Source organism: Oncorhynchus kisutch, linkage group LG7 (genome assembly GCF_002021735.2).
Source record: "Oncorhynchus kisutch isolate 150728-3 linkage group LG7, Okis_V2, whole genome shotgun sequence".
NCBI classification, from domain to species: Eukaryota; Metazoa; Chordata; class Actinopteri; order Salmoniformes; family Salmonidae; genus Oncorhynchus; species Oncorhynchus kisutch.
This window is the reverse complement of record NC_034180.2, coordinates 40,835,669-40,948,410: the sequence shown is the minus strand read 5'-3', so window position 1 is coordinate 40,948,410 and position 112,742 is coordinate 40,835,669. Positions and strand designations below refer to the sequence as shown.

Here is a 112,742-nt window from a genome sequence, read left to right as displayed (position 1 = left end):
CCACATCGAATTGGGGGGTATTCACCGAATTACACCCGTTTTACCTCAGATTGGTGATGTTACTATTCAAGTTTATTTAATACGATGCCAAAATATCAATTGCCTAAAAACAATATCTTTGTTTTTGTACTGTCTACTTTGTCATAAGTACTGTGGGGGTCACAGCTCTCAAACCCTTATTTTTCATACATAGGGTTTTCTGTGGTTACATTCGCCCATGGTTGGCTCCATGAGAACTACAATTCCGAAACTGTGTTTTTAAAGTTTAGAAACGTCAATTATTGCTTTCAAACCGATTTCCTAAACATATGCTGATTTCCCCCTTATCTTTCATATCAGTGAGGTAGGTGGTAATTAACACAGGTGGCCACCTATGTCTTCCCTAAACAAGCGATGTAACATGGCCGTGTGGAACAACTAACCCTGTAAAGGTGTGTAATAATTTAACATGTTTATTGTTATTATTTCTCGCTGATATGAAATAGTATTTGTTTCTAAAACAGTAAGGCAAGCGATGTGTTGACGAGCGTCCAAAAAAAGTCACTGTCACTGGCCACACATCAATAGACTGATTTTTAAAGTCAAACTATCACTTAAATAGCAACCAGCCGTTGTCACTGTTGATTGGCAGGTCGTTGTTTGTTCCCTTTTCCTTGATTGCAGCCTCCCGAAATCAACATCTACAATTCCAAAATATTGATAGAAGCCTTGTACAAATGCTCATCTAACCAACCATGTAGAGGCTATTGCAAGTTTCCATGTGACCTTTGAATAGTGTTGAAACAGTGCTACACCCCTGTTTGGTCATTTCTTACAAAAATACATTTACACATGCATGTTATTCAATCATTGCACCCACACTACTCTTATGCATTGCCAGGCGCTAAAATAGAAGTTGCTTCTATTTGAAGCAATGCAAGACCTACCTCTCCTCATTGGCTTATACTCACGTGGGTGTTTGAAAGATGAACTGAGGACGGTTGTGGTAATACACCTTATTATGAAAGTGTGTTGCTAATCATCATATAAAGTCCAAAGAAGAAAAAGCCTGGAAGAAGGAGAGATGACTATAAACGTTGATTGTTTTATGTGTGGATTAATTGTCGGAGTAGAGGACTTTGCATTTCAGGTACAATAACTCTGTTTATATTCCAGGCAAATTAGCTAGCAACAGCACGCTAGCTAGCTAAATTGCCATACATGTTTAATGCTTTTCGACCTGTCCCCAAATTAATATAATTGGTTTTGATATTTCAACCGGCGTGTTGTGGGGAGACCAATCAATTTGCGCGTGATGGCGGGTTGGGCATGGTGTTACATTTATGGTGTTGGCGACCCACTTGAATCAAAATGCAGCACTTCACAATGTAGCTAGCTGTCTTCTACAAGTTGTCCTCTAACCAGTGACGTATACATTATTCCCAGATTCTGTGTGGTTTTTGAGCTGTGTTAACAGGATGTGCAATCCCACTTGTGCAACTGATTTCAAAGTGATAATTGATATGAGTGATTGACAAAGCAGTGTTTCTTTCTGTTTTGGTGTGTGTGCAGTTTAATTAAAAGCTTCTCGTAATTTTTTTTTTTACAAGTAATATGATTACTGTTGCACATGTACATTACCAGTCAAAGGTTTGGACACACACTTTATTTTTTACTGTTTTCTACATTGTAGAATGATAGTGAAAACATCAAAACTATGAAATAACATATGGAATCATGTAGTAATGTCAACTGGTAGCAGCATCCTTTTCAATTAAGACCCAGAGTTATCCCCACTATTTTTACACTGCTTGCTACTGTTTATTATCTATGCATCATCACTTCACCTCTACCTACATGTACATATTACCTCTTACCTCAACTAACCTTATTTGTTGTTTTTCTATTCTTTAAAAAAAATGTATTTTATGTATTTTTTATTGAGTAAATACTTTCTTAACACTCATTTTTGTCTTAACTGCATTGTTGGTTAGGGCTTGTAAGTAAGCATTTCACTGTAAGGTCTACACCTGTTGTATTCGGCGCATGTGACAAATAAAATGTACATTTTTGATTTGATATACCAGAAATCACCAGAACGGGTTTGCCCTGCCTTAACATAGGCTGAATTGTAGCTTGCTGGTTGACTTTACAGGAATGTTACCAAGCGAAGCTTGTCCTGGGAGGCTTCCTCCAACAGCCCATAAAGAAAAGATAGCTAGCTAGTGCACTCTTTTGCAGGAATATGATAGCTACTTTTCACCAATGCAAAGACCTTGTTGGGTTTGCTAGCTTATCCTCTTCATGTGTGTCTCATTTCCCAAAGATAAGACTTGGGTTGTTGTTGAATTGTGGTGGAATTTGCACCCCTCGCAACCATGTAAAACACTTTAAAATGACTAACAGTTACACAACATACATGTTTTTGTTGATATTGAACTTTTCATCAATGATGTTCAGGCATTTTACTAAGGGTACAGTTGGCTTGTCCCAGTAGTTGTAGTGACATGATTTAGGGATATATTATCTATTATTTTGAATGCTAGAACGTAAACCAGTATTTAAATAAATGAAAACAGTCTATTCCAAATACCTAATTTAATTTATTACAAAATATGTCACTGATGTTTCTGCCTTAAATCGCTCTTTACAAAGAAGGATCCTGAGTATTAACTCTATCGGGGGAGGGGTCTAGAAAAAAATAAGATAATCACATCCTTTTATGTCATAAATTTGATAATTCCATTGACAATTTGGTGTCTATAACCAAAGTGTCAATTGGTGTTACTCAATTTAAATGAAATGACATTGTGATCAAAGTTACTAATCATATTACTTTAGTTATTGATCTTTAAAGGCTTAATGACCTTCGATTTGAGCATCTCTGGTCTCCATAAAAATTTGTTTTTTAATTTACCTAAAATGTATTACTACCTTGCTGGTGGCACAATGTTGTCATAAAGGTAAAATATTTAGTCATTAAGCTGCCATATTAGTTGATGTACATTTTTCCAAAATGCCATGCCCAAATGCCACCGCAATTCAATAACGTCCCTCTTGCTACACCTTTTCAGAAATCTAGTGTTTGTTCTATACAGATATTGAACTTGACAAGCCTACATAATATCTGTTGTTATTATTCTAGGATTGTGAGGACAGTGCCAGCCTGTCTCTTCCCTACCAACCTGATCCTGAACCTACGGTCACACTGGGTCCTGACTGTAACAGTGGAGCTCAGTGCACGTTGCCGCCTCTTGCACTGCTGCTGGAAGACTGCATTAACCTGCTGGGGCCAAATGCAGAGTCTATGAAACTCGAGGAGGTAGTGTAGTAAGCATACATTACAAAATGATGTAGTTCATCAATGTATATTGTTCCATTTGACACCACCTACAGTGTCTGTTTTTGTTGTCTTTTATTTTAGGATTGTGAGGACAGTCCCAGCCTGTCTCTTTCCCACCAACCTGATCCCAATTCGCCCCTCAAGAGGGTGACCGTACTGCTGAAGGACTGCAGGAAATTACTGAGTCCTGGCTGTAACAGTGGAGCTCGGAGGATACTGCTGCCTCTCAAGAGAGTTCGAGTACAGCTGGAGGACTGCAGGAAGAAGCTGGGGCCAAATGCACAATCTATACAAGTTGAGGTTGTTGATAGCAGAGGTTCAACTCATCCAGGTAATTGATCAAATTTAGTAAACCTATAAGCATTTATTAATATTACTTTCCTCTAATCGGCACATAAGACGTGTCTTCCTGTGTTTCTAGACTGACTTGTTGACACTTATGTTGGTTTGTTTTGTTGGAAAGTCAATGATTTCGACTTCCCCATGATCTTTGATCTCAGATTTTATGTGGCCCAGAGGGTGACATTTTCCTCACAAAACAGCACTGAACTGTGGAAGACCACATCACAATACTCTGCAGTGTGGTAAAGTCAGTAATACATTTTTTTTTAAATTCAAGCTCTAGTTGCAGTATTAAATTACTGCCTTATGTACTGTCTTGACTTGTGTCAATGCTTTTTATGCATGGGACAAATGTCACCATGGTCCTTTCTAATTATTTTAAATGTTGTTCAATGCTTATCTTGTCTGGCTTGTTATTACTGTGATCTTGTTGAAATGATTTAACTGATTTAGTTGAATCTGATTTAGTTTAGTTAATCATAGTGAATGTGTTTTTGGATAAACCGACAGACCTATGTGTTTAATTTAGATGTAAAATAAAATATTTCCACGAAAGTGTAAAACTCTTTTCCTCATCCCTGATTTTCAGTTTGATTTGTTTTTATTAGATAGTGAAACAGTGATATACATCTGCCTTATATACAGAGAGGCTAGGCTACACCATCAAAGCCATCACTTCAAAGACTTCCATGAATACATCCATCAATATATTCAGTCACAACCTCCTGAAGCAAAGGCTCCTAGATCTATCATATTCAAATTCCACATGAACATAATTGAATTTAAGTGATTCTTGTGGAAAAAATAAGCAACAAAGTTAAACTAATTTGATTTAAGAGTAATTGTCAGACTGAGTAAATGTAATCCCCCTTATTATTCAAAGGTCAACATTTTAAACTATTTTGAGAATTTGCTAAGATCTGACTGAGCCTCAAAGCTCAATGGAATCAGTATTTGTGTTCTGTCCTGGCCACAGAAAAGAATGTCAGGAGGTACACTAGGAGGAGTTTCCTGTTGAAAGTGTGAGATGTAGATGGAGCACTTCTCATGTCTCAGGTTCTGGTCAGACTACAGCACCCTGTGTCTCTCCAGGGCTTCTCCTGGATCTTCTTTGGTCTCTGAACTTCTCCCAGCCTCAGCTATAGAACTCAGAGAGAGAGTTCTAGACCTTGGGGATGGGATTCTATAACTCTGACCCAAACGCAGAGCGGTGTTCAGATGCTGTGGGTGATGTCAGGGAGTCGTATGCAGAGCTTCTCCGAGACTGCTCAGAAATGTCATCTCCACTCACAGTGGAACAAATAAATGTGGCGGTCTACATGTTTCTCAACGAATGGGAGCTGGGCAATTGACAATACTAAGAATATAGATTCTGCTCCAGGGTTAGTCAGAAAACCGTAATGCTCACTGTTTGGATCAAATATTTATTTGCTCCTTGCTCTCAACTTCTTTAGACCCTAGTCTCTGCTTCCTGTGGGTCCTGAGCTGGTCTGACTCTGTGGTGGATCTATAGGAAAACGACTATGGTCAAATTCTTAAATACGTTTTCAGAATGTCTGATCATTTTCTTGCCTTTGTATCTGGATTTTATATCTTAGACCCACTTTTGCAAAACTTGAAATACAATTAAGTATTTAGGCATCGTACCTTTTTTCCACATTTGGTTACATTACAGCCTTATACTAAAATGGATTAAATAGATTTTTTTCCCTTGGTCAATATACGCACAATACCTGATAATGACAAAAACAAAACGTTAAAAATACATTTTAAAAAACAATAAAACTAACAAACATTTACGTAAGTATTCAGACCCTTTACTCAGTACTTTGTTGACGCACCTTTGGCAACGATAACAGCATTGTGTATGACGCTACAAGTTTGGCACACCTGTGTTTGGGGAGTTTCTCCCATTATTCTCTGCTGATCCTCTCAAGCTCTGTCAGGTTGGATGGGGAGCGTTGCACAGATATTTTCAGGTCTCTCCAGAGATGTTTAAGTCCGGGCTCTGGCTGGGCCACTCAAGGACATTCAGACACTTATCCGAAGCCACTTCTGCGTTGTCTTGGCTGTGTGCCCCCCCGTCAAGGATGTGTCTACTTTGCTCCATTCATCTTTCCATCGATCCTGACTAGTCTCCCAGTCCCTGCCGCTGAAAAACATCCCCACAGCATGATTCTGCCACCACCATGCTTCACCTTAGCGATGGTACCTCCAGATGTGACGCTTGGCATTCAGGCCAAAGTTTTCAGTCTTGGTTTCATCAGACCAGAGAATCTTGTTTCTCATGGTCTAAGAGTCCTTTAGGTGCCTTTTGGCAAACTCCAAGTGGATGGACTACAAACAAGTTGAAGAAACATCTCAAGGATGATCCGTGTAAACTGGATGCACCTGTGGTAAATTCAATTGATTGGACATGATTTGGAAAGGCACACAGCTGCCTATATAAGGTCCCACAGATTGTATTTATTATGGATCCAAGGCGGCAGCTACTCTTCCTGGGGTCCAGCAAACATTAAGGTAGTTTAAAAACATTTTCACAACAGTGTTCCCTCAGGCACCTACTCCAACCACTACCCCATATCTACAGTACAAAATCCATGTGTATGGTGCTTATGTTATCGTGTGTGTGTATGCATGTCTGTGCCTATGTTTGTGCTGCTTCACGGTCCCTGCTGTTCCATAAGGTGTATTTTTATGTTTTTTTTTTATAAATACAATTTTACTGCTTTCATCAGTTACTTGATGTGGAATTGATTTCCATGGAGTCATGGCTCTATGTAGTACTGTGTGCCTCCCAAAGTCTCTTCTGGACTTGGGGACTGTGAAGAGACTTCTTACGGCATGTCTTGTGGGGTATATGGGTGTCCAAGCTGTAGTTCAAACAGACATTTTGAACTACATGTTTAATTCAACGTTGCATTCAACCTCTCATAAATACAAGTAGTGATGAAGTCAATCTCTCCTCTACTTTAAGCAAGGAGAGATTGACATGCATATTATTATATTATTAATATTAGTTCTCTGTGTACATCCAAGGGCCAGCTGTGCTGCCCTGTTCTGAGCCAATTGCAATTTTCCCCAGTCCCTTTTTGTGGCACTTGACCACACGACTAAACAGTAGTCAAGGTGCGGCAAAACTAGGTCCTGTAGGACCTGCCTTGTTGATAGTGCTGTCAAGAAGGTAGAGCGGCGCTTTATCATGGACATACATCTCCCCATCTTAGCTACTGTTGTATCAATATGTTTTGACCATGACAGTTTACAATCCAGGGTTACTCCAAGCAGTTAAGTCACCTCAACTTGCTCAATTTCCACATTATTTATTACAGGACTTAGTTGGGGTTTAGTGAATGATTTGTCCCAGATGCAATGCTTTTAGTTTTAGAAATATTTAGGACTAACTTATTCCTTGCCAACCACTCTAAAACTAACTGCAGCTCTATAAGGGTTGCAGTCATTTCAGTCGCTGTAGTAGCTGACATGTATGGTGTTGAGTCATACGCATGAATAGACATACTGGCTTTACTCAGTCAGTGGCATTTCATTAGTAAAGATTGAAAAAAGTAAGGAGCCTAGACAGCTTCCCTGGGGAATTCCTGAGTATGTTTGAGAGGCTTTCATTAAAGAACACTGTGTTCTTTTAGACAGGTAGTTCTTTATCCACAATATAGCAGGGGGTGTAAAGCCATAACACACATGTTGTTCCAGCAGCAGACTATGATTGATAATGTCAAAGCCGCACTGAAGTCTAACAAAACAGCCCCCCCAATATTTTTATTGTCAATTTCTTTCAACCAATCAGTCAGTTGTGTAAGTGCTGTGCTTGTTGAATGTCCTTCCCTATAAGCATGCTGAAAGTTTATCAATTTGTTTACTGTAAAATAGCATTGTATCTGGTCAAACAATTTTTTTTAAAAAATGTATTAAGGGTTGGTAACAGGTTGATTGGTCTGATGACTTTTTCTTCCCACCAAGTCTGGGGGCACACACTTTCTAGTAGGCTTAAATTGAAAATACGGCAAACAGTGCAAGTCCTATCATCCACTATTATCCTCAGTAATTTTCCCTCCAAGTTGTCAGACTCCAGTGGCTTGTCATTGTTGATAGACAACCATTTTTTTTCACCTCTTCCACACTCACTTTACGGAATTCTAAATTAGAATGCTTGTCTTTAATAATTTGGTCAGATATACTTGGATGTGTAGTGTCAGCGTTTTGTTTCTGGCATGTCATGCCTAAGTTTGCTTATCTTGCCAATGAAATTATCATTAAAGTAGTTTGCAATATCAGTTGGTTTTGTGATGAATGAGCCATTTGATTCAATTAATGATGTAGCCGAGTTCTCTTTTTCCCCAAAAAGAATGTCATTTAAGGTGCTCCAAAGCTTTTTACTATCATTCTTCATGTCATTTATCTTTGTTTCATAGTGTAGTTTATTCTTCTTTTTATTCAGTATAATCACATGATTTGTCAATTTGCAATATGTTTGCCAATCGCCTGTGCTCCCAGACTTATTTGCCATTCCTTGTGCCTCATCCCTCACAACCATAACATTGTTAAATTCCTCATCAATCCACTGGGATTTTACAGTTTTTAGAGTCATTTTCTTAATGGGTGTGTGCTTATTAGTAACTGGAATAAGCCATTTAAATGTGCCAAGTGCAACATCTGTTTATTCATTACACACCATGGACCAACAAATATTCTTTACATTAACAAAATAGGAATCACTACAAAACGTATTGTATGTCCTCTCATACACAATATTAGGCCTAGACTTTGGAACTTTGGTTTTCCTAGGTATAGCTCCTATATTGTGATCAATACATCCAATGGATTTGGATACTGCTTTCAAGCTAATTGATTATGAACAGCAACACCTCCACCATTGGTATTTCATGTCAATGTTATAACCTTGTATTGCTACAACTCTATCATCAAAGGTATTATCTAAGCGAGTTTCAGATATAGTCAGATTATGAATGTCACCTATAACTAGCAAATGATTAATTTCATTAACCTTGTTTCTTAAGCTATATATGTTAACATGGGCTGTTTTGAGCACTGGGATGCTTACTTGTTTTCATTGCTTTACTGGGAAGCTTAGCAGAAGTAGATATGTCCATGTTATTTATGTTAGTGCAGGGTGAGCTGCAGACAGTGGACTTCCTTCAAGGGCACACCGCCTCAGTGCTAACAGTATAAATCTGGTTCATAGGCACATGATTACTGCATACAATAGCTGTAGGATCAGCAGAGGCATTCAGGACAGTTAGAGAGACATCAATTAGGTTACCTTTATTGTGTCTACCAACAATCCTGGTGTAATGTATATTTGCCACTATGGTAGGGATTAGCTGATCTGGGCTTGGGTCATTGTTTGAACGTGGCAGGGTAGAGTGTTGGACTAATACCCGGAAGGTTGCAAGTTCAAACCCCCAAGCTGGCAAGGTACAAATCTGTCGTTCTGCCCCTGAACAGGCAGTTAACCCACTGTTCCTAGGCCGTCATTGAAAATAAGAATTTATTCTTAACTGACTTGCCTAGTTAAATAAAGGTAAAACAATTTACATTTTTTGTTTGAACGCAGCCTTATACTGCTGTGAAAGGATCCAGGAACTCAAATGATTTGGTTGGATCCCATCCTTATATAACGTGTATTGTTTCTAAAAAGTATAAATTGTCAACAAAAGTTACACCCATTGAGCTGCAAGAATCATGTAGCCAATTGTGAAGAGTTTGAATCCTGCTAAAGTGTTAAATGCCATGATTCAGAGAGGGCACAGGGGCCAGATATGATGGGTATCTGGAAGAGTCAATCAGCTCTTTAAAATCCAGTTTCAACTGTTCAGTGCTGCCCTTCATAACATCATTAAAACCCACATGGACCACAATAGAATCTATTTCCATGTTCGGATTTACTACATTTGGGAGCAGCTTCGTAATGTAATTTACTCAAGCTCGGGGATAGGACGTTTCTGAAACAGGAACCGAAACCTGAAAATATCTGTAAAGTGACGCACCCCATCCAACCTGATAAAGCTTGAGAGGATCTGCAGAGAAGAATGGGAGAAACTCCTCAAATACAGGTGTGCCAAGCTTGTAGCGTCATACCCAAGAAGACTCAAGGCTGTAATCGCTGCCATACAGTCCCATGATTAGGCTATATTAATAGGACTATTGTTCAACCCATATTGTACACTTTTTTCCACCTTCCAATATTTAATGTATTGAAATTGAATATGACAACTTTCAGGATGAATCAAACCACTTTTATTTTATTCATCAATATATTTTGTGGGTGAAGAGTCTCCAAACCTGTTTTTTTATTATGATTCATACATACATACTTTCCTAACCTTAAAATGTGTCCAAAGAATCTACAAAATCAAGAGTATTTTTTTTATCTGCCAGTTGGTGCAGAAATGGAGCTGAATATTGTTATATTTAGATAGTTTTCTTTCACTGATCCCTATATACTGAACTCTGTTCCCCGGGCGCCGATGACGTGTGTCTATTAAGGCAGCCCACTGCACCGCTCTGATTCAGAGGGGTTGGGTTAAATGCGGAAGACACATTTCAGTTGAATGCATTCAGATGTACAACTGACTAGGTATCCCCTTTCCCTTTATCTGGTGTCGACAAAAGTCTAATTAAGAGGTACACCATATTTAAAGGGATGTACTAAAAACCCTATTAAATGAAAATTCCATGAGAAAATCTGTTGGCCAGCAAGTGGGTGGGTTTTCAATGGTTGAATTAAATTTATTCAGCACACACAAGGGAACCAGGCCTGCAAAGCACATTACTCACCTGCATAACGTAAGTCTGAATACCAACTACTGAGAAGTGCGTAGGAAATGTGTGCATGGGAAAGTGTACATTTCCAAAATCTGAATCAGGCCCGTATTGTTTTTGCAAAATGCCAAATAGTTCGGTGTCTTGTGAACACAGTTTTGAAAACCGACAACATTGTTCCAAACTATGCTTGAATGTGATTGAGAAAAACAACACAAGGTCAATGGTAGTTCAAACCTAGTTAAATGCTTAATGAATTACATAAAATGTATGTGTACTTAAAGCTACATTATGTATCCTTTTTGAGCGACCTGACCAAGTAAAAATAATATGGACATAAAGCAGTTCAAGTAAAGACTATATGCAATCAATTAAAGTTATACAGTTTAGTATATTAATACAGGTTCGTTAGAATGTTTCTTACTGACTGGAGGAAGCCCCTTCATGCTGTCTGTCTTCCTGATTATTGCAGATTGTTCCTGCTCCTCTTCATTAGGCTGAAACACACCACCTCTTTTTCCTGCCACCATGTCCTCCATCTTCTCTAGCAGCTCTGTGACATGAGTGACATCACCCCTGTTCTCATTATTCAGGACATGATACCTGTTTCCACATTTCTCAACAAGCCACTGGAGGGCCTCCCCTTCTCTCAATGTGCTGCTCAATGGTTGTGTCTCCCAGACAGTCCCCATAGGTGAACAGCACTATAGTGTGACTCCAGACTTTCTCACTGAGAAGATCCAGGTGGTCCTCTCTTGATCTTCTGTGTTTCTCAGTGAATGAATGATCCCCCCATATGAGGAGGAGAGTGTGGGGTCCTGGGGGACATAGAAACACACTGAGCACAATCTCCTGTTTAACCAGCTCAGGAGTTTCCACTAAGGGAACAACGTTTTTTGTTGTTGTAAATTCCCATGGAACATCCCCATGGGACACAAAGCAAATCATTATTTGGACACGTGCAATATGTTTTAATCATCTGAGAGTTATAAAAACACTAAAGTTAACATAGGTGTGTACAATGACTTATCTGTACCATGCTCTGAGGAAAAAGTTTGACATTATTGCTGTTTATATGACATTATATATCACAAATCAAATGTTATTAGTCACATGCGCCGAATACAACAGGTGTAGTCCTTACAGTGAAATGCTTACTTACGAGTCCCTAACCATCAATGCAGTTTATATACAGTATATTTAAAAAAATATATATGAATAAGAAACAAAAGTAACAAGTAATTAAAGAGCAGCAGTAAAATAACAATAGCAAGACTATATACAGGCGGGTACCGGTACAGAGTCAATATACGGGGGCACCAGTTAGTTGAGGTAATATGTACATGTAGGTAGAGTTATTGAAGTGATTATGCATTTGATGATAACAACAGAGAGTAGCAGTGGAGTAAAGAGGGCGAAAGCCATGCAAATAGTCTGGGTATCCATTTGATTAGACGTTCAGGAGTCTTATGGCTTGGGGGTTTGAAGCTTCTTGGACCTAGACTTGGCACTCCGGTACCACTTGCCGTGCGGTAACAGAGAGAACAGTCTATGACTAGGATGGCTGGAGTCTGACAATTTTTAGGGCCTTTCTCTGACACCGCCTGGTACAGTGAGGGAAAAAAGTATTTGATCCCCTGCTGATTTTGTTCATTTGCCCACTGACAAAGAAATGATCAGTCTATCATTTTAATGGTAGGTTTATTTTAACAGTGAGAGACAGAATAACCCCCAAAAAATCTGAAAAACGCATGTCAAAAATGTTATAAATTGATTTGCATTTTAATGAGGGAAATAAGTATTTGAGCCCTCTGCAAAACATGACTTAGTACTTAGTACTTGGCAATCACAGAGGTCAGACGTTTCTTGTAGTTGGCCATGAGGTTTGCACACATCTCAGGAGGGATTTTGTCCCACTCCTCTTTGCAGATCTTCTCAAAGTCATTAAGGTTTCAAGGTTGACGTTTGGCAACTCGAACCTTCAGCTCCCTCCACAGATTTTCTATGGGATTAAGGTCTGGAGTCTGGCTAGGCCACTCCAGGACCTTAATGTGGTTCTTCTTGAGCCACTCCTTTGTTGCCTTGGCCGTGTGTTTTGGGTCATTGTCATGCTGGAATACCCATCCACGACCCATTTTCAATGCACTGGCTGAGGGAAGGAGGTTCTCACCCTAGATTTGACGGTACATAGCCCCGTCCATCGTCCCTTTGATGCGGTGAGGTTGTCCTGTCCCCTTAGCAGAAAAACACCCCCAAAGCATAATGTTCCCACCTCCATGTTTGACGGTGGGGATGGTGTTCTTGGGGTCATAGACAGCATTCCTCCTCCTCCAAACACGGCGAGTTGAGAGCTCCATTTTGGTCTCATCTGACCACAACACTTTCACCCAGTTGTCCTCTGAGATATTCAGATGTTCATCAGCAAACTTCAGACGGGCATGTATATGTGCTTTCTTGAGAAGGGAGACCTTGCGGGAGCTGCAGGATTTCAGTCCTTCACGGCGTAGTGTTACCAATTGCTTTCTTGGTGACTATGGTCCCAGCTGCCTTGAGATCATTGACAAGATCCTCCCGTGTAGTTCTGGGCTGATTCCTCACCGTTCTCATGATCATTGCAACTCCACAAGGTGAGATCTTGCATGGAGCCCCAGGCCGAGGGAGATTGACAGTTCTTTTGTGTTTCTTCCATTTGCGAATAATCGCACCAACTGTTGTCACCTTCTCACCATGCTTTGCGATGGTCTTGTAGCCCATTCCAGCCTTGTGTAGGTCTACAATCTTGTCCCTGACATCCTTGGAGAGCTCTTTGGTCTTGGCCATGGTGGAGAGTTTGGAATCTGATTGATTGATTGCTTCTGTGGACAGGTGTCTTTTATACAGGTAACAAACTGAGATTAGGAGCACTCCCTTTAAGAGTGTGCTCCTAATCTCAGCTCGTTACCTGTATAAAAGACACCTGGGAGCCAGAAATCTTTCTGATTGAGAGGGGGTCAAATACTTATTTCCCTCATTAAAATGCAAATCAATTTATAACATTTTTGACATGCGTTTTTCTGGATTTTTTGTTGTTATTCTGTCTCTCACTGTTCAAATAAACCTACCATTAAAATTATAGACCGATCATTTCTTTGTCAGTGGGCAAACGTACAAAATCAGCAGGGGATCAAATACTTTTTTCCCTCACTGTATAGAGGTCCTGGATAGAAGGAAACGTTGCCCTAGTGATGTACTGGGCGGTACGCATTATCCTCTGTAGTGCCTTGCGGTCGGAGACTGAGCAGTTGCCATACCAGGCAGTGATGCAACCATGCTCTCGATGGTGCAGCTGTAGAACCTTTTGAGGATCTGAGGACCCATGCCAAATCTTTTCAGTCTCCTGAGGGGGAATAGGTTTTGTCGTGCCCTCTTTACGACTGTCTTGGTGTACTTGGACCATGTTAGTTTATTGGTGATATAGACACCAAGGAACTTGAAGCTCTCAACCTACATCCCGTTAGGTAGTCTACATTATTAAGGGGGTAGAATTTGTAAAGTATATAATAAGTATGTCTTACCTATTAGTGATCTGAGGGTCTCTCTCTGTTCCTGAACCTTCATCAGTCTCTGTTTTGCTCTCTCTTCCTCTACCTTCTTTCTCTCTTCTTTCTTCTCTAGTCTCTTTCTCTTTATCTAATAATGGCCTCCTCTGTTTCCTGACACCGCCTCCTCTGTTTCCTGACACCGCCTCCTCTGTTTCCTGACACCGCCTCCTCTGTTTCCTGACAACGCCTCCTCTGTTTCCTGACACCGCCTCCTCTGTTTCCTGACACCGTCTCCTCTTTCTTCTCCAGCAGCTCTGTGACATAATTTTTCAACAAGCCACTGGAGGACCTTCCCTTCACTCTCAATGTGCCGCTCAATGGTTGAGTCTCCCAAGTGGTGAACAGCACTATAGTGTGACTCCAGACTCTCTCACTGAGAAGCTCCAGGTGTTCCTCTACTACTCTGTTTCTCAGTGAATGAATCATTGACTTGATTTATTTTCTATTTCACCTTTATTTAACCAGGTAGGCTAGTTGAGAACAAGTTCTCATTTACAACTGTGACCTGGCCAAGATAAAGCAAAGCCGTGTGACACAGACAACAACACAGTGTTACACATGGAATAACATGGAATAAACAATAAACAAGCCAATAACACAATAAACAAGTCACTGACACAGGAGAACAAATACAGTCTATATACAGTGTGTGCAAAAGGCATGAGGAGGTAGGCAATAAATAGGCCATAGTAGCGAAGAATTACAATTTAGCAGATTAACACTGGAGTGATAAATGAGCAGATGATGATGTGCAAGTAGAGATACTGTGCTAAAGAGCAGAAAAGTAAATAAAAACAATATGGGGATGAGGTAGGTAGATTGGGTGGACTATTTACAGATGGGCTATGTACAGCTGCTGCTCAGATAGCTGATGTTTAAAGTTGGTGAGGGAAATAGAAGTCTCCAGCTTCAGCCATTTTTGCAATTCGTTCCAGTTACTGGCAGCAGAGAACTGGAAGGAAAGGCTGCCAAATAAGGTATTGGCTTTGGGGATGATCAGTGAGATATACCTGCAGGAACGTGTGCTACCGGTGGGTGTTGCTATCGTGACCAGTGTGCTGAGATATGGCGGAGCTTTACCTGGCATAGACTTATAGATGACCTGGAGCCAGTAGGTCTGGCGATGAATATGTAGCGACGGCCAGGCGACTAGAGCATACAGGTTGCAGTGGTGGGTGGTATAAGATGATTTGGTAACAAATCAAAGCCAGACACCTAGGTATTTATAGTTGTCCACATATTCTAGGTCAGAACCGTCCAGGGTGGTGATGCTAGTTGGGCGGGCAGGTGCGGGCAGCGAACGGTTGAAAAGCATGCATTTGGTTTTACTAGAGTTTAAGAGAAGTTGGAGGCCACGGAAGGAGTGGTGTATGGCATTGAAGCTCGTTTGGAGGTTTGTTAGCACAGTGTCCAAGGAAGGGCCAGAAGCATACAGACTGCTACCACCAGGAGGAGAGTGTAAGATCCTGGAGGACACAGAACCACACTGAGCACAAGCTCCTGTTTAACCAGTTCAGGAGTCCACACTACAGTGGCAATAACCCACCAGCCTGGAGTATCAAGCACAGTGTCTTGCTTCTGTGCTACTTCTCCCTGTCTCTTCACACACTGAGCAGCTGTCCTCAGGTCAAACTCCTCTCTGCCCAAGATGGTGTTTCCTGCTGAACTCTTTCCAGCTCTTCTGTATCTCAGCAGGACCATCTTCAGCTGTCTATCTGTCCGTCCGTCTGTCCGTCCGTCCGTCCGTCGAATTCTACATTGTAGAATAATAGTGAAGGCATCAAAATCATGGAATAACACATATGAGATCATGTAGTAACCAAAAAAGTGTTAAACTAATCAAAAAATATTTAGATTACTCAAAGTAGCCACCCTTTGCCTTCATGACAGCTTTGCATACTCTTGTCATTCTCTCAGCCAGCTTCATGACGAATGCATTTCCAACAGTCTTGAAAGAGTTCCCACATATGCTGAGCACTTGTTGACTGCTTTTCCTTCACTCTGTTGTCCAACTCATCCCAAACCATCTCAATTGGGTTGAGGTCGGGTGATTGTGGAGGCCAGGTCATCTGATGCAGAACTCAATCACTCTCCTTCTTGGTCAAATAGCCGTTACACAGCTTGAAGGTGTGTTGGGTCATTGTCCTGTTGAAAAACAAATGATAGTCCCACTAAGCGCAAACCAGATGTGATGGCGTATCGCTTCAGAATGCTGTGGTAGCCATGCTGCTTAAGTGTGCCTTGAATTCTAAATAAATCACAGACAGTGACACCAGCAAAGCACCCTCACACCATCACACTTCCTCCTTCGTGCTTCACGGTGGGAACCACACATGCGGAGATCATCGTTGTTGGAACCAAAAATGTATATTTTGGACTCATCAGAAAAAAGTCCATTGCTCGTGTTTCTTGGCCCAAGCAAGTCCCTTCTTCTTATAGGTCCTTTAGTAGCGTTTTTCCCCAGCAATTTGACCATGAAGGCCTAATTCACACAGTCTCCACTGAACAGTTGATATTGAGATGTGTCTGTTACTTGAACTCTGTGAAGCATTTATTTGGGCTGCAATCTGAGGTGCAGTTACCTCTAAAGAACTTATCCTCTGCAGCAGAGGTAAATCTGGGTCTTAAAGTAATGATGGACTGTCATTTGTCTTTGCATATTTGAGCTGTTCTTGACATAATATTGACTTGGTCTTTTACCAAATAGGGCTATCTTCTGTAGACCACCTCTACCTTGTCACAAAACAACTGATTGGCTCAAACGCATTAAGGAAAGAAATTCAACAAATTTACAATGCACACCTGTTAATTGAAATGCATTTCAGGTGACTACCTCATGAAGCTGGTTGAGAGAATTCCAAGAGTGTGCAAAGCTGTCATCAAGGCAAAGGGTGGCTACTTTGAAGAATCTCAAATGTAAAATATATTTTGATTTGTTTAACACCTCTTTGCTTACTACATGATTCCATCTGTGTTATTTGATAGTTGTGATGTCTTCACGATTATTATTTTAAAAGGCTAATTGATCATTAGAAAACCCTTTTGCAAATATGTTAGCAGAGCTGAAAACTGTTCTGCTGATTAAAGAGGCAATAAAACTGGCCTTTAGACTAGTTGAGTATCTGGAGCATCAGTATTTGTGGGTTCGATTACAGGCAAAAAAAATGCCAGAAACAAAGAACTTTCTTCTGAAACTCGTCTGTCTATTCTTGTACTGAGAAATTAAGGCTATTCCATGCGAGAAATTGTCAAGAAACTGAAGATCTCGTACAACATTGTGTCCTACTCCCTTCACAGAACAGCGCAAACTGACTCTAACCAGAATAGAAAGAGGAGTGGGAGGCCCCGGTGCACAACTGAGCAAGAGGACAAGTACATTAAAGAGTGTCTAGTTTGAGAAACAGACGCCTCACAAGTCCTCAATTGGCAGCTTCATTAAATAGTACCCGCAAAACACCAGTCTCAACGTCAACAGTGAAGAGGCGACTCCGGGATGCTGGCCTTCTAGGCAGAGTTGCAAAGAAAAAGCCATATCTCAGACTGGCCAATAAAAATAAAAGATTAAGATGGACAAAAGAACAGACACTGAACAGACACTCCAGGCAGCTCAAAGGCAGTCATCGTATCTGATGGCAGATCAGGTCAATTCTGAATCTCGTGTGCCAGATCCATTCCACTGATGTCACAGTCATCTCTGAAGGTTAGTGTTTTCCACTTCCATGCAGTGAGCCTTTAAAGATTCACTGGACATCTGAGAGGCATTGCTGAAGTTCAGCAGCACTCCATATTTGGTTTTCACCTGGTTGAGTGTTTCAAATCTCTCATCCATGGATTTCACAGGAGTCGACCACAATGTTGAAGTAGTTGACTTCAAGGTTTTTCAGTGCATCAGTCACTGGTTCATCAGGAGCCTCATAGCTGAAATGCCTCTTGCCGTTTCTCAGTCTCTTCTCTTTCAGAACAGCCTCCACATTAATTTCTTCACAAATGCTTTGGCTGTTGTCTGGACCTCAGAGAATCCAGTTTCCCGGTATGTAATGAGGGAGGCCATTGCATTTGCGATTTAATTCACTGCAATATCCAACTGCATTGAGGCAGATTTGAGGAGCTTGTTCACTTTGTTTGTCATTGTCAGTATCTCACACCATACGACACAGCAAATCAAGAAGAGGTAAGACACAACTTCCTCTGCAAGTGCTTGTTTCTCCACTTTGGCCATATGATCATTGATCGTCTGTCTGGCTTCCAGACAGACGATCAAGGTTTAGAGTTTAGAGTATGTGCTCCACATGGGATGAACGCTACTCTGGGATTTTTTTTGAGCAGTCTGGCTTGTACTCAATCATGTTGGTCTCATTATCATAAGCTTGCCCACTGCAATCTTCAAATGGAATCTTCAGCTTGTTCAGCTAGACCTAGACTTGGCGCTCCGGTACCGCTTGCTGTGCGGTAGCAGAGACAACAGCCTATGAGTCTTTGACAATGTTTTGGCCCTTCCTCTGACAGCGCCGAGTATATACTGTAGGATGGATGGCGGAAGCTTGGCCCCAGTGATGTACAGGGCCATACGCACTACCCTCTGCAGCGCCTTACGGTCGGATGCCGAGCAGTTGCCATACCAGGTGGTGATGCAACCATGCGCTCGATGGTGCAGCTGTTAAACTTTTTTGAGGACCTGGCGATGTAATTATATCTCTATTTGAGCTAAATATGTAGTCGTGTTGCGATCACAAGAACATTCTAGTCATTCAGGTAAAGAACCTCAGTCAGGCAGACAAATCTGAATGTTCAATCATAAAGTGAGAACAATTAGTTTCCCTGGCTGATAAGGCTTCTACTTAGAAATACTATCAGAGTAAATGACATTCACTGCTATAAACCTGTCTCCAGTATAATCGCATAATTTACACAGACCCACCGCGGACCTTCGTGTGAATAGGGCTTCCATGGTCTGTTTTGTCAATGAGCTCAATGTATTTCAAGGACGTGTGGTAGCCAGATGATCCCAATCATTTCGGTAGCCTAGTAAACGATCTATTGCGATCTATTGTTTCCCTGTTTACTACTCAACGATATTTTACTTATTAAGTCAACGACGAAACAACTGCAATACACTGGTCTCAAAGATATTAGCATAACTAGGCAACACAGAACCTTGGCGGACCCACTGTAAAATGAGAAGCTTTTTATCTTATTAAAACGTGTCCCAGTCCAACATGCCTAGCTCCGCCACTGGAGCGTGGCTTACGGAGCGCTCATATCGTCGTTTTCCACCAGATCGAGTTATGTCTTCACACCAGCTCAAATGAAGCACTACAGCACATCCAGGCCATATCACATTACCCATATTAGATTATTTCTTATGTCTTTCTGTCATGACTGTAATATTAGTTAATATGGCTGAATAGGTCTACCTGGATGTGAGCTGATAACTTAATGTTCTCCAACAAACCATGTGATGAGTGATTATCACCTCTGAAGAAAAATAGATGTTCACACTTACATTGTCGCATCCTTATTTGATAAATTAACAAAACAATTAGCAACAGACATGTATCTTCAGTGGGCTCTTTATGCTCTTCATGTCCCGGCAGCAGTTGAAGAAATGACAGCAGCAAGGACTTCAGCACTGTTTACATCTCTGAACCTCTTCCTGACGGTCATGAAGATCTTCTTTAAGGTTTTATGGCAGCCTATAAGTGTATTTCCACCACCTACTGTATGGGGTAGTGAAATTAAATCATACAAAATAAATTAAAAACAATCCCACTCCTTCAGTCACAGTTCAAATCACATCCCTACAACAGTGGCGATTTTGGTATGTAAAAAAAATTAATGGGATGAATGCCAGCAAAGCCACTACACAACACTAAACAATACATTAATTGCACAATAACGGTGTGCAAAAGGTGCCCACAAACTGTTCGAGCCTACATAAAGCTGTCCCAATGGCAGTCACAACATCTTACCACTGCTACACAGCGGAGCCTTGTCTGGCAGGGAAACAGTTTATTCAGCTTCATTTACTGCCTTTTAAAAAACATAGCTGATATGGCTGACTTGCTTAAACAAGCAGATGAGAGACAATCCATAATTTCGATTAAGACATTAACAAGAGAGTTAGGACAGACGTAGTCAATATAACTATTCGTTTAGCACTTTTGAAATGTACAGCGACAGAATTCAGAACATGGGCTGTACTTACAGTGTTCTCCCTGTAGAACCGTAGGATAATTAAAGGGGGCATGAAATCTCTTACAGTATTCAATGATTACATTTTTCTAAAACAGGTTATAGGCTACATGGGCACCACCAAGTCAGAACAGTAGGTGAAATTAAGAGGGATTAATATACCAAAGTATTAGGGTGAGGCACATGGGCTAGTAACATCTTACTACACAACATACACTTAGTATTACTTTCTTAGCTACAGTATACATATCTCCCTGGCATATTACATCATTTATGCAGCAGCATACAATACATTTTTGGACCTTGTTGTGCTGCGCTCACTTGAACAGGAAGGTAGCGGCCCTTTGTGGGCACATTTTGTCATCAAAGTCTGGCATTCTCTGGATTTATGGTGCTTACAATTTCGAGTTGGATAACTGTTCAAAACATATTTTCCCAGTCGTAGCTTGTTTAATCCCGACTTCCCAGTTGTCTTGAACTCAAAGAAGTCAAGTTTCCGCAGTTAACAGTTGTTTTGAGCGCGGCAGAAATCATGCTTCATTGACAGCATGGCCAATGTTGAATGTTTATCATTTTTAAACTTGGAAAAGAGACCCTTAATCCTAGATTTGGGATCACACAGCCACTCCACTGAATAGCAGGCTAGTGATTGGTGTGCGATGCTTGCAGTTAGCCACTGTCACTGATTCCTTCCAAAACACTCATTGTTGAATTTGCGATTTCCAACTTGTTGTGTAATGTTTATATCCAATGGTCGATGAGCACTGATACGTTTTATCTATACCTTCTCTTCATTATTGCTCTTCATATGACAAGGATTAAAAAGGATTTGTCAGTAGATTGTTGACTTGATTCATGATGATGATGCTAGCTAAGATTTTGAAAGTATGATGTTGACATGATCAGTCCAATCAAAGCTACTGTAGATATGACGTGATTTGACGTCACTTTATCTGGGGCCAATGACCTTGAGCCTCCTTGGATGGGCACTTCTAATGTAACTCTATGACAGCACCCAAGGGGCTAGAATTTTCTAGCTCTACTCTTAGACTTGGCGTTGACATAGTGTCCCATCCGCAACGCTCCGTATTTTCTGCTGGCTTGCCGCACCACCACCGAAAGCACTGAGCTAGGCTGAAACACCTGCATTTTGGAGTTGCCTTACTTAACAAAACAGAGACCATTTTTGTATACGGGTTTATTAACTCAATTATATATTTTTTACATTGTTTGCAAACTGATATGTGACATGTATTAATACCCAAATAACATGCAAAACATGTATTTTTTACAAAAAATGTGGGGCTCAAAACAGGTGGGGCTCTGCTGCTTGTAATGATTCTGCTGTAAAATCCCCAAAACACTCAGCCGTACTCACAACAAAGCGTATTTTCTCTGATGTCCTCTCTTTTTGCGCTGTACAGTTGATGACCATTGCAATAAATTATGCAAAGTCGTCCAAATTCATGGGGCATGTCAGGATCCCTCTGTTGAAAAGGAATATTCTCTGGTGTCTATACTCCTACTAGCATTATTTCTTCAACTTTACTCCTTTCTTCCAATCTTCACACCACCTCCGGATAGGAGACATTCTTGCCACACCCGTCTCCCTCACCCTTTATTATTTACAGGCCACTTCAGAAATTTGGGCGCATGTTCACCACCACAATTGCAGCATTTAGGCTCAGTTGGCATCAGTGGTGTAAAGTACATAAAGTAAAAATACTTTAAAGTACTCCTTTAATATTTATATTTTGGACAAGTTTTACTTTTACTCCACTACATTCCTAAAGAAAATAATGTACTTTTTACTCCATACATTTTCCCTGACACCCAAAAGTACTCATTACATTTTGAATATTTAGCAGGTAGGAAAATGGTCCAATTCACACACTTATCAAGAGAACATCCCTGGGCGTCCCTACTGCCTCTGATCTGACGGGCTCACTAAACAGAGAACATCCCTGGTCATCCCTACTGCCTCTGATCTGGCGGACTCACTAAACAGAGAACATCCCTGGTCATCCCTACTGCCTCTGATCTGGGGGACTCACTAAACAGAGAACATCCCTGGGCGTCCCTACTGCCTCTAATCTGGCGGACTTCCAAAACATAAATGCTTTGTTTGTAAAATATATCTGAGTGCTGGAGTCTGCCCCTGGCTATCCGTAATAAAATAAACTGGGCCATCTGGTTTGCTTAATATAAGGAATGTGAAATGATTTATACTTTTACTTTTAATCCTTAGATATATTTTACCTATTACATTTATTTTTGATACTTAAATATATTTTAAACCAAGTACTTTTAGACTTTTACTCAAGTTATATTTTACTGGGTGACTTTCACTTTTACTTGAGTCATTTTCTGATAAGGTATCTTTACTTTTACTTATGTATGACAATTTGGTACTTTTTCCACCACTGATTGGCATATGATACTCCTTCGGTCTACATACAGTGGGGCAAAAAAGTATTTAGTCACCCACCAATAGTGCAAGTTCTCCCACTTAAGAAGATGAGAGAGGCCTGTAGTTTTCATCATAGGTACACTTCAACTATGACAGACAAAATGAGAAAAAAAATCCAGAAAATCACATTGTAGGATTTTTAATGAATTTATTTGCAAATTATGGTGGAAAACAGTCTATAACTTGGGTGACTGGAGTCTGACAATTTTATGGTCTTTGTCTCTGACACCGCCTATTATATAGTTCCTGGATGGCAGGAAGCTTGGCCCCAGTGATGTACAGGGCCGTTCGCACTACCCTCTGTAGTGCCTTACGGTCAGATGCCGAGCAGTTGCCATACCAGGCGGTGATGCAGCTGGTCAGGATGGTTCAGCTATAGAAGTTTTTGAGGATCTGGGGGCCCATGCCAAATATTTTCAGTTGACAGTGGATGTCAGAGCAAAAACCAAGCCATGAGGACAAAAGAATATTCCTTAGAGCTCCGAGACAGGATTGATTCGAGGCACATAACTGGGGAAGGGTAGCAAAAAATAAATATACAGCATTGAAGATCCCCAAGAACACAGTGGCCTCCATCATTCTTAAATGGAAGAAGTTTGAAACCACCAAGACTCTTCCGAGACCTGGCCGCCCGGCCAAACTGAGCAATCGGGGGAGAAGGGCCATTGTCAAGGAGATGACCAAGAACCTGATGGTCACTCTGACAGAGCTCTAGAGTTCCTCTGTGTAGATGGGAGAACCTTCCAGAAGGACAACCATCTCTGCAGCACTCCACCAATCAGGCCTTTATGGTGGATTGACAAGGCGGAAGCCATTCCTCAGTAAAAGGCACATGACAGCCCGCTTAGAATTTGCCAAAAGGCACCTAAAGACTCTCAGACCATGAGAAACGAGGTCTAACAAAACCAAGATGATGAAGCATGGTGGTGGCAGGACCATGAATTGGGGATGTATTTCAGCGGAAGGTACTGGGAGACTAGTCAGGATCAAGGCAATGATGAATGGAGCAAAGAAAGATCCTTGATGAAAACCTGCTCCAGAGCTCTCAGGACCTTCGACTGGGGCGAAGGCTCACCTTCCAACAGGACAACGACCCTACGCATACAGCCAAGACAACACAGGAGTGGTTTTGGGACGAAGTCTCTGAATGTCCTTGAGTAACCCAGTCAGAGCCCGGACTTGAACCCGATCTAACATCTCTGGAGAGACCTGAAAAATAGATGTGCAGCAACACTCCATATCCAACGTGACAGAGCTTGAGAGGATCTTCAGAGAAGAATGGGAAAAACTCCCCATAACTCCATAATGACAAAGCAAAAACTCCCCAAGAAGACTTGATGCTGTAATCGCTGCCAAAGGTGCTTCAACAAAGTAAAGGATCTGAAAACTAATGATTAATTAGCAAAAAATAAATAAACTGATTTTGCTTTGTCATTATGGAGTATTGTGTGTAGATTGATGAGGGAATAATAAATAAAAAATAGATTAAGGCTGTAACGTAACAAAATGTGGAAAAATTAAAGTGGTGTGAATACTTTCCGAAGGCACTGTATGTTTAAAATGCACGATTATCATGTTGCTATCTGAATGTTTAAAAACTTTTGTCGTATCCCACTTTGATTTTGTTGGATCACATGATTTTCTGTGAATAATTCGGGATGAGTTTGGCCTAAAATTGTGTAGCATGACCACTTCATGAGGATAATAGAATCTCTTAAGGAAATGTATTTTGTGACTCCCAGATGTCATTATACTCCCGTACGGACAGAGGGCGATATTGCGATGCACCAGCTACTCACTGCACACACTAGCAAAGAGAGAGGATGAGAAGCTTCTGTTCATGCTACGATGGCGTCAGAAGTGAAACCTGTCTTTGAGGTACGTTTCCACTCAGCAAACTTTAAAGATAAAATCAGTTAGAATGTTTTTTTTTTAAGTACATAAAAATTATCGTTTTATGTGCCTCATCACAATAAAATACCGCGTAGTGTTTGAACGCTCGTGCAGGATTACCAACTAATTGTGTTTGTTGTGGGATGCAGCTAGCCACGCGGCTGTTTTCACTTGGCTGACTGTTGGCTTCTTGTATGATATGTGTGCAATTGGTTGCGTATTGCAGAAGTGCATAATTGTATCGACTTATGTCATAATGATTTCATTTTTCAACAAAAAAACGAATTAGCCTTTTTTATCATTCTAAATGGAGATGTCCTATCATCAGTGAGGGTTTGATCGTGCTACTCTGTGGCAATTTTGATGTTTTCCTTTATCTTGTTTGTTATGATGCTTTTAACTAATACATATTTTCTCCAACAGGAGAACACTGCACTAGGATTCCTGTATAGGCTGATGAATGGGGCGTTTCAGGACAGAGACTCCAAAGATTCCGTTTTCTCCAAGGCTAATGTAAGTAGTGCTAATCACATCAGCGTTGCGTCCGCAACACTAAAAAAAGTAATTCCGGGTTACGGAATTTCAGAAATTGGCCCAATATAAGTCCCCCACGTAATAGTAGAAAAGTATAATTAACCTGTATTTATTTATGATACATGTAAAGTAATTGTTATTAATTATTATTATTATTATTAATATTTGTTCATATTTAAGTGACATTAAGTGACATTTGCATTAAATTTGGGGTTTAGGACATCTTCCATGGTCAAATAAATGCCCCCAATGCTAATCATTGTATATGGAATACATATTGGCTTATGCCTGCCCATACCATAACCTCACTGCCACCATGGGGCACTCTGTTCACAACGTTGACATCAGCAAACCGCTAGCCCACACAACTCCGTACACTCTGTCTGCCATCTGCCCGGTACAGTTGAAACTGGGATTCATCTGTGAAGAGCACACTTCTCCAGTGTGCCAGTGGCCATCGAAGGTGAGCATTTGCCCAGTGAAGCCGGTTACGACGCCAAACTGCAGTCAGGTCAAGAACCTGGTGAGGACGATGAGTATGCAGATGCACTTCCTTGAGACGTTTTCTGATAGTTTGTTCAGAAATTCAATGGTTGTCCAAACCCACAGTTTCATCAGCTGTTCGGGTGACTGGTCTCTGACTATCCCGCAGGTGAAGAAGCCGGATGTGGAGGTCCTGGACTGGCTTGGTTATACGAGGTCGGAGGTTTTGCGGCCAGTTGGACTTAGTACCAAATTCTCTAAAATGACGACGGAGGTGGCTTATGGTAGATAAATTAACATAAAATTCTCTGGCAACAGCTCTGGTGGACATTCCTGTAGTCTGCAAGTCAATTGCACGCTCCTTTAAAACATCTATGGCATTGTTGTGTGACAAATTGCATATTTTAGAGTGGCCTTTTATTGTCCCCAGCACAAGGTGCACCTGTGTAATGATCATGCTGGTTAATCAGCTTCTTGATTTGCCACACCTGTCAGATGGATGGATTATCTTGGAGGAGAAATGCTCACTAACAGGGATGTAAACAGATTTTTGTGTGTATGGAACACATCACATGTTTTATTTCAGCTCATGAAACATGGGACCAACATTTTACATGTTAAGTTTATAATTTTGTTCAGTGTATACATGGTCATTTCACGGGGCTCTGAATAATACAGGGTGTTGCCGGCCTTTCACTGTTGTTAAAATATGGGACACTATGGTACAAATATAGCACTGTTTCAGGAAAAAATATTTGTGCTGAAATCGAATTGGGGTGGGTAGTACTCAGTCAGGTCTGTAGACTCTATATACAGTGAATTCGGAAAGTATTCAGACCCCATGACATTTTCGCATTTTGTTACGTTAGTTTTATTCTAAAATTGATTGAATAAAACATGTTCCTCATCAATCTATACACAATACCCCATGATGACAAAGCAAAAACAGTTTAATTTAAATTTTTTGCATATTGATAAAAAATGACAAAACAGAAATACCTTATTTACCTAAGTATTCAGACCCTTTGCTTTGAGACTTGAAATTGAGCTCAGGTGCATCCTGTTTCCATTGATCCTTGAGATGTTTCTTAAACTTGCTTTGGTGTCCGTCTGTGGTAAATTCAATTGATTGGACATGATTTGGAAAGGCACACATATTGCCCCACAGTTGACAGTGCATGTCAGAGAAAAACCAAGCCATGAGGTAGAAGGAATTGTCCATAGAGCTCCGAGACAGGATTGTGTCGAGCCACAGATCTGGGGAAGGTTACCAAAACATTCCTGCAGCATTGAAGGTCCTCAAGAACACAGTTGACTCCGTCATTCTTAAATTGATAAAGTTTGGAACCAATGAGGGCCTTGGTCAGGGAGGTGACCAACAACCTGATGATCACTGACAGAGCTCCAGAGTTCCTCTTGAAGTTTCTCCCATCTCCACAGAAGGACAACAGTCTCTGCAGCACTCTACCAACCAGGCCTTTATGGTAGAGTGGCCAGACAGAAGCCACTCCTCAGTAAAAGGCACATGACCGCCCGTTTGGAGTTTGCCAAAATGCACCTAAAGGACTCTCAGACCATGACAAACAAGATTCTTTGGTCAGATGAAACCAAGATTGAACTCTTTGGCCTGATTTCCAAGTGTCACGTCTGGAGGAAACCTGGCAACATCTCTACAGTGAAGCATGTTGGTGGCAGCACCATGCGGTGGGGATGTTTTTCTGCGGCAGGGACTGGGAAGACTAGTCTGGGTCGAGGGAAAGATGAACTGAGCAAAGTACAGAGATCCTTGATGGTAACCTGCTCCAGAGCGCTCAGGGCCTCAGACTGGGGTGAATGTTCAACTTCCAACAGGACAACGGCTGTAAGCTCAAAGCCAAGCCAACGCAGAAGTGGCTTTGGGACAAGTCTGACTGTTCTTGAGTGGCCCAGCCAGAGCCTGGACTTGAACCCTATCGAACATCTCTGGAGAGACCTGAAAATAGCTGTGCAGCTCCCCATCCAACCTGACAGAGCTTGAGAGGATCTGCAGAGAAGAATGGGAGAAACTCCCCAAATACTGGTGTGCCAAGCTTGTTGCTTCCTACCCAGGAAGACTCGACTCGAAGCTGTAATCGCTGTGAAAGGTTCTTCAACAAAGTATTGAGTAAAGAGTATATATTTTTTGCAAACTTTTCTAAAAACCTATTTTAGCTTTAGGGATAAAAAAAAAATCATTTTAGAATAAGGCTGTAACCTAACAAAATGTGGAAAAAGTCAAGGCGTCAGAATACTTTGCTTTGTGCCCAATGTAATGTAAACGGTAAGACGTTTAGAAGATCTTATGTTTTGTTCTATGGGATAATATCAGTCAGTTAACATGACCTTTATGAATTATGAAGCCTGTGCTTTTTTTTATTACATAAATGCTTCAAAATTTAAAACAAGTGATGTTATCTGATGAAGATGATCTCATACATCACTTGTTTTACATGTTGAAGCATTTATGTAATCAAGAAAAGCACAGGCTTCATAATTCATAAAGGTCATGTTAACTGACTGATATTATCTCATAGAACTAAAAGTATAAGAGATTTTAATTCTCTGTTAACCTCAGATTGTTTTAGCTGTTTATCCCAAAACCCTCCCCATAGGCTTTGTCCAACGAACAATGGCGGAGTTGGTGCCTACAAAAAGACACCATTACTATTGCTATCTATTGAGGGCTTCCACTGTTTTAATGTCGTCAACTGGGTGGGACTTCCAACTTCATTGGCTGATCCCTCCTGGTGACCCTGTTAGTCATGTCTAACCTACCCTGTTGGTCGTCAACAACCAAGTGTTCCGGTTTTCAGGGAAATGGAAGAGACCCTGTGACGCGACTACTGTTTTTGGACTTTAACAAGGCGACAATATTATCTCTGACTCCACATTTACTGGATTGGTTGAACATTGCAGAAGAGATCATCCCGACAGTTATTTTATTCTCATCAAGACCAGAATGTGGGGGGGGATCTAGTTTCAGGCATTTCTTTTACGCCTGCTAAGTTAGGTTGTCTAACCAGGTCATCAGAAGGGATCAGCCAATTGTGAAGAAAATGTAATACTTTAAAATGGAGATGGCCTTAATGGCGCTGCCCATGCTGTCACAGATGCCATAATGGCACGGACACAATGAGACGTCTTTCCATCTGCATGGTTAGCCCTGACATCTCATCTGAATGAATATAATCCTCTTTGAATGATACTTTCACAATAAGTTTATGTACAGTATGAAATATACCTGCTGTGCTTTTGGTGTCTCCATTCTCTACAGGAGTATACAGTCCAAATGATTCCGGAGCGCTGTAGATTACTTACAGTAAATGTTTTTCCCGCTCTTCACTCCAGGATTGTAAGGACAACTTCAGCATAACTCCGCCCCATCACGCAAAAGACAAACCGCCCCTGCCGACTCTTAGAAAGGTTTCAGTGATACTGGAGGACTGCAGGAATTTACTGGGAGACCGTTTCAGACAATGTGAAAGAGAGGAGAATGGATTTGAGGCTTCAATTCCTCTTGGTAAGTGTATTTGTTATGAAGTAGTGTAAAAAGCAGCCAATTCAATGTGCCAAACTGGGTCAAAATATATATATATATTTGGGGTATTCTGTTTTAAGTTGTGTTCTTTATAACAATTCTGAGAAAAGTGCTTGGAAAGCATTTATGTGCCTTAATTTGAGAAGATATAATAAGAGTTAACAGATTTCATTGTATTCTTCCATTGCTTTGATTTGAAGTCATCGGATCATTACCGTTTTTTCTACGACTATTTTTTCAGATTTTCCTGGAACCCGAAGGTTCCGTGGTTAAAGATACTGAGATTTCTGTGCAGGATTTTATTTTTTAACGTAGCTGCTGCCTACTCCGCTACCTACGTAGCTGTTGCTCGGGGGCTGTTCGTGCTTCGCTGCCACTTCCTCCCCCTCCTTGATCGACGATGAATGTTGTACACAAAAGGCATGTCGACATGCGCGTGTCATCGTGCACATTCTGTCTGTCCCCATCAGACATGATCATGACTAGAGGTCGACCGATTATGATTTTTCAACGCCGATACCGATTATTGGAGGACCAAAAAAAGCCGGTGCCTATTAATGGGCAGATTTTTTAAATATATATATTTGTAATAATGATAATTACAACAATACTGAATGAACAATGAACACTTTTTTATTTTAATTTAATATAATACATCAATAAAATCAATTTAGTCTCAAATAAATAATGAACATGTTCAATTTGGTTTAAATAATGCAAAAACAGAAGAAAGTAAGTGCGTTATGTGCCATGTAAAAAAAGCGAACGTTTTAGTCTCTTGCTCAGAACATGAGAACATATGAAAGCTGGTGGTTCCTTTTAACATGAGTCTTCAATATTCCCAGGTAAGAAGTTTTAGGTTGTAGTTATAATAGGACTAATTTTTTTATATACTTTTTTTAACCTTTATTTAACTAGGCAAGTCTGTTAAGAACAAATTCTTATTTTCAATGACGGCCTATGTTACCCAACTAATTCTGATTCATCCGCCCCAACCGTTCTCTCTATACCATTTGTATTTCATATTCCTTTGACTATTGGATATTCTAATAGGTACTTTAGTATTGCCAGCCTAATCTCGGGAGTTGATAGGCTTGAAGTCATAAACAGCGCAATGCTTGAAGCATTGCGAAGAGCTGCTGGCAAACGCAGTAAAGTGCTGTTTGAATTAATGCTTATGAGCCTGGTGCTGCCTACCACCGCTCAGTCAGACTGCTCTATCAAATCATAGACTTAATTATAATATAATAACACACAGAAATGTGCCTTATTTTCCGGATTTGACCATATCAATGACTTATCATTGTAAAAAAACAATGTTTATTTCAGTGAAATACGGAACCGTATTACCACATGAGAGAGACAAACGTCACACACCAGTCAGTTATACTTAAACTACATCTGCATTAGCACTTGACTTTCAACGATTTGCCATTTCTAATGAACCGTTGAGTGTCAACACAATGGCTACTGAGATCTTTTATAGCAAAGATCCACCCCCCTTTGACACGACAAACCACAGATATTTAGGAACTGTTCACAAAGAAAGACTTTTACTTGAGAGAGGAGTATCCTATAGCCAGATACCATTCAATATACATTATCATTTAGTTTGGTCCCTAAGAATGAGGTTCTAATCTCGTTCCTGGTACTTCATAGTACAAAAACACCAACTAATCCAATGCATATATCAATTGTCAACTTTAGATTCTCAAGTAAACCCCCTCTTGACCCCACTCCTGGACAAGCTCACTGAGGGGAGTGACTTGCGCACAGACATTGTGGAGACAAGTAATTGGTTCCGCATTAATCACGCCTTCCCTTCACATGGTTTAAGAAAAGGTAAAGACACATTCACATATGAAGACAATATTCCATTCTGTCTTCTCCCTTTCTGATATTCTGCATAGCACCAGGGATATGTGAAAGACAAGCCTGACCTCTCCCCTCTCTGGGCCCCAATTGACTGAGCCCTAGCTGAGGGAAAAGTGCAACTGCCAACACTAGAGTCCAAAGGGATACATTCTAATGACAAGTATCTCACATAAACATATTATGCAACTAAAACATCTTAATTATCTATGTTACCCAACTAATTCTGATTCATCCGCCCCAACCGTTCTGTGGCATCCATAAGTCTAAATATTGCTGTTACATTGCACAACCTTCACTGTTATGCCATAATTACGTAAAATTCTGGCAAATTAGTTCGCAACAAGCCAGGCGGCCTAAACTGTTGCATATACCCTGACTCTACGTGCAATGAACGCAAGAGAAGTGACACAATTTCCCTAGTTTAATATTGCCTGATAACCTGAATTTCTTTTAACTAAATATGTAGGTTTAAGAAAGGCATTGATGTTTATGGTTAGGTACATTCGTGCAACGATTGTGCTTTTTTCGCAAATGCGCTTTTGTTAAATCATCGCCCGTTTGGCGAAGATGGCTGTGTTTGTTAGAAAGAAATGGTCTTCACACAGTTCGCAACGAGCCAGGCGGCTCAAACTGCTGCATATACCCTGACTCTGTTGCATAGAATGCAAGAGAAGTGACACAATTTCCCTAGTTAAAACAAATTCATGTTAGCAGGCAATATTAACTAAATATACAGGTTTAAAAATATACACTTGTGTATTGATTTTAAGAAAGATGTTGATGTTTATGGTTAGTTAGGTACACATTGGTGCAACGACAGTGCTTTTTTTCGCGAATGCGCTTGTTAAATCACCCGTTTGGCGAAGTACGCTGTGATTCAATGATAAATGAACAGACGCCGCAACGCAGGACATGCTAGATAAACTAGTAAAATTATCAACAATGTGTAGTTAACTAGTGATAATGTTAAGATTGATTGTTTTTTTATAAGATACGTTTAATGCTAGCTAGCACCTTACCTTGGCTCCTTGCTGCACTCACATAACAGGTAAGTCAGCCTGCTACGCAGTCTCCTCGTGGAGTGCAATGCCATGATTGGTGTCCATAAATGCCAATTACCGATTGTTATGAAATCGCCCCTAATGAAATCGGCCCTAATTAATTGGCCATTCCGATTAATCGGTTGAGCTCTAATCATGACACGCACGTTAAATTACCAAAATCGATTGTGAATCAAATATATTAATTTAGGGGCAGATCGATACAGCTGCTAACAGCTGCAGTCCAACAGTGCAGTTCAAGAAGAGTTAAGGAACATAGTTATTTTATCTGACATGCATGTGGTCCACTTATTAGCTGGTTCTTTGTAGAGATCTTACCAGGAGTCACACAAGTGTGTTCCTTCGCTCTGAATTTAATCCCACAGATAAAAAGGCAAACCTAGTTTTTAGTTAGTTAAACCCATGTGGGTTTGTATCTTCCTGATATCCAGTAAGGAGGGGACTTGTGGTGCATCTCCAATAGAACCAAGCTATGGCTATGAAGATGCTCATTAATGCATGTTAGCAGTGTGTGTAAAATGATTTGATGTATGTGCACATTTATTTAGCAACTCTCGGTGACTCAACGTGGCCAGTGTGGTGTGCGTGTTAGGCTAGATGCAGCTATACACAAAATACATGCTCAACCAGGGCTGTAGCTACATATGAGGAAACCAATGTCTGGACCTCAGTCATTTTTCTGAATAAAAAATCTAATACATAGTTTTGGGGGAACTGTTGGGGTCTCAACTTACTGTTGATAGTTAGAATAGTAGAATACACAAAGTGCAATTTTGAAACTTGGTAGTGCATCAGCGGTTTTCCTCTTATGTCGCTCACTGACAGTCACTCAATTAGTCCATGTCTGTTAAAATTTTTTAAAAGCTATCTTACCTTGTTGTAATCATGGCCGAATTACTGGCTGGGCACCCAGGGCACTGACCTCCAAAGGGGCCCCCCATTTAATTTTGTTAGTCATTCTCACTAAGATATCATATTAACATGGTGTAAGTCATGGCAAAATGTGTAGATTTTCAGGAAAATAGCTGTAAATCTGTAAAGCAAACTTATTTGTTCACATTTTTCTGGGAACAGAAAGCATTTGAGTTTTTAAATTGTATAGAAATGCAGTAAATGAGCTTTAACTTAAATATCTATATTTGGACCTCACTAAAACTCAGACCCTGGCTACGGTCCTGTGATCAACATGTTTGTACAAGCTTTGGTGTCTGTTACAGGAATTTAATTCCTCCATGTTTTAACACCCAATTAAAATTAAACACTGTCAATTCATAAGGATTTGTATGACCCTTATTTTATAGAAATGGACAGAGCCCAGTCTTAAAGTCAAACAGCAGCTTTTATTCACGAGAGTACTGCCCATTACACATTTTACCAAAGGTTATAAACTGAAAATGACGTCATTAGTTTCAGTACTAGCCCATGTCATCTCTGCTGTAGTACAATGGCTGTATGGTTCTCACATGTCTCTCCCTATTTAAGATAATATATGACCGAGCCAAGACCATGCTTGTGTAGATAAGCCTTCTAGCCAGACTGGCCATGAGTTAATTAATTTCTACCATGGTACAAACAGTCATTGTTCTAAATCTTGATTATATTTGCAAATATTATATTCAGTACTAAGATTAAAAAGAAAATTCATACATATACAGTAACATGATAGTATTCTGATTAGTACATATACAGTAACATAATAGTATTCTGATTAGTCAGTCCTGATTGAAATGTATACATAATTAGTCATCATTGATAAAAATGCCCTTAAGTGTCGTAACAGTATTGCAACATAAGCAAGATTCTAAAGAAGATGTTCTGAGAATAGGCCTATACTGTCTACATCCCCGCCAGTGATAACACATACAGCAAAAACAACAAGCAAGTCATCAGATATTGAATGACCTTGTATTCAGATGAACTCCTTTGCCTCTGTGTAGACAAACCAACTGTATTGTTGAATACTTCACAACGGGATTGAAAAACCTTGTAGGATGTAATCATTTAGCTTTATCCACTTATATTGAATCGCTGCGATAAAACTGTCATTCTGATCTTGGAATGTTGTGATCACAGCATGTAAGTGTGTATAATTTTGCATATCCAGACTCTACTCCAAGACCCTATTGCTAGAATGTTACAATGTTCACCCCCCAGGTAGCTGGGTTTGTGTTGTAGTCATCCCTTGACATGTGATATGCTTGATGTTTGTTGTAGTCATCCCTTGACATGTGATATGCTTGATGTTTGAGTTTGACGGTAGTCAAACTCCGATTATGCCCATACATCACGGGCTGTTATCGTTGGACAAATTCGTTTTGCGTCCGGTTTCAAACCCTCAACATTCTGGTCTGAAGTACAGCACGCTATCGACTGTGCCCAAATGTATTAATTGGGGTTGTGGCCGACTGGCTAAAAACACTATCAATTGGAATCTTTAACATGTGGAAAGGGGGAAAAGTATTATTATTCGTTTTTCACAAGCTTTTTTCAACCTTTACTAAAGAACTGTCTAATAGCCGAACTAGGTGTGACCTCCCCAACCTGCAACAAATCATTTGTATCTACCTTTCCACATCTACCTACAGGTGGTTAATGTTCTGGGGGAAAAATATATATTAATTGGTCATGGCTCCTGAGTGGCGCAGCGGTCTAAGGCACTGCATCTCGGTGCAAGAGGCTTTACTACAGTCCCTGGTTCGAATACAGGCTGTATCACATCCGACCGTGATTGGGATTGGCATAAGGTGGTGAACAATTGACCCAGCGTTATCCGGGTTTGGCCAGGGTAGACAGTTGTAAATAAGAATTTGTTCTTACCTGACTTGCCTAGTTTAAACAAAGGTTACATTTTAAAAACAAACTGGCATTATCCGCAGTGCAATCGATAGGTGAACAGTGGCTGGTGCCGTTATGCTGTTCTGCTATTCCAAGGATGTGTAACCGAAGAGGGAGACCACGAGTGGGCACAGAAAACTGGGATGGATCCCAAGGCAAATATGGCTTACTAGTGAACCTCCGGGTGTTCATTAATACTGTCTCAGAAGTTTCTGTCCATGACTGGCATTAAAGACAGAGTTAATGAGTACTTGAGGTCACCGAGAAAGTCTGGACATGGCCTGCTCTCCCTTATGTAAGGAATTAGGCACTTTCCCATGTTTACTACAGTATGTACTGAAGGCTATGTTTACTTGTCACACTGCACAGTAGCCTAATAAATAAATGCAGGTGGCTTATCTTCAAAATGCTTTAAATGCTTCCAAATGTAAAAGCATATACTGTACAGTACTGTATTTCTTCATAAGCTTCTTTATGATTTCGTTAATAAAATAATTCTAAACTCAAAATGCAGATGTTGATTTAGTTATGGATCCATAACGAATTACTATGGAATAAATATCACTGATTTACAGAAATATTGGAACAAAGTTGTCTGATGGCAAACAATTCAGAATCCTATTATGATGTAGCTTTCTCCTGACCGTCACGTTGTACAGCACCATATTTTCCATGCCATCCTAAAGGAAACCCCCGAGGGTTTCGTTTTTCTCGGAATAGAAACACCATAATATGAATCAAATTAATTAAGCCAAATTTCTTAATCCCATAGACCGTTGAAGTCGGAAGTTTACATACACTTAGGTGTATGTAAACAAATTATAGTTTTGGCAAGTCGGTTAGGACATCTACTTTGCATGACATGACACAAGTAATTTTTCCAAAAATTGTTTACAGTCAGATTTCACTTTTAATTCACTGTATCACAATTCCAGTGGGTCAGAAGTTTACATACAATAAGTTGACTGTGCCTTTAAACAGCTTGGAAAATTCCAGAATATGATGTCGTGGCTTTAGAAGCTTCTGATAGGCTAATTGACATCATTTGAGTCAATTGGAGGTGTACCTGTGGATGTATTTCAAGGCAAAAGAAATCAGCCAAGACCTCCACAAGTCTGGTTCATCCTTGGGAGCAATTTCCAAAAGCCTGAAGGTACCACGTTAATCTGTACAAACAATAGTAATCAAGTATAAACACCATATAACTACGCAGCCGTCATACCGCGCAGGGGGAGATGCGTTCTGTCTCCTAGAGATGAACGTACATTGGTGCGAAAAGTGCAAATAAATCCCAGTACAACAGCAAAGGACCTTGTGAAGATGCTGGAGGAAACTGGTACTAAAGTATCTACATCCACAGTAAAATGAGTCCTATATCGACATAACCTGAAAGGCCACTGAAAGGCCACAAGGAAGAAGCCACTACTCCAAAACCGCTATAAAAAAGCCAGACTACGGTTTGCAACTGCACATGGGGACAAAGATCGTACTTTTTGGAAAAATGTCCTCTGGTCTGATGAAACAAAAATATAACTATTTGACCATAATGACTATCGTTATGTTTGGAGGAGAAATGGGGAGGCTTGCAAACCGAAGAACACCATCCCAACCGTGAAGCACGGGGGTGGAAAAATCATGTTGTGGGGGTGCTTTGCTGCAGGAAGGACTGGTGCACTTCACAAAATAGATGGCATCATGAGGAAAATTGTGGATATATTGACACAACATCTGAAGACATCAGTCGGGAAGTTAAAGCTTGGTCCCAAATGGGCAAAATGACCCCAAGCATACTTCCAAATTTGTCAAATTGTCTTAAGGACAACAAAGTCAAGGTATTGGAGTTGCTATCACAAAGCCCTGACCTCAATCCTAAAAAAAAATTGTGGGCAGAACTGAAAAAGCATGTGCGAGCAATGAGGCTTACAAATCTGACTCAGTTACACCAGCCATGTCATGAGGAATGGGACAAAATTCACCCAACTTATTGTGGGAAGCTTGTGGAAGCTACCCAAAACATTTGACCCAAGTTAAACAATTTAAAGGCAATGCTACCAAATACTAATTGAGTGTATAAACTTCTGACCCACTTGGGAATGTGATGAAAGAAATAAAAGCTGAAATGAATAATTCTCTACTATTCTAATGACATTTCACATTCTTAAAATAAAGTGGTGATCCTAACTGAACTAAGACAGGGAATGTTTACTAGGATTAAATGTCAGGAGTTGTGAAAAACTGAGTTCAAATGTATTTGGCTAAGGTGTATGTGAACTTCCGACTTCAACTGTACTATGTTATTACAAAAAAGCTTTTAAGTTCTCTGCTAATGCCTATTTGGATGACTCAAATGCTTCTCAGATGCTATCTGGTGGTCAAACTAGACTAACTTGCTTTTACAGAAAAAATGGCTGACAACATGCCACAGAATGCTGCAGCAGCCTGCATTGTGTGCTGCAGTATGGCAACTTTTAAAGGAGCAACCACTGTATTTCGTGATCATTGAAAGGCGAAGTAGCAGTTATTGGGCCTGTGTGTGGTTTAAACAGTTTTTTTATGGGGAGCTACATGCATGTATCCTGGAAGCATATCAAACACAGGCAAGATACAGACATCATTGCAAACATTGGCTATAGAAGGAGGCAAGTCTGGCTGGTGGCTTCTATGGCAGCAACTATAAAGATTAGCCTACATCACACAACGCAGATAGTTTTCTTTAATGTGATGTGTAGGGACTTGTGCAACTGCAATATCTGTTACAAGAGACAGAAGGTTGTATCCTTCATAATACAGTGCCTTCAGAAAGTATCCATACCCCTTGACATATTCAGCATTTTCTGTATATTGTTCTGAAGCTATTACACTGTTGCTTTGGCTACATGGGGTCATTGTCCTGCTGGAATGTAAATCTTCACCCCAGTCTAAGATAGTTTGCCCTTTGAAGCAGGTTAACAAGGATTTGCCTGTAATTGGCCCCCTTCATTGTCCCCTTTTTCCTTACCAGTCTCCCAGTCCATGCTGCTGAAAAGCATCCCCATAGTATGATGCTGCCACCGCCATGTTTCACGGTAGGGATGGTGTTAGACGGTTGATGAGCTGTGCCTGGTTTTCTCCAGACGTAGCGCTTTGCATTCAGGCCGAAAAAGTACAAGTTGTCTCTCATCAGACCATATAATCTTTTGCCTTATGATCTGTCTCTCGTGCCTTTTTGCAAACTCCTGACGTGCTGTCATGTGCCTTTTACTCAGGAGTGGCTTCCGTCTGGCCACTCTCCCATAAAGCCCAGATTGGTGAAGTGCTGTAGAGACTATTGTACTTCTGGCAGTTTCTCCCATATCAGCCAAGGAACACTGGTCATTGGGTTCTTGGTCACCTCCCTGACCAAGGTCCTTGTTGCTCAGTTTGGTCGGACGGTCAGCTCTAGGCAGAGTCTGGGTAGTTCCATATGACGAAGACCACCATGCTCTTGTAAACATTCAACACTCAACATTGTTTTCTACCCTTCCCCAGATATTACTCGTCACAATTCTATCTCGGAGATCGACAGACCGTTCCTTGGACTTCATGGTATAGTTTCTGCTCTGACATGGACTGTCAACTGTCGAACTTTATATAGACCAGTTCCTTTCTAAATCATCTTCAAACAATTTGAGTTGGTGGACTCCAAGTTGTAGTGACATCTCAAGGATGATCAAAGGAAATTGGATGCACCTGAGCTCAGTATGGAGTGTCATGGCAAAGGGGTGGGACTATTAATATAATGAGATATTTCTGTATTTAATTTTCAATCAATTTGCAAATATTTCTAAACATTTGTTCACTTTGTGGTTGTGTATAGATGGGTGAGAAATGTACATTTATTTGTGTTTATTTTTTTGTATTTTACCCCCTTTTCTCCCCAATTTCGTGGTATCCAATTGTTAGTAACTACTATCTTATCTCATCGGGTCGAGACCCAGGGTCTCAAGCTTAATGATGAGTTTGGAGGGTACTATGGTGTTAAATGCTGAGCTGTAATCGATTAACATTATTCTTACATAGGTATTTCTCTTGTCCAGATGGGTTAGGGCAGTGTGATGGCGATTGCGTCGTCTGTGGACCTATTGGGGCGGTAAGCAAATTGGAGTGGGTCTGGGGTGTCAGGTAGGTTGGAGGTATGTCTATAGAATGTTAGTGGATTTATATTAAGAAGCAAAGTGAAAACAGCATTGTTGTCATCAACATTGTTGCATGTGCTGCATTGACCATGCAGACTGCATGCAAATGTCTTGTTGCTGAAGAACATCAAATGTGCTCCTTGAGTGACAGGGGGCGTGGCTAGGTATGTGTGGAAAGTGGCAAGAAGAGAAAGAGCGAAGAGACATGACTCAAGTAGCGAAGTCAACTATAAAAATTGATATAACACCTGGCGTATCACATTTAACAAACCAAACATTCAAATTCCGGTATAGAAGGTAATGTAAAAACCCAAACCGGTCCCTGTATCAATACAGTATCATAAAATACTGTATACTGCCCAGCCCTAATATATAGTAACATGTTTTTGCAACAAATTGTTGGTCACTGTAGGCCTCTTTCATGGACACAGATTAAAGGACAGAGACTCCACTTTTTAACCTGCTTTGATCAATTCCAGCACCAACAAACCAATGTCTTCATATGAGAAAGGTGTTTGTGGTTAAAAAGATAAGACTCCCCCAAAAATGCTTCTCTGTGACATAAGGTAAGATTAAAAGTGCTTTTCAAATCCTGCAACAAGTTTCTAGCCCAAGGGAGGGTATTTTCCTGCTCCCCACATCATCGCAAATCTCATGGTGTTTGGCAAGTTGTGAAGGAAATGTTCTTGTGTGAAGAGACAGTCTTGAAAATGTTAATCTTGTCTTTTTAAACAATCCTTGGTTCCTATTTGTGCTTGGTAAAGATATGATGAGGAGGAGGGGGGGGGGGGGTCTTTAGGACCATTTTGCAGAATGCACAGAATATGTTCTTTAAGTTAAGAGGAGATGGAGCCAGTCTCATGTAGGACCCAATAAATCATGTTGGTTGGTTTTTATGTAGCTGTATATAGGGAACGCCTTTGGAGAGCTCACTTCAGAACGGGACTTTATGTATCTAAGTTTGACTGTGACCTCGTTAGCATTCCGATAAACAATTTATTAATTGCTTTGAGTGTCCTTAGGTAGAAGTGTCTTAACCTTTGATGTCACCGGGGTAGAACTTCTCTACAAAACTTAGAAATGTGCCGTTTTCACATGTTAACTGGTATTGTGCTGGAGATGATGATGACGTTGAAAACCAATTTCTCTTTAATCCTGGACTAAATACTGTCAGATTTAAATATCCTAATACAGTTTTGGATTAATCGACATGGCTTGATTTTCTTGATTAATCTGTCTTTAATTAAACTTCCTAAGACATTGATCTGTTCTTTTATCTAACCCAAGACTGTTTCAATCACACAGGACGGAGCCCTAGCCGCATACAGCCGAAGAACAGAAAGAGCTCTTCTACATCAGTAAAGCCTAAACAACAACAAACATTTTTCACGATTAAGATGCACCACTGTAAACAGTGTGGGAAGAGTTTTAGTAATTATAAAGATCTAAGGAATCATCAGAAAGTGCACAAAGGAAAGTCCTACCACTGCTCTGACTGTGGAAAGTACTTTTCTATCTTAAGTGCTTTGAGAGTTCATCGGACAGTTCATACGGGAGAGAAACCTTACTCGTGCTCTGAATGTGGGAAGAATTTTAAGCACATGGGAAGCCTACGAGAACATCAGCTAAGACACATGGGAGAAAAACCCTTTAGCTGCCCTGACTGTGGAAAGAACTTTATAACACAACGTTGTCTGAATAAACATCGGCGAACTCATACCGCTGAGAAGCGATACCCCTGTCCTGACTGTGGGAGAGGCTTCACTACGGCAGGACTTATGAAAAGACACAGAAGAATCCATACTGGTGAGAAGCCATACCAGTGCTCTGACTGTGGGCAAGGATTTGCCAGATCCGAGGCATTGAAATCTCACCAGCTTACTCATAATGGAGAAAAACCTTATTCTTGCCCTGATTGTGAGATGAGTTTCAGCTCATCAGCGGGCCTGAAGTATCATCAAATGAATCATACTGGAGAGAAGCCCTACCACTGTGCAGCCTGTAATAAGAGATTCAAGTCAGCTTCAAGTTTAAAGTCTCATCAGAGGACGCACACTGGAGAGAAACCTTACCAGTGTCGTGACTGTGGGACAACATTCTCCAGTCTCAGTAATCTTAAAATACACCAGCGCATTCATTCTGGAGAGAAGCCTTACTCTTGCCCTGACTGTGGAAAGAGATTTTCTGCAGCATCCTCTGTAAAAGCACACCAGCGGTCACATACTGGTGAAAGACCTTTTCCATGCTCTCATTGTGGGAAGGGCTTTACCATAAAGGCACATCTTGTGGTACACATGCGGATACACACTGGAGAGAGGCCCTACCACTGCACTTTCTGTGATGCAACCTTCTCCTCTTCAGGTCCCTTGGTGAGGCACATGCGAATACACACTGGGGAGAAACCTTATAACTGCATTCATTGTGACAAGAGCTTCAAAACCTTGCATGAAATTACTGGTCATACAAGGGTGCATACGGGAGAGAGACCTTACCACTGCTCTAAGTGTGAGAAGAAGTTCAAGGGCCTGGGAGACTTGAGAAAGCATGAGCACACGCATACTGGAGAAAGAGTAGCATGTGGTCAGTGTAAGAAGACCTTTGCCTCCAAAGGAGGATTAAGGTTACACAAAATGTCACACACAGGAGAGAAGCCCCACCACTGCACTGTCTGTGGGAAGAGATTTATATCCACGTTTCTTCTAAAAACACACAATAGAGTGCACAGTGGAGAGAAACCGTACAGTTGCTCTGACTGTGGGAAAACGTTTTCCCAACTGGCTAACTTATGGACCCACCAGCGCATGCATACTAGGGAGAAACTGTAATGCTGCTCTGAATGTGGAATGTTATTTATTTCAAAATCTCGCTTGAAGGTGGACTTGGTATTCCATAGAGACGATCAGCCTTATTCCTGTGGCCGGTTTGGAAAACCAAACACACACCCAAGCCTATTGGCGAAAAACGGTTCCAATGCTCCAACTGTGGTAAAAATGTCATCACAGCAGGCCTGAAGTCATAAGTATTTGCATCCTGGAGACAAGTCTGAAATGTCTTGGTTGTGGAAAGGGTTTTGCATTATCACGTCAGTTGAAAATGCATTACAGGGTTCACAGTGGTGAGAAGCCTTACATGTGTAAAGACTGTGGGAAGTGTTTTCCCCAGTCCTCTAATTTGAAGTGTCATCCGATACAACACACTGGAATAAAACCACACCGCTGCTCTGACTGTGGCAAATTATTCACCTAGTGCAACATTGGTGTGTGCAGACTGGAGAGAAGTCCTACCACTACCTTGAATGTTGAAATATCTTTTCAGTATTAAAAGAACACAAGCGTGTTCACTCTGGAGAAAACTTTACTGTTGCTCGGACTGCAAGAAGGACTTTGCAGAACTTTGTAACTTAAAAGAAACACCAGAAAACATCATGCAGTAGTCAAAGCTATTGAACCAATTCAATGTTAGTGGTTGATGTAGTTATTATAGCTAAATATTGTTATGCTTAAACTTATGCTATACAAAACTGATTTGGCTTAACAGATAATTTTTTATTAATGACAGTTTAATCGAACATTCCATGTGGTTATAATATATGATTTCCTATGCAGCTCAATAGTAATCTACTATGAATAATTTGTATGGTTTTTGTACCAAACATTCATAAAATTATTAAATGCTCTTTAACCCTGAATTTATTTTTCTTCACTTTTGTCCCTCTGGCCTTGAGTGTCCCTAAAAGCTGATTTGTGTGTGTGTGTGATACATTTAATTTAGTGAGCTTTGAGTGCTGTTTCGTTTGCAAGAAATTCCAGGTTGCGGGCAGAGGTGGTGCAGAAACGTACACATTCATTTGAATTTCAACCAATGTCGGTTGAAGTGCAATTTCTAAGTCGTCTTTACAAAAGCAGTCTTCACTAGTGTATTGGGGTGTTAAAGCTGGAATCCTTAAAGGCCCCATCCAGTCTTTGTAATTGTATTTTTAAATCACCACTGTATGTTGAATAGATCGGTGTTAATTTAATGAAAACTCCATGTTTAATTTATTTCCCTGAGCCTCATTTTGGTGTTTGAAATGCTCAGTCTGATCTTGTGGGTGTTAGGAAATGAATGTGAAGATATTTATATACATAGGCCTGACTGGCTGATAGGATGGTCTGGAGCCTTTACCCAGATGAACAGTCATTGGTCTATTATAATAAGATCACATTGTGACATGTGGGTCAAAAGGTCCATCCTACCTGAACAGGCTAAAATTCCAGACAATTTCTTCAAAGGACTCTTGTACAAAAAGGGCATTATCATAATTTTCACAATTTCAGTGTTATATCAACCTCACAGTGGGGGGAAAAGTACCCAATAGACAGACTTGAGTAAAAGTAAAGATACTTTAGAAGAAAATGACTCAAGTAAAAATGAAAGTTGCCCAGTACAATACTACTTCAGTAAAAGTCTAAAAGTATTTGGTTTTAAATGTACTTAAGTATCAAAAGTAATCGCAAAAAAATACTTTAACAACATCAAGTATACATTTCTAATTCCTTTAATTAAGCAAACCAGACGGCATGATAGAGGTCTGCCAGATCCGAGGCAGTAGGGATGACTGGGACGTGAATTAGACAATTTTCCTGTCCTGCTAAGCATTCAAAATGTAATTAGTACTTTTGGGTGTCAGGGAAAATGTAAGGAGTAAAAATAATATTCTTTTCTTTAGGAATGTAGTGGAGTAAAAGTTGTCAAATATAAATAGTCAAGTACAGATACCCCCCAAAACTACTTAAGAGGTACTTTAAAGTAGTTTTACACCACTGCGACCTCTGTGGAAATGTCATGAATAAAAATGTGGAAATCACGTTAACAGAACTGCCGATTTTAATGGTGACACTGCCACATCAGTTTCACCCCCCCCAACCTACCCCCAGGGACGACATTCCACTGGTGATAGAACAGCAGATCAATTCAGCAATAAGACCCGAGGAGGTGTGGTATATGGCCAATATACCACAGCTAAGGGATGATCTTACGCACGACTCGGCACAGAGTGCCTGGATACAGCCCTTAGCTGTGGTATATTGGCCATATACAAAGAGGTGACTTATTGCTATTATAAACTGGTTATCAACAACATTAATGTAATTTTCTGTCATACCAGTGGTATGTTTTAAGCAATAAGGCCCCAGGAGGTGTGGTACATTGGCCATATACCACAAACTCCCAAGGTGCCTTATTGCTATCAGAAACTGGATATCAACGTAATTAGAGCAGTAAAAATGCATACAGTTGATGTCAGGAGTTTACATACACCTTAGCCAAATACATTTAAACTCAATTTTTCACAATTCCTGACATTTAATCCTAATAAAACTTCCCTGTTGTAGGATCACCACATTATTTTAAGATTGTGAAATGTCTGAATAATAGTAGTGATTTATTTCAGCTATTATTTCTTTCATCACATCACATTCCTAGTGGGTCAGAAGTTTACATACACTGAATTAGTATTTGGTAGCGTTGCCCTTTAAATTGTTTAACTAGGATCAAATGTTTTAGGTAGCCTCCCACAAACCTCCCACAAAAAGTTGGGTGAATTTTGTCCCATTCCTCCTGACAGAGCTGGTGTAACTGAGTCAGCTTTGAAGGCCTCCTTGCTCACACACGATTTCTTTGTCTGTCCACAAATGTTCTATGGGATTGAGGTCAGGGCTTTGCCACTCCAATACCTTGACTTTGTTGTTGTTAACCATTTTGACACAACTTTGGAAGTATGCTTGTCCCTTTTTCAGGACCCTGTCTTTCAAAGATAATTTGTAAATATCCAAATAACTTAACAGATCTTCATTGTAAAAGCTTGTTCAATGAACCATAAACAATTAATGAACATGCACCTGTGGAACGGTCGTTAAGACGCTTAGACGGTAGGCAATTAAGGTCACAGTTATGAAAACTGACTCTGAACAACACCAAAAGAAAGATGCCCAGGGTCCCTGTTCATCTGCGTGAACTTGCCTTAGGCATGCTGCAAGGAGGCATGAGGACTGCAGATGTGGCCAGGGCAATAAATTGCTATGTCTGTACTGTGTGACGCCTAAGACAGTGCTACAGGGAGAAGAGCAGACTGTCCTCGCAGTGGCAGACCGCGTGTAACAACACCTGCACCGGATCGGTACATCTGAACATCACACCTGCGGGACAGGTACAGGATGGCAACAACTGCCCAAGATACACCAGGAACGCACAATCCCTCCTCCAGTGCTCAGACTGTCCACAATAGGCTGAGAGAGGCTGGACGGAGTGCTTGTAGGCTTGTAAGGCAGGTCCTCACCAGACATCACCGGCAACAACGTCGCCTATGGGCACAAACCCACCGTCGCTGGAGCAGTCAGGACTGGCAGAAAGTGCTCTTCACTGACGAGTCGCAGTTTTGTCTCACCGGGGGTGATGGTCGGATTTGCGTTTATCATCGAAGGAATGAGCGTTACACCGAGGCCTGTACTCTGGAGCGGGATCGATTTGGAGGTGGAGGGTCCGTCGTGTCACAGCATCATCGGACTGAGCTTGTTGTCATTGCAGGCAATCTCAACGCTGTGCGTTACAGGGAAGACCTCCTCCTCCCTCGTGGTACCCTTCCTGCAGGCTCATCCTGACATGACCCTCCAGCATGACAATGCCACCAGCCATACTTCTCGTTCTGTGCGTGATTTCCTGCAAGACAGGAATGTCAATGTTCTGCCATGGCCAGCGAAGAGCCCGGATCTCAATCCCATTGAGCACGTCTGGGACCTGTTGGTTCGGAGGGTGAGGGCTAGGGCCATTCCCCCCCAGAAATGTCCGGGAACTTGCATTTGCCTTGGAAGAGTGGGGTAACATCTCACAGCAAGAACTGGCAAATCTGCTGCAGTCCATGAGGAGGAGATGCACTGCAGTACCTAATGCAGCTGGTGGCCACACCAGATACTCAATTCAAATCAAATTTATTTATATAGCCCTTCGTACATCAGCTGATATCTCAAAGTGCTGTACAGAAACCCAGCCTAAAACCCCAAACAGCAAGCAATGCAGGTGTAGAAGCACGGTGGCTAGGAAAAACTCCCTAGAAAGGCCAAAACCTAGGAAGAAACCTAGAGAGGAACCAGGCTATGTGGGGTGGCCAGTCCTCTTCTGGAGGATACTGACTGTTACACCCCCCCCCCCCCCCCCCCCTTTGTTCAGGGACACATTATTCCTACCGCAAGCTCTGAACCTTGACACCGGATCATCCCAGCTAGCAAGCTGCTACCCGGGTGGCTACTCCTGGCTAACATCTCTGTCCCGAAGCAAGCACAAGCTAGCCTCGAGCTAGGTCCATCTCCCAGCTCGCCAAAGAGGTTCAGCAGTCAATTCTTGGGCTACAATACCTCTTTTGCCAATTGGCGATGTCGGATGCCCATCTGTTAGCCCCGGCCCGCTAGCTGTCTGAATCGCCGTGTCTCCAGATCGCCTAGCATATTAGCAACTACAGCTCCTTGAATCATCTAGTGCTACTCATTGGACCCTATGATCACTCAGCTACACATGCCTCTCCCTAAAGTCAATGTGCCTTGTCTATTGCTGTTTTGGTTAGTGATTATTATCTTATTTCACTGTAGAGCCCCCAGCCCTGCCCAACATGCCTTAGATAGCCCTTTTGTTCCACCCCCCCACACATGAGGTGACCTCACCTGGCTTAACTGGTATCTCTAGAGACAAAACCTCTCATCGTCACTCAATGCCTTGGTTTACCTCCACTGCACTCATATCCTACAATACCCTTGTCTGTACATTATGCCTTGAATCTATTCTTCCGCGCCCAGAAATGTGCTCCTTTTACTTTCCGTTCCGCACTAGACGACCAGTTCTTATAGCCTTTAGCCATACCCTTATCCTACTCCTCCTATGTTCCTCTGGTGATGTAGAGGTTAATCCAGGCCCTGCAGCGCCTAGGTCCACTCCCATTCTCCCGGCACTCTCATTTGTTGACTTCTGTACCCGTAAAAGCCGTAGTTTCATGCATGTTAACATTAGAAGCCTCCTCCCTAAGTTTGTTTTATTCACTGCTTCAGCACACTCCGCCAACCCTGATGTCCTAGCAGTGTCTGAATCATGGCTTAGGAAGGCCACCAAAAATCCTGAAATGTCCATCCCTAACTATAACATCGTCTGACAAGATAGAACTGCCAAAGGGGGCGGAGTTGCAGTCTCCTGCAGAGATTCCCTGCAGAGTCCTGTCATAATATCCAGGTCTATACCCAAACATTTCGAGCTTCTACTTTAAAAAATCCACCTTTCCAGAAACAAGTCTCTCACCATTGCCGCTTGTTATAGATCCCCTTCAGCCCCCAGCTGTGCCCTGGACACCATATGTGAATTGATTGTCCCCCATCAATCTTCGGAGTTCATACTGTTAGGTGACCTAAACTGGGATATGCACCCCGTCCGTCCTACAATCAAAGCTAGATGCCCTCAATCTCAAACAAATTATTAAGGAACCTACCGGATACAACCCTAAATCTGTAACCATAGGCACCCTCATAGATACCCTGACCAACTTGCCCTCTAAATACACCTCTGCTATCTTCAATCAGGATCTCAGCAATTACTGCCCCATTGCCTGTGTGCGTAATGGGTCCGCATGGTCAAACGACCACCCCTCATCACTGTCAAACACTCCCTAAAACACTTCAGCGAGCAGGCCTTTCTAATCGATCTGGCCCGGGTATCCTGGAAGGATATTGACCTCATCCCATCAGTAGAGGATGCCTGGTTGCTCTTTAAAAGTGCCTTCCTCACCATCTTAAATAAACATGCCCGTTTCAAAAAATGTATTACTAAGAACAGACATAGCTCTTGGTTCACCCCAGATTTGACTGCCCTTGACCAGCACAAAAACATCCTGTGGTGTTCTGCATTAGCATCGAATAGCCCCCGCGATATGCAACTTTTCAGGGAAGTTAGGAAAGCTAAGGCTAGCTTTTTCAAACAGAAATTTGCATCCTGTAGCACTAATTCCAAAAGGTTTTGGGACACTAAACTTTATGGAGAATAAGAGCACATCATCTCAGCTGCCCACTGCACTGAGGCTAGGAAACACTGTCACCACCGATAAATACATGATCATTGAGAATTTCAATAAGAATTTTCGCACGGCTGGCTATGCCTTCCACCTGGCTACCCCTACCCCGGCCAACAGCTCAGCAGTCCCTGCAGCAACTTGCCCAAGCCCCCCCCCCCCCCCTATTACTAGCCTGTTCAACCTCTCTTTCGTATCATCTGAGAACCCCAAAGATTGGAAAGCTGCCGCGGTCATCCCCCTCTTCAAAGGGGGAGACACTAGACCCAAACTGTTATAAACCTATATCCATCCTACCCTGCCTTTCTAAAATATTTGAAAGCCAAGTTAACAAACAGATCACCGACCATTTAGAATCCCACCGTACCTTCTCCGCTATGCGATCTGTAATTATTTCGCAACGATGGCCTATTTATTGCCTTACCTCCCTTATCCCACCTCATAGACTTTTTCTATTGTATTATTGACTGTGTCATGACGTTTGCCAGTGGGTAGGGTTATAACCTGTTAAAACCAAGGATGTGAGGACGACGGTCCGATGTCAGAATGGTTCAGATAATAACTACAGAACGAAGCCAACATGAGCGTGAGCTTTGGTTGCGAATGGTATGAACTTTGAACTCTTATTCACTACAGAAGTGATACCTCCTAGCCGTTGAGTTAGCAACCGCAGCTGCGGAAGGAACAGACAGAGTATCCCGTCTACCACACAACAACGTATCCAATTTACCAGCAGACATTATTCAAAGGACTCGGTTGGACAACACGGTCTTCCATCTACCATCTACCACCATACATGATTAGCTCAATCAGGTAATATTAATTACAGAGAAATTATTTTATAGAATAGCATGTCATATCACTTAATCCGGCATAGCCAAAGACACGACAACTGTATGTTTGTTTATTACATGTGTAACGCTGTGTTTGTGTCGCACTGCTTTTCTTTATCTTGGCCAGATCGCAGTTGTAAATGACAACTTGTTCTCAACTAACCTACCTGGTTAAAAAATACATACATTTAAAAAATCTGGTTTCTGAGCTGGTCATGGGTGCACCTCAGCCACGTTCAAGGTCCTAAACAATATCATAACCGCCATCGATAAAAGACAGTACTTTGCAGCCATCTTCATCGACCTGGCCAAGGCTTTCGACTATCAATCACCGCAATCTTATCGACTTCTCAGACAGAGTTCAGTGTGTGAAATCGGAGGGCCTGTTGTCTGGACAGAAGGCTCAATTCTCAGATGGACTCTCTTCTCGGTATATATCAATGATGTCGCCTTTGTTGCCGGTGATTCTCTGATCCACCTCTACTCAGACAACATCATTCTGTATACATCTGGCCCTTCTTTGGACACTGTGTTAACAAACCTCCAAAAATACACTTGTAAAACTGACTATCCTACTGTTCCTTGACTTTGGCGATGTCATTTACAAAATAGCCTCCAACACTACTCAGCAAACTGACTCAGCAAACTGGATGTAGTCTATCACAATGCCATCCGTTTTGTCACCAAAGCCACATGTACTACCCAACACTGTGACTTGAATGCTCTCATTGGCTGGCCCTCACTACATAGTCTATGCCAAACCCACTGGATCCAGGTCATCTATAAGTCTTTGCTAGGTAAAGCCCCGCCTTATCTCAGCTCACTGGTCACCATAGCAACACACAGGCGCTCCAGTAGGTATATTTCACTTCCAGTTATCTGATGCCAATGACTGGTCGGAATTGCAAAAATCACTGAAGCTGGAGTCTTATATCTCCCTCTCTAACTTTAAGCATCAGCTGTCAGAGCAGCTTACTGATCACTGTACCTGTACACAGCCAATCTGTAAATAGCACACCAAACTACCTCATCCCCATATTGTTATTTATCCTCTTGCTCTTTTGCACCCCAGTATCTCTACTTGCACATCATCATCTGCACATCCATCACTCCAGTGTTAATGCTAAATTGTAATTATTTCACCTCTATGGCCTATTTATTGCCTTACCTCCCTACTCTTCTACATTTGCACACACTGTACATATATTTTTATATTGTTACTGACTGTACACTTATGTGTAACACTGTTGTTTTTGTCACACTGCTTTGCTTTATCTTGGCCAGGTCGCTGTTGTGAATGAGAACTTGTTCTCAAGTGGCCTACCTGGTGAAATAAAAAATAGATTTTGTTATTCACATGTCTGTGGAACTTGTTCAGTTTGTCTCAGTTGTTGAATCTTATGCTCATACAAATATTTACACGTTACGTTTGCTGAAAATAAAAGCAGTTGACAGGACATTTCTTTTTTTGCTGAGTGTACAGTTGAAGTCGGAAGTTTACATACACCTTAGCCAAATACATTTAAACTCAGTTTTTCGCAATTCCTGACATTTAATCATTGTAAAAAATCCCTGTCTTAGGTCAGTTAGGATCACCACTGTATTTTAAGAATGTGAAATGTCAGAATAATAGTAGAGAGTGATTTATTTAAGCTTTTATTTCTTTCATCACATTCCCAGTGAGTCAGAAGTTTACATACACTGAATTAGTACTTGGTAGCATTGCCTTTTAAATGGTTTAACTTGGGTCAAAAGTTTCAGGTAGCCTTCCACAAGCTTCCCCCAATAAGTTGGGTGAATTTTGTCCCATTCCTCCTGACAGAGCTGGTGTAACTGAGCCAGGTTTGTTGGCCTCCTTGCTCGCACAGACTTTTTCAGTTCTGCCCACAACTTTTATATAGGATTGAGGTCAGGGCTCTGTGATGGCGACTCCAATACCTTGACTTTGTTGTCCTTTAACCATTTTGCCACAACTTTGGATGTATGTTTGGGATCATTGTCCATTTGGAAGAACTATTTGTGACCAAATATATCCACATAATTTTCCTGTCTCATGAAGCCATCTATTTTGTGAAGTGCACCAGTCCCTCCTGCAGAAAAGCACCCCCACAACATAATGCTGCCACCCCTGTGCTTCACAGTCAGGATGGTGTTCTTTGGCTTGCAAGCTCCCCCTTTTTCCTCCAAACATAACGATGGTCAAACAGTTCTATTTTTGTTTCATCAGAGGACCATTTCTCCAAAAAAGTATGATCTAATGTGCAGTTGCAAACCGTAGTCTGGCTTTTTTAATGTAGATTTTGGAGCAGCAGCTTCTTCCTTGCTGAGCAGCCTTTCAGGTTATGTCGATATAGGACCTGTTTTACTGTGGATATAGATACTTTTGTACCCGTTTCCTCCAGCATCTTCACAAGGTCCTTTGCTGCTGTTCTGGGATTGATTTGCACTTTTCGCAACAAAGTACTTTCATCTCTAAGAGACAGAACCTCCATCCTGAGCGGTGTGATGGCTGTGTGGTCCCATGGTGTTTATACTTGCGTACTATTGTTTGTACAGATGAACGTGGTACCTTCAGGCATTTGGAAATTGCTCCCAAGGATGAACCAGACTTGTGGAGGTCTTGGCTGATTTCTTTAGATTTTTCCCATGTCAAGCAAGGAGGCACTGAGTTTGAAGGTAGGCCTTGAAATACATCCACAATTGACTCAAATAATGTCAATTAGCCTATCAGAAGCTTCTAAAGCCATGACATTTTCTCGAATTTTCCAAGCTGTTTAAAGGCACAGTTAACTTAGTGTATGTATACTTCTGACCCACTGGAATTGTGATACAGTGAATTAATCTGCCTGTAAACAATTGTTGGAAAAATGACTTGTGTCGTGCACGAAGTAGATGTCCTAACCGACTTGCCAAAACTCTAATTTGTTAACAAGAAATTTGTGGAGTGGTTTAAAAACTAGTTTTAAGGACTCCAACCTAAGTGTATGTAAACGACTAAACGACAACTGTATGTATGCATAGAGTACTAGTCAAACGTTTGGACACCTACTCATTCAGTGGTTTTTCTTTATTTTGACTATTTCCTACAATATATAATAGTGAAGACATCAAAACTATTAAATGTATTAACCAAAAAAGTGTTAAACATTCTTCAAAGTCGCCACCCTTTGCCTTAATGACAGTTTTGTACACTTGCCATTGTCTCAACCTGCTTCACCTGGAATGCATTTCCAACGGTCTTGAAGGAGTTCCCACATATGCTGAGCACTTGTTGGTTGCTTTTCCTTTACTCTGCGGTCCAACTCATCCCAAACCATCTCAATTGGGTTGTGGGGTGATTGATTGTGGAGGCCAGGTCATATGATGCAGCACTCCATCACTCTCCTTCTAATCATTACACAGCCTGGAGGTGTGTTGGATCATTGTCTTGTTGAAAAACAAATGGTAGTCCCACTAAGCGCAAACAAGATTATCGCTGCAGAATGCTGTGTTAGCCATGCCGGTTAAGTGTGCCTTGAATTCTAAATAAATCACTGTCACCAGAAAAGCACCATCACACCCCCACCTCCATGCTTCACGGTGGGAACCACACAGCTGCAGATAATCCGTTCACCTACTCTGCATCTCACAAAGACATGACGGTTGGAACCAAAAATCTCATATTTGGACTCATCAGTCCAAAGGACAGATTTCCACCAGTCTAATGTCCATTGCTTGTGTTTCTTGGCCCAAGCAAGTCTTCTTATTATTGGTGTCCTTTAGTGGTTTATTTGCAGCAATTTGACCATGAAGGCCTGATTCACGCAGCCTCTCCTGAACAGTTGATGTTAAGAGGGTCTTTTACTTGGACATTTATTTGGGCTGCAATCTGAGGTGCAGTTAACTAATGAACTTAACCTCGGTGGCATAGGTAACTCTGGGTCTTCCATTCCTGTGGCGGTCCTCATGAGAGCCAGTTTCATCATAGCGATTGATGGTTTTGCGACAGCACCTGAAGAAACGTTCAAAGTTAATGTCTTAACGTAATGATGGACTGTCGTTTCTCTTAAATTATTTGAGCTGTTCTTTCCATAATATGGATTTAGTCCTATTTGGTAAAAGAACATCTTCTGTAAACCACCCCTACCTTGTCAAAACACATACATCAAGAAGGACAGGCACACCTGTTAAATGAAATGCATTCCAGGTGACCACCTCATGAACCTGGTTGATTGAAGGCTAGGAGTGTGCAAAGCTGTCAAGGGGTGGCTACTTAAATATAACATATTTGGATTGGTTTGACTTATTTTTTGGTTACTACATGAATCCCTACCTGTTATTTCATAGTTTTGTCTTCACTATTATACAATATAGGAAATAGTCAAATAAAAACCCTGGAATGAGTAGGTGTCCAAACTTTTGACTGGTACTGAATGATATTTATGGATTATACGACATTTCTCTTTAGTCAACACAATATTTTATGACTCTAAACCCTCCCGCCCCACAGATATAACGGTTTAGGAGTCAACCTGCGCAAATCAAACTGAATTGAAAGAGAATAGAAGATTTTACATTTAGCAGATGCTCTTATCCAGAGTGAGTTAAGTGCTTTGCTCAAGGGCACATCAAATGATTTTTCACATAGCTCAGGGATTTGAACCAGCAAACGTTTGTTTACTGACACAATACTTAACCACTAGGCTACCTGCTGCCAGACTGTATATTGTGTGGTGTGCAAAACACAAATGGAACGATAGAGAACAGAGGGACGGTGAGATGTGTAGAAAAATGAAGTGACAGAAGGAAAACATTCATATCTTTTGGATCAGGCAAGTGGAACAAGTGCCATTCTTTGAAACCAAACATTAGTTTAAATTAGCACAGCAGGGAAGAGGCACATCCCTTTGTTTGACATTGCTTGTGTCAAACATTTTTTTTTTTAACACAGGCACTAACCAGTTAGCCTCAATGGAAAAGTAATTGGGTCCACACTAAAATGTTGGTGGGATTTCACAGTATTGAAATTGGAACTAAGAGTGTTTTGATGACATTTAAGTAGAACTGGAGCCAGCATAATTATCCTTTAAACAACTCATGTGCACCAAGTTTTGATTTGCAAAAGGCTACGTGGAACATGACATGCTCTGCTGTGGCAGTGGATCAAAACCATTACTGCTTATTCATTTGCAGGTAATTAAAAGTTAGTCAAATGCTTAATGACTACAAAGATTAAAATACTCCAAGAGCTGAAGTTACGTGGTGGCTGAAAGCCATCAAAACACTGCCTTGGGCAATTCCACATTGATGCGGACACTCCGATGTTTCACTTTATAATGCATGTGATGCAAAGTCAAACCACAACTCTATGCACAGGGACTACTTAATGTCCACTGAAAATGTTACAAAAACACATGACAACACAGTCATTATCTTACCAAACTTCACATCTGCAGTGGAAATTTATGGTTTAACTTTTCAATGATTTTTTTATTTGACAGACAGACATTTAAGTTAAGAAATGTGCATACACAACTTGCTTGACATACAGAATCAACACCTTAGTGAAATGGGGCAGCATTTAACCACAACTTTTATTAAGCTCAATAACATTCTAAAATGCATGAATGAAATAGCCAACTTCAAAAAGTAAAGACAAAATATAAATAGTCAAAAGAGCAACTATTGCACTAGCATGGAGAACATTTACTCAAGAGGAGGAGGAGCAAACAAAATGCATACCTGTATGCATAGCCACGGGAAGTAGTGGTGCTGAAGCACCCCCTAAAAAAATAAAAGTAGTGAACTGGGCCTTTACTCATCCTGTCTTAGCCCCCACCCCCAAACATCATCTCTTGGCTATGCCTGTATGAATGTGACCAGAGGTGACACTAAACAGACCAACATTGTTACAATATTTTTTTACAAATAAAATTCTAAGTAACAAACCATATAATACATGTATAAAGGGTATTGGCTAAAAGCAGCCCTTTCCACATATTAGGAGAAAGAAAACATTTTAAATAAAAAAAATTATGTTTCTAGCTTAGTCCGGTTAAGTACTACAGCCCCCTCCTGTCTATCACTACCACACTGAAACATCAGCAGTGGGCTCAAACTTGGAAGGTTTGTGTGTGTGGAGGGAGGGGTTCCAAAGAAGCACTATTGGACACTTTCTCAAGGTAACTAAATGGAAATTGATCAAATGTATTTCCAACAAAATGTTCTGTCCTAAGAAAGTCCCAACTCGTTGATACAAAATATATTTACTGTACAGTTAGGCTAGTCGGTGTCCTCAAATTCAGCATCGTGGAGAAGTTGGTGAAATTTCAGCTTAATTGCACACTTTTTCCTGTAAGGTAACCGCTTGAGGTGAGGGAGTAGGCTCATGAAAAACATCTCATCCTCATTGTCTCCTTGTCCAGCTGTTTGCCAGGAATCTTTCCATGTCATCTCATGTAAGTTGTTGTCCAAAGGTGGTGACATCTTGGTATCAACCACACTTCCATCTAGATCAATCAGGACGTCAGAGGTGCTAGTTGTGTCATCTTTTCCATCATCAAACTCCTCTGTGCTATTGCTGCCGCCAGTTCCTCTACCTCGCTGTATGTATGGGATCAGAAATGCCATTAACTCACTATATCTCCATTTTTTTAGCGCCTTCCCTGTGGCACCACGGATCCGATCTGCTTTCACTTTCCTTGTGAACACATCCCTCAGGTTTCTCCATTTCTTTCGGGCATCTTCCTCTGGAACATAAAAAGAGGATATCCAAGTTGACAGTAGTCTCTGTTCTGTTCTTAAAACTTTCCCTTATGGCTATACCAGTGCTTTATGCATGGTCATTTGGATGAGCCATGTGTTCCCACAAACGTAGTCTTCCAATTTGTTCACCACCACCTCTAAGTATTTGGTTAGTTGAAACATAGTATTTTGTTCTGCCCAACTGCAACCTTCCACTTAGGCCTAGCTTGGATATGGGCTAAAGATGAGGGATAGGGATGGTGTAGGACTAACCACGCAAATTCATAAACAGCTGGGATGCGTAAAAGCCCCCATCTCTATAGTGTAGAATTATGTTGTCACTGGATAAAATGGCTTGCACTGCTCTAAATCAAATCAAATTTCAAATCAAATTTATCAAATTTATCAAACTCTAGCTATGAGTCTTACACCAATGTTGACATAGTTAAATCATTGGATTATATTCTTATACTAACACTGACCGAATCATCGTTAAACTACTGGTGTAGCAGCCAACATTTTTGTTGGCATTACACTTGTGGTGCAAATCACGAGTGCCCACTCAACTGGTTCACCTCGGGTAGAAAGTTAATGAGTTAGCTAGCTAACGTTAACTAGTAAACAAACCGTGACACACTGCCCCCTGTGGTTAACTAACTTTACACCGTATATTGACCACGGCAATCAGCATTACTAATCAATCAACAACGTAGCCAACTATTCCAATGCAATTAACAAGACAAAGAGCGATGAACAGTTAAGGGTCGCAAACAATTAAACTAACCAGGCAAACAGTAGCTAGCTAGCATAGCCCTGGAAGTTAAACCCAGTGTGAACAATGTAGTTCGCTAGAAAATATAGCAAGCTAGTCTACACAATAGTCAGATATGTCAAACGTAATAACTAACGTTAGCGAAGAACAAGTTTAGCTAGTAACGTTAACATTGTTACTCATTACTCACGTTAACTTAGCTAGCTAGCCAACATGTATGCTAATGTTCTTAGCTAGTTAATCAGACCATACCTTTCAGTCCCAGTTGTTTACCCACAGCCTTCCATGCATCCGATTTTTTTATCGGGTCTCTATATGAAGTCAAAGTTGAGTTATATAATTCTGGGTAGTCTGAAACCGCGGATATGATTCTTTCTGCAGCCATCCCAAGACTATCTAGTTAGTTATCTAGCTAACCAGGGGCTGGTAGCCAGACCACTGTGACGCCAGCAAGAATAACTAAGCACTTCCGGGTCGGGGTCGCGGATTTTTGGAATCCTGTCCTGAACATCCTGTATATGCACAATAATCGATGGGCTATATACTGTATTTAAATCTAGAGTTTACACACAGTTGTTGTTTCTATTATTGTGGCCCTTAATCTGTGGAATACCCATCAGATGCGAATAGAACAAGCATATTGCACTGTACATTGTGTCGTAGTCTTTGTGGTGTCCATTCTACTAAGGATCACTGTATATCCTCCAGAATCTACATACACAAGCTCATCACAACTATGTGTGTGGCACTGTAATGTGCAATATGCATATCAGAGTCATAATCTGACCTACAGTATTTCCCACATATATGTTGTTCTCTCTTTCAGAACAATGGTATAGCTCAGCTCCTGTCCTAGGTGACCGGTGGAACAACTGCAAACAGGTTCTGCAGTGGAGGAGCTAGCAGCACAGCTCCATCAATAACATCACTACCTGACAGTAAATCAACCCCTTCACAATCCCGTACAACTACATAATCCCCCAATACTACTAAAGCAAACATTAGTCAACAAATACTGTATTTATTTTATGCGGCCATGGTTATTAAATATTATCTTCATTTTCTTGGAGTGCTGAAGTTTCTCCACTGTCACACGATGGAGTGTTGATGATCTTGATAAGCAGATGAAGAGGATTTGTTGACAGGGCTTGATCCAAGTGTGCATTTAGAGGAGGACTACAGAGAAAGGGGGAGTTCTGTTAATTTACAACATCCACCTTAACGGTTTGTTTTTATCCTGGTTATGATTTATTCATGTCATTTGTAAAATACATATTTGTTTTGTAAGTAATTGCTTCTATTAATAGTAGCTGTTCGTTTTATATAATAAATCAATTTAGCTTAAAATAAAGTGTACATTTCAAACTGGTTTGTTCTCTAGTTCTGCAACAAGACTAGGAACTCAGGAAAGGGAATACCTGAGTCACAGGAATCTGAGGAGTGAGTCGGCCTTACTGTGGAAGGGCAATGTTTAATTCCTAGAAAAAGACAATGCCCACAATGGTTTCATGTTACCTTCTTCAAAAATGATATTAATCACAGTCAGAAAACTGCATATACTGTAACTGCGGGAAATAAGAAGGCTCTAATTCACTGCACATCAAGATTTACATTAAATATGTAACTCAGCTTAACACACCATAGTAGTCTGTCACTCACTGTTGTAGCGTTCCTGCAGCAGCTGTGATATTGGTGTAGTGTCCGGCCGGCTCTCATTTACCAGATACTTCCTCTGTTGCTGGTACATGTTCTCCAGCTTCTCCATCAACAGCACTTTGTCTGTGATGATGCTCTTGGTGCATAGCCTCTGAACCTGAAAACCAGGAGGACGGAACTGATGGCCCTCAGTTTGCAACAAAAACACATTATACTTATACTTTCCATGGCTAACCTTGAAACACATTTACCTGATCTTTGATTTTGTGGACCATGCCCCTGTCTCCATCAATACTGTAGCCATAGTTTTTGAGGAGCCCCTGTATATGCCTTGTAGACAAAAAACTTGTTTGTTTTTAATGTTATGGACATAGATAAACACTCATACCTGTAAAGCTAACACAGATGTGGCATGACATTATATCCCACTGGGCACACACTGATTAAATCAACTTTGTGATGTGGCACCAACGTGGAACAGACAATGAATTGACATCTGTGCCCAGTGGGATGGATTTTGATCTGAACTCTGACTCACCTATGGACCTGGGGGTGGGGTTCCAGAACAAACCGCTCCTGTAGGAGGTTCTGCAGCTCTGGTCCCTTCACTTTAAGGATCTTTAGGGCCTGGCAGGCGGCGATGCGTACCTGGGGTTTCTCCTCATGATGTAAAGCCCAGAGGAGGTGGTCCTGGAGGCTCGGCGTGAGGCAACCTATCTTCCCTAAAGCTAACAAACAATTGCAGTGCCTCGTCACGTTCACACATCTGCTTTCTGACACTAAATTTATACTGTATATTTATATACACTATCACAGAAAGTTGCATATCTAGTGCAGTTGCAGTTTCACACTGTCATTACAATATCCACTCTGTTGGCCAGTGGCCATCACCATGCTGCTTACCACTGATTGCAACAACTTTAACCTCCCATGCTGGGTCATTCTGTGTTAGCTGAATCAGCTGATTCAAGACCTAAAACCAAAAAGTAAAGACAAGGAATTTTTTCACCAGAAGTCCATAGTCTATCTATATTGAAGTGATATTGCCAAAGAAGACGTGGTTTATAGGATATATTGGCATGAGTATTAGGCACGAGACGAAGTCGAGACAAACATTGTATGCAAACTGCTGCCTCTCCTCAATCCTTTCTCACCATGCTGTACTTCATAATTAGAGCTGCAGCAGTCAGACAGGCCTGTTTCCTCACGGCCACAAAGTTGTCATTGAAACATTTCAGAAAGGGTGGCAGCAGCTTGGCGGTCATGATCTGTAGATGAGCTATGAGGATGAGAGCCTCCACCCTCCAGGAGGCGGGACCTTCCTCAAGCTTCATTCTGAAACAGCCAATGGGTGAGGTTTTAGGAAAAGAGTGAGATGCTCTCTAATCAGCTCATTGGTGATCACCAAATGCCAGTCTGGTACCTCAGCTCGTTGTGCACATCTCTTCCCATTCCTAGTTTCCCCAGGGCCTGGGCTGCAGCCTGCTTCACGTTACCACTCCAGTCATTCCACATCAGGTAGATCAACTTGTTTGCAAGGTCCTACAAAATATAATTTCTAATGAGTTCATAATCACATATCAATATCATAATTTAGGTTTGATTTGAGACACAAAATAAATCACAGAATTAGGGACTCAAGAAATCTATGAGATTGCAAGAGACACCTTATTAATTGGTCCTTTCAATTGGGAGATAGTGTTGCAAGCCAAGAGTCTGGTCCTCCAGTTGGCACAATTCAACTCCTCAGCCAGCAGAGAGCGAACTAGAGTCTAAAAAAAAATAGTTAAGCCCAGAAAAATGACATTTCAGATATCATGGATTTGTGATTAAACAGAAGAACACAGGCTAATAGTGCTTGCCCCAATGACTGGGTATATCATTTAGTTGAAGCAATTTAAGGGGAACAAATTTGAGTTACGCACTGTCTTGCTACTGATGCTGGCAAGTAGAGCGGCTGACTGTTTATGATCTGTGTGAACCTCACTGACGAAGTGCTGGGAGAGAAGTCTCTGAATGACTGGCCGACTGTAATCCCCCTCCACGGCCAGGCACTGTGCTGCCACCCAGCTGTCTGCACCTACACTTGCAGAGTCTGACACAAAACACTATACTCTTCATTTGATGTCAGTGAAATGCAATTCATCTTGAATAATAAACCCATACCTAAGTTATCTATTTAAAGTATTGGTGTTACATTTACAGTTTATATTCCATTCAGATTCACACAGACAGTATGGGTCTTGGTGTTAGAACATAGTTGCACCTCATGTTTTTCCCTAAGGTATATGTCGTTACAATGTACTCCAAAATCAGTACAACCTGACCTAACCTTGATATAGTGCATTGCAGAGGATTACGCGGGCTCGGGAGTCTGGCGTCCCCATGGCATACAGGCACACTGCTGCTGCCATCTGAACTCTCTTCACAGGGTCGTCCAGAGCTAGGAGAAGAAGAGGCTGGAGCTCCTGAGGAACTGGCTGGATGTCCCACACACGGCCATACTGACCTGGGGGGAGTTTCCCAAAAACAAGTGCTATGTATGTTTTGTCCTTGTCCACTATATGTGTACATAAAGTTGAAGTCAGAAGTTTACATACACTTAGGTCATTAAAACTCGTTTTTCAACCACTCCACAAATTTCTTGTTAATTAACAAACTATAGTTTTGGCAAGTCGGTTAGGACATCTACTTTGTGCATGACACAAGTATTTTTTCCAACAATTGTTTACAGACAGATTACTTCACTGTATCACAATTCCAGTGGGTCAGAAGTTTACATACACTAAGTTGACTGTGCCTTTAAACAGCTTGGAAAATTCCAGAAAATGATGTCATGGCTTTAGAAGCTTCTGGTAGGCTAATTGACATAATTTGAGTCCATTGGAGGTGTACCTGTGGATGTATTTCAAGGCCTACCTTCAAACCCAGTGCCTCTTTGCTTGACATCATGGGAAAATCAAAAGAAATCAGCCAAGACCTCAGAAAAAAAAAATGTAGACCTCCACAAGTGTGGTTCATCCTTGGGAGCAATTTCCAAAAGCCTGAAGGTACCACGTTCATCTGTACAAACAATAGTACGCAAGTATAAACACCATGTGACCACGCAGCCGTCATACCGCTCAGGAAGGAGATGCATTCTGTCTCCTAGAGATGAACGTACTTTGGTGCGAAAAGTGCAAATCAATCCCAGAACAACAGCAAAGGACCTTGTGAAGATGCTGGAGGAAACGGGTACAAAAGTATCTATATCCACAGTAAAACGAGTCCTATATCTACCTGAAAGGCCGCTCAGCAAGGAAGAAGCCACTGCTCCAAAACCGCCATAAAAAAGCCAGACTACGGTTTGCAACGGCACATGGGGACAAAGATCATACTTTTTTGGAAAAAACTGTTTGGCCATAATGACCACTGTTATGTTTGGAGGAAAAAGGGGGAGGCTTGCAAGATGAAGAACACCATCCCAACCGTGAAGCACGGGGATGGCATCATCAGGTTGTGGGGGCGCTTTTCTGCAGGAGGGACTGGTGCACTTCACAAAATAGATGGCAACATGAGGAGGAAAATGATGTAGCTATATCGAAGCAACATCGCAAGACATCAGTCAGGAAGTTAAAAGCTTGGTCGCAAATGGTTTTTCCAAATGGACAATGACCCCCAAGCATACTTCCAAAGTTGTGGCAAAATGGCTTAAGGACAACAAAGTCAAGGTATTGGAGTGGCCATCACAAAGCCCTAACCTCAAACCCATAGACAATTTGTGGGCAGAACTGAAAAAGTGTGTGTGAGCAAGGAGGCCTGCAAACCTGACTCAGTTACACCAGCTCTGTCAGGAGGAATGGGCCAAAATTCACCCAATTTATTGTGGAAGCTTGTGGAAGGCTACCTGAAACGTTTGAACAAAAGTTAAACAATTTAAAGGCAATGCTACCAAATACTCACTGAGTGTATGTAAACTTCTGACCCACTGGCAATATGATGAAAGAAATAAAAGCTGAAAGAAATAATTCTCTCTACTATTATTCTGACATTTCACATTCTTAAAAGAAAGTGGTGATCCTAACTGGCCTAAAACAGTGGATTTTTACTAGGATTAAATGTCAGGAATTGTGAAAAACTGAGTTTAAATGTATTTGGCGACGGTGTATGTAAACTTCCGACTTCAACTGTACTCACAAACAATTACCAAAACAAATGAAAAAAGATGAGTTGAGAGATGACGCAATCTATTACATGTCACCTGCATCTGTGGGATGTTGCTTTTCCCTCGGTCTGTTCACTGCCCCTGATGCACAAGTGGCTATGGCTGACAGGCGAACGTGGTAGTGCAGGTCTTTAAGGGCCCTCTTCAACCCTTCAATAGTCACACTCTGCCAAGTGATCTCTAGAACAGGAAGGAACAGCCTCCTCAGGTTAAAGACGAACTGAAGTAGTTTTAATGAAGTAACAATATACAGTAACTTTGGAGTATATCTGGGCATGCTGTAGTGTGACGATGTGAAATAAATTAGGCTTAACAGCACAGTGATATTGACAAATGCTTAGAGAACATCAATATTGAATGACAAGACCTACTGATCTTCCAGGCACTCCTCCATCCCTCCACTGCGTAACGTAAGGAGGAGAGCTCGGCCATAGGGTTGTAGTGGGGTTGCTGTCTGGGCACCTCTGTGTCCTTCCCGCTGTAGTCAGGAGGTCTCAGACCCAACTCTGTGGCATAGTCAGCAGTGGTAGGCAGGTCCAGCCACCGCCGAGTACCTTTCTCCACCCGTCGCATTCCTACCCAATGGAATTTTAATGAGTAAAATCGTACTTTAACAGGGGTTGCATTTATTTGGTTAATGCCCCAACCTTGTGTCTCATTGTGCATGGTTTCTGCTGAAGCCTTTGTCCACTTATCTGGACCACAGGGGAAAAAGTCTTGAAGGTTCTTTTGGTACTCTGAATTGTTGTCCATGATGATGCGATCGTGGTTCCGTGGATCTCGCTGATGTACCTGTTTGGCTATTCCTGCAACATGCAAAGTCAAGGAAATGTGATGTAGATCAATAACCAATATAGAAAATACTATTTCAGTTGCATGTGTATTGAGAAGTTGTACCAGAAAATATCTCCTGTTCAAAGTTATTCTCTGTGTGCAAGACATGGCTTCCAGCACGGGGGTTGAGGCTATCCTGAAGACGAGGAGGTTGAGGGGTTTCAATGTGCTTGACTGCTACATTGTTGGCAGTCTGGTTCATACCCCCAGGCTCATCAGAACATGCAGGGGGAAGAGAGTAGCCCTGCACCCTGCAGCAGGTATGTCAAGTGAAAATAGAGATCAGTGATATAAAACTGTGAATACAAATTCTGATGATCTACACATTATAGAAACTCACATAAAACATAGACTTTAGTGCATTAGACACTATTTGTTTGAGGCGTAAAACTGACTGTGGACTCAATAATTCAACATTAAATATTACGGTAGGTTTTGTCTCCTTGCCTGTAGTATACTGGAAGAGGTGTCTCAGCCTTGCTGCTCTGAAGAGCCTGCTGCTTCTCAGTCTGCTTGTGGAGATCTTGGTAACTGCAGAAATCCTCCTCACACATGGGCTCCTCATTGACTAGATCTGTGGCGCTGGCTGAACCATACTGACTCCTCAGCAGTGACTGCAGTCGAGTCTTATTCTGGCACTGGCTTGGAATCTGTTGACTCACTATCCACTGGGCTGTGGTTTTGGTCAGCTTCTTTAGCACAAACTCATCCCAGTGGCAGCTCTTTAAACGGTCCTCCCTGCCTCCTGTAGATGCTTCCTCGAGACAATTGTAAACATTAGAAACTCCTCGTAGTCCTGTCCTTTTAAAGGAATCCAAGAGTCCCCCTTGGTGACTAGGGAGTGTAAAGGAGTCTTTGGCAGTCAATGGCGCAAGATGGGATATTTGTAATTCAGGGAGCATAGAGGGAGGGTCTCTGAAGCCTCTGTTCTTGGCAGGATCCTGAGGTGAATGATGAAGGGGGATAACTTTCATTGATTTTATCCCTGTGATCTTCGGCTTGGGACTTGGTGCCAGAGGTCCAGAGGCACTGAAAAGCCAGTGGAAGTCAGCTTGACTGTAAGGTATACTGTCTGACCCCATCTCCCATATAACATCTTTGGAGAAGGTGAGACCGCAGGTGGCATTGTTGAGGAGTTGTCTGTAGAGCTTCTGGCCTTTCAGATTTTGTAGACAGCCCACCTTTGATTTGGTGCGTTTTACCAAATCCATGTTGCTTAATGTATCCTCTTGGGGAACAAACCATTCATACATTTTGTTAACATAAATTGTGTGAAATTCAAAAAGCCTCACATTGCTAGGTTCATATGTTGCTGAGTGAATAAAATACCATAAACGGATGCATAAAATCTCTTTATAAGGAATAATGTAAATCGCTAGAATATTGTATCTTGAGCCTGCTAATCAGCCCACTTAAATTAGAAGTATAAGATGCATGTTTCAAACCATAACATTTCAAACCATAAAAAGCCTAAACACTTACCTGCATATTTTGTCTGTCCGTATACCTGTTGTAGTAAACAGAATAATAGGTCTAAAATATATTATATATAATGTTATCTTCAACCTACCTAGACATAATCCAGGAAGAACCACCACCTTCAATGCTGCTAACATGTATCAGCTGTTGACCATTAGTTGTCATGGCAACAAATCAGTTGAGAGTTTGCCAGGGATAGCTTTGTTGCTGTCTTTGATTGTAGCAACAATGTATCAACAACCAACAGATATTTTATGCTTACACAAAACACAGATGATTTTGTTAGATGCCTTAATATTAACAGTCACTGCCATTTAAAACGGCACTCAAGATACTAACCTAGTTCAATTAAATTAAAACGGCACAATTTCTTTATCGCTCTCTGTATGCTTTTAAAATGTTGACAATAACTTTGTTCAAACTCCATATTTAATCCAATAAAGTTATTTTGCAATATAATGGTAATTTATAAAGCAATATTATCTCATCATGATTTCTATTAAAATAATCTGTGTCAATAATTTAAGGACTGCTTTGGACTCACAAATAGACTACAATTCATCTTTTGAAACGAACTTTGAGAATTGTTGTAAGTATCTCAAGTGCACAAGTGAGAAGATAGGTATGTAGGCTCATGTTAGCTTTTGAACATGGCTTGCATTTGTTGTAACAAATTATTCATATTATTAATAATTGATTTTTATTATTAATTAGTAGTATTATTCAAACTCTCACATAAATAGGTGTAACGAGTGTGCTGAGAGTTGGGAAGCAAGTTCAGGGAGTGAGTGTTTTAATAAATAAAATAAAATAAACATGAAACATGAAACAAGCAATGCAGTCAATAACACCTGAGGAAAGAACTAAGTGGAGTGACAGATATAGGAAAGAAAATCAAGGAGGTGATGGAGTCCAGGTGAGTGTTATCAGGCGCAGGTGCGCGAGTCGATGGTGACAGCTGTGCGGGATAATCAGCAGCCGGATGACCTAGAGGCTGGAGAGGGAGTATACGTGACAGTACCCCCTCCCGGATGCGCCGCTGCAGCCGCAGGACACCGTCAAAGGGGACGAACCCGGGGAACAGGAGCGGACCAGTCACCCCTGCTGATGCGAAAGAACTTGTCACGCCAGCTGAGGCACGGGCACCTGTCGAGTCAGCTGGGGCGCGGGAACCTGACAGATCAGTTGAGGCAGGGGAGCCTGGCGATCCGGCTGAGGCATGAGAACCTGACGAGCCGGTGGAAGCAGGGAAGCCTGGTGATCCGGCGGAGGCATGAAAGCCTGACGAGCCGGCTGAGGCAGGGGACCCTGGCGAGCCGGCTGAGGCAGGGGACCCTGGCGAGCCGGCTGAGGCAGGGGACCCTGGCGAGCCGGCTGAGACAGGGGAACCTGGCGAGCCGGCTAAGGCATGAAAGCCTGACGAACCGGCTGAGACAGGGGAACCTGACAAGCCGGCTGAGGCAGGGAAGCCTGGCGATCTGGTTGAGGCATCAGAGCCCGTAGCAGTCCCCGGACCCCACGTATTTACTCTGACACACACAAAAGAAACACAAAAAAACACGTGCTGATGCTTCCCAAAGGTGAGGTGTTATTCTGTTATTCTGTAACGAGTGCGCTGAGAGTCGCAAGTTCAGGGAGTCCTCTTGAAACTCTGGGGGCAGTATTTCATTTTTGGATGAAAAACGTTCCCGTTTTAAACAAGATATTTTGTCACGAAAAGATGCTCGACTATGCATATAATTGACAGCTTTGGAAAGAAAACACGCTGACGTTTCCAAAACTGCAAAGATATTATCTGTGAGTGCCACAGAACTGATGCTACAGGCGAAACCAAGATGAAACTTCAAACAGGAAATGCCCCAGATTTTGGAGGCGCTGTGTTCCAATGTCTCCTTATATGGCTGTGAATGCGCCAGGAACGAGCCTACACTTTCTGTCGTTTCCCCAAGGTGTCTGCAGCATTGTGACGTATTTGTAGGCATATCATTGGAAGATTGACCATAAGAGACTACATTTACCAGGTGTCCGCCTGGTGTCCTACGTCAAAATTGGTGCGTAATCTCCAGCTGCATGTATTTTTCCATGTGATTCAGAGGAGAAACCAAACTTCCACGAATGATATATCATTGAATAGATATGTGAAAAACACCTTGAGGATTGATTCTAAACAACGTTTGCCATGTTTCTGTCGATATTATGGAGTTAATTTGGAAAAAAGTTCGGCGTTTTGATGACAGAATTTTCTGGTTTTTTTCTTAACCAAACGTGATGAACAAAACGGAGCGATTTCTCCTACACAAAATCTTTTTGGAAAAACTGAACATTTGCCATCTAACTGAGAGTCTCCTCATTGAAAACATCCGAAGTTCTTCAAAGGTAAATTATTTTATTTGAATGCTTTTCTTGTTTTTGTGAAAATGTTGCCTGCTGAATGCTAGGCTTAATGCTATGCTAGCTATCAATACTCTTGAAAAGCATATTTTGAAAATCTGAGATGACAGTGTTGTTAACTAAGCTTGCTTGAGAGCCAATATATTTATTTCATTTCATTTGCGATTTTCATGAATAGTTAACGTTGCGTTATGGTAATGAGCTTGAGGCTGTAATTACGATCCCGGATACGGGATTGCTCATTTCAAGAGTTAATAAATAAACGCAAAACAAGAAACACGAACAATGCAGACTTAACACTGCAACAGAAACAATAACGCCTGGGGAAGGAACCAAAAGGAGTGTCATTTATAGGGAGGGGAATCAGGGAGGTGATGTTATGACGGCCCTGAATTTTTCTGAACCCTCTCAGTGCTTCTCCTTCCAATAGGGCGCTTTCCCTTTAATACCCAATTAAATAGCCAGCATCAGCTGCGCAAAAGTGGGGTTTTGATGGAGACCTGAATGAGGATGTGTTCAACGCTCAGTTCCCGATGCTTCTCTATTCCATTTGTTTTGTAGCTAATAGAGTTTACCCAGGATCGGACTCACTCTTTGCGTCTCCGTTCTTCGTGAGGGATTGGATTGTCTGACTGACCGACAGACTACAACCTTTTTGTATACGGTATTTCATTTGTTTTGATGTGATGCATACTGTGATGGTTTATGTAGTTAGTTGTAGTTGAGGACTTAGTAAGAGTTGATATGCTTTAAAGTTCTGTGGTAAAATAATTATGTTGATTGTATGATTAATACTGGGTTTACGCTACACTGAATTAATGTACAAACATTGCGTGACAAAAGTCACTTGAGTTCCCTGAACTCCTTTACCGGGCTGGACTCTTTTTAGGCCAGAGGTACAGGACATCTCTGGAGGAACCAGAACTCATTGTGATATTATATGTGTGTGTAATCATTGATGTTGCTAATACAACCCACGCAAAAGAATATAGTTGTTTTTGAAGTTCTTTCCAATGTTTTAAGGGTTTATGAAAAGTTTATTTCCATCCTGACTTTAAATAAGTCCTTTGTATTGGTGTAGACTTGACGGACCAGATGGGACTCATTCCCTCCCAAACCAAAAGGAGAAACCAATGTTTTCTCTGGTAGGCACAACCTACCTGGCACCCCTATAAATAATAACCTCAAGTCAAAACCATTAGTCTGATGACGCGCAGGTGCGCATAACGATGGTGACAGGTGTGCGCCATAATGAGCAGCCTGGTGACCTAGAGGCCAGAGAGGGAGCACACGTGACAGTACCCCCTCACTGACACGTGGCTCCAGCCGATCAGGAGCGAACCAGTCACCTTTGCAGAGGCGCAGGAAACCTGCCAATCCGGCTGAGACGCAGGAGCATGGCGACCTAGAGCGCCGGAGAGAGCATACCTGATGGTACCCCCTTCCCGGCGCATTCAGATCCAGCCGCAGGACGCCAACCCAAGGGACGATCCCGGAGATAAGGAGGGGACCGGTCACCCCTGCTGATGCGCGGGAACCTGTCTCCGGCTGAGGCAGGGGAGCCTGGTGATGCGGCTGAGGCACGAGAGCCTGTAGTGGCTCCCGGACCCAACGTCATTCCACCTGACACAAAAAAGAAACTCCCTGATGCTTCCCTTAGGTGAGGCGTTATTCTGTAACGATGTGCGCTGAGAGTCGGGAAGCAAGTTCAGGGAGTGAGTGTTTAAATAAATAAACACATCAAGAACCATGAACAACGCACAGACTTAATACTGGAACAGAAACAATAATGCCTGGGAAGGACCCAAAGGGAGTGACATATATAGGGAAGGTAATCAGGGAGGTGATGGAGTCCAGGTGAGCCTGATGATGCGCAGGTGCACGTAACGATGGTGACAGGTGTGAGCCATACGGAGCAGCCTGGTGACCTAGAGGCCGGAGACGGAGCACACAGTGTAACTTCAATAGTGTTGTTTTTTAACATTTGAAAAGGTACATGTAATATCTGGAATTTTCACAGCAGACCAAAACATTTGAAATCTACTGACTATGCACAGGGAGACAAAACATCATTCAATTAATGGTGATTCAAGTGTCATAATTCAAGTATCACTAAAATCAATGCAACATCCAGAGGTCCGAACGGAAAATTCTTTGTGATTGGAAGAAAGTCCAAAACTCGGTCAGTGACTTAGACATCAGTTTTACAAGAACCTTTGAAATACAGTCAATGCTTACCAATGACAATATAACTTATAAAACATGTTGAACCTTTCACCTATAGTGAGTAACACACTTTCAGTGCTGTCAAAAGAACAGTGTCTTTGTATGCTCTTGCACGCTCACAACTAGTGGTCGACCGATTATGATTTTTCAACACCGATACCGATTATTGGAGGACCAAAAAAAGCAGATAGATTAATCTGCAATTGTTTTTATTTATAATAATGACAATTACAACAATACTGAATGAACACTTATTTTAACTTAATATAATACATCATTAAAATCAATTTAGCCTCAAATAATGAAACATGTTCAATTTGGTTTAAATAATGCAAAAACAAAGTGTTGGAGAAGAAAGTAAAAGTGCAATATGTGCCATGTAAAAAAGCTAACGTTTAAGATCCTTGCTCAGAACATGAGAACATATGAAAGCTGGTGGTTCCTTTTAACATGAGTCTTCAATATTCCCAGGTAAGAAGTTTTAGATTGTAGTTATTATAGGAATATTTCTCTATACCATTTGTATTTCATATACCTTTGACTATTGGATGTTCTTATAGGCACTTTGGTATTGCTAGTGTAACAGTATAGCTGCCGTCCCTCTCCTCGCCCCTACCTGGGCTCAAACCAGGAACACATCGACAACAGCCACCCTCGAAGCATCGTTACCCATCGCTCCACAAAAACCGCGGCCCTTGCAGTGCAAGGGGAACAGCTACTCCAAGTCTCCAAGAGCGAGTGACGTTTGAAACGCTATTAAACGCACACCCCGCTAACTAGCTAGCCATTTCACATCGGTTACACCAGCCTAATCTCGGGAGTTGATAGGCTTGAAGTCATAAACAGTTCAATGCTTGAAGCATTGCGAAGAGCTGCTGGCAAAACGCACGAAAGTACTGTTTGAATGAATGCGTACGAGCCTGCTGCTGCCTTCCATTGCTCAGTCAGACTGCTCTATCAAATCATAGACTTAATTATAACACACAGAAATACGAGCCTTTGGTCATTAATATGGTCGAATCCGGAAACTATAATTTCGAAAACAAAACGTTTACTCTTTCAGTGAAATACGAAACCGTTCCGTATTTTATCTAACGGGTGGCATCCATAAGTCTAAATATTCCTGTTACATTGCACAACCTTCAATGTTATGTCATAATTACGTAAAATTCTGGCAAATTAGTTCGCAACGAGCCAGGCGGCCCAAACTGTTGCATATACCCCGACTCTGTTGCAAGAGAAGTGACACAATTTCCCTAGTTAAAAGAAATTCATGTTAGCAGGCAATATTAACTAAATATGCAGGTTTAAAATATATACTTGTGTATTGATTTTAAGAAATGTTTATGGTTAGGTACACGTTGGAGCAACGACAGTCCTTTTTCGCGAATGCGCACAGCATCGATTATATGCAATGCAGGACACGCTAGATAAATTAGTAATATCATCAACCATGTGTAGTTAACTAGTGTAGCGATCGTTGTCCTCCTCGGATGAGGAATAGGAAGGATCAGACAAATGCAGTGTGATAAATGTCCATGTTAATTTTAAGAATAAACTGAACACTGCAATAACCAAAAAACAACAAAGAGAGAGCGTGAACAAAACAGTTCTGTAAGGTGAAGACACACAAAACAACTACCCACAAACACCGGTGGGAACAGGCTACCTATGTATGGTTCTCAATCAGAGACAACGATTGACAGCTGCCTCTGATTGGGAACCATACCAGGCCAAACACATAGAAATACAACAAAGATCAAAACAATAGAATTGAAAAACATAGAATGCCCACCCCAACTCACACCCTGACCAAACCAAAATAAAGACCTAAAAAAGGAACTAAGGTCAGGACGTGACAACTAATGATTATGATTGATTCAGTGATTGTTTTTTTATAAGATAAGTTTAATGCTAGCTAGCAACTTACCTTGGCCTTCTTACTGCATTCGCGTAACAGGCAGGCTCCTTGTGGAGTGCAATGTAAGGCAGGTGGTTAGAGCGTTGGGTTAGTTAACAGTAAGGTAGCAAGATTGAATCCCCGAGCTGACAAGGTAAAAATCTGTCGTTCTGCCCCTGAACAAGGCAGTTAATCCACTGTTCCTAGGCCGTCATTGAAAATAAGAATGTGTTAACTGACTTGCCTCGTTAAATAAAGGTGTAACAAAAATCTAAAATAAAATCGGCCCAATCGGTGTCCAAAAATACCGATTTCCGATTGTTATGAAAACTTGAAATGGACCCTAATTAATCCTCCATTCCGATTAATCGGTCGACCTCTACTCACAACCTCCTTATTTGGAATATATTGTAACCGAATCAGTCAAATGTCTCTTGGCCTCTCAGAGTGAGGTTTCCAGGCAGGTGGATCCCTGGCCGACAAAGTAGCGTAGCACCTCTGTGGAGTCACCACTACAGCAGCACTCGGGCCGGTGCACAATGAGGACGGGGAAGAAGCGTGCGTCCCGGTAAGTGGGCGGGCTCTCATTGAGAGCCAGCTGGCTTGAGGCTCCTCCACAGGCCCACGGTGTGCAGAGAACCGTACATGCGGCACAGTGAGAAGCATGAGTTGTCCAGGGATAGAACAAGACATGACGGGAGAAGACGGAGGAACAGCTGGAGCTGGTGGTGGCCCGCCTCTGTCCAACCTCGCTCTGAAGCTGGCAGCAGTGCTCACAGTCCTGCAGCAGCATGCCATAGCTCTGGGCTGGGTGGCTGTCCAGCAGGAAGTAGTTAGAGGACCTGGTATCTTCAGTTGTACCAGAGTCTGAAGACGCCAGGTTAATCAGCATGGCCTCTGAGTAGCTGGGCATCAACTGGCGGTTGGAGAGGATGTGCCACTCCAGCTCAGTGCTATCCACTGTATCTACCCGAGGGAGAACTCTCCTCAGAGAGGATGTGCCACTCCAGCTCAGGGCTATCCACTGTATCTACCCGAGGGAGAACTCTCCTCAGAGAGGATGTGCCACTCCAGCTCAGTGCTATCCACTGTATCTACCCGAGGGAGAACTCTCCTCAGAGAGGATGTGCCACTCCAGCTCAGGGCTATCCACTGTATCTACCCGAGGGAGAACTCTCCTGACGGAAACCTCCTCTATTAGAGGGGCTGTTGTGGCTGTCCTCCAACCCAAAGAGCTTCTCAACATGGTAGTGCACAAAGGCTGTACGGTACTCTATAAGCACCCTCAGGGGCCAGGACAGCATGAGAAGAGCAGTGAACCAGAACGACACCTGAGAAGTATACCAGGGCAACCGGTAAGGGTCCACGTAGGCTATCAAAGCTCTTTACAGTTGCAACCCTTCTCGAGCCTCCATGTAGTCAATCTCTGAGAAGAACCTGGCACGTTGGTTGAGGTAATTATTTTCTGGTCCAGCCCCAGCAAAACCGAAGCACTTGTGGAAACAAAGTTTTGTTGCCGGGTGGCTCTCCAGTCCAAGTAGATCCTGTGAGATGTCCCACATACCACAGCGACTGTAATCAAACGCTCCCGCACCCTCGTGTGTGTTGACCCGCTCATGGTAGACCTGGGTGGTGGTGTAGGCTTCCCCGATCCGGTAGTGGGTCACCTGTCTGGTCCTCTGAACAAAATGGTATCTTATGGCCTTCCACCAAACACACGGACGGGCTTGTCGCATCCTCAATAGGTACTCATACACGCTATCCACATCAGCCTTACAATGTAGCTCACTGTGAGCCCAGCAGTGCCAACACTCTACCAGGTAGACAACATAGAGCATGAACAGGAAGGCAAGAGGGATGTACACATAGCCATTAGAGCAGGGGCTGTCATGGTAAATCATAGCGCCTCCTCCCATGCCAACCTCCTTGATTGAGGAAATGGAAGTCAGGGTGGTGACGGATGAGTCGAAGCTGAGCTTGGTGACTCGGGTGAGCTGGCACTAAGCCACAGCGCCCAGGCAGCTGTACATCGGCAGGGAGAGCAGAAGGCACCGACAGTGGGACTCTGGACACATACAGGCACTCAAGGACTGCTTCGCAGGCCGCTGATGCAGAAAAAGAGAAGGTGAAAAAGAGAAACAGTGTGAGAAAAAAGCTTACATACAATACTCTAACTTTGAAAAGATAGGTGTATGACAAAAGGCTGCATTTAAATCACTTTTAGCAGTGTGATTAAAAGGAGAACATGGTTTGAAGAACAGAATCTAATAAAAGTACAACAGTTTATTTACGTTTCTTCTTTCCTGTGACACTATGTCTGATGAATCAGTTCGATGATATGGCTGTGTTTAAGGCGTGCTGGATTACAATGTAGTCTATTTGATATTTACCTATACAGGTTGAAAGGTTTTTAACGGGGCAGAAAGCAACAGTGTCACATGAATAATAGATCTACAGTACCACATGAAAGAGATTGGTAAAACATGATGAAAAGGGAGTCCACACGCCAATGAGCCTAAAAAAAAATGGCACTGATCCAATTTTGCTGTGGGCAAATGAACATGACAGGGCTGTAATGTGCTGAGCTTTTCCAAACTCAGAATGCAGTAAATGAGGTTGGAGCGATAGCATGTAGGTCACGTGAATGTAATTTAATTAGGCTATGCTGCAATGGGAACAGCTGCTAATCACATTAGCTCAATGTACAACTAACATTCATCCCAAAATCCTCCCTCACAACTGTATTTTCAGTCCCCCTATGTTTCTGCTAATGTTTCAAGCATCTTTGCATGGGTTACAGAAAGCATGCACCATGTCCAACAAGGCATGTGTATCCTCAATCCCCCAGTGACTCGTTAAATAATCTGACCTCAGACGGCTGCTAAAATGAACTTTGACTTTCTATACTAAACTTGACCACAACAGAATCAAACACACAAGTCATTGGATTACACATTCTGTGTGCCCTATATCTGCTGAGTGTCAAGTGAACAGTTCAGTGCAGCAACCAGTCTTCGAAAGTGCTCACAATTTGCAATTCTGACTGCCAACAAAATGTCTCCTCTTCAGCAGAGGCATTCTCACAAAGTGTCTCTATTTTGTTCCAGGACAATGAGTCAGACCTAAGGCAACTGGCCAGAAAACATTACAAATAGGCAGGGTTAACTTAGTTATACTTTGTCTTGTTGTATTCAGCTAATTACGGTCCTTCAGGTGTCTATAGCCATTCACCCATGAAGATCCATTGACAACATAGTGGAAGTGTCATTGTGGACTTTTCAGCTCTCAGAATTAGTGTTGCTTCATGCAAGAAATGTCTCATTAACTGATATGTGCTCAAAGGAGAGCTCAGTCAGCAATGACTCATGAGTCAATCATCAGTCAACTTGGTTCCAATAACAGTGGTTCCCAACCAGGGGTACTAGGACCCCTAGGGGTACTTCGTTTATCCACAAGGGGTACTTGAGAAGACTCATGAGGCCATAGGGCCTACTAGTAAAATGCACATGAGGTGGTACAGTACTTCTGGGGTACTCTGGGCAGATCAAAATTCAGTTTGTGGTACAGTAACAGAAAATAATGTGTTACTGGTAAAGTGTTTCACATGAAGGTTATGAACCAAACTAATTAGACCAGACAGAAAGGGCTGACTCAGACGGGACATGCAATCAGGCATCGACAACACAAGCAAAACATCCAAAATAGCATTGACCTTTTTAGAGCATCCTGGTACAGGGCAACACAGCGTCATAGGTCAAGACCTCTGGGTCATGCACATACTGTCGGTTTGAGGTAAAAACAACTTGTTGTAATTTTATGGTCTCTCATAGAAGCTGTATTTCACGGTAAGCTGCACACAACCAATTCCCCAGATGGAATAAGTGTTATTACAGATGGGAGGTAAAGCTCTCGCATTCCGAGTACACATCATTAAAGGGTACAAAATCCAAGTTCTCAGAATTACTGTATTGAGCCTTGCATACATGTCATTACTAGGCTCTGTCTTCTATGACTTGTATTTCTTAGGGAAATTACATTGTTTAATGTGTTATACATAACACAGTACTTTTGAATGCATAATTACATTCATGTAGATATGATGGTAGGGATGGACATCATACAGAGAAACTATTAAATGAAATAGTATTTTGCTGGTGAATTAAGTGATTATTAGACTCAAGTGAACAGATAAAGGATGTTGTGGTTACCAATTGCACTCAGTATAGAATTCCTTCCATCTGAGCAGAGGACTGAAATAGACATGACATGAATAGCAACAATCAATATATGATATGGGCTACATGTATAGGCCCACAGATATTGAGTGTGTGCCTTTTATTACGAGACTGCGTGTAGAAGGCTATCTATCATGACATTTTAATTCATAAAAAAGGCAACACCATTATGCACTTTCAGGATGATGCTGTCATTCCTATCATGTAATCTGCATTTAAACGCTTAGCCTTCTGCATTTGAATGAAAATGTTGCATTAACTCTCACCTCTTCCAGTACATCAATGCTGGCCGGTGCATCATCTCCATCATTGGTGGTGTTGGGCGCTGTGTCTTCCGCAGTGGTATCAACTTCCAAATTGGGAGAGAACATGCTGCTGTCTGGACATGATAGCATCAAGTCCAAGCTTCCCGAAGCCAAGCCCCCTCTCCTTTCTGGTCCTCAGAGCTTCAGATCATCTGGGCTGGAGCCAAGGCAAATGGGGATCCCGCTTTAGGAGCTCCTATCGCTTGAACCCAGCGGGCAGGGACAATTCGATCGCAGAGGCTTTGCTAATACAGTCAAACAGAAATCGTAATGTGAAACACCAAAACAAAAGTGATGAAAGTGATACGCTGTCACACATGAGCGCACAATAAATGGCCTGATCACTGATCCGATATCTAAAATGAATGGAAAAACATCCTAATGTAGGCTTCTGTGCACAGAGAAAGTGATGTCATTTTGCTTTTTACAAGCAGGAAAAAGCATAACAGAATTTTACATTTCAAAATAATTGATGCGCACAAATTGTGTGTAGGCTATGTGCAGCATCAGCATCTGTAGCCCATTAAAGAAGAAGAAGACGAGACTGTTCAATTACATCACATGAAATACTGTAGGTAAGGCTGAGCAATCCATGACACCACTTGTTGTCTGCAGCCAGATAGCCTCGATCCAAAAAGTGATATTTTTCCTAAATTATGCACCCATAGTAAATATCTTCAGTAGCTTTGATTGGACTGATCACACTTTCTAAATCTTAGCTACCAGTCATCATCATCATGAATCAAGTCGACAATCTACTTGCAAATCCTTTTCAATCCTTGTCATAAGAAGATAAATAATGAAGAGAAATTGTAGATCAAACGTATCAGTGTTCATCGGCCATTGAACATAAACATTACACAACAAGTTGGAAATCGCAAATTCAACAATGAGTGGTTTGGAAGGAATCAGTGGCTAACTGCAAGCATTGCAAAGAAATCACAAGCCTGCTATTCAGTGGAGTGGGTGTGTCCCAAGTATGGGTTTAAGAGCTAAAAGGATAAACATTAAACATTGGCCACGCTGTCAATCCAGCATGACTTCTGCCGCGCTCAAAACAACTAACTCAGAACTGGGAAATCTGATTTTAGTGACTTCAAAACAACTGGGAACTTGAAAAAAAAATGAGCTCCAACTGGGAAAATAGGTTTTCAAGGTCATCCAACTCGAATTGGAAGTAGGGGCCTCTTTCTAGAGCTCCGACCTGAAGATCATTGACGTCATCATGATTCGACCTTGTTTTTTCAGAGTTCCCAGTAGTCTTGAAAGCACCATAAAGCCAGAGAATGCCAGACTTTGATAAAGTTTAGTGATGAAATTTGCCCCTGAAGGACTGCTGCGTCACCTTCCTGCTCAAGTGAGCATAGCACAACAAGATGAGTCCAAAAATGTATTGTATGCTGTTGCATAAATTATGTAATATGCCAGGGAGACTGTAACTAAGACAGTAATACTAAGTGTATGTTGTGTAGTAAGCTGCTAGTAGCCAATGTGCCTCACCCTAATCATTTGGACCCTTTTCCGATCAGAATTCCGCTCATAACAGATACTGCATTTTGGAAGTGTCAATGGGGGAATGATATTTGGTTTTCATTTGGTACTAAATGGTCAGCAGGTGTCGCCATTTTAAAAGGCAACTTTAAGGGTCATATATTGTGAATACTGTAAATACACACTGGAGGCCTAGTGCCCACGCACTGATACAGGGGGCACCGGACTGGTGACACACACTTCAGAGCGAGTGCGTGGAGCTGGCACAGGACATACCGGACTGGAGAGGCGCACTGGAGGCCTGATGCGTGGAGCTGGCACAGGACGTACTGGGCTGTGGAGGCGTACTGGAGACCTGGTGCATAGAGCCGGCACAAATTACACCGGTTCGATGACACACTTCGCACTGCTAGTGCGAGGAGCTGGCACAGGACGTACTGGGCTGTGGAGGCACACTGGAGACCTGGTGCGTAAAGCCGGCACACATGGCACCGGACAAATGACACGGAAGGCGATCCTGTCCTGCCAGGCCAAGGAAGGTGATCCTGTCCTGCCAGGATTTCCTCCCAAGTCCAGGATCCCTTCCCATCCAATATCTCCTCCCAAGTCCAGGATACCTTCTCCTCCTGGGCACGCTGCTTGGTCCTGTTGTGGTGGAATATTCAGTCGCGATCGTCGTTGGAAGCATACTCGGACCAACTTGCAGCGTGATCTGGGTTCCACATCTTATTTATTTAAAGTAAGTTAACTACACAACAAAACAATAACGAAACAACGAAATGTGACTGTGATGCACAAAACACAAAATAATATCCCACAAAACACAGGTGGGAAAAAGGCTACCTAAATATGATCCCCAATTAGAGGCAACGATTACCAGCTGCCTCTAATTGGGAACCATACCAAGCACACCAACATAGAAATATGAAAACTAGAACACCCCCCTAGTCACGCTCTGACCTCAACACCATAGAGAACCAAGGCTCTCTATGGTCAGGGCGTGACAAATTGCTTGTGCCAAGAGAGAGAAAGAATATAACATCAAAAAGGGAATAATGGATTATACTAAAAAAACTGAACTAACTAATCAAGAATTATTGGAACTATCATCATTGCAAATGCAGTCAGACTGTATCTATGAGGAAAAGGCCCAGGGAGCATTTGTAAGATCAAGATGAAAATGGATGGAAGGGGGAGAGAAAAATACAAAATATTTATTTAATTTAGAAAAAAGGGCAGGCGAAAAGAAATATGTAAATTAATGATCAGTAATCCAAGAAAATCCAGAAAATCCAAAAGAAATCTCTCAGCATGTTGCCCAGTTTTATCAGAATCTGTATACATCACCCCAGTCAACTTCCAATATGGATATTTTCTTAGACAATGTAGCAAACATTGCTAAGAAGATAGGTAATGATTTCAGGGATTTTTGTGATGATGAGTTATCTGAAATTGAGATAAAAGACTGCATTAAAAGCCTTAAGGACAATAGGTCCCCTGGAAATGATGGTTTAATAAGTGAGTTTTATAAAGCATTCAACGATAAATTGATTCCTTTCATTCTTGCTAGGTTCCAAGAATCAAAAGAAAAAGGCTTCCTTAAAGCTTCCTTAAGGCTTCCTTAAAGCTTAAGGCTTCCTTAAGGCTTCCTTAAAGCAAGGTGTAATTACTTTGATTCCCAAACCTAATAAGGATAGTGTTTATATTGACAACTGGAGACCCATTAGCCTGTTGAATACTTATGGGAAATGATTTGCCCTTGTATTTGCTAAGAAGTTGAAACAAGGCTTGCATCATATAATTGATGAAGAACAATCTGGTTTTATGCATGGTCGACAAATTAGTAATAACATCAGGTTGATCTTAGATATGATTGACTATAATGACCTCATCCTTGATGATAGTTTTCTTGTTTGTTGATTTTTATAAAGCTTTTGACACTGTAGAACATGGGTTTATGTTCAAAGCAATACGTTTTTTGATATAAAGCAGTCCAAACTTTATATAGTGGATGTACTAGCGCTGTAAAATTCCCTCAAGAGAAAAATGACTCCACATAACTCCACAGAGTTATTTTCCAGAGAACGCATAGAGCCACGAGTTGAGTATCCGTTATATACCATGGCTATAATTTAACATTTTCTTCTAGAAATGTGTTAATTTGCTGCTAAAAATATGTTTAACAAGTAGCTAGCAGAAGTTGTGACAGAAGTTGCCCTGGTAACCAAACAAACAGACGTTCTACTTTAGCTAACCAAATGATCAGTCCTAACTTGCTATTATGAAGATCGAATTCAACAATGGCAACAACAAAAATCTACGTTTCCTTTCAAAGGCAGCTCAAACATAGAATGAACTATATCCATTGAATTGTACCATGCAAATAATACTATGCGTTATAAGGGAAATAATGCACGGTCTAGAATGCATAATGCCTAAGAAAAGTTTGCTTTCTGATCAGGACACTGTTCATTACGAGGAGATCGCATTGAATATCAAACACTAAGCTAGCTAAATAGGTTGTTGCTAGCAAACCTGCCAATATTACAACCGAATTAAAAAATACCAATTGCTGAAAACAGCTGGTCAACCTAGAAACATGTGGGAGGATTTGACAACATAGCGACACCTGCGTCATAACTGCAACATGGGGACCAGAGAAATTCATATTCGTCACTTACCACATTAGGTCATCAGATGCTCCCAAAAAATAAGTATCCGTTGGACCTGCATTTACAATGAATCCAATTTAGGTTGGTATGGTTGTTGGTTTAGCTTTCTCTAACTTTGTAGTAAGTATGGTCTGCATGTGTAGGCACATATTGCAAGGTGCCCCGATATCTACTAACTGTCCTATTATCTGGTTTTAATGTCCATTCTAGAATGCACTTCTAACCAATGAGAAATGAATATTATACAACGCTGTGGTATAATTTGTGATAACTCCTGTCTATGGGCTGTTGTTAACTGTTGACCCAGTTGTTCATTCAAATAATTCTATGCATTCGATGTTGCTATCTATGCTAAACAAATTGGCATGTAGCTAGCTAGCAGAGATTCGATGATGATGATGCGAGACAATAATTTCAATAAATAATGAATGAATATATATCCAATAAGTCTACAGTACATAGGCAACAACTGTGGTTGGCGAGTCCGAGCTTACCAAATAGCTTGGTTATGTTAATGGTGACGTGTCCGTTGATGGCACACAGGTGGAAGAACTATCCGTGCATGGTCCAGGCGCTGGTTGGTGACAGACAGTCAGTGCTTGTCTCTTCTTTGGCGGAGAATGAGACGTCCCACTCTTATCGTTGCCAGCTAAAATGGCACTCCAACGCTTTCTGTTCAGCCAATAAATAACTATTGAGTGAGCTCTCACACGGATGGACACTCACAGCCGTTATTTCCCTTACCTCAATAGGCCCGCATCGAATAACTGTTGCATTCTGAAGTTGTTACCGTTAGTTATTTTCTCATGTTTTGACCCAGTCGTTCATTCTAATCATTATTTTCATTAAACAATGCTATGCTAAACAAATCATCAGCATGCTGCTAGTTAGCAGAGATTCGATGATGATGAGAGACCTGAACGTCAATAAGTAATGATTGAAAAATATTCTAGTCGATATTGAATATAACGTAACAGCCTCGCCTGACTGTGGGAAAAACAACCTGTGGTTACCTAGGTTACCCATGGGCTCAAACGCAATTTTATTGTCTGCTTGTTTTAGTCAGTTACAAAAATGCATTCAAGAAAAGTACAACATGTTTAAAGATTACTTTTCAAAATGTCCTGCTCTTTTCTCACTACTTAGAAAAACATAATATTGTAGGGCTTCCCTCATGCCCCCATCACTGTCTGATGTATGTCGCTGTGCATGGGCTCAGAGCCCTCCTGGTGTCCTCAGACGATGAAGTAACTTACAGTATCATCATCACCAATATACCATGGCTTGCTATATGTGTATAAACTCATGGTTAAAAGCCAATTATTGTGTCCCTGTCTTGTGTCTGAACAGCACACTCATGATTCCATGGGCTGTCCTACTTTCCTCTGTTCAGGAAGAGGAGGAAGAGGAGGGGCTCTGAGGTCATGAGAGAGACTGCTTCAGAGAAGGAAGAAAAAAAGACTGATGATGACTTTTCCAGGGATGATGTCATTAAGGTTGACTAGAGACCAGACTGATTAATCACACCAGCACTCCTTTATCTCCACAATCGCTCTCTCTGTAATTACGCAGTGCGGCAGGGTAGCCTAGTGGTTAGAGGTTGGACTAGTAACCAGAAGGTTGCAAGTTCGTAGTTCTGCCCCAGTTAACCCACTGTTCCTAGGCCGTCATTAAAAATAAGAATTTGTTCTTAACTGTCTTGCCTAGTTAAATAAAGATGAAATAAATTGTCTTGGAAGTTTACATACACCTTAGCCAAATACATTTAAACTCAGTTTTTCACTATTCCTGACATTTAATCTGAGTAAAAATGCCCTGTTTTAGGTCACCACTTTATTTTAAGAATGTGAAATGTTAGAATAACAGTAGCGAGAATGATTCATTTCAGCTTTTATTTCTTTCAACACATTCTCAGTGGGTAAGAATTTACATACACTCAATTAGTATTTGGTAGCATTGCCTTTAAATTGTTTAACTTGGGTCAAATGTTTCAGATAATCTTCCACAAGCTTCCCACAATAAATTGGGTGAATTTTGGCCCATTCCTCCTGACAGAGCTGGTGTAACTGAGTCAGGTTTTTTGCTGTATAGCTTTGGTAGTAGGAATCCTTCCAAGTAATTTTGTCCAAAGTCAGGATGGAGGCTTGGAGTTTAGATTTGGAGTGAAGGTTTTGTTGTGTAGGGTAGTATTATGTATATGTCCTTGCCCAAAAATCCAAGTTTATCTAACTCAGAATCTATTTTTTAAAAACATGCTGGAAAACGGAGGAGCTCATCTGCTCATGACCCCTCTCTCTCTCTCCTCCATTCCTTTCTCGAGCTCGCAGAGAGAGGGGCTGTTAACAGTTTAATTAAATCTGTTTTGTTGGGAAAATATGTTACTATCGATGTTCTCAAACAGATTTCACTGGGTAGCTGCAGGAATAGGGTTGGAGAGCCCATGGCATACAGAGTTTGGAAGAAGTATCACCTGTTGCGCAGCGAGAGCATGCTCCTCAAACAGTGGTTGACGTCTGGAGTGAAGATGTTCTTATAAACCCAGACATTCCTACTTGCAATTCCGTGTGAAAGCAGAGTTTTGATGCTTGAAGAGGAAGAGGATCCCAGCTGCTACTATATTTATTTCTCAGCTGCTAGTATTAAGCACATGCTCCGCTATGAAAACCGGAGTAGCCTACCTGGCATGTTTAAAAAACAAACCCAGTGAAAGCAGCCTCCATTCGCTATTCGAGTGCATACAGATTACGTATTTTTCCCCCTGCCCCTGCTCCTGCCCATTTGATAATGGGCCATTCTAAATCGATGCAAATTTGACATATTAGCACAGACCAGATTACTATGAGAATAATCTGACGTGTGAAAAATATGATCACTTTGAGAGAAGTGTGAGCAGCCTGAGTCAAGCTTTTTTGTGACTTTCTCAAATCATTATTAGCATAAATAGTTGCATTATGCTGCCCATATTTGTTGTCATTTCGAAGACATTCTAAGATTTGTATCATTAACTATAATTGCCAATTAACTCTAAATCTATCGTAAAGGACCTGTTTCAAATTATCCACTTTTACGCTCAACATCGCCACTTCATGCCAGTATCGCTCCGGAATGGAAAACATATCCTTTCTATTTTATTCAGCAAAGCTCAATTATATTCTTCTTAATATAAAATCATGTAATTTTAAGCATATCTTGTGTGCAAAATGAATACGCCTACTACAGCCTATGGTGTGGCACATACAATAGGCCATTCATTATGTTCTTCTGTGTAAGTGTAGTCAGGAAGCAGGTGCGGAAGGTGAGTTTAATGATGAACCGATACAGATGACGAAACATGAGAAGCGTACTGAACGTGAGATAAAATAATACTACCTAATGACTGATACTACTGAGGGCTAAATAAAGGGGGAGTAATCAAGGAGAAAATCATGACCAGGTGTGTGTAATGATGGGGAACAAGTGTGCCTAATATAGTTGCCAGGGTCTGTGTTAGCAGACCAGCGACGTAGAGCGCCGGAGGGAGCAGGAGCAGGCGTGACATTCTGAAATACACTTTCTTCACATAATGTTTCTTTTAGACCTGCATAAAATAAATCATGGATTTATTGTGGTGGTGTAAATTAAACGGATTTCTTGGAGATGCTAAAGGTCTTTATGTTAATTAATGGACCGGCAGTCAGTTGCATGATAATTACCAGCTGACCGCCACAGCCCTAGTCTTAGGCTATATATCATCATCATATAGAGTTATTCAGGGCCATTCAGGGCCATGTCTCATCTCCCTATACAATAGGCTCATCTAGTCCTTCAGTCACTGTATAAGTAGTGAATCTGTGCATCTGTGAAGTCTCCACTTGTTGGGATACTTGCCAATTTCCCCTGTTAATTATATCAGATACAGATAGTTGACCATAATCATTTTCACAATATTTGACTGAGCTGTTTGTACTCAATGCTTCCAGGTTCTCACTGTTGAAAGAGAATTCTCTCACGGGCCTTGTCTATGTGATTTGGAATGTTCCTGGCTGAATGTTGTCAGGAGACTTTTCAATCCCAATGATAATAACAATCAATCAATAGCTTTGACCAATCCCAGAGGTTTGTAAGACCATGGGTTTAATTATAATTAGTCAAAGACTCAGCTCATGCAAAAGTTTAGTACAGTTTATTCAGCGAACGTTCTAAAGTCAAGAATACAAAGACATCCATTTTATAGCTGCGCACATACTTCCACACAAACAGTAGGTATCCTATGCACATACTGTCCTGCTACCCAGCCGACAAAGATTAGGGGAGGCCGTGAGAATCACTCCCCGTCCTCCCTCAAGATAGGGAGACCCTGGGAAGTACTCTCAGTGGCCCCCAGCCAAGGTCGGCACCGAATCTTGCTCAGACAGTCTGTTTTTAAGATACTATTGTACAGATATATTGTTATACCCTAATTCTGCCTAAAACTACACTCACGGATATATAATTCTACTGACTAAAACCACACACATCATTAAAATAATCTCATGATTCTAATCAATTTCATACAATCATATGGTTTCAGGGTGGAATATTCTAATCATTCATTTAAACATATAAATCCCATTAACAATCCACCCTTAATGACTAAATAATACACACTGATTCCTCAAATACTACATAGAGACATAAATGGTATCCAAGAATAATTCAAACCAATACATGTATGTACAGCCGATATTCAGCAATGACTGTTATTGACCTACATCCAATCATAACGCTTCCTGTTAGGATTTTTATTACAATCTTCGTTAAAAAAAACATTCTTAAACATCAAAAACAGTCTCATCCAACATGGCCTCCTCGTAGTTAAAAGAAACGGAGCCATCTCCTAGGCCTGGAGGCCTGTATCTGTCATCCCACTGGCCAGAGCTCGGAATCTGTCCGTATCTCACCATCTGTTGCATCATTGATCTCTCCAGAGTCCTGGTTATCAAACCTCTCATACACGAGACCAAACAACATCCACACAGAACCAAAACACTCATACAGGTGAAAGTTGCCCACAACACAGTGATTATGAAATTTTTCCATTTGTCAAACCAATTTGTTAGAGCATTATCCACCCGAGAGTTCTCTGCTAATTTGTGAGCTAATGTGGTTAAACCAGCCAGGGCCCTGGTCACTGATCCGTCTGGAGCTGTGTTATTAAAAAATCAACGTACAGCAATGACAATGTTATTAAAAATCAAACGTACAGCAATGAACCCCAATCATTCTACATACCCCGCCCTTTTCTGCCAATTAACATATCGAGAGTCAGTCGATTTTACCAGGTCATGAGGGAGGTGGCGGATAATTGGTCAGAGAACCCCATTACTGCATCCCCAGTATCATTCGCGAATCTCTGTTGATTATAATAAATGTCATTAATCCAATCCACATTTTTATTTATTGTCAACCACCAAACGAACGTAGTGGTAAAGTCTTCACCTATTTGATTCATAGCTTTGTATTAATCGGTAACTTCCCTGAGGATGCCAATAGCATCCATCTAGACTCTAGTAGACATCTAGTACTCATCAGGAGTTAAAGTGAACCGAGGTGGGTTGGCCGAGTACTTCAATCTGGCCAACCCAATCCCTGTAAAGTTATCTGCTTTCCTAGGGAATTGTTTAATGATCTTCTTTGACTCCTTATTCTGTAAGTCACTCGTCCTTGATGGTCAGTGTATTATATAGTTTATCTTTTACTTCTTATCAAAGACAATGGCATCATATAATTAGTACCGGAAGGTGGTGGATCTGGATGTATCAGAAAGTTTACCAAGACTATGATGCAGCTCAGAGCTCCTACTCTTCCCAAAAACCGCCAACCCTCTCCTGCCCTTAGTCGGTCTGCTAGGTACCACCCCATACTCACACTTCTAGGACACCCACAGTGATGAACGGTCGGAATAGGAATTCTTTGTGTAAGGAGGTAACCCCCGGACCCTGTTGGTACTCAGTTCTTCTCCTAACTCTGTGTGTGATCAGCAGTGCTTATATGTGTACATACCCTTTTGCAGTGGGTAATGCGGACCCAAGTGACTCTCTCAGCTATTCTAATGGCAAAGGCGGTGGTTTAACAGATTTAACAGGTTTGGTTAACAAACAGTCTTCTCATGTGTTCTGCTAGTATATCTCCAACTTCTATGTCTATCTGTTCTGGTCCCTAACTCTGGCCTTCTATTTGTTTTACCTGATTAGCTAAACTGTCATCCATTATTTAAAGAAATAGATCCTAGTAACCCAACTCTAGGGATAATATCTTGACCTAATATCTTGACCTATCTTGATCGTCCGGGGGGGGGGGGGGAATCTAACTCCTGACCTTTTCACTTTCAGTTAGATCACTGCTCTATAGCTGGAATTCCTCTGGTGCCACTGCCAACCAGCCTTAGTCTTCTTATAAAGGCACTATTTTATGTGGACTCAGTGCTGTATAGCTCCTCCCCTCCCCCCAGACCCTTGTCCGAACTGGGTCCTTTACTAAGGGAAGCCTGTGTCCAGCTGCCCTCTGTCCGGGGCTGCTACCTCACCTGGCCCACATGGAGCCTTCTGTCCTCTCTTCCAGAGGAGGACCATCACCTGGGCTGAACTTCCTGGCTGAACTTCCTGGCCTCCTTCAATTACCTCTATTCTGCCCTGGTTGGACAGTTTGAGTCGGTGTCAGTCGGGGACCCCCTGTTTGACGACTTCAGCAGAGATGCTTCAATGCCACCATGGAGTTGGCTGTGTTTGTGGAGCATGTGGGCCTGCTGCGCTCCCTGGGGGTAACACTGGAACAGGTGAGAGGGAGGCTGGTTAATTAACATGCTGGACTGAAATAATTGAGAGTACTCTCAATTACAGGGTAATTGAGAGTACAGGGTACATTTCTGTGTAAACGGCCAGTAGATAGAGCACTGTGGTTCTTGTCACTTTCTGCAAAATTGTGCGATTTGACAAAGTGTCTAAATCATGTGACATAAAGATAGGCTAAATGAACCCCTCTGTGTTCCTCCTAGCTGGCCATCCCTATGGAAAGGTTCACGTCGCCCCCAGAGGATTCTCTCCCACTGATACTCTACTTCCGTGCGCTGGTGACGGGGACACTGTGGCGGTGCTGGTGTCGTGTGCTCTACGTGGTGGCTCTGTCCCACCTCAGACCCACATGATGACAATTGACTGGACTGTGTTGCATTGCAGTTCCTAGAAATGTCATACTGCTCAACAGGGCTAGGCAATTTGAGGGTAATTGAGAATCGCTCTGTACTTTGGATATGAACTCTTTTGTACACCCCTCTGAAAGGCTTTCCCCCCTTTCACCAGTAGGTTGAAACAGCACGTCGCAGCCTCCTGAGGAAGACTCACTACTACCTGACTGATGAGGTACACACTCGTACTCACTCTCCTTCCCCTGGGTCTTCCAGCTCTTCACTCCTCTCACCTTCCCCTGGGTCTTCCAGCTCTTCACTCCTCTCACCTTCCCCTGGGTCTTCCAGCTCTTTACTCCTCTCACCTTCCCCTGGGTCTTCCAGCTCTTTACTCCTCTCACCTTCCCCTGGGTCTTCCAGCTCTTCACTCCTCTCACCTTCCCCTGGGCCTTCCAGCTCTTCACTCCTCTCACCTTCCCCTGGGCCTTCCAGCTCTTCACTCCTCTCACCTTCCCCTGGGCCTTCCAGCTCTTCACTCCTCTCACCTTCCCCTGGGCCTTCCAGCTCTTCACTCCTCTCACCTTCCCCTGGGCCTTCCAGCTCTTCACTCCTCTCACCTTCCCCTGGGCCTTCCAGCTCTTCACTCCTCTCACCTTCCCCTGGGCCTTCCAGCTCTTCACTCCTCTCTCCTTCCCCTGGGCCTTCCAGCTCTTCACTCCTCTCTCCTTCCCCTGAGCCTTCCAGCTCTTCACTCCTCTCACCTTCCCCTGGGTCTTCCAGCTCTTCACTCCTCTCACCTTCCCCTGGGCCTTCCAGCTCTTCACACCTCTCACCTTCCCCTGGGCCTTCCAGCTCTTCACTCCTCTCACCTTCCCCTGGGTCTTCTTATCCTCCTGCCACTCCTCTTACCTTCCCCTGGGTCTTCCAGCTCTTCACTCCTCTTACCTTCCCCTGGGTCTTCTTATCCTCCTGCCACTCCTCCCCTCTCCCCTGATGGTCTTTCCTAACATCTGTCCTGTCCGGATTAGGTGTTGAGGAGCCACCTGCTGCTGTTCAGTCTGCCCCAGAAAGACTCTGAGCTGGGCTTCGTCACTGGCGATCATCTGCCTCCCATCTGGCAATGCAGACTGGAGAGTGTTCTAGGGACCCAGGAGGTTAGCGAAAGCAAGGGGGAATGAGGACAGAGATTAGGGGGGGCAAATCATGGTTTTCATTTGAGGTCTGTGGTCATGCCAAGGGTCCAAGCTCCAGGAGGGTTTACTGAAAACACTGAGCGAGGATAAAGACATGCTGTAAAAGGGCCTGGATGTGTCTGTCAAAATGATCAGTAAAGATCCTTTAGTATGTTTATGTAACTTCAGCACTGTTGGAGTATTACATTTGTCTTTAATCTTTGTTGTCATTCAGCATAAAAAATAAAATAAAAACATTGATCTACTTACAGATGAATACGCAGTAATTGTTTTGGTCCGCTGCCACAGCAGAGCATGTCATGTTCAATGTGGCCTTTTGCAAATCAAAACTAGGGTCAAATTATGTAAATATGTTACTGAATATGAGATGATAATTAAGCTGGCTCCTGTTCTACTTAAATGTCATATCAGCCCAAAAAACAATGAAACACTTACACTCCAATTTAAATAATGCTTCATGTAAAATCTCACAAACTTTTACCAGTGTGGCCCCCATTACTTTTCATTGAAGCTACATAACTAGTGCCTGTCTAAAATCTAATTTGTAAAGTGCCCACAAGGAATGTCAAACAAAGTGATGTTTGTCTCTTCCCCGCTGTGCTAGTTTAGATAAAAGTTTGGTTTCAAAGACCACTTGCCTGTTCCATAAGATATGAAAAGGTTTCCTTCTGTCCTTTTCTCTTATTTGTCTAGTTTTTATTGAACCTTTATTGAACTAGGCATGCTGGGCCAATTGTGCGCCGTCCTATGGGACTCCCAATCACATCCGGTTGTGGTACAGCCTGGAATCAAACCAGGGTCTGTAGTGACGCCTCTAGCACTGAGCTGCAGTGCCTTAGACCGTGCGCCACTCGGGAGTCTACACGTGTCCATGTGCCACTCTCACCCCTCACCTTGTGATTGGGAACATTGTTCTGTGTAGGGTGCTGTCTTTCAGATGGGACGTCAAACGGGTGTCCTGACTCTCTGTGGTCACTAAAGATCCTATGGCACTTATCGTAAGAGTGGGGTTGTTAACCCCGGTGTCCTGGCTAAATTCCCAATCTGGCCCTCATACCATCATGGCCACCTATCATCCCCAGTTTCTAATTGGCTGATTCATCCCCCCCTTCTCTTCTATAACTATTCCCTAGGTCGTTGTTGTAAATGAGAATGTGTTTTCAGTCAACTTACCTAGTAAAATAAGGGTTCAATAAAAATAATAAATAAATAGTGAATTCCTTCCTACCAAATGTTCCCAAAAGAGTTGTATTGTTCTGTGTTTGTACACCACACAATGAACAGTCTATGAGAATCTCTGTTTCTTTTCCAGTCAATTTCTTTCAATTATGCATACAGTTTTATTTGACATTGATTGCTTACAGTGCAGGTTTTCACACTCAACAAGTTGAATGTCAGGCTGGTGCCTTGGTGAATAGCATCCATTTCACTCTCTCTCTTTCGCTCTTTCTCGCTCTCTCTGTTTGTAACTAACTCTTCCCTAAAGAACAGTCATTGGTTCGTTAGTTTTCTTGTTAGCTTCCTCAGGAATGCTGTCTTTGTGGTTTGCCAGTATGGGAAGACAATGGACCCTCCTGTGGGCTTGTCTAATACTGATCATATGGTTCCCTCCACATCTGGTATGCATTGTTACTCAAGCAGGGTTCCCTGAGGTTTCACACCGGTTCCCATATGAAAGCAGGCCATGTACAGTACATAAATATTAAATGGCGCCAGGTTCATCATGGCTATATTATTGTAGGCCGTTTAACACTGTGGTACAAACGTGTTGATGACATAGCTTCCAAGACCTAACTTTCCAAGAGGAAAATTTCACACTTGATTTGTTTCCCTGGTCAAATGCCTGGTATACTGTATGTGTTCTCCATGACCTTCTCATCTATTTACCACGCACAATAGAGAGCTGATTATTATTATTGATACTTTTTTTGTCTCTGGGGAAATCAATGTTGGGGCGGCAGGTAGCCTAGTGGTTAGCGCTTTGGACTAGTAACCGAAGGGTTACAAGATCGAATCCCCGAGCTGACAAGGTAAAGATCTGTCGATCTGCCCCTGAACAAGGCAGTTAACCCACTGTTCCAAGGCCTTCATTGAAAAAAAAAAGTGTTCTTAACTGACTTGCCTAGTTAAATAAAGGTAAAATAAAAAAATAAAAAAGTCCAGAAGATTGACTTTCACAAGTGTCTCTCTCAAAGGATGTTATGATAATTAGGATCAAATAACACAACAGATGTTTTCTCTCTTAAACACTATTTTTTCTCTCCTTCCTGCTGCTATAACTTTGTTCAAGAGAGTCTGACAGTGTTCCCTGGGACAGACTACAGACAGGTCTCTGTAGACACAGAGCTTGAGCACACTGCTGTTGTAACATTCCTCCAGAAAGGAGTCTCACCTGATTGATCTCCTCTGTTTCCTCCTGAAGCTTGAATATGATCCATTAAACTATCTGTAGCACTTAGTAAAATCTCATTCCAGTTGGCCACTCATCAACTACTTCATAGGAAGCTTAGTCTGTCAAGAATTTTTACTGAAATCAGAAGTTGACAGAAATGGGGTGGGATGGCGTTTCTACAGGCAGATTGTTTTTTCCAACTCACCACACACCTTGCAATCTCAGTTCAGTTAGAATGCTTTTAAATGCTCAGCAACTTGTATGATTTTGTGCGCAGTTGATATAGAGCAGAAACCAATTCTTAAGAGTTGCTGTAGCTTCTGTAGGAAAATAGGGCATACTTCCATTGAATGAAGAGGGCTCTGTGCAAATTGCTCCATTCCACTACAGTTGTAGACAGTATAATGATTATTTACATGGAGTTGTCATGCGTCCAGCATCACTCAGCTGCAAACTTCAATGTAAAAACGTCTCATATCCCGTGAGTCATTTGGTATGTTTCTGTCAAACAACCTTATATTCAACTCAGTTAACCTTTTTCAAAGAGTGTTGTGTTATGACTTACTGCCCCATAGTAGAATTATCTCTCAGAAGTTTAGGTCTCAGCCATCTTGATAAGCAAAATATCCTAGGGAATAACCACACACTTCCTGGAGTGATGTGTGGAAAGAAGACGTAATTAAACAAGATGGGTTCTAAAGTCAAAACAACCGTACAGTAATAATGCATCTCTTTGTGTGTGTCTGTCTCACTGTGATTAAAGCTATCGTTCAGTTGTACTGCCTTGTTCTTGAATGTCCGAGATGTAGAGAACGCCCACCGGATAGGTTTAGCTAAGAGTACAGACGTGATACCTGGGACTACTGAAACAAAAGCCTGATATATGTAACACCATGTAACATATGTGACGACTGGGTCATATTTCTCTCCTGTCATGGCTGGGTGTCATCTGGAATAGCTGCTGGGCATGTCGGCTGTTTCAGACAGATAGAGCTAACTCTGTCAGTGGGATGGTGCAGCCTTTGGCCAATGTGCAACAGGCTGTGTTCCAACAGGCATAATCTCTGGTCTAAGAGTGTGTTTCGAACAGGAGTGGGTAAAATATGGTCTGTCTCTAGATAGTGCAACTGTAACAGCTTATGGCCGATATGTATGGACCTTTGAACCCTGGATGATTGATATTCATGACGAACACAACATTGGTCTCATCCATCTCTCTGGTTTTCCCCCATTTTTTTTAGATCCATAAGCCTAAACTGGGTCAATGGAGTGAAGATTCTTAAACCTGATTGTTATAGTGAATTATCTTCAATGGGCAGAATAGCATTTGAACCTCAAGTGGCACGTTGTTGTAAAGTTCATGTTGTCCAGTAGGAGGTGCTGTTTGGTCATCTAAGGTGGCAGGAACACTGGACCGATTGACCCGGTCCTACAAGAGGACTAGTAAGCCCCAGAATAAGTGGACTAAATTGCTATCACCAGGTCCTAATGTCATTCAGTGGGACTGATTATATTAGTTTGAGGACATGATGCTCTGGCGATGGCGTGGTTTCTCAACACTGCCCACATTGAGTCCAAGTTGTTCTCGTTACAGACAAAAACAAAGACAGGGTAAAATGCATACTTCCCTTTACTATGCTTTTGGCCAAATACAGGCAGGCTTCTGTCTGACTGTTATTCCTATATAAACGGCACCTTACTACAGCAGGTATTGTCATACACCAACATGGTCTATAGAGCATTCCTGTTCACATATGGGAAATTTAAGGGTAGATGTGTGTGTACATGCATGTTTAGTGCTGGGGTTGAGGTCGACGGTGGCCGATGTTGTTCTTTCTTTTACTTTCAGGATGACGTGGTAGGAGAACTCAACTCACAGAGACTGTAAGCCATCTCCTTGTTGTTGAGGTAGATTACTCATTTACAGTGAATTAAATTGAAACAAGCACTGTGATTCAGTTAGTGGCCAGCAATAACTTGCCTTGTCACGCAACTGAGAGAGAGGCGGTGAGAGACAGTATACCACGCTTCTCTACCTCTGGCATATGAGGAATATAGCACCTCTATAAAATTATTCTTAGAGAGCAACATCTATTACAGGTTGCTAACACCTGCTCGACCTTTAAGTCTCGTAAAATTCTATTCCTTCACATTATCATCATCACAGTCATTATCATTATTGTGGTCATTATCATTATTGTGGTCATTATCACAGTCATTATCATTATCGCGGTCAAGTCGTATCAAGTCATCATTATTATCTGCTAGCTGAGAAAGGAAGCAAGACCTCCCTTTTCAGGGCTATTTAGTCCTTTGACCCAGGCTAATAGAAATGGTCAAGGTCAGCAATGGAAAAAAATTCAACTATTGATTTTATACACAATCAGATACTGAGGCAGAAACGCACGAAAACAGAATTACTAGGGACATTGTTTTTTATTAGTTTAAAGTTATAACTGTTCATTAAGGATGTATATACATGCTTTATTGCCTTATGCTTTAAAGATGTGGCATTGTGCAAGTGATATTTGACCAACTGGTATTTCAAAAGAGTATGCTATGGTCAAATAACCGTCAATTTCGCAACTACGTCATCTGCACAACACGGGGTCATGTTTAAACCATTAATGACGCAAGTTTCCTGCCAGCATAGGTTGGGCTGGTGTGTGGATGAAAGCTTAGCTGACGTCTTTAAAGCTTCTGAACTAGCAAGACCCGGGACCCAGGGCGGGCGGGCAGGCAGGCAGGCAGGCAGGCAGGCAGGCAGGCAGGCAGGCAGGCAGGCAGGCAGGCAGGCAGGCAGGCAGGCAGGCAGGCAGGCAGGCAGGCAGCAAAATCCTAATGCCATGATGATAGTCAGTCTGCAGAGTTCTCTCTCTGTAGTTTGGGGTTTGTTAATTATTTATCAGCCAGCTAACGAGGCACTATACTTTCCAAGTAGGGCTGTGAGAGGGAGTGGAGGAGCCAGAGCTTGGCATGAAAGGGTTTTTAGTGTCAGATTACAACTTCAAACAACTGGGGGAGAATCAAGTCAATAATAAGAGATGGAATTTTAGCATTTACCACCTTACTCCTCTATCAAATGAATGGTGGGAACTACCTGCAGCACATACAGAGAGGCTAACCTTACCCTGCTGTTCTGTGTCTGTCTGCATTCAGTTATTCAGCCTATGGGTTCCCATTCTCCAACACTGGGGACCTGTTGATGCCATCTCAAATTCTCTGAATTCTAGCATTGCTATTTCACTTGTATAAAGCTACTGAATGAAATAATGCCAAAACAAGGCATACTCTAGGTCACCTCGAGATACAATTGACCTGTCCTCGTATACCTCAGGTATGCAGTGTCTGTCCTGATTGAAGCCCAGTCATTCATCGACACCAAGCCCTTTTGTTTCAATCCATAAATATCCTAATGTTTGGAAATGACAAGTTCTTCGGTGGCTTCCCACCCACAAAATGATTTAAAACACATTTCATGGTGGTGTTTTGATCGAGCTCTCACCGTGGAAATGAGTATATCCCTTCATAAGCTTTTTAAGAAGACTTTGAGAGATGGCTCCTCAGCCTTCTACAGATTATTTAACTTTGACAGTTGGGAGTTTTTACACTAAGATCTTTGAAATAGTTTAGTGTTCATGCATGTATTTCCTAGTTCTCTACCTGTTCATAACACACATGGCTTGAAGTTACCAAGGAGAGACATGGAGCGTCATTTTTTTAGTTAATTTATTTATCTAGGCAAGTCAGTTCAGAAGAAATTCTTATTTACAATGGCGGCCTAACCCCGGACGACACTGGGACAATTGTGCACCGCCCTATGGGACTCCCAATCACGGCCGTGATACAGCCTGGAATCGAACCAGGGTGACGCCTCTTGCACTGAGATGCAGTGCCTTAGACCGCTGTGCCACTAGGGAGCCCATTATAAAATGGGCCATTGCATTGATTTTATAAAGACACATCACACCACTAATCCCAGGCTAATGACTAATTAAAGCATTAATGCACATTAACAACCAGATACTAGATAACCTAGACTGACAACATTAGTATCTCACTTTCCCATCACACGTGACAGAGGATGTATCAGGAAACTCCGATTAATTAATGAATCAGTGCCTGCATTGTTTTGCTCTGCACAAGTATCAATCAAGCCATTAAGCCAGTCAATACCCAAGTGGTCATTCGGGACAAAAGATTGCTTATTGGATAATTGTTTAACATCACCCCCCCCCCCCCTCAGGCAGGCAGATCATTTAGGTTAATGAATGGGAAAAGTGCAGTGAGAGATGTAAAGAGCAGTGTTTGTGCCAGTTGAAGGCCCCCTGGGCAACATGCATTGATCCTCTGTGTGCTTTGTTTATCAGGGCTGCTGTGGGGAGATCATGCTTTTGGAATTGAAGGACTGAGGGCTCCAATTAGGTCTGCCGACTGGCCTGACACACACAGACCCGAGTGTCTGTGGTAATCACTGACTGACCTGCCTCCTGTGTGTCTGTGGTGATCACCACTGACCTGGTCTGGAACAGAGCTGACTATGGAAATGTCCAGAAAGACAAATCATTTACTGTATATAACACACTACCCTAGGAAAAGAAAATACTGTAATATGTTTATCCTTCAACTGATGTTCCTGAAAATCTTCCTTTTGCTACTGGTCATTGTCTTGTTGGCTACCTTAGTTTGTTAATGCAGTTCCATCACCTTCCTCTAGCGCTCTGTCAGATGTCCCATTTGCTCCAATGCCCTTTGCTCAAGATCTGAACAAACGGGACGACCCTTCGCTGGGTCATTACACCCATGCTGTACCGTTTATTTGTAGTACTGAGCTGCAAGCTGAGCTGGGAGAGAGCAGTGCACACCGACATGAGAGAATGGAGCACTGTGCCTGTGAATGGAGCACAGCAGCCTCTCCCTAGGTGCCAGCTCAAGGCACATTGTTTCCGGTTATTTATGTCTGCACCATTTGAAATTCCACCTGTGCACCATCCCATGGGAACTGGGATTCTTTACATCACAACGCATGATTGAGTTCACTCTGATGTCCACTAGGAAATGAGATGGACCAGTATAAATACCATTGTTTAATTGTACAGTAGGGGATTTTAGGGACAGAGATCAAAGGTGTTGGGCATGATTTATTGCTTTATAGGGTTTGAGGTGACAGTGCATGGTTAATTGGGAAGGCCGAGCAGCACATGCAATACAAAGGGATATTTTGTGTGATCTCTCGTTTTCTATGCTGTCCTCTGTGTACTCTTCTCAAATGTCCAATAGGATAACTTAGATTGGACTGAAGTTAGTGGATTGGACCATTTGAATGCTATGATAATATTCACAAACTAGCTAGATTGATTCCACACAGTGAGCAAAGGACAATAAGATAAGATGTACATATTGTCTTCTTGGCCAGAGATTCAATTAATGTCAAAGTTAAGCATTTGTTCTACATAGAATACTTTGTTTCATTGTTTCAACTCCTGAGATGTCCATTACTGTCAGGAGCTGGCTTGTAGCCCGTAACAGAGGGAGATAATGTGGAGATAACAAAAATATATTTATTAAATAAAGTAAACTATATCCAAGTAACAATGGAGTGTGTAGTTAGTAGTGTAAGTGAGTGGATGCGTGCATAGATGGTGATGATGAGGGGTGTTGATTAGGAAACATCATAGACCTGAAGATGGTAAGAGGGTTATGGTCAGTGTAGGCCGCAATAGGTACTACACCTGACGTACACCTCGAAGTGTTGTAGCGCCCATATGAGTGCTAGCACTTCTTTTGCCACCATGGAGTAGTTCAACTTATAATGGTTAAACTTCTTGTAAAATAAATGAACAGGCCTCTCAACACCGGACACATCTGCTTGCAGCAGGACTGCACCTGGCCCCACATGACTTACATCCACCTGCAAGGTGAATGACAAATCCACTGATGGATCAACCAGCACCGGAGTTAAGGTAAGCAACCTCTTTGCATTCTCAAAAGCCTGTTGACAGAGAGGAGACCAGATGTAAACCACCTTAGCTTTCAGCAAATCTGTCAGGGGTTGACTACGGTAGAGAAGTTCCTGCAGAAACTATAGTAATAACCAATCATTCTCAAGAAACTCATCAGTTCCTTTCTAGTAGTTGGTGGTGTTAAAGCATCAATAGCCACCACTTTAGCCCAAACAGGATGCACTTCACCCTGCCCAACCATCTTGCCAAGGTACGTAAACGGTCGCCTGAGCAAACTCGCATTCAGCCAGATTGATAGTGAGGCGACCCGCAGCCAGGAGATACTAACAAGGCTTGAATACTGGACAGATGCTCCTCCCAAGTATCTGCATAAATCACTACATCGTCCAGATAAACAGTGCACCTGACCAGACTGGAGCCAACCCTATTCACAAGGAGCTGAAAAGTGGCAGGTGCATTACAGACTGAAACTCATAACCGAATACCAGTATAGACCGGAGGGTGTAATAAAGGCAGGTAAAAATTGCTCACAAACTTTGCTGCTCCGACCTGATCAACGCAGTCCTCCATCCGAGTAAGACGAGATGAATCTGGCTTAGTGACACTGTTTACCTTACGGTAGTCTGTACAAAATATGTTTGTCCCATCCGGTTTACTGACCAAGATACAGGAAGAAGCCCAGCTGGAGAAAGAAGGCTCACTCCAGCATGTACCTAATCTCAGCATCCAGACAATGGAGTTTCTCAGAAGAAGTTCTGTAGAACCACTGACGGATGGGGTCAACATCCCCAACATCAATATCGTGTTCTATTAAGTTGATATGTGTAGGTGTATTAGAAAACAAAACCTGAAAACGAATTAGACCAACAAACTTGTCTTGCCTATCTGCAGGTAGATGAGCGAGAAGGCAATCCAAAACATAGAGTGACTGAATTTTTCAATCTACCCTGCAGTACGCAATCGTCGGGACCAGGGACATCCTCACCATGCATGGACCTAGCATGACAAAAAGAACCCAGTGATGTAGCAGTACCGGCCAAAAGAACAGGCCCCAGAGGAACGTGCATAATAGGGTTTTAGCAGATTTACATGGCACAGTTTGTGCTTTCTTCCATTCCGGAGTGGCAACTAGATATTTTTATTTTTACCGTATATGGACCATGAAACTTGGTTTGAAAAGGAGAACCAACAATTGGCAGCAGAGCAAGAACCTGGTCACCTGGACTAAAATGACGAGGCTCAGCTCACCGATCAAATATTCTCACCAGTGGCGTATAGGCGTCGCCGGAAATCACACATAAGATAACTGAGGTGTATCAGGAGACTTCCATTTATCCTGGAGCACCACTAGAAGCCCACGTACACTATGTCTGAACACTAGGTAATTTGGATTGAAACCTGTGCCCTCCTGTTAAAACTTCCCTGGCGGCTAACAGTACCCAAGGCAACCCCTCCTCCCAATCCTTATCCATCTCCGTACAATAAGCTATCAACAAAGACTTGTGTTTGATGGTGTCACGTTCTGACCTTTATTTCCTTTGTTTTGTCATTATTTAGTATGGTCAGGGCGTGAGTTGGGTGGGCAGTCTATGTTTGTTTTTCTATGATTTGGGTATTTCTATGTTTCGGCCTAGTATGGTTCTCAATCAGAGGCAGGTGTCATTAGTTGACTCTGACTGAGAATCATACTTAGGTAGCCTGGGTTTCACTGTGTGTTTGTGGGTGATTGTTCCTGTCTCTGTGTTTGCACCAGATAGGACTGTTTTGAGTTTTCACATTTCTTGTTTTTGTTAGTTTGTTCATGTGAAGGGATTTATTAAAACATGAATCAAAACAACCACGCTGCGCTTTGGTCCGCCTCTCGTTCAGATGAAGAAATCCATGACAGATGGAAACGTTCCAGCGCTCCTTGGCTGCGCGCTTGCCAAATTGGGTTTAATAGTTTGAGAACCTGACCAAACAGATTAGAGGTGGAATTAGAACCTTGGTCACTCTGAATAACCTTGGGGATTACAAACAGGGAGAAACTGAGTCAAAGCTTTTAGCACAGACTTAGTCGTGATAGACCGGAGAGGATAGGCAGCAGGAAACCTAGTGGTCTGACACATTACAGTGAACAGGTAACTACTACCATTCTTGGAGTGATGCAGAGGACCAACACAGTCAATAATCAGATAATCTAAAGGCTGGCTGAGTACGAGAATAGGAAACAGCGGTACCGGCTTATTTGGTTTACCTGTTAATTGACAGGTGTGACAGATTTTGATGAACGCGGAAACATCCCACTTTAACCTAGGCCAAAATAAATGTTTCAGTATGCGATTGTAGCTTTTCCTCATGCCCAGATGTCCAGCAACATTGTCGTGGGAAGTTTAACACCAACTCACGAAACTTAACTGGCACAACATCCTGACTAATAGACTCCCCACAAAACTACTATGAGGAACCCACTTTCTCATCAGGACATCATTCTGGAGAAAATAGCCATGGGTGACATCTTCCAACTGTTCCACAGGCACAATTTGCAACTCTTCTGATGTGTGGTTAGCCTATTGCACCTTAATTAAATCAGAGTGGGGCACAGATAACATGATCACAAGGAAAGTAGTGACGGATTTCTTTGTAACATCATCGTCAGCCGGCTCAGTGACCAGTCCGCCACGACTCGTGGACAGCGTCACTGTGCACGCAGAGAACACCTCTGGGAAACGCTACGTACTCTCATGGGGAATCCCTACAACCGATAGCATAATGGAAACCACTAGAGATGGAAACATGACAAGCCATACCCGATCACAAATTATTCCCAGGAATCACGTTGATACCCTCAATAGGCAATGAAGGATACACCCCTAAAACAACCTCTCCTTTCACCAGTTCAGCATCCAACATCAGTTTATGCAATGGAACTGACAGTGTTCAACCCGATTCCCCGAATTTGTCTCAGCAGAGAAGGGTAACACAGGCTAATACAAATGACTCAGGGGCACCTGTGTCCCTCATGATCATCACTGGCACTGGGTCGTTATTTCCTAACAGATACAAAACCCTCCGTAATGAAAGGTAAATCATCTGGCTCAATTGGGACTGTCAAATGCCCCTAGGCATGAAACGGAGTGAAAGGATGCTGTACCGGCGTTGCAAATAACGTAGACTTAGGTTTACCGTTAGCATGAGTCCTGAATTTAGCCTTAGCCCTGAAAACAGGACCTCCATTTTTCCAATGACCTGAACCTTGACAGTAGTGACACTACTGACTGAAGTCAGCTTTACAACAGAAGCCAGGCTCAACTCTAGATTAATGAAGCTCTGCCCGTAAACCAGAGCATCTCGGTGGCCGAGGCCCAAATCTCTCGGAACGCCCCCACTCACTCTGAATAAAGAGCTCTGCAAAGCCACTTTTGTGAGTCAAAACATACTCATCCGCGAAAACTGCAGCTTCAGAGACAGCCTTCACTTTTCGTTTGTTAATGTATGTGGCCATAAGGGTTTGTGTCCTTAAATTGCTCTTGCATAATCAGATCACACAGCCCCTGGTGGAAGTCCAGCAATTAAACTGTGAAGATAACTCACGCGCAACCTCAACATGAGTCTGTTTATCAGCCTTTTTTAAAGTTCTAAATTGTTGGCGGTAAGCCTCAGGAACCTATTCATAACTCTGTAACATAGCCATTTTAACCTTTATCATAGCTGACACTGTCAGCTACACCGAGCTGAATATGCTTCCTGCCCTTTACCAGTCAACACATTGCAACAATAAAGTGCTATCAGAATCAGGCCAACTCCTAGAGTCAGCAACACGCTCAAACAAAAATAAAGTCTCAGGGTCCTTCTCATTCAATTTTGGCAACAGCCGTAAGTTTCCAACAATATCAAATGTGTCCAAGGCATGACCCCTAGGTAAATCAGGGTCACTTCCCCAAAGCAAACTCTCCAAACGAGAGCTTTCCTTCTCTAACCAATTCAAGACACTCTTGTTGCAGCTTGATTTTAGTATACTCCAAACTTAACACGATCATGCTCAGTTAGCTTTTTCATGCTCTAGCTGTAACAGAAGCAATTCTTTCTGCTGTTCAAAAGAAACTACTAGGGCTAACAGATGGAGCGGCCATTGTTAGCGAAACGGGAGACAGCTGAGGAGGTGGCGAGTCCTCAGCAGAAGATGCCCCAGTGGTACCTACAAGTACACCACTCTCCATCAGATTATCAACCTAACATTTAAAAAAAAATGTTTATCACTCATTTCAACCTGGTAGTGTTCAGCGATCTTTAACAGCTGGTGTGTGTAGTCAGTAATCAGTAGTGTATGTGAGTGATTTCGTGCATAGATGGTAATAATGAGGGGTGTTGAGAGGTGCCAAAACAAACAAGCCACAAAATGCCTCAACCAAAAATAAGTGTGTCTGCGTGGAGAGTCTCCTCAATGAATGGGAGAAATGTGTATTTATCCCTGGGACACATCAGTGAATTCCAAAATGAGACGTAAAGGAAAGCGTACAGGATGGCCTTCTCAGCAGAAGCATCAACTGTCAGAAACTTTACCTAAAATTGAAACGGTGTGGAATACCATTGAATTGTCCGGTGAAGAAGAGGTCAATTATGAGAAACTAGGAGCCCGAACAAGGGACCAAACACAACCAGGACTGCTTGAGCTGCCGATTGAACCACCAGATACAGCCATAAAATATCAGCCGACTGAAGGAGCAGTTGGGGGACCAGAACCACACCCAACCATGTTAGCCATTTTCCAGCAAATTCTCACCTGCCTTGAGAGGAGGGACGAAGACCTAAAGCAGGAGTTCCGGGGTCTACGACAATCTATCCTCACAGCTCCTCACCAAGCGTAATTTGTCAGTGAGAACCTAAGATTGAGTTCAACCCCAGCACCAGGAGACCTGTCCAGCAGTGCCAATGTCCACCCTCCATCATTCCTGAGGAAGGAGCCAAAGATGCCTTCATACCAACATGGGGAGGACATTGAAAACTACCTGCTGAGGTTTGAGTGAAGGGCCAAGACGTGGTCGGAGGTAGAGTGGGCCTGCAGGCTTGTCCCATTGCTCACGGTCAAGGCCTTAGAGGCCTACACAGCAATGAATGAAGGGTTGTCCAATGTCTACAACGACCTGAAGGAGGCACTTCTGGTGAAGTTCGACATCTCCCTGGAGACCTACAATCAACTCTACAGAGGTGCATTGACGCCATCGGGTGAGTCGCCGACGGAGATGTAGCACCGCCTCAAGGGCCTTTACCGACGAGAGCACGAGCCCAAGGATGGGCTTATGGCGGGCCAAGCTGGCACTGCAGTACAATAATGCACGTAAATGGGGCCCACCACGACCTGCAGCACCTACTCTAAGGAGTTTCAGAGACACAAGGAACATCAGAGATGGTGGAGGTAACTCTGGGGGGAGGGCGTCTGTGTCTGGGAGGAGGGCGGTAAGGGATCATGCAGTTCGCTCTGATGGGAGGGGATTGACCTGTTTTTACTGTCAGCAGCAAGGGCAGAAAGCTTCAATATGTTCACTACATAAATCCAAGCTCTCAGGATACTGTTATGTGCCCAGAGAGGGGAATGGTGTTCAGGACAGGCAGAGTGGGGAAGGGTCAGTCTTGGTACCTGTAAAAGTAATGGTAAAAATCTTACTGCAATGATTGACACCAGAAGTTCCCTGTCTTTGATCAGAAAAAGTAATGTACCTGGTAATGGCATTGATTATTGTCACCAGACACTGATCCAGTGTGTCCATGGTGACCAGTCACAGCCCACAGCTGAGCTAACACTCTCTAATCTGTTGGGAAATGTGGGGGTCAGCTATATGAGCAGTCAGTTTGCCAGTCTGATGTTCATGTGTCATGCTCAGTTGTCACTCATGCCCAAGCCAAAGCTGGTTTACAACCTCTGCCTGATTTGTGATAGTCTGTGTGAGGGGGAACCAAAGGGCCCAGAAAGTCATGGCATCTTGAGAAGTATATGGGGACTCCTGTGCTTGTTGCTGATGTGTCTGGGGTAGCGGTGCAATGGGATGTTCCACAAAATGTTGCTACACTTCAGAAGTCTGATGCAATATCATTAACTTTTGTTTGACAAGGCTTTAGCTTGGGACAGCCAAATTTCATGTGGGTGAACTTACACAGTAGACAACCACATACTCTACCTTGGGTCAGAAGCAGATAGCAGGAAGTTGGTGGTGCCGTCTCATTGTAGACCACTTGTTCTCAATCTTGAACATACATTTCCATGGGCAGGCCATCTAGGGCATCATAAGACCTACCTCAGGCTCCCGTTTATTTTGGCCCTCCTTGTATACTCATGTGCAAACATACTGCAAAACATGCTCCATATGCCAGAAAACCAGTGCACAATTAATCCATGCTGTCACTTCTAGGTTAGACTACTGCAATGCTCTACTTTCCGGCTACCCGGATAAAGCACTAAATAAACTTCAGTTAGTGCTAAATCCTGACTAGAACCCAAAAATTTGATCATATTACTCCAGTGCTAGCCTCCCTACACTGGCTTCCTGTCAAAGCAAGATCTGATTTCAAGGTTTTACTGCTAACCTACAAAGCATTACATGGGCTTGCTCCTACCTATCTCTCTGATTTGGTCCTGCCGAACATACCTACACGTACGCTACGGTCACAAGACGCAGGCCTCCTAATTGTCCCTAGAATTTCTAAGCAAACAGCTGGAGGCAAGGCTTTCTCCTATAGAGCTAAATTTTTATGGAACAGTCTGCCTACCCATGTCAGAGACGCAAACTCGGTCTCAACCTTTAAGTCTTTACTGAAGACTCATCTCTTCAGTGGGTCATATGATTGAGTGTAGTCTGGCCCAGGAGTGGGAAGGTGAACGGAAAGGCTCTAGAGCAACGAACCGCCCTTGCTGTCTCTGCCTGGCCGGTTCCCCTCTTTCCACTGGGATTCTCTGCCTCTAACCCTATTACAGGGGCTGAGTCACTGGCTTACTGGGGCTCTCTCATGCCGTCCCTGGAAGGGGTGCGTCACCTGAGTGGGTTGATTCACTGATGTGGTCATCCTGTCTGGGTTGGCGCCCCCCCTTGGGTTGTGCCATGGCAGAGATCTTTGTGGGCTATGCTCAGCCTTGTCTCAGGATGGTAAGTTGGTGGTTGAAGATATCCCTCTAGTGGTGTGGGGGCTGTGCTTTGGCAAAGTGGGTGGGGTTATATCCTTCCTGTTTGGCCCTGTCCGGGGGTGTCCTCGGATGGGGCCACAGTGTCTCCTGACCCCTCCTGTCTCAGCCTCCAGTATTTATGCTGCAGTAGTTTATGTGTCGGGGGGCTAGGGTCAGTTTGTTATATCTGGAGTACTTCTCCTGTCCTATTCGGTGTCCTGTGTGAATCTAAGTGTGCGTTCTCTAATTCTCTCCTTCTCTCTTTCTTTCTCTCTCTCGGAGGACCTGAGCCCTAGGACCATGCCCCAGGACTACCTGACATGATGACTCCTTGCTGTCCCCAGTCCACCTGACCGTGTTGCTGCTCCAGTTTCAACTGTTCTGCCTTATTATTATTCGACCATGCTGGTCATTTATGAACATTTGAACATCTTGGCCATGTTCTGTTATAATCTCCACCCGGCACAGCCAGAAGAGGACTGGCCACCCCACATAGCCTGGTTCCTCTCTAGGTTTCTTCCTAGGTTTTGGCCTTTCTAGGGAGTTTTTCCTAGCCACCGTGCTTCTACACCTGCATTGCTTGCTGTTTGGGGTTTTAGGCTGGGTTTCTGTACAGCACTTTGAGATATCAGCTGATGTACGAAGGGCTATATAAATAAATTTGATTTGATTTGCTGTCCATAGGTCTGACTGGGCTCCTCTCTGTTCACTGCTAGTGATCTCTACCCCATTCAAGAGAATTGCAAAGGACATTGTTGCACCCTTGGAGAAGAGTAGTGCAGGTGTAGGAATTCCAAATGAAATCCTGATGGACCAAGGGTCAAACTTCACCTCATGACATGGGGTTCAACTCCACCAACAGCTGGACATTAAATGCTTGAGGACCACTCCCTACTATTCCCAAGTGGATGGGCTCGCAGAGAGATTCAATCAAACGCTCAAGAACAAGTTTGTGGCCGACACCGGCAAAGACTCAGATAAGTGGTTACCATTTCTTCATTTTGCTTACAGGGAGGTGCCTCAGGCGTCGACAGGTTTCTCGCCATTCAAACTCCTCTATGAGTGGCCAGTGCAGGGACCACTGGACCTGCTGAAGAAGTGCTGGGAGGGGCTACCAGAAGCTACCTTGGGACAGGGGATTGTCCAGTACATCCTCCAGATGCGGAACAGGCTGGAGAGGTACCGAAAGGAAGCTAGGGCGAACCTTCAGAAGGCCCAGAAGAGAGGGTATGACCAGCACGCTTGCCACAGCGAGTTCGAGCCAGGACAAAGTCCTGCTCCTCCTTCCCTCGTCTACCTGCAAGCTCCTTGCACAGTGGCAAGGACCATACCTAATCGTGAGGAAGATGGGCCCGGTGACCTACGAGGTGCTGCACCCGGACAAGGGTAAGGAGAAGCAAACCTACCATGTGAGCCTCCTAAAGGCCTGGGAGGAGAGCGAGGAACTCTCCAAGGGGAAGTCCTTCCTGGTTCGCAGAGCAGAAGAAGAGGATGAGTTGGAGGGGGGTCACGGAGGCATGGAAAGGACAAGCTGAGGTCATAATGGCTCACCTGGAAGAAGGCAAGCAAGATGCGCTGAAGCAGCTGTTTGGCAAGTATCCAGCCCTCTTCAGTCAGAAGCCAGGAAGAACCAAGGTCCTGGAACACATCATCTGTTTGAAGCCTGACCAGAAACCTGTCCGCCAGCATCCTTACCGTGTGCCTGAGAGGCTGGTGGTAGCGCTCAAGGAAGAGCTTCACACCATGATAGAAATGTATGTTGTCGAGGCATCATCAAGTAAATGGAGCAGCCTCATTGTCCTTGTCACAAAGAAGGATGGGTCTTTGTGTGTCTACATGGACTTCCATAAGTTTAATGCCATCTCCCAGTTTGATGCCTACCCCATGCCCCATTGACGACTTACTGGAGAGAATAGGCAGAGCTCATTACATCACCACATTGGATCTCTGCATCTTTGCTGCCTATTTAGACAGTGTAGTGATCTACAGCCACTCCTGGGAGGAGCACATACAGCATCTTAGCAGAGTCCTTGGGAAGATCCATGATGCAGGTCTCACGCTTAACCCCCTGAAGTGTGAGTGGGCAAAACAGGAGACAAAGTACCTGCGTTACCAGCTGGGTAAGGTTGAAGTTCGGCCTTAGGTGGACAAAGTGGAGTCCATCAGGAACAGCCCTCAACCCAGAACCAACCCAACTCAACCCAACCAATCTAGTCCATCCTAGGTCTGGCAGGGTGGTACCGGAGATTCATTCCCCATTTCTCAACTATCGTGGTTCCTCTGACCAACCTCACTTCAAAGGTGACCAACAACCCTATGAAGTGGACTGAGTGCGAGGAAGCATTCATAATGCTGAAAAAATGCCTGTGATCATTCCTTTCTCCAGACCCCTGATTTTCAGAAGAGGTTCCTTGTACAGGTGGATGCTTCGGCTGTGGGAATTGGAGCTGTACTGGCCCAAGGGGAGCCAGGAGAAGAGCTCCCCGTGCTATAACTGAGTCGGACGCTCTTGTCCAGGCAAACCAAGTATTCAACCATCGAGAAAGAGTGTTTGACTATAAAGTGGGCACTAGATAGACTCCGTTACTACCTTTTTGGGAGAGTATTTGACCTGCACACGGACAACAGAGCCCTGACCTGGATCCAGACCATGAAGGACTGGAATTCTCTCCTTACCAGGTGGTATCTGGAGCTCGAGCCCTTCCTGTTCTGTGTCCATCACAAGGCAGGAAAAGAAAATGTCTACCTATCCCGACTCCTGAACCTGGTCGCTTCAGGAGAGGAGGAAGGTAATGTGATGGAGAAGTCCATCACTGGCCGCGGGCAGCATTTGGTAAGCTAACCCACACACATCTCCCCTCCCTGCTCCGTTTTCAGCTACATTAGCAATGTTGTTCGACACACAAGTTAACTTAGCGATCTCAGTTCATACATTACGCACATATTTCTTACCTCCCATCAGTAACAGTTTGGCATGGTATAAAGAATACACAGACAAGCTTTCATGTTTAATTTAAGTGACATTTATTGTACTTATCAATGTTATGGATGAGCGCTGTTTGTTTGTTTCTGTTCCTCTCTCCCCGTCTCTGTAGCTTCCAGGGGGTGGCTTTGTAGGGCCTGTCCCGAATGGCGCGTTCATGTGAATGGGCGTATTGGAAGACACCATGTTAGGAGTGATGGAATTTTGTAAATGTGCTATATTCTATTATGATAAACCAATTACAAAGGTTCAATGAATATAATTCAAAATGTGTTTAGCTGAGTTGAAAATGTAGGCTTTGATGTTTGTAATGGCTTAATTCATGAGTTTGGTATGTTCTGATGGGAGGGGCTTCCCCTAAAAAATGAGCCTCTCTCTCAGTTCAAGGGGGGAACCATTTTCATTGAGCTGTTAATGGCGCAGCATTGTTTTAGCTGTCCCATAATGTATACTTTTGGGGGCAGTAGTGTTTTTGTTCTGGAATCCCAATGTAAATAAACACACTTGCACATAAGTACTTTTGTGGCTCCGCCAGCGTTTTATTTGACAGAGGTCGGTTTTTCAGTTTAGCCTTCTGACCTACTTTATGCTACAGTCACATTACTTATACATTCGTACATTGCATTGTCAAAGGTGAACAATGAAGTGGGGGTATTACATTATTCCAGAGAAAGTAATGTTCTTTATGCATTTATTTGCAGCTTTCCCTGGACATTGAGAAATACATTAGAGACATGTACGACCATAAATTTACACAGACTGTAACATTGGCGTCTGTCACGTTCTGTGGGAAGCCAAGGTTATGTCTTTTTTCACTCAATTAAATCACTGCAAACACCTGTTTTTCTCCAGGAGGGCTACCACAGGAGTGCACTAACATGCCTGGGAGTTGAGTTTAAAACATTCCAACCTGAAACAACACATATGGGGAGGTTTGGAACCGCCACCATTATTAACTAGTGGATTCCCATCACTGATAAATTCATTGTCAAATTTCACTAGTTTTCACTGGAAATGTTTTACTTTTAAAGTAGCCATTAAAACTCAATATGGTGACTCAGAGCTGAAACTTGATCCAGAAGACAAGTAATGGAGAAATGTACATGTGATGGTCCTGTGGAAGTCCCAATTCTTTATCGGATACTCCCTCTTCCTCCCTAGCTACCTCATTTATTGTAGCAGTATTAGAGGAAAATTACAAAGATGGACTAGTACATTCTTCACCACATTTGTGAGGAAAAAGTAGATTCATCCCTCTCGTTGGCATGTTTGAGAAAACAGGAATGCGCTGCCTACATACATATTCCTGATGTTACAGAGGTTAACAGGGTAAACCACCTTATGAATGTTTGATGGATGTAATATAAAGCAGTGACGTAAGATCTCACACTTTCTGAAGCTTTGAAATGTACAGTTGAAGTCGGAGGTTTACATACACTTAGGTTGGAGTCATTAAAACTCGTTATTCAACCACTCCACAAATTCCTTGTTAACAAACTATAGTTTTGGCAAGACGGTTAGGACATCTACTTTGTGCATGACAGGTAATTTTTCCAACAATTGTTTACAGACAGATTATTTCACTTATAATTCACTGTATCACAATTCCAGTGGGTCAGAAGTTTACATACACTAAGTTGACTGTGCCTTTAAACAGCTTAGAAAATTACAGAAAATTAATACATGGCTTTAGAAGCTTCTGATAGGCTAATTGACATCACTTGAGTCAATTGGAGGTGTACCTGTGGATGTATTTCAAGGCCTACCTTCAAACTCAGTGCCTCTTTGCTTGACATCATGGGGAAAAAATAAAAATAATTGTAGACTTCTACAAGTCTGGTTCATCCTTGGGAGCAATTTCCAAACACCCGAAGGTACCATGTTCATCTGTACAAACAATAGTATGCAAGTATAAACACCATGGGACCACACAGCCGTCATACCGCTCAGGAAGGAGACTCGTTCTGTCTCCAAGAGATGAACGTACTTTGGTGCGAAAAGTGCAAATCAATCCCAGTACAACAGCAAAGGACCTTGTGAAGATGCTGGAGGAAACAGGTACAAAAGTATCTATAGCCACAGTAAAACAAGTCCTATGACGACATAACCTAAAAGGCCACTCAGCAAGGAAGAAGCCACTGCTCCAAATCCGCCATAAAAAAAGCCAGACTACTGTTTGCAACTGCACATGGGGACAAAGATCATACTTTTTTGAGCAATGTCCTCTGGTCTGATGAAACGAAAATAGAACTGTTTGGCCATAATGACCATTGTTATGTTTAGAGGAAAAAGGGAGGCTTGCAAGCCGAAGAACATTATCCCAACCGTGAAGCATTGGCGTGGCAGCATCATGTTGTGTGGGTGCTCTTGCTGCAGGAGGGACTGGTGCACTTCACAAAATAGATGGCATCATGAGCTGGGAAAATTATGTGGATATATTGAAGCAACATCTCAAGACATCAGTTAAAAGTTAAAGTTTGGTCACAAACGGGTCTTCCAAATGGACAATGACCCCAAGCAGACTTCCAAAGTTGTGGTAAAATGACTTAAGGACAACAAAGTCAAGGTATTGGAGTGGCCATCACAAATCCCTGACCTTAATCCTATAGAAAAATGTGTGGGCAGAACTGAAAAAGCGGGTGCGAGCAAGGAGGCCTACAAACCTGACTCAGTTACACCAGCTCTGTCAGGAGGAATGGGACAAAATTCACCCAACTTATTGTGGGAAGCTTGTGGAAGGCTACCTGAAACGTTTGACCCAAGTTTAAACAATTTAAAGGAAATGCTACCTAATGCTAATTCAGTGTGTGTAAACTTCTGACCCACTGGGAATGTGATGTAAATAAATCATTCTCTCTACTATTATTCTGACATTTCACATTCTGAAAAGAAAGTGGTGATCCTAACTGGCCTAAAACAGTGGATTTTTATGAGGATTAAATGTCAGGAATTGTGAAAAACTGAGTTTAAATGTATTTGGCGACGGTGTATGTAAACTTCAGACTTCAACTGAAAATATTGTTGAAAAGGGCTTTAGCTAAGAAATTATTATTAAGAATATGATAAACTGGAAAAGTCAATTACCATTCTAAACAACTAAACTGTCAATCTATAATCCTTATTTTCTGATGTCAAGCTTCCTCATTTTGGAAACATAGTATCCTACTTTTTGGGGGTTTATTTTGCTTCATATAAAGGCTACACCTTGTATGGATCCAACATCATTGGGATTTGTCCAGTTGTCAATGGTATGATTGTTCCATTTGTTCATAAATATCCAGCAACTTCGCACAGCCAGATGCTGTTCTTGTTTTGTTTATATGTCCGTTTATCCATTAAATCTTCACTCCCTGTACTTGGTTCTCGTCTCCCAGCGTCTGTCCTCACAGAATGCTGGCACCAATATTGGAAGCATCAGGGAGCATTTTTGTTTTTTGTTGGGTTTGGGGATGTCAGGTACCGCTGCCGAAGTAACCAGGGCTGCCTCAGCTGGCTCATCGGGCTTCCATGCCTTAGCTGGCTCAAGAGGTTTTCTTGCCTCGGTTGGCTCGGCAGGTTCCCATTCCACGTCATGCCTCAGATGGCTTGTCGGGCTCCCACGCGTCAGCAGACTCATCAGTCTCTCATTCCCTTGTCCAGACACTGTTCTTGTTTGGTTATATTTCCGTTTATCCATTAAATCTTCACTCCCTATATTTGCTTCTTGTCTCCCAGCGTCTGTCTTCACAATTATATACAGTACCAGTAAAAAGTTTGGACATTCCTACTCATTCAAGGGTTTTTCTTTATTTTTTAAACTATTTTCTACATTGTAGAATAATAGTGAAGACATCAAACTATGAAATAACACATATGGATCATGTAGTAACCAAAAAACTGTTAAACAAATCAAAATATATTTCAGATTCGTCAAAGTAGCCTCCCTTTGCCTTGATGATAGCTTTGCACACTCTTGGCATTCTCTTAACCAGCTTCATGAGGAATGCTTTTCCAACAGTCTTGAAGGAGTTCCCACATGCTGAGCACTTGTTGGCTGCTTTTCCTTCGCTCTGTAGTCCAACTCATCTCAAACCATCTCAATTAGGTTGAAGTCAGGTGATCGTGGAGGCCAGATCATCTGATGCAGCGCTCCATCACTCTCCTTCTTGGACAAATAGCCATTACACAGCCTGGAGGTGTGTTGGGTCATTGTCCTGTTGAAAATCAAATGATAATCCCACTAAACACAAACCAGATGGGATGGAGTATCACTGCAGAATGCTGTGGTAGCCATGCTGGTTAAGTGTGCCTAAAAATCTCAAATTTGGACTCAACTATGAAATAACACATTTGGAATCATGTAGTAACCAAAAAACTGTTAAACAAATCAAAATATATTTGAGATTCTTCAAAGTAGTCACCCAGATTTCCGGTCTAATGTCCATTGCTTGTGTTTCTTGGCTCAAGCAAGTCTCTTCCTCTTATTGATGTTCTTTAGTATTGGTTTCTTTGCAGAAATTTGACCATGAAGGCTGGATTCACGCAGTCTCCTTTGAACAGTTGATTTTCAGATGTGTCTGTTTCTTGAACTCTGTGAAACATTTATTTTGGCTGCTATTTCTGAGGCTGGTAACTGTAATGAACTTATCCTCTGCACCAGAGGTAACTCTGGGTCTTCCTTTCCTGTGGCAGGCCTCATGAGAGCTAGTTTCATCATAGGGCTTGATTGTTTTTGCAGCTGCACTTGAAGAAACTTTCAAAGTTCTTACATTTTCCTGATTGACTGACCTTCATGTCTTAAAGTAATGATGGACTGTCATTTATCTTTGCTTATTTGAGCTGTTCTTGCTGTGACATGGACTTGGTCTATTACCAAATAGGAATATTATCTGTATACCACCCCTACCTTTTCACAACACAATTGATTGGCTCAAACGCAAGGCACACCTGTTAATTGAAATGCATTCCAGGTGACTACCTCATGAAGCTGGTTGAGAGAATGCCAAGAGTGTGCAAAATTGTCATCAAGGAATTGCTGATTAATTAGGGACGATTTCAAGTTTTCATAACAATCGGAAATCGGTAGTTTTGGACACCGTTTTTTTTTTTTACACCTTTATTTAACTAGGCATGACCAAAGGCTCATATTTCTGTGTGTTATTATGTTATAATTAAGTCTATGATTTAATAGAGCAGTCTGACTGAGCGATGGTAGGCAGCAGCAGGCTCGTAAGCATTCATTCAAGCAACACTTTTGTGCGTTTTACCAGCAGCTCTTCGCAATGCTTCAAGCATTGAGCTGTTTATGACTTTAAGCCTATCAACTCCTGAGATTAAGCTGGTGTAACCGATGTGAAATGGCTAACTAGTTATCGGGGTAATAGCGTTTCAAACGTCTCTCGCTCTGAGACTTGGAGTAGTTGTTCCCCTTGCTCTGCAAGGGCCATGGATTTTGTGGAGTGAAGCTTCGAGGGTGGCTTTTGTCGATGTGTTCCTGGTTTGAGCCCAGGTAGGGGCGAAGAGAGGGACGGAAGCTATACTGTTACACGGGCAATAGTGCCTATAAGAACATCTAATAGTCAAAGGTATATGAAATATAAATGGTATAGAGAGAAATAGTCCTGTAAATACTATATTAACTACAACCTAAAACCTCTTACCTTGGAATATTGAAGTCTCATGTTAAAAGGAACCACCAGCTTTCATATGTTCTCATGTTCTGAGCAAGGATCTTAAATGCTAGCTTTTTTACATGGCACATATTGCACTTTTACTTTCTTCTCCAACACTTTGTTTTTGCATTATTTAAACCAAATTGAACATGTTTCCTTATTTATTTGAGGCTAAATGGATTTTTATTGATGTATTATATTAAGTTAAAATAAGTGTTCATTCAGTATTGTTGTAATTGTCATTATTACAAATACATTATAAAAATGACCGATTAATCGGTATCTACTTTTTTGGTCCTCTAATAATTGGTATCGGTATCAGCGTTGAAAAAAAATCATAATCGGTCGACCTCTAGTTTGGACCATGATAGTCTGTTGGCGATGT

At 42.2% G+C, this 112,742-nt stretch overlaps 2 protein-coding genes and 1 pseudogene across 7 annotated transcripts; 1 reads left to right on the top strand and 2 right to left on the bottom strand.

The window, feature by feature from the left end:
• The first annotated feature begins 24,457 nt into the window (after nt 1–24,457).
• LOC109894621 (gastrula zinc finger protein XlCGF57.1) lies at nt 24,458–42,787 on the top strand. 2 transcript variants are annotated; one of them, XM_031829114.1, is made up of 5 exons: nt 24,458–24,586; nt 25,025–25,114; nt 28,985–29,156; nt 30,882–31,016; nt 40,405–42,787. In XM_031829114.1, exons 1-5 carry the CDS (start codon nt 24,557–24,559, stop codon nt 41,922–41,924), a joined length of 1,947 nt encoding a protein of 648 aa, XP_031684974.1. In that variant the 5' UTR covers nt 24,458–24,556; the 3' UTR covers nt 41,925–42,787. The 2 variants fall into 2 exon arrangements, with proteins under 2 accessions (XP_031684974.1, XP_020343824.1); XM_020488235.2 differs by lacking the exon at nt 30,882–31,016.
• Nucleotides 42,788–54,555: 11,768 nt separating this feature from the next.
• Nucleotides 54,556–65,366, bottom strand: heatr4 (HEAT repeat containing 4). Of its 5 annotated transcripts, none has more exons than XM_031829113.1 (18): nt 64,771–65,365; nt 63,648–64,428; nt 63,264–63,451; nt 63,014–63,172; nt 62,738–62,941; nt 62,403–62,546; nt 60,495–60,671; nt 60,088–60,257; nt 59,830–59,934; nt 59,586–59,704; nt 59,317–59,497; nt 59,066–59,135; nt 58,701–58,890; nt 58,414–58,492; nt 58,146–58,319; nt 57,925–57,984; nt 56,759–57,682; nt 54,556–55,739 (listed from the first exon to the last, which is right to left on the bottom strand). In XM_031829113.1, exons 1-15 carry the CDS (start codon nt 64,814–64,816, stop codon nt 58,158–58,160), a joined length of 2,775 nt encoding a protein of 924 aa, XP_031684973.1. In that variant the 5' UTR covers nt 64,817–65,365; the 3' UTR covers nt 54,556–55,739; nt 56,759–57,682; nt 57,925–57,984; nt 58,146–58,157. The 5 variants fall into 5 exon arrangements, with proteins under 5 accessions (XP_031684973.1, XP_031684971.1, XP_031684972.1 ...); XM_031829111.1 differs by having other exon boundaries at nt 58,166–58,319; nt 64,771–65,364; XM_031829112.1 differs by having other exon boundaries at nt 58,166–58,319; nt 64,683–65,363.
• Nucleotides 65,367–71,511: 6,145 nt separating this feature from the next.
• Nucleotides 71,512–76,814, bottom strand: LOC109894738 (transmembrane protein 151B-like; annotated as a pseudogene).
• Nucleotides 76,815–112,742: the final 35,928 nt, after the last annotated feature.

Bases quoted from the DNA above. Each gene is read 5' to 3' on its own strand.
- LOC109894621 (XM_031829114.1), top strand. From the start codon at position 24,557: ATGGCGTCAGAAGTGAAACCTGTCTTTGAG. The intron at 29,157-30,881 runs GTAAGTGTATTT...TGTCAACTTTAG, and splicing joins TGAGGCTTCAATTCCTCTTG to ATTCTCAAGTAAACCCCCTC. The intron at 31,017-40,404 runs GTAAAGACACAT...TCAATCACACAG, and splicing joins TTCACATGGTTTAAGAAAAG to GACGGAGCCCTAGCCGCATA.
- heatr4 (XM_031829109.1), bottom strand. From the start codon at position 64,816: ATGTTAGCAGCATTGAAGGTGGTGGTTCTTCCTGGATTATGTCTAG. The intron at 64,429-64,770 runs GTAGGTTGAAGA...TTGTTCCCCAAG, and splicing joins TCTTCCTGGATTATGTCTAG to AGGATACATTAAGCAACATG. The intron at 58,891-59,065 runs GTAAGCAGCATG...ATTGTTTGTTAG, and splicing joins TAAAGTTGTTGCAATCAGTG to CTTTAGGGAAGATAGGTTGC.